Below are 144,179 nucleotides of genomic sequence, written 5' to 3'. Positions count from 1 at the left end.
ACACGTTACACTGCCAAGAATTAACTTTGTGCGCCTGGTGTGCTCGTAAGAAAGCCTCCCGCCTCTCACATCTTCTCACTGTGTAGAAAGAAATTGTTATTTGATATGTTCTTATTTAAAAATAATAATGGTATAGACGTTTTAACATATAGTTCTATATATTCAGGGCGTCTGATACGACACACATGGTTCACGCCCGGGCTTTCAAGTAACTCCGACGTCAAAGCATTCGCGTCATCATTAGACACAGGAAGTCAGGAGTCAGAAGTTGTATCGTTGCAACATTAACCTCGTGTTTAGTGCAACGCTGTAGTTTGACGCGCAGGCAGGGAACACAGTCGGCACCATGCCAAATGCTGGTGAAATATGCAAGTGGTCAGATTTACATCCCTCACTTGGCTGGTAACACAAGTGAGTTAAAAAAAGAAACGTTGAGGAGTCCTGACAGACCTCTGTATGTGACGAGTCGGGAATAAGAACCTCTTGTATATTAGTGGTCAGTTGCTACAATGTCATGCTAAAAGCATTAATTATAGTCAAACTATGTGCACATTGTTTGCAGCTATTTGTGTTATTTTATCGACGATCCAAGTTTCCGATTGTGACGGATTGAGGTTGAACGTTCATCCTTGACCTTGGAAACGGCAGTTGGCAAAACACTGACTGCAAGGTCCATTACTTCTCTAAGTTATTGATATTGTTTGCCAACTGCTGGTTCCAAGGTCACGGAGGAACTTTCACTCTCAACCTTTAAGCCAAAATATTGGATTCTTCTTTTCCCGTTGAGGTTATCACGGCTGCCATTTTTCTTTGCGGTGCATGTTCACCAAACAACTTCCCTTTAAGCATCTCTCCACTGATTGACAGTCTGTCCTCTGCTGTGTTGTACTTCCTCTGCATCGCATAAAGGTACCCACAGCCTTAAAACTAGAACACAGTGACAGTATGATGTTGTAGTGCATTTTAAACTCTGAACCTCAGAGCAGTAAGAAGATCTGCAGGATTTAATTTCTCTGAAGAAAGGAGCCACGCTTGTGAAGTTTTTGCCTTCGGTGAAAAATATTCCAAGACTGAGCAAGACGACTCCAAAACATTTAATCATGGCTATAATTGATAGGGGGGACCGTCTCTGTGAATTAATGAATCCAAAAGGGATCCTTTGATGTGAGCGGGACTGTGACATTCAGATTTGTGCTTGGACTGAGTCTGAACCAGATAGCTCCTCAGAAAAACAGCTGACTTTAGCATTGGCCGGCCATCATCCATCACATTTGATATCAGACTGCAGACAGGTAGATTGATACCCCCGATACATATTTCAGAGATCCAACAGAGGAAACCTTTACTGCAGGTTTTAATTAAATCTAAATGTATAATGATTATAGATCAGTAGGTTTCTATTTACATGGGGGGACATCTACTTACCTCCTGTCCCTCTGAAAGTGAGAGGATCTACATTCACTAAGGAAGCTACAGTTTCTCCCTTTTCTTTTGCCACATGGTTCTTCGGTAGTCTACACAACACTTGTATCTCCTCCCTAGATAAGATGATTGCCCCTGCAGGACTCGAGCACTATGTATTATCTGGCCCCATACTTAATATAAAAAGAGAGCAAATAGGCCTTGCGTGCTGTTTGTCAGCAGAGTCATGTATTGAACCGCTGCCCCGCTGCACGGCTGGGAATAGCATGAGGCTGCGTGAGCTCGCAGGCAGCTGGTAGCTTGTGGACTCTGGCTGGCACTGTTGCGTCTTGTCGAGACTGCTCGGCCTCGCGGGGAGCACGTGTCGACACGGGGACGTACATTGATGTGATGGAGCTTCAGAGTCGACTGTGCACGCACCGCCCTCAATTTAACCAAGAAACTACTTTGTTTATGTATTTGAACTTTGTCGACGTCATTATGTCATCAAATTGACGGCAAGGTTTGCCATGATGTCACTGCTCTATATGATACAATTAGCAGTTGGTCAAAGGAAATGTGAATTGCAGCTGTTGTACTTGATCTCTTTAATAAGGTGAAGAGAGCGGACTGGAGGATTACTCCTGATGCAGCTAAAGACAGATGGTAATAGGACATGACCTCAATGAGTGCTGAAAGATGAGCACTGGAGAGTTTGCAGCCAGCAGAGAAATAAACACAACTTAATTGAGTATAAAAAGCACATCATCACTCTATGCTAAACACGCTCATGCACAATGCACGTGCACAATCGTTTCATCAACAGGTATGCCACAGAGAGATTTGCCAGACTACTGGAGCAGCTCAGAACAAATCCAGTGTGCACACATTGCTCTTAGGGGGACTTACATCATTAGCTGGATGAGGCTTCGTGGTTTTGGACACAGTGCTCCTCCAGGCAGAGTTCATTTTAGCACATTTAAGAGAGCTTGGCAGCGCTGTGTACTGTATAGCCTTTGGGAGAATCACATGCACCAGACAACATGGGCTTGAATGTGAGATAGACCTCCGTTCCCTTTTTGGCTGAGATTTGTGCTCAAAGTCAGTCGAGTGGGAAAGAAAGGTGACCTTCGCACGCGGGAGCCTCTTTCAATACAGTGATTTTAAGTAATAACAGCACTGTATGCATGCTCAACACACTGATGGCCAAGTCAGGCTGTGCAGAGCATATTACAACTCTCCATCCAAGCTAGCGCTTTGTCAGAGAGGTGTGTTAGCATGCATCTTGTTCCAGCTGGAAAGGAACACTCTATTCTCCCGGAGATAAATCATTCATCCCGTGATTGACCTCTTTGTGCAGCAGTGATTCTAAAGGGATCCTGACCTGTCGGAGCTGATTTGTTTAAAATGTCAACAGGGCCACAAAAGTGCCCTGACTTGAACTCTGTGTGATGAGAGAAGTTCGCGAGAAAGAGAGCGATTTACCACCAGAGATGGATTTTAGCAGTTCAGCATAATCTCAATTTATCATCAGTGCATTACCCTGCCCTCCCCTGAAGGAGCAGGGGGGAGAACCACAACGCTTCCTCCATTAATGACCCTCCCCGAGTGCATCCAGACACATACGAAATGTAGTTTTCTCTCTCTGCATGCCTCTCTCACAAACATGGCTTCTTGTCGGCGATGTATTATTTGCATCACCTCAAATTAATTGTCAATCTGTAATTACTCAGCATAATTGTATCATGCATATAATCCAATTTTTGATAGTTTGTTTGAGCTACAAGGTCTCTGCTCTAACCCTCTGAACCCTGATGAGGTATGCGTGTGTGTGTGTGAGAGCAGCACACTGCACTGTATGGTTAAATGATAGATACGCCCGTTCATCCATGAAACCTGCTGCACTTTGTCAAGTGTCAAATTAAGCACCAGCAGAAAGAAAATCTATCTTAAGCCCTGAATGATCTTTTGCAGTGAAGTCAATTTATAAGCATGTGAAAAATGAGAATTGTTGGCGCAAGATGTGGTAAATTAATTTGTGATTTTTCTGGAAATCTATATCCTGGGATATTTGGCGAAGCATCTATGAAACCGTCTCCGAGATCAAGCGGTGATAAATAGATAGTGAAGGCTGCTACCTGTGAGCAGCGGGGGGGGGGCTGTTTGTCTCAACTCTGGAGCGATGTTTATTTTATTCTTTCTAATAACTCTAATTTAGCATTGTAATTAAAAGGTTTTTGAATACATTTAGATGTAACTTGTTTCTTTTTTACGCCCCTTGTAATTGACTTTATAACTAATAAGTAGATTTCACTTTGTGGACCGACAGAGGGAAGCAAACAAGTTTGAGAAGTCTGAGAAAATGGCAGGAAAGGAAAGGAAAGGAAATCTTTCAGGTCCCAGCAGATTCTTTATAAAGGCCTTGATGATCCTTCCCAGCTAAACTTGGGATTATTTCCGGAGTTGGCAGTTCATCACGATCGCATGCGGGAGGCGCTGAGGGCGAGAGACTTGTCAGGAAGGCATTCTGCTGCCAATTAGTATCAATCGGGAGGAAAATAAAGGCTCACTGTTGCAATTTTTACAGGGGGCTTTTCCCCCCGCAGCTCCACTCCTCCCCATACATTAGAGCTGTTTTCACCCTTTCATCTGAGAGATCAAGCCTCTGAGCCACAACGCTGTCTCACATGGTGTGAAGTGTGAAAACACATTAATGATCATCTATTGTCTCTGTTTTAAAGACCTGGATCACAGGTCACAGTGAAGTCGGACGAAACACTGAGGGGCTTATATTATGTAAGTTCATCATTTTATATGTGCATATTATACACGCTGCACTAGAGAAGGGGGATACCATTGCATTTTTACGAGTTTGTGCATGTGCATATATATGCATAAATAATTAAATATCGATATGATGTTAATAACACATGTGGGCTGATGTGAGGCCTCTGGTTTTATTTTTACGATCCAGCCTCCTCCTCCCTATATATCTCTGTATATATCAATATACGAGTGTAATTGGCCAGAAAATTGGCCAGAAAAGATACAAAATGCACGATAAACACATTTTATGTAGATATCACAATAATATTATTATGGTGCATTCTTCTGGCTATGATAATCTTGTATATTGTGACAGATGCTGTGTCCACTGTCACTCCACAGGTGCACATTTAATGAGAATACAATTGTACTTTAATCTGACGAGGTAACTAAAATGATGCGGTCTGTGTTGGGAGGATGTTTCTGTGCTAATACGGATTCAAGTACACTGTCATGTGTTGACACAGAAACACATTGTGCCGCTCACCCTGTTGCTACCCACGATTAACGCTGTGTCAAACCTCATTATATCTGCCGGAGACCCTGGAGTGTTGGGCTCCGGAGACACCCGAGGTGCATCGCATGACACGAAGCAAAGGAATAAACACCTCCAGCTCTGGATGGATGCTTCCTCCTCTCTCCTGGGTGCTCCGTGAAAGCCTCCTCCCCAGTTAGCAGAGAGGAGTAGGGGGTCTGTCTGTTAAGGAGTAGCACTGTTACCAATAATGTGATTAGCATTTCTATGCTGCCGTTGTACGCCATGCTGCAGAGGATCAACGCTGGTGTCCGTGCACGCGAGCAAGCTTCACAGACGTGTTTACGCTGACGTCGTCCACATAGTTACTGAGATGTTTATCTGATGTTTAGTATTTGGGCAGGAGGGGAAAGAATTCTAGGAAGATTTGAGAATAAAGTTGAAATGAGGAGAATAAATCATTGAGAATAATCTAATCTTACGTCTGTACGGTAAATATAAGTTGCTGGTGCTAGTTAGCTTAGCTTAGCTTAGCATAAAGACACTAAGGGGCGAAGAGGGGAGATGAGAACAAAATGCACCAAATGAACACGTTTGTTCTTGTTTGATTAATATGAAAAGTGTGAGAGGGATAATGTTCACACTGAGGTGTACGTACATATTAAAACAGTTATACAGTGTTCATTAGTACGAGTTGTTAGCATTACAGATGCTGGTTACTGAGGCGGACTTGATGCTTCCAGTCTTTACGCTAAGCTAACCTGCAGCTACATGTTTACCATAAAAACATGAGTGATATCTTCTCTTCTAACTTTGGACAAAGACAGTGTATTTCCTAAGATAAAATAATAATACTATTTCTTCAAAGTCGATTCCCCAGTTTGTACTGAGCCTTTGATAAGTGGCCATCAAAGCGGCACTTTACCAATAACCAATGTACCAATAACTCCATTATAGCATTACAGCCTTAATATCCGGCTGCTGACAACATCCAATGAAAGAAACCGTGAATCACAAAAGAAGCAATCAATTTCTGAAGATAAGACAATTCCTTTTCATTTTATCTCCCTCAATCAGCCTGCTATAATCGCAACTGACTCATCTGTACATGAGGAAGTAATCAAATGTATGTGAGGTATTTCAATGGAAGGCCGGGTAGCGAGGTGGAAGAGGAAGGTCAGGAGGAAGACTTTCTGACTCAGGTCAGCTGCTCTGAGTGGAGCAGTGCCTTCACTCTTCTGAACTTATGAAATATTCAGCTGACCGGGAGACAAAGGAAGTGCTCCATTGACATCGACCAACACTAGCGGCTCCCTGTGGCTCTCCTGCGAGCCTTTAGAGCTAACTGACCCCCACCGCCCCTCCGAACGGGTCACTCAGGTGACTGATCATTCACTCTTTCAAAATATTAAGATCATGCCAGCAGAGTAATGTGCGGCCTTGTGACAAGTGAAAAGATGATTCTGAGCAAAGGTGATTTATCTTTTATTCCACAAAGAGGTTTGGACAGGTTATCTCGTTTCAAAAGTAAAGACATTGTATCTATGAGAGTACAAATTGTTACGGAGATGCCCTGAAATGGATATGTCACGCAGGAAGACATCACGCGATCCGTCAGCAATGTGTAATTTGCAGATGTCTTGTTTCAATACCACGACTTCCTTTTTCTAATACCCACACTGACAAGAAAATATAACGTCTTTCACTGTGTCACATTCTTAAGCGGAGGTGCCATCTGACAGCCTAAAAGCGAAATCCATTGGTGGTGTCAATCAAAGCTGCGCATTGTGGAGGCAAATACAGCGTCAGATTGCTGCCTGTTTGAAGCTTATGATGTATGCAGCCAGTGTTTTGGCCCAGTCTGTTGATATTCTGAGACTGCTCTGCCGCAGAAAATTGTCCTCGCAGAAAAGAAGAAGAGTAGATCGCTTAAACTGTTTTGTGGCCCTAAAAAGAAAGCCATTGTGTTGCCTCAGCAGGAGTCAGCAACACACAGCGAGAGAGAAGGAATTGATTCGTCTTTTACTGTAAGTCAACAGTAATTGACTGTGGTTGAGTACTTAAAAGACATTTCCATCCGGAGGACGCGTCGGGTGAAGGGAATTAGTATCAGTGGGTTGCCTTTGTGTTTGGATGTGTGTTGAATGAAGAAGATGGAAGACGAGCGGAGCATCAATGTGTGCTGTTCTAAACGCTGCACGTTGCCAGCAGGTCTGTCGCTAACCTTTCAGAGGATCAGACTTCAAACATGTTTATTAACGTGTGTATGTATCTGCTTATTAGGAATGTTTAAAGCTACAGTCGACGTTAAAGTTAAAAAGCAGTAATTAACTGTTTTTACATTTTGATCCAAGAATTGCTAAACTCAAAATCTCAAAAAAACACAAATACAGCCACTAGACTCAACAACGTTCTACATAACATGCTGACCTCCCAATTATTACCAGTGTCCATCCTTTCTTGTATACCAGAAGTTAAATAAAAGCAAAAACATCAACTTGGCAAAGTTTTCAAAGTTATCAAATGACAAAATAGACGCAGTCTGGATATTTCCCTAATTACATTTTGTTGTTTCAGCACTCCCGCGAAAACTTCTGCAATTAAAAGATCCAAAACACAGATATCTGTGAAAAGATGTCCTTGGCAGTAACAATGACCATCTTTGATCTTCGCAAGCTGCTCTCTTGGTGGAACAACTGGAAGTGGCTTGTTAATTCTGCGGCGCTGTAATTCATCTCTCTACTCCACAGCCTCCACCCTTACACTCTCCCACTGCGCCATCTCCCGCAGGCCCGCTGCTCGCCAGACGGCCTGCCTTGCGCCCGCCGATGTTTATCATTAGTTCATTAGGGCACAAAATGGCCGCCGTCTCCCCGACCAGCCATTTCCTGCGGCTGTTTCAGTCGTTGTCTGCAGAGCATTTCCACTTCCTGTTTCCCTAGAAGACCAAACAATAACACTGTATATACTCACATTTATATCAAGTACACTAGTCGTGCCGTCTCGCTCTGCATATTTCTACATTTTGACTGTGACACCTGACACAACAGTCTCCCTCATGCTTATTACTGTGAATGCCGGAGCGGCATTGTTGCTCTTGTCAGTGAGGTGATCAAAGAGACGTTTGAAATGAGGAGACTTTCATTATAGGACTCAAATCTCCCAGCGTCTAATTGTGCTGTTTATAGAGAGCTGCAAGGGCTGGATGTGGCATTCATTTTATTGTTATTCATGCACGAGTCGGATGTATTCTAGCAAAATATTTATGCACTGGGTAACATCAACACAATTTGTGTTGCGCCTGTTGTGCAGAGTGGCTGCGTGTAGTGCTCAATTTCCTCTTCCACAGCAAAATGCTTCTCCGAGTGATTTGATTGTAGTAAGTTGATATTAACTCTGTTTAGTTCGTCGACAACAAGGATTGAAACGAATGATAGCTTTGGTGTCAACATGTATTTCTTGTTAAATATCGCTCCTATGAATAAACAGGATGTAAGTAATGTTTGATTTCAGCTCGTGAACACACACGAAACAGCGAAGCTCCTGTTCTGCCAAAGGTGGAGGGAATCCATTAGAAACAAGCTAAAGTTTCTATTATAGAGAGCAAAGAAAGTTTCCAACACTTCCTCCGGCCTGTCTGATGCTGTGCGGTTTGAACTCTTTTACTCTGCTCTCAGCCTTCGTAGATAGTACAACCTGCTGCTTTGGCTCGCAGTCTTCTGCAGATAAATGCCAGATTCTAAGAATGCAGGTATAACAAGAAAAGTAGAGCTCGCCGTCGCACTCAGGTTCAGACAGAACCAATATCCCTGAGCGTTCACCAGGGGAGCTGGCATAAATAAAGATGCTGGAGTGGAAATATAACCCATCTCCAAGGGGACACACGGGGGGAGAGGACACCCCCTTTAATGCCTCTCCAGTCCGCCTGTCACCGGTCCTCAGCACGTCACAACAAAGTGGAAGCCGTTCGTACATCGGACTCTGATTGTCTTGTGCGTCATTACATTCCTCTCAACACGGGGGCCCATTCCACTGCCGCCGCGGCTGGCTGTCACCGCTGCATTGCATTGACATTCACTTTCTCCAGTGGCCCTTTACATACCTGCGTGTGTATCTGTGTGTGTGTGTGTGTGTGTGTGTGTGAAATACGCAGAGCGCATGTGTCCATTTTAAACGTATTAGCAACAGGGAATACTCAAAAGGTGCCTATTACAGCTCTTTAGCAGTCACTCACTGGAGACTGTCGAGCACTTGTGGACCTAATTGAACTATTTCAATAGATTTGCAGTGATATTGCTGGGCATGGCCATTTGGGTGACCTATTGAGCGCCGTGAGGCTGCCGGAATACTAACCTGTGGGCCCTTTACATGTGGATGTGAGCAACAATTAATCCATTATGCATGAACTTCCTCCTGGGAGGGCAAAGAAGAACTTGGCCAGAATACCAACGTTGCATTGCAGAGGCTCGCCCACTGTACAGAGAAGCTTTCAGAGTCGCATCAGAAAGACAAGTAGATCCATGTAAAGCTTCTTCACTGACAGATACTGGTTCTGTTCTGATGGTACTGCCATTGTGATGGGCAGCCCGACAACATAACTCTGTGTCATCACATGTACAACATTTGGCACAAAATGAATAATAGTTCTGTAATAAAACATAATATTTATAGGTTATGAGGTCGCTGACTAAAGGCCCTGTCACACATATCCATATGACAGAAACGTATGCCAGCGCATATGAAATATCGGCAATAGGTTGATATAAATTAAGGATAAGTTGTGATCGTTCAATGGACGCCCGACGATACGCCGAACATGCCAGACATACAGCCCTGTCACAGTTCCGTATGGCAGAAACATATGCCGGCGTATATGGAGCCCAAATACGTCCAACCTTTCCACAGCGGAGTTGTAGCTGACGTATACATAACTAATACATAATGAATTATTATACGTATGTCAAACATTGATAGCGCATCACTTACTTATTTAAAACGTATCAGAGCGTCTGGCCTACGGAGCTGGAAAAGTGCTATTTGGTTCACGTCATGCTGATACTGGAGAACAGAATGTACTCTTGTCTCAGCCTCTCTGCATCCTCCATGCTCGCTGATGATGGGTTGATGTATTCATCAAGACGTGCTGTGAAGAAGTGAGGATCAGCTACTCACAGGGACCCTATATACTATATTCAAACCCCAATAAGCTCCCAAAACGCTAGCTGAACGCTAGCTGTACTGTAGAAACACGTTTAACAAGTTACTCCGTCATCAGGCATCATCTTATAGGGTATCCACTCGTTATCAATAAACTGGCTGTAGGGTTCACCGTCAGCCGACGTAGCCTATATCTAACGTACCTCTAACGTAGTCACGTAGGTATTTACGTAGGTAAGTATTCACGTACGTATTCCGTATTCACGTATGTCTAACGTAACGTAACGTCTGCATATCTTATGAAGCACACGTCGGTTACGTCAACAACGCACCCCAGCGTAACACAGTGAGCTCTTAACGAATACTACTTATACCTTAACTTATATCAATGTACACCAGCGTGTTGCCGATATTTTGTATACGCTATATTTTTGTATACATTATGCATCCGTTGGGCATTCGTCTGATACATTTTGTATAAGTAAGTGATACGATATCAATAGGGTTAGACATGCGTATCTGTATACGTTCACTTTTCTGATCCGATTGAAGAGTTGGACGTATTCGGACTCTGATAAATTGTGAGCTATTTTTCGTATACGTTTCCGCCATACGGATATGTGGGCCTTAAGTTACGATATGACGGCCTTTTATATTCTACAACTGGACGCTTTGGTTATTTGACTTTTTCTTTATATATCTTTCTATATTTAATGTTTTCATTCACATCACTTCACATTTGTGGTCACTCATTTCAAAATGCATGCAGATTTTTATTCATTTCTATATGAAATTCAATTAGCCAACTGTTGAGTTGTGTAATCCATCACAGTTAACGTCCCGGTGTTGTTGCAGTGCAGTTAAAGAGTCTGCATTGTGCTACTTAATGTTACTAGAACATTACACGTGGTATTTATTATGATGGATCATAAAACTCAAACACAACGAAGGGTCTGCTGATTGATTTTGATCTGATGCATAAATTAATGGAAACCAATGGATGCCTTGAATGTGAACACTCGTCTCAACTGAAGATAATCTTAAAGTAGCAACAGTAAAAAGTCTGCATCATCTCCACAGTTCTGTAAATATAGCGTAGACACGTGAAGCACAGCACAAGACCCTGGAGAAGCTGTGTCGCTGTGTACGTTTTTTGCATCCTCGCAGCGGCACAGAGACATGCGAGACATAAATCCCAATCAGTGTGCTATTTTAGTGAAGGTACTGTTGAACACTATGGGAAATGAGCTTTCACTATTACAAAGATGACTTTCCCTTTGTGCTCTCACGGTGCTAATGCCTGAAGGTGTACCGTGTTCCAGAGGAGCCATGGGGCATCATTAAAAGTTGAGAATTATCTACGGATCACAACCAAAATTGTCTCCAGTTCATTTAGTTCTTCACAGCACATCTGGACATGTTAACCTATTCCACCGAGCACCGAGTGTAATCCATGGGGCGTCTGGAAATGAACTTCAAAGAGGAGGGCTTTTTATACAAGAGATATCCTTTAAAATTAATCATACAGAACAGTATGAATCAGACACCAATCCAGAGCAGAGAGGAGAGTGAGGGGGTGAAGCATAAGGTGCATGTTAGTCACTGGAAGTGGAGGGAGGTGTCCTGCAGACGGAGGGAGCTCAGAGTCATGCATGTATTTACGAGAACCCACAGTTATCCAGCTCTGATGGAGACAAAGACACTGAGATATTAATATATCAAATCGCACTGGTTTTCCTGGAGCTTTCTATGCAACAGTCACATGTTCAGCGCAGTGACCTGTGTTCAGGTATAATGATGCTTAGAAATGTACCTTTCGCCTGTCTTGATCTGCTTCAGTTAGTCTTTTACTTCCCTTGCCGGTGTATTTATATGTGTGTGAATTCAATTTGCAGACAGGCAGGGAGGCAGGCGGGCGTCCGTCCCAGCAGGGGGGCGGGATGGAGGTTGGGGAAGGTGGCTGGCGTGGAGGTGGATGAGGGCTGTAGTGCAGAACTACAGAGAAGAATTATTGTTGGCTCTCGCCATGTCAGCTGTGACAGTGGAGAGGCCAAAACAGCTGCGGTCTGCTCACCCTCACCCCCCTCTCCCTCCTCATCCTCCGTCCCTCCCCTCTGCGCTCCCCTCAACATCAAAGGGAGTCTGTGGCCGGTTGGCTGGAGCTGCTGCACTTAAAGCCATCTACGGTTTAATACTGTATGAACATCCCACAGTGAAGCTGGAAAGCCACCAACTTTGTTCTTTCATTTCGGTCTCGTCATCTAGCATCCGGCTCTGCGGCTCTCTGGCACACACCAGCACGCCTCTGCTCCCTTTGCCTCGGTCTCTCAGAGATCAGGCTGCTGCAGATTGTGTAATGGCCACTTGCTGGCATTGCTGGATATGAACGCTTGAGGGACAGGGATGCAGGCGAAAACCTGCTGTCGCAAATGTTGCCCTGAAGCTTTCTGTGATCAGCACTAAAGAGGGCTTGTGACTGAATGAATGTGTGACTCAACATCGAGCCCGCCGCGCAGAAGCTTTCAGAGGGATTATTCACCTGTGTGATCTACACGTGGATACAGCGGCGACACGGGGAAATTATTTGAGGCTAACTCTGAAGAAGTCAACGTTGTGTTGTTCTGTGCTTCACAATGTTCTACATCTCCGAGCTTAAGGGAAGGGGAGGAAGACTCAGTGCACCGTGCACAGTGTCTGCTGAGAAGATGAGAGCGCACGTCGAGTTGGTTTCTGATGGCGTGTGTTCATGTGCAGGCTGCGTGCACGTGAGACATGGGTTGGAAAAGCCTTTGGAAATAAGTTTTATTTGAATTTAAACAGAAAGGGTATCTTTATAAATTTATACTTTTTGATTTTCTGATGCAGGATCTTTTATTTACAACCCAGTCTGCACAACACGGCTTGTAGAGCATCTAGAGATGAACCTTGAACTCAAAGTATCACAGTCGCACTTTCACGCTCTCATGTTGTAATGTGGCGTTTGTGACAGCTGCGGTTTGTAATAATAAATAAATGACTTTAAGTGTATGTCTATCTTATGAAAGTAAACATTTGATGCTAAAATAAAAGCTTCTATCTCATAATAATATATTAACAGTTGCAAAGAAGTTTGGGGGACATTTCATGTCTGGGGAAAAACACCATAACAATATAAAGTATGATCAACATCTGTCATTTTAAATAGATAAAGAATTAAGCCTCTGCTGGCATGAAGCAGATATTAAATATGAATGAATTTGCACATTATCTGAGGCGTTTTTAAGAAGCATCAAGGTTTATTTATTACTCCATAAATGATTGGTCCTCACTGTTGCAGAGCTGCTTGTGTCCCGTGTCACTGGGAGTTTGTGCGGTCCTGTTTGAATGCTCTGCTTTGCATCCCACACAAAGTCAGACACAAAAATGATTTGATGGATCTCATTGTCATCAAAGAGCATTTCTCCTCCTACGGATTATGTGTGCGAGTCTGAATCCTAAAAGGTTAGGACACATCTGTATCTCCGGAGATATGAGTAATTTCCTGAGTGAAGAAAGTTGATCAAATACTTTTACTCCTCCGCCTAGAAGTTGGACCAAAAATGTGTTCGTTGGGACTGACATTATACAATTCCATGACATTATAAACACGTAATCAGGAACCGAGAAGAATGAAGAGCGATGAAGTCTGCGTGGGCAGGAGGATCCAAAAACACGGGCCTTTGTCCCAGGAGACAATTATTTTAACACAAACCACAAACCTTTCCAAAAACCCAACCACGTTAGTTTATTCTGAAAACCCTGCATGCATGTAACGCCAACTGTCACGTGGCGTAGAGAAGTAACAAGTTATCATCCATGCTGCTTGTTTAATTCCCTCGATGAAGACAGTGTGTGCAGAGAGCATCTTCCTGATGGGGACACTGTAAATGACTTATTCAACACAGACTCCATAAAAAGAAAAATGTTCAAAAGTGTACATCAGCAGAAAGGAGGGCGTTTACTCTCTGTCACTTTTTTTTTTCCACCGAGGGAGAGCGAGAGTCTTGGGGAAAGGAGAGTCGAGCTGTCAACTCGTCTGACACTGCTAGGGATGATCGATGGTGAGGTGTAAGCTTAGCAAGTGAGAAGACAGGTACTATAGGTTGGACACGGCTGAAGAAAGAAAGACGTGTTCGAGGGACGCTCTTCTCTGCTGGAACAAGATCTTTCCTTTTCTCTGCAAGTGTCAGAAATGTGTCAGAGTAATGGAGTTGCTCTACCCTTTTCATTAATTAAATTTCAACACCTACATAATTAAGCAGCTACTTTAATGAAATCTCTCACGCTCTGAGCTGCGAAGAGAGACGCCATCTAGGCGGCGATAATGAGGGAGAAAATGTTCATCTATAGGCACAATCTTAACAAGGTGTTAAAATACAAGATCTTCATTCTCACTGGAACATGAGAGGTTCCCACAGTTTTTTGGAAAGTGAATCCATTTCACAAGACATGTCGGCTTTCCTGCAGTCGGACTGATGTACCCGGTGTCAGAAATGTAGAAATGTTCAGAGGAAATAAGTGAAAGCCATGTGAACCTAATTAACACCAGCTGGGGAATCGGTGTGTGGCTCGAACCGTGACGCTCGTATCAAATGTAACTAGCTGTCAATATTAGCATAGTGATATTTTAAAGGACTTAGCTGAATTATGTACACAGGTTATACTGATTGAATTCCTCTGGAGGGGAAATCAGACATCAGCGTTCCTGTCTCATTGCAGACGTGTTGCCTTTTCGTATTACTTGGTTCGTGCCATCACACCAACAGCTACCAGGAATTACAAAAAAGCAGGAAAAAGCCCAGATGCATTGTGGGTCGTCTATGCATTTTCATATGCCTGTGCACGCTGATGTTGAGAAAATCCCCGAGGCTTTCTTATTATCGCTGACTAGAATATACTTGAGCTCTGTCATTACTTACAGTTTAACGTATAATACACTGGATGTGGGTGCATGAGATGGAAAGCATGAAGACAGAGCAGAGGGGGGGGGGGAAATATATAACATTGCATATTTTCCTCCTTTTCCCCATTTTCGGCTGAGCCCTGCCTGCCTGCGCCCTCCCTGTCACACACGTCCCTAATCCTAGGAGGGGATTGTCAAGAGTCCTATGCATAATGAAGGTGGATATTTTTTCCTCACATAAGTAGGACGGCTGATGCGAATTGTAGCAGTGTGTTGCCGTTAGTGCACCTCACGCTGCAACACAAATAAAGTGTTGTTTGATATTAAACATGAGCAGGAATGTAGGAAGCCGTGCATACTGCAGAGTGAGCGCTTTGTAGGGTTAGGCTGAGTGCCCATTCAGCACATCGCTGCGAGTTAAACTACAGAGCACGATGGATGATGTCTTTGAACAATGGGCTCCATGAAATGGTAAGTCCACTGCATTATAGCACTGATAGCAGACTCCCCGTGTATATCCTCACCCGTAATTAAGGGAGTGATGGGGTGAAGAGGCCGCGTGGCAGGGGTGTGAATCTGCACCTCCGCAGCCTGCACTCTTAACAGAAAGACATTTGGGAGTCGGGGCGTAATGAAAGGGAGGTCAAACGCTGTGGACAGGGTTCCTCTGAGAAAGGTTCCACACAGCGGAGTGGGCAAGAGACATCTCAGGGGGGGGAAACACTGAGATATGAATCTACTCAGAAAATGAGACGACCTCTGACCCCGAGCCGTGTGCGAGCTGCACATTAGGATTCTATTTCAGCGCCGGAGAGAGAGGATCTGAAGCAGCACCGAGGAGCTCAGTCTGTCCGCAAGGCGAGGGGCTTCCACTGACGGCGTTATGTTTAGGGCCACGAGCAGACCCCAAATAATACGGCGAGCACAAGCGCTTTTTAACAGAATGACTTTCAAGTGACATTTGCGAGGAGACTTTGAGTGGATCCGTTTTGCATGTGTAGCACTTGCTACATGTGAAATTCCCCAAGAGGGAAAATTGTTTCCTTTAATCTCATGTTCAGTATAATTACTCTGACATAAACTTGTGATTTGACTTTCAAGTTAATATGCATTTCTCTTTATATATTGTAGCTTTAAGTTAATAAAGTCCTGCTTTAATCAATTAGCACAGAGTCATGTTCATTACGTGTGTTTCATCTCCGTGGGACTGAAGGTTCAGCAGCGTTGAACAGAGAGCGGAGTCACTTCAGTCTCCTTGATTCACGTCTCACGTTACGTAATGAGACGTGAGGCTCAGCTGATATACATGTGTCTGTGGAGTTTACGTCTGCACACAGATGATGTGTCATGTGTTATCGAGGATCCTTCCTCTGCATGGTGTCCTTTACTTAGTGTGTAAACAGCCAGCAGTGCGATGCATCGATGCTTCGTCGTACAATGATCAGTGGATAGTTTCTGAGCCGTGAGAGGAAGCGGGATGACAAGTCAGTGATTCTGCGAAGAATATAAAAAGTAATACCTTCTCCATTAAAATGTATGGAGCTATGTTAGAATTATATTTCATAGTTAAGTTGATCATTAAAAAGAGTCGGTGCAGACTAAATGCATTTAGACTGTAGAAAAAAAGCAAAGCATGTCCTTTCCATGAATTCCTTAATTAATTGAAGTTTTCAAATAATAATTTAATAAGCCAGAGAAGCCGTTTGGGAGGAATAAAAAGGATTGAACGCAGCGGGTGTTTCATTTTAATGTACAGTGATTGATTGCTTTGCTGTTGCTGAACATAAATACACAAATAGGGTAAAATAACAATATTTCATTGCAGAAAAATGACAAACTTTTACTGCCTGGCCTCCTGCTCTCCGCTGGGAACGAGCCAAGAGCAAGTCAAGAGGAAAAGAGCTCTGAGAGGAGGGGCTGGATGTTTTGTCTTACTCTTTCATAATTTAGACATTTAACAAATCATTTTACGAGATGACGAATGGAAGTAAAAGGAGGCGTTGCAGCACATCCGACACATTTCTGGTGTGGTTTCTACGCAAGATGATCGTCATCAGATCAGGAAGCTGCGCTGTGCACGGGGAGTTTCAGGACCTTGGACAGCGCACATCCTCCGTTGTGTCAAAGTCTGCAGTCAGACGTAAACCATCCGCAATCATTGTATTTATAAATCGTTCATCAAATGGGCTGCTGGGAAATGTTATCAGCGTTGAGAAGCTACAGTATATCAAACTGTTTGCTGTTGAAACTCTGTGACAGTCTCCGTACAATGTGAACATGTTGTTTTGGTGGCCGTTCACTGCCAGGGCACACGACGTGTGAATGAATCACTGGATTTAGAAATAACCAGTCATATTAAGTTGATTGTTAGTGCCCTGTGAGGCAGCTTCCAGCGGTGCTGACTGACTCTGATTGCTATGCTAACATGCTCGTAAAACTGGCTTTTGTCAAATGCTGTTCGCAGACTTGAAAGCTAGATTGGCTATTTAAAATAAACACCATGTTGAAGAGCGGACTATTATACTGAAACCACTGATGACACACAGCCACACATGTTAAAGGGAAGTAACGTAACAGAATCAGGAGGACGAGGAGGTGAAGAGAGAAAGATAAGGGGACAGACAGACAGACAGACAGAACCTATGTACACACACTTAACTACGCATGATTTTAATAAAATTGCACAATTAGTTGATCATTGGCGATGAGAGAAGAAGTTTTTGTAAAGAGTAATGTTCACCATTTTGGGAAACACACGTGTTTCTTGTGAAAGGTTAGAAAATCAATACTCTCATATCTGTGCGATCAATATTAGGCTACAGCCAGCAGATGGTTAGCTTAGCTTAGCTTATCTTAGCTTAGCTTAAAGACGGGAAACAACAAGCCAGGTTCTGTCTGAAGACAGGAAAGACTCTAAAGCTCACTGACGAACATGTTAATTCCCGTAGATGAATGTGTTCTGACCTCACACAGAGCCAGGCTAGCTGTTTCCACCTGGTGTTTTTGATTTTCAGGCTTTTGCACTGAGCTAACAGCTCTTGGTTTATATTGTATCAATGTTTCTCTCAGAATGTCGAACTATTGCTTCAACCTTTAAACCAAAATGTGGCATGAATCAATAAATGATGTTCCAGTATTTTACATCACAGAGGTCGCTGAGATCTGCTTGTTATTAGCTGATCACATCACAAACCGGTGATCTTTATGAAGACAGCTCTTTAACAGCTGAGGTGCAAACTGAAAAAGCATCAACATGTTGTTTGAACGGTTAAGTCGGGGTTGGGAGCATCCACACAAGCAGATTTAAGGAGTATCAGTGTAGTAAACGCACGGGAAGCAGTGGTGCTAATCACGATAACAAGTATGCACCTTACTCCATCAGTTTCTCCATCTAAAAAACGTGGCCATAAGACTTTTGGAAACCGAAGTCGAAATCATCAGAAAATCAAATCTCTCAAATCAAAAGAGTGCCTTGATGTACCCCCCCCTCCCCCCCCCACCCCATCCCGTCCCGTCCCCCCCGTTAATAATGTTGAGTGGCTTTGTTTCCATTGACTGCAAAGAGAGCACACCGGGTACACGCCTCCTCCAGGCACCGCGTGATTACTGAGGTACCATGACAACGTGGTGCGTGTGTGTGTGTGTGTGTGTGTGTGTGTGTGTGTGTGTGTGTGTGTGTGTGTGTGTGTGTGTGTGTGTGTGTGTGTGTGTGTGTGTGTGTGTGTGTGGCTCACAGGGAGGTGAGTGAAGGTTATACTGTTGCTGGATAATTAGCGTTTGGGTTTAATCAGGGCCTTGGTAGTGTGTGAGCTCTTCAGGTGACAGCGCTGACAAAGTTTGCTGATGAGTGAGAATGATTGACAGGGGGGAGGGGGAGGGGAGAGGACTGAGAGGAGACAATTCTCTGTCTTAAATCACAGATCATGACTCCAAGGTAGATGTTTTACTGTTTTGTGGCGATATGTATATTCGGATACATTTTTAAACATATATTGCAGCGTTCTTGCGTAAAAGCTTCAGAGCTTGTAGGTAGTGGAGAGATGTTTGATCATCTTCTTCAAAGTATTTAACACTCATCATTTGAAGGGATGATCTCATCATTTGTAGAGCGGCAACGACGATCATCGTGACGGTTTTCAGCCTCACAGATATGGAGACTGTTCTCTGTTTTATATCTTTGGGGTTTGGACGGGCACAACAAGACAACTTGTCATTTCTACCGAACAGTAAAAAGGTTGGATTTATATTTGGAATAATTTATAAGCTCTAATTGTTACATTCGGGGAACAAATTATGTCATTTAGGGGTTCAAATGACTAATTCATGCACACTTCAAAAAAAGAACTCTTGATACTACTACTAGGTCGTCCTCAGACGTCCTCCATCGGTGCTTCCAGTCATCCCGATCCTCCACGCATCTGGCTAGCTCGCCAGTATTTTCTGCTCCCGCATCTTTCCTGAGTACGTCCACGTATGTTACTGCGGGACTGCCCTCGTGATCGGTGCCCGTGTGTTGGCTCCCACAGCACAAGTTTGCTGGCTGGCAGCTCTTGGTGTCTCTGGCAGTGACCTGCCAGCCTCATTCTCCTGACCGCTGTTTTCTCACCCACCCTTAGCGCCCCCCCCCCCCCCCATACAAGTGTGTGTTGGTGACATGCTCATCCTTGTTGATGCCAAGTACCACACGCAGCATTCTCGTGTAGCACCCATCTAGGGATTTCTGCAGGGTGGGATTCAGGGTCCAGCATTCACTGCCATACAGGAGAACAGACTCCACTGTTGCATGGAAGAAGCTGAGGTTCATTTGTCGGGGGAGGTTGGAGTTCCACACACAGGTCATGGGTTCAGGGCCCTCCATGCAAGCGCCTTCCTCACTTTAAGGTCTTGCTCGGACGAGTTGACCCACAAGCCCAGGTATTTGAAATCATTGACTTCCTGTTGTATTTAGAGGTGGATGGTCCGGGGGGATGTTATATGTTATGAACTCAGTTTTCTTGGCATTTAGCTGAAGGTCAACCATGGCGTACTCTGTCTCCACTCTGCCCAGGAGTTCCTGTGCTTGCTCTACGCGGTCAGAGAGCAGACTGATGTCATCCGCATAGTCCAGGTCCGAGACACCTAGAGCTGGGTGTCGTCTCGACCTCCTAGGTGTTATTGTGAGGCCGAGTTCTAGCTCCCGTCCACTGATGGCCTTCCTGAGCGCATAGTCTAGGACTATGATGAAGAGGAAGGGGGCAAGGGTTTGATAAATGCAAAGCTTTGTAGTCGCTCCGCGCAGTGAGGCAAAGACGATCGCACTGGACAATAGAGAGGCAATAATAAACCTGATGATGTTCATGCTCAGGGCAAAAGAAGCTCATAAAGAGAGCAGTGACTTAAAATGTGGGCTACTGTGTTCTTCTTTCTGAAGTAATGAGAGCTGTAATATAGCTGATGAAATTAGGACCCTGCGGGCTGGAATTCAGAAGGAGAAGGAATAAAAGCCTTTGATTACAATGATACCGGCTTCTCTCATAATGCAAAAAAACATTCTATATTCACGCCGTCATTTCTGCAAGAAGGGTCACATGGACTGAGCCGGTGCCACTACTACGGGTCAAAACCACGGGGGGGGGGGGGGTTGTGTTGTGTGTACAGCGAGGTGTAGCTGCTGGTATAGAGGAATACCTCAGGCTGTCGTGGTGGGAGACGGCACAGAGGATTGCCTTCCATCCCACACACAGTGGCCCGGCCGCTACACTGAATTAGACGTGGAATGAGATGTTTTGTTGGTGTTATTATGCTCACATTACGCGGATTGCTAGATCTTCCCACTAGGCCCAGTGGGCTTAGTGCCGGAGAGAGAGAGGGGAGAGAGAGAGAGGAAGAGAAAACCTGCCAAAATGACAGGATCTTGGGGGTTTATTTAGGGAGGGGAAGACGAGGATTTGGGATGGAGATGGAAGAAAATTGCAGTAATCAGGTCCTAATGTGCTCAGGATTGCAAACACCTCTGGCCGTGTTACATTGAAATAAATAAAATAAAAACATGTCAAGCTTCTCACCACTTCTCCCAAAAACATGACGATGATCAATCCTCTTCAGTGGGAAGAAAACAATAGCACTTAGAGAATAATCGGTGTCAGTTCATGGTGGTGTCTTGGAATATTAATTGCAGCTGAGAAAATGTCTATTATTGCGTTTCCTCTTTTCTTTGTTTGGCTGTTTCTCCTCTTTGCCTGGTGAATTCCAGTCGTTTTGGCCACAGAGGTCTCACATAATGAACCTGATTCAATACAGCATCTCTCATGTCACTCAATATTTAATCAACGCAGACTTCAAATAATGACTTTGAACAGCGAGAGGGATTTGATCTCAGCAGGGTCACACTTACTCCTTCCAGCCAGTGACTCTGCTGAGGCTGCTGGTGAGTCCGATTACTACTGAGCACTCACGTCTACAGCAATCAGCTGTGCATTTATGATGGGGTGCTCCATAGAAAAAAGGCCAGACAATTATATTTTTATGATTATGCCGTCATGGTGGTTGTGAATGATAATCGCCATCCAAGGTGAAAGAGGTGTTTTTTGTTTTTTTTTGTGAGGAATGAAAACGAGAGGCTGTCAGTGAAAACAGCTCACATGTGACAGACATACAGAAAGCAGCGTCTCTTCCTGCAGCTGCAGGGCCTGGAGACACTTATCTGTAGGTGGTATATATATATATATATATATATATATATATATATGTGTGTGTGTGTGTGTGTGTGTGTGTGTGTGTGTGTGTTATAACAGGCCTGTACAAGCTGACTGTGATGGTTCGATGCTCACAGCTGACAGATACGTTGGGAGTGAGGGAGGCGCTGGCTGCCATTGAGTGCTTTAGTTAATTGGATGCCGTGCAGACCTGCTCGTAACTTACCTGAGACTCCCATCGACAGAGGGATCCTTCAGCAGGAGGGGCAGGGCAGGCGTCCAGATGCCCCGATCGATGACTGCCATCTTTTACACTGCAGCAGGGCAGAGCCCGTAGTGACCAAGACCGTGAGAGCGAAATTATAGCTATTTGCACGCCAGAGAGCAACGAGAGGGAGGGGTGGAGCGGGAGAAAGGCCCCTCCTGGAAAAATCAATGGTAATCACTGCTGAGTGCTGCCACACACACGCTGATACACACACGGTGCTTATATACACAAATGCAAAGGACACATTATTTAATTATACGCATTTAGTGGAACAGACTCGCACACACACCTCGATCATTTTGTCTTTCTCATACGAGCACGTAGAGAAGGTCTGCGAGGGATATTGCAGCTGCAGTGTAAATGACTGACATCCAATTAAAAGATGGTTAAGGAAGCTGTAGTGATTACTGTCTCTGGAGCTCATCGATTGCTGATGGGCGCAGATGTCTCATTATGCTGCTAACTACCTGGGCTTATTTTTATATATCTATTTCTTTATTTATCACTCATTGGTGTGGCAGTGACCTTTTTAACAACATTCTCCCACCCTTGACTTATATCGGTCTCCCTCGGCTCTCTCTCTCTGAGGAGGACAGCAAATAATGAAGAGCTTAAGTGGAAGGTGAGAATATGCACCGGTGTTGATGGATTCAGAAGAGATAGATTAGATAGCTGAGGTATGCATGTGCTGCCTCCTCAGCAAACTCTCCCCGAGTGAAGAAAAGCAGAGACGTCAGGAGACGAGAGAGAGAAAAGAACTTATTTAGCACTTCATCCCATATGGACAAAAATACAGATGGAGAGAATAGAAAATATGTCTTCCTTCAAGCATTCGTAAATTTAATGAGAAGCTCCCAAAAAATGAGCTTGCAGGAAGATTGCCAGCAGGTGGTATACAAAATCTGCAGCGCTACAAAGAAAGTCTTTAATCTTTAGGAGTCTCTAAAACTCCACCATAACATCATCATTAATGTTGAAGTACAGGTACGCAAAGTCCCACTGTAAAATTAACGAGGCTTTGTATCATGAATATTAAAACTGATTTTAAAGGTGTGTGTGTGTGTGTGTGTGTGTGTGTGTGTGTGTGTGTGTGTGTGTGTGTGTGTGTGTGTGTGTGTGTGTGTGTGTGTGTGAGACTATGATCTCTCTCTCTTCTCTTTATACAACCAGTGGCCCAGTTTCTCTGCTTTGCCAAGTGACTGGGAGGAATCAGCTGTTTCTACCTCAGCACTGAGAACTGAGACCATGCCGTCTTCACACACTGAACGCCATCATGTGTGTCGCAGACAGAAACATATGCTTACGTATGGGACTCCATCCATTTCAAGGTGCAAAACTGGCAGAAGCACAAATGCAGTTGATTTTTCCATCGAAAACCAGCTGAGATGCAGTCGCTGCATTCGTTTAAGCAGATAAATGCACCTTAATATAACTGAATACAATGTTTTATAATAATATAATAATAATAATAATAATAATAAGCTTAATTTGTATAGCCCCTTTCATACAAGAATTGCAGCCCAAAGTGCTTCACAGCAAAAATATAACAATTAGTACAAGATTAGACAGAATAAGAGCATTTACAGTACAATAATCAAGGTGTAGATGTACATGAGTCTGAAGTACCTGAAGCTTACCTAAAATCGGACTATAAAACAGGAACATGTAACATCAGTCAGCAGCTGTTCTTCTTCTTCTCTCTGTACTGAGCAGACTGCACTGACTCACTATCACCTCTAGAGGAACACGTGGTATTACAGCCTGGACGCAGCGCAGCTAGCTGTTAGCATGCTAACTCCAGGAGATATCTCTGCGACACACAGACCTCTTTAACGTCGACACTGTTCGTAATGTTAGATCATGTTTGAAGTTTAAGTTCTGACATTTCTCTCACACACTGAACCTTTAAACAGCCAAAATGCCAAAGAGCTCAGACCTTTAAATATTATACTGCAGAGTAAAAGAACTGTTGGACTTCAACTGATAATCTTCATTTTCAGATTATTTTATCAATCAGTGAAATAATAGTTTAGTCTTTACATTTCTTTTTAATAGAGAAAAATGCAATTTCCTTGTGTCCTCGGGGACATCACCCAGAGCTGTTCAGTTAACAATGACATACAACAGAAAGTTCTCACCATTGAGAAGCAGGAACTAGGCACCGTTTAGCATCTTCGTAGAAATAGCTGCCGATTAATTATGTGCCGATGCACTAATTGATTAATGTATCGCTTCAGCTGTAATGTACTGTGTGCGTATGTGAACCTTGTGACGAGATCGCTTTTTATCTCCAGCCGGGACTCTCCTCCCGGCCCATGAGGAAACTGTCTGCGGCTTTTAAAGGCGATGACGGGAGCCCAAGTGATTCAGTGTGAGCCATTATTAAAGCTCATCCAAAGTCCACCTGCTGCGAGTGTATAGCTCACACTTACTGTAATGCAGCCATTAGTTCCAAAACATGCCGAGCATACTACATTATTTAGTTTTTATCGGATTATCTTTACATTAAAGAGAAGGGCGTTTGGAAAGTCAATTTGAATACCTTTACTTCCACAACTTTCATTTTAAAAAGATTTAATTTCAGTGAGTGAAACACAGGTGTGTGTGTGTGTGCGTGTGTGTGTGTGTGTATGTGTGTCTGTGTGTGTGTGTGTGTGTGTCTGTGTGTGTGTGTGTGTGTGTGTGTATGTATGTGTGTGTGTGTGTGTCTGTGTGTGTGTGTCTGTGAGTGTGTGTGTGTGTGTGTCTGTGTGTGTGTCTGTGTGTGTGTGTGTGTGTGATTATCATTAATATTACATTATTTTTAGTTCCGTCTGAAAGTTGTTATCGTGACGACTTGCTCCTGTGCGATTTGAGACCTTTGGATTCATTTCATTTCTAGTTTCGGGTCATGAAACATGACCAGTTCATGAAACATGGAGTCATATTGCAAGTAAAGAATGTAATAAAGAAGTAAAAGCTGAAGACACAACAGCACCAATGATGGGGATGCTTGTTGGAGACGTCTGAATAATTCATCCCCACAGAAATATATTCCTTCCTCCTTCGTCTCTTTGTTTCTCCCCTCATGCGTCTTCCATCATTCTTTTGTTCCTAATTCCTCCACCCTCCCTCCACCCTGTGTTCCATGTATCTGCACCATCCCAGGTACTCGGTGTGTTGGTCACAACTGCTATTAGTCTGACACAAGCACATGATTATGATGCAGCGGGAAGCACACAATTACACAACCCCTCATTTCAGTATTAGCACACACCACACTCAGAAGTACGACTTGGCATTCTCGGCATAGCTGAATGAATATTTCATCAATTCATTGGCGGTGAGAGAAATGAGGGAATGAAAGCGTTTTAGTGGCTGTCATAAGCTTGTTGCACAGAACGGACAGAGAGAAAACAGAGCATGCATATGTAATTAGAGGGAAGGATTGCCAACATGGCTTTGTGAGGGAGAAAGCAGCAGCGTGCTGAGGCATTAACACAGACACGGCCATTGGCAGGCGCACATCGATCTGTGAGCCGGCTCCGTGTAACTGAAGCGGCGGAGGAGTGACGTGCTTCTTCTCTGTCGGAAGGTGTGAACGTAGGCTATTTGTCTTCTGCAAACACGGCTGCAGGTCTGAGCGGTCGCTCAGGGACGTCTTCAAAGTTATGGTCCAAATATGAAGTGAAGCTCGTGTTAATGTAAATATAATGTTCTGGTAGTTGAGTGTGTGCGTTGAGTGTAATGTCCGAAGTAATGTTTCTAACATTAATAGATGGACACAACACAAGTGTAAAAGAAAGGAAGTCATTAGAAACTGTGATGTGCAGAACTGACCACCGTCCTGACAGTTATTCGCTAATGATACAATCTACTTATTATTATATCACGTATACATATCTCAGCATTGCATTCCCTCATTAGAAGTCAGCCCGATGTGCCACAAACACTTCTTTAATCCCAGCTCCTGGCTTTGTTGTTGCTGTTTGCCAGCAGCAGCAGCAGCAGCAGCAGCTGTGGAAAAGTTCCAGCCTCAGCAGCTTAGCTGTTCTGCTTCCTGCGGCTCTTCTCCTCCCAACACTCCTTTGGTCCACTGCTTGTGTTTTACATGACGGACAGTTTAATATGTGATCACAGGAGGACAGCATTCTGCAAGAGATCCTTCTCAAACAAGTAGAGGGGGGCACATGAAAGATGTGGAACACGAGCGAAGCATCGGTTGATCGATGCAGGAGCATCAACTCAAAGAGATGGTACATGCGGTCGTTAGTTTACAGCCGCTCTAAGAGCAAAGGCGTTTAAACTTGATAAATGCTCGGGTAGATTAAACAACTGGTCTTTTCTAAGGGGACAGTTCATTCGGAAGTAAAAGCCACACTTAGCATTGTTTAAATAAACCCGAAGGTATACTTTAATCCATAACTGTTCCAGAAGAAACAGCTCAATGACTGCATTGTGAAATAAAATGTAATTAATCTTGAGATTTGGCGACGATCTAAATGTGTATTAACGCAGTATACTGGAGGTAGATGAGGTTTTCTTCTTGCTTGTTAAAATGCCGTCCCTGTACACTGCCATCCAGCGACAATAATTCAAAGAGAGGACACAGTAAAGGTATTTTAGAGGTGTACAATATGGCACAATTCCCTCTACAATTTTCACAATAGCTATCCAATTTCACCCCGCTGTTAGCCACTGATGGCCATGGACACATGACAGATCCAGCTCATAGAAGACTGCTCTTTACCCAATACAGACAGAAACAGGACTATTAAAACAAAAAAAAAGCCCGCTCAATTCATATCACGGTGGCATTAACGCTAATGAGTGTATTAGTTTCCGACTGTCACTGGGAATAAGAGGCAACATTGATCTCTTGTCATCATGCTCATAATAGATTTCACCCCCCTCTGCATATATTATTGTGCCGCTTCCCCCTCAGTTCCTGTGGGACTTGCTTTCACATTTTAATCTCTCCACTTTAAGGAAAGGAAAATGCGCTTTTCTGCACAGTCAATGCTAATCACAATGGTCGTTTGAATGTATTTTTAGTCGGTTGCAAATTTGTATGCAGTGCGACCTTTGAAATATTGTTTGGATTTCCATATTTTTCTTCCTCGCTGAGATTTATCTCTGGAAAAGTTGCTTTCTCTAAACAAACAGGATGAGAACAAATTGAAGCTCAAAATCCCTGAATAAGACAAGGCAATTTTATTCTGTGCTCTATCTCAGCGAGACCTTACAACCCGTGCACCGCCTGGAAATTCCTGCACAATTGCTGATATTAAAACTGAATTGGACTCATAGTGCCAAATGATTAAATGACCTGCAAAATCTATGAGGCATGGATTACAATGGAGCATGAGCCGCCTAATAGTTGACAGCGTCCTGCGTTAATGTTATTACCTTCATTAGGCCCCATTATTAAAAATAAATATTAGATTAGATTTATTTTAGGGCCCTGGAATCGATATCATATTCAACAGTTACATTTATCCAACACTTTTAGACATTTAAATGCAAAACAATCTATTCTTTTTATGAAAAAAGAATAAAAATAAACCACATATCTCATGTTTAAGCGTTAAAGGAGGTGCACTTGGACGTAAATGGGAATTCAAAATAAATGCGTGTTAATTATCATTACACCTCCATAAAACAAACAACATCCATGTGGTTTTCTGACTTCAACTAAAGCACCGCTAATCTCCAGAAACCAATTTACTGACGTGCAGTTGAAGCTCCTGATTGGCTGCAGGATATTCAAGCACTCAATACAAACTGATGGAGCTTTTTTCATGGAGGATCTCTTTGTTGGAAAGTCTCCTGCCCACTATCACCTCTCTAACACACACTCGTATAACCTATACTGAATAATCATGAACATCACCATCAGTGGATCCACTCAGCTCCTTGATTACAGAGTCTTTTCCACAGACTGTAAAGGACAGAGAGAGTTGAGGCCTCACCCGGGGGAACACACTTGACCCTTCCAGTAAAAAAGAGGCCACTAATGGAAGCAGAGGTCCAAGATTCCACTCCACATTTTTATTTAGGCAATCCAGGATTTATGGTAATCATAAAGTCGATCCAAATGGATGGCGGGGTCGGCTATAAGCGCTGATGCGGTTCAGTTTCCAGCTGCTGTGGAGCGAGTGCTGCCCCCTCCAGGTGTCCGTACACGCTGGATGCTAGAAAACATCTTGTGATGATCCTGAGTTGTGACCCTCTGCGCAGCACACGCCTGTCTCTGCCCTCACTCTGTCGTTCTGAGCTTCATAAACTCGCAATGTTTATCAACCCTCTGGGGACGCTTTATAAAAAATTCATTGGCTTGGTGGAGCGAGTAGCAAGCGTAATGTTGAATGTTGGATATTTTTCCCCTCTTATGCCACGACACCACCCGTTTCTCATGTGTTCGAGCAGACGGGGTGCTTCTGAGGGAGCAGAGGTGGCGCGCGAGGGAAGAGTCGCTGGTGAATCATTACTACACTTTATTAATATGCAAGTTTGGATGTGGAAAGCCGGTGCTTCTCTGTGGAGATGTTCCGCCGTGATTGTGCCGCAGCCTGGAGCCCAATGCTAATTTGTGTTGAAAATCATCAAACCACAAGAAAGCTAGGAGCAGTTGTCCTCGCTGTGCCACCGTGGTTGAAAGAAGATAAACAGGCATAAAGAAACCCACCACATGATTACCGGGGTGTGAGCTGTGTTTGCCAGGCGCAGCCAGCGGTGCACATTCTCCATCTACTGAGTGATGCACACGAAATATTAACTTCTCTTAATGTGACTGTTAAAAGAAAACGGGCAGGAATGCTTTCAGTGTGTGGGAGAAAATGTGCGACGAGTCATTTAAGAACATAATTTTCAATTACGAGCAGGGAAAAAAAAAATCACTTTAGGTGGAGATTAGATAAGACTGTCGTGGTGATTTTACAGTGCAGGGAGCATTAAGAGAAACTGCGCTATGATACGGTAATCTGATGTAATGCAGTATAAAAAGTGAGAGGACAAAGAGCAGCCTCAGTCTAGACGTCCCTGTGGCTGGCCTGTGTGACTGCTGGGAGAAGTTCCTCCAGTGTGGACAGTTAAATGCTGAAGAGTGGATGTATTTGGGAGTTTCTCAGGCTGAGGATGTAGCAGAGAACCCGAGAGTAAAGGCGAGCAACAAGGTGAGAGTCGGGAGTCTGCAGAGGACATATTAAGCAAATAACTTCCCAGCCGATCCCCCCCCCCCCCCCCACGCGTGAAATTCAATCAGAGATGTAGACCTCTTGTCGATGAACAGGATTATGGCAGCACTGCTTCATTTCGCCATGCACAACAGACTGACGATGGGGTTTGTTACAGCAGACTCTTATCAGCAGAATTTATTCTCAGTCCACAGGAATTACATTCAGAGACCAATTCAAATATACCGTTAGACAATGTAATCCATATCCATAGCCTTACAAATCCCCGGGTGCATTAATTCATCCCATACAGTCCACAAGATTAATAGTAGGCAGAGGATGTGATAAAGCCGGCAGAAGACTTTGCCCCGACTGGCCATCGGCACAGAGGCTCATTTGTATGGCACTTACTAGGAGCGCACAATGGTCATTGTTAAGACTGATCAAATGTCATAAACGCTCGTGCTATGATTAGCTTGAGGAGAAAGTGAGTTCTCTGATGTAAAACCCAGTAAGAGCTTTAAGTCTTGCAGGCTCTTGAGGAGAGACTGAGGGATTGTTGCAGTGTTGAGGGCAGCAGGCCGGCCTGTGAATACACCTGTGGACAGCCAAGAGGAAGATTGTAACTCACCCAACAGCAGTCAATTACAGGATTAGCCAGGTGTAGTCTTCACAGGGATTTATTCAGTTGCATCTTTGCAAGGCATTATTAGTACCACCACTGTGCATAGGACATATTCAGGCTGGATAAATACTCCATCGTGCGGGTACCACTGCAGTGACAGAGACCCAGGACGAGTTCTTCCACCATGTGACCCCAGAGGGGCTCCGCACGATGACATCTTTATCGCGTAAACCAGCCATCGTGTAGCTTTTGATTTAATGTGAGGGAGCATTTTTGGATTCAACTCGTTGAGAGACACATCTTGGATGAAGATGAGGCTGTTTGTGACATTACTGTTGCCATGACAACACGTCTGATGTTCTCTGTTAGCCTGTCACTCAAAACGAGCGGCGGCATCACGAAGGCACATAGTTTGAACATGACTCGCTTTGTATTCATTTAAATGATTGAAGACGTCGTGTGTTAGCTTTCATCCATTGAAAACTTGATGGTGTGTGTGTGTGTGTGTGTGTGTGTGTGTGTGTGTGTGTGTGTGTGTGTGTGTGTGTGTGTGAATGTGATCTCTCCCTCTTCTCTTTATACAACCAGTGGCCCAGTTTCTCTGCTGCAAGTGACTGGGAGGAATCAGCTGTTTCTACCTCAGCACTGATAACTGAGTGTGTGGAGACATACAGTACCCTCTGCAGATAGACCAAGCAGAGTAACTATAATGATGTCATAAATTGTGAACTTTGCTTAAATTGAGATAAAAACATATTTTGTTGTGATTTTACTGCATTTTGTACAGATTTCCATGTTTTGCAATAGAAGTAATGCTTCATAAATATGTTAAATTAGGGGGTTAAAATAACAAGTCTCCAGCAACTCACAACTTCACACCTTTGTTACAAGTTTCATTCAGACATACAACTCTCCAGCTTGTGCTGGTGTAAGAGGTTATTTCCACCAGAGCAGATGTTGTGCACCACATCTCACTGACTGAAAACAGTCTCTCAGAGACATCCAGAGCCAGAGGGACACATGGAGCAAAGGTTCACAGTGAGGGGGGGTGTTGGCTTTCAGGGCCACATTCCTGTTTCATGGTTATATTCATGTAAAATTAGATATAACTGTATAAATGTACTAGTTCAAGATTTTACTAACATGTGCTTTCCTTAATATCCAAAAGGAAATAATTCAAGGCCGATAGAATTTGAAAACAGCATTGATGAATAGTCGCCACTGTGTGTGTGTGTGTGTGTGTGTGTGTGTGTGTGTGTGTGTGTGTGTGTGTGTGTGTGTGTGTGTGTGAGAACATGTGGTCTTCTGGGTCATGGCAGAGTTCTCAATTGTTTAACCCCCTAACCTTCTTAATGTACTCCCTCCAGGCATAAACTCCCTCTTACACACACACACACACACACTCTCTCTGACGCTGCCTGCACACACACACACACACCTTGCCAGCACTACTGATCTTGTGTAGAGATGAAGTTGGGTTTGGAGGACACTCCTGGAGCTCTGTCGTTAAATCATTTTTATCAATGAGGTGTATGACACATGGTGTATAGTAAATATATGTGATGTAAGTGAGGGGGGAGGGTGCTTTGTGTGACTGTAAGTGACACGACTGCAGTGACATGTCACACTGATATGGAAGGGAAAGATAAGGCGTTGTTGTTAATGCTGTGAATGATTGGCAGTGAGAGAGCGACACAGAACACTGATGCATGTGTTCATCACTTTGTGAGGCTCTTTGAGGTTCACTATGTTTTCAGATGCACGATGCAAACTGAGGGCAACTGTTCCCGCCGTACAAAATAAGTCTGAAAAGCGTGAAAATGTAAACGTATAAACATGGTTTCTCAGTCAGACACTCCCGTCTGAGATAAACAGAAAATGTCCCCTGAAGGTAAAGTAGCAGATGAACTGTTTGTGAGGTTCAAAGGCAAAACAATCCCACATTCAGACCACGGTACAAAGTAGAGGGGGGGGGGGGGGGATGCATTCAAGTTGGAGGAGAAAAGAAAGAAAAAAGATCTGCTGTAAAGCCATAAAATACAATTCATCTTGTCGCGGTCCCTGCGAGGAGCGTGTAATCGCAATGACACACTGGTGTAATCCATTTAAAACACTTTGGCTCGGGCCTAGGCTGCTTTGACTTCCTCTGCAGGCTTGTGCCATCATCTTCATTTCAGATACGTTTCGCTGACTGCCTGCAATTAGCGGAAATGTGTAAGCTGCCTTGTCGTCCACCTGCTCGAGCTGCCAGGCGAGCATCTTGTCCTGGATGCATTACATGACTGGCAAGAGCGTGGAGAAAACCCAGCAAAAGATAATAACCCGCTTGTTTCCGGCAGAGGTGAAGTGTGAGCCTATTCGCTTGTCCACAGACGTGTAATCTGTCTCGAGAGGTGCTCTCTCTTCAGGCGCCTCCACGCTTCGACTTTGTGAGGCACGGTGGACCCGACCAACCTGACTAGGCAATGAGCTTAGAGTAATGGTGTCACCGGAGCGCTGAATCTCATTGAGAGTTGCTTGGGCAAACATTATCTCATACTATACCGCTGCTAAAATGTCTCCAGGGAAGGCTCTGGTGAGTTATTACACAGAGAGTTTTAATCTTACAGGAGGAAATACACTTTTGCCTTTTAATGCGGGGAGACCAGGGCAACCTGGGTCCACTCTGCATGTGCTTCACTGTGCACGATTGAGGCTAATTGAAGCTAATTATGCACTCAGGGATACCAAATTAAACATCTTGTTGGCATTAAACTGTGGATGATTTATACCCACCTATAAACTTTGCTCACTGCTGCCCACCACTACTGCGTTTATGCATCGTTGCTTTAATTATGACTATTTGTTAATGGCCGTACTCAGAGGTCTGGAGTATTGGTTAAATATATTCAGTGTGACGAGGAACGAGAGGAATGATGAATAGTGGTTGCACTACAGCAGTGCTTCTCATAAACAACCTTTAATAGACCTCCAGCAAGGCAGCACATCACTCACCGTTGTGACGGGGGGGGGGCTTTAACTGATGATTATTTTCATTACCAATTACTCTGACAAGCTCGGTTGATTAATCATCGAGTCGATAGTTTCAGAAAAATACCAAATCACTATTTTCCCAGAGCCCAAAGTGACAAGTTCAGATTACTTGAGTTAAACCTTTAAGATCCCCCTCCACTCCAAAATGTGTTTTTCTTACATCCCCTAAAATGTCCTTCACTTTACAGCCTTGTATCTGTGCAGTTTGTCACCACAGGTGTTTTCACATTCCTCTGCTGAAGTCTGCGCATTTCCTCTCAAATCCGAGAGGCAAACGTACCCGAGCTGGACCGGGTGTCACAAACTCGGAACAGCCAATCGCTGTCTAATACTCAAACATCGACAACACCTTGCGAAGAACGCCGAAAGCAGCACGCGGCTGACTCTTTACCTGAAGGTTCAGACAGCAAACAGTTGGATGTGAACCGGACCCTGGAGCTCCCTTCCACTGTCTCCCAAACATCACTTAGATATGAGTGTATGTTTTATAACCACTAACACTGTTACAAGCTAACAGAACAACAATACAAGATGCTACAGAACATGTACGTTAGAGGCCGTGGTGAGACTGAAGTGTTATAATGTGTGGGCATGTGCATGGTAGGATATCCTGTTTTATTTTAGAATTGGAATCCTGATATCCTGGATCCTTTTCTTTCCATAACGGCATCAGAATACCTTTTGTTTAGTTCCACTAACACTAACAAGCTGCCATCTTTACATTTTGAAAACAAGCAAACATTTTGCACTTTTGCTTCATAATTTGAACCATTTTTTTTAAAGTGTTGATTAATTTTCAACCAATTAATGGTAGGGGCAGTGCGCTGCAGGAGCGCAGCTGTGCGTGCAGCACCGGTTAGACAACAAACTGAATGAAATGTGCGAAGCCGTTCGGAGGATCAGCCTGTGGATTATCTTCACACATGTTAGAACACGGAGCTGTTGTTGTCAGGCAGTGGTGACCGCTCCACAGCTGTTTTAATGAAAACATCAAACTTGAATTATACAACATCTTTCAATTATTTTTGATCGCTCTAATCAAACATGTGTAGTTTTAGGATCTCAGGACGGATCGTCTCTCCGCTCGGCGGCTCGGCCTGAATATTCCAGAGCTTCACAACGCATTGCTCTTATCTCGCGAGCAATAATGTAAACTGTTTTTCACTCTGAGCATATCGCATTCCCCAAGTCAACAGTTCAATCTCACCTTCCTCGCCCACTTCTCTCCGAGCAGCAGATGCCATTATTTCTCTTGCCCCCGCTTCTCTTCCTCCTCACCCACATTCATTCCGGGCCCACTAGATGGATCGGCTCTCCCTAAATCCATGCTTCCTCTGCGCCTCCTCAGACGGGGAGATTGATTTGTCTACAGGACGCCTCTGACCTTTGATATGATCCAATAACGGACGCAGGGCCCTAACCGAATTAGACAATCAAAGTGTGTGGGGGTGGGGGGGGGGGGGGGCATTAGGAGTGAGAAGAGGTGTTTCCTTTTCCCTCACTGCAAACCTTTTTCCACGATGGTGAGATGCACGTCCATCTCAGACGCCCAGGGGAGAATATAAGATGTGTTTTGAAAATTGCACTTTGCCTAAAGGCTCTTTCAGCCAAATTTAATTTTCACCTTACATCGATTTTTCCCTTACTCTCAACTCAATGGATCCATCCATAATGTTTTCCATGGAGTATGTCTGTGCAGGAATACAGGGATGCTCTCCTGCATGTGAGAAGACACTGTACACAAGATGTCTGCCTCGATATGTCCGGGCAGGGAGTGATTGAGAAGCTACCCTTTTCCTCCTGTCAGTGTTTCTTTGTGTCTTTTTCTATCATCTGGGATATTTCCAAAATCAACTTTCAACAGCATCTGTTGACTTGACGTGATCTTCTACTGAACCAGCAGAAGATGTTTTATTTAAGTGTCTGAGTCCAGATGTAGCAAATTAAACAGCACACAGTGAGCGAGACTCTTTAATGTCTAAAAATACACCTGCTGCCACGCCGCGTGCCTCGTCGTATCAGTATCTGGCTCCGTGATGTTGCAGCCCGACCATCGGTTACATACTTTTCAAGTGGGTTTTTTCACACACTTGATTTTTTTTTAGGAAAATCTAAATAATGAAGGGGGGAATTCAAAATGGGTTTAGTAGACCTCACTCTATTTATAAAGCCTTAATAATTAATGACAGTTTAATGAGACCCTCGACAAGCGCCAGTGATATTGAAAACACTGCATGGTGACGAGGAAGCAGAAAGCGCTGATGACGACACGTACGTGGAATCATCAAGAAAAGACAACACTTCAGCTTCTACCTGTTTTGACATTTTAAGAACCGCTGCGGTGTCGGGGCTGAGTGAATTTCCGTGGCAGGCAGCCCATCTAAAAAAATAAAAAAAGTTGACAAGCCAGACAGAAGAAAGGATATATTTTTGACATATCCCAGCCTTCTTTCATTGGAACATATGAAGGGGGGAAACAAAGGGAGGATAAGGCGAGGCGGTGGCTTCAAAGTGGGCGATGCTGCTGCAGAGCCAACAAATGGTGTGAAAACACACATCAACTTGCACACATGAGACCTGGTATCACAAGCCACGACACATAACCAGGCTCGTGTGTGAACAGAAGGGGGGGGGGGGGGGGGTTGTGAGAAGGGAGGTTGAAGCAGTAGCATGAAGAGATGCGCCCCCCCATCCTGTTGGCAAGTCGTTCTCCTTGGTACCATTTGTTTGTCATCTTAAACTGGCAGAGAGCTCAGGAAGCCAGCGTCTTACATAAACCCTACCCAGTATGGCTCTGTGCTGAGGAACTGATCCCTCATTGTTATTCTCTCATGATGCCGAGGGATCTGCCGAGCACCCACAGCCAAACCTACAGCAGGGCTGAGTGGGAGGTGGGGGGGTGCTGTGTTTACACGAGTGCTCTGTCGGGGGATTCGGCTAACTGCACACTCAGGATTAGAGATGGAACACAACTTGCAAAGCTCGTGCTGTTCTCAGTTTTTCATCTGCACGTGATCGTGTTTATTTACTGTTTTTCATTTTTAAATTAAAATGAGTTGTCATGTCTCTGACGTGGACGTAGTCACCGTGACGTGGACCAGAGTTTGAAGGCTTCGACTTTGGCTTTTTGGCCGTCGCCATCTTGGGTGGAGCAACTAGACATTGTAGTCATTAAGTGAAAGGGTTAAAGAGGTAGCGACCTGTCAATCACAAGGTAGCCCCGCCCTAAAGCATTCTCTGTTTATCATGTGTTTCACTCTAATGGGACATAATTCACTAAATGATCCTCACGCTGGAGGGGAGACTTGAAACTACACATTGAGACATGAACTCATTAGGAAAATGTTTACTAAGGGAATAAATCAAGAGAGAAGTAGAAACATTTCCTCTCCGATTTCTATACGATCCGACTTCTTTGCGCCCCCCGCTGGTTATCAGAGAGAAAGCAGCTTTGAGGCTCTTCTGCGTTCAACTTGATTTATTCATAAACAGCTACACAGAAATAAGAGTAATGGATTCCTCTTCATCTTTCCTTCCAGGTCTGTTATACCTGCAGATTTTAAGCGAGCATAATAATTTAAAAGACTCCATGAGACATGTCTTTGTCTGTAATTGCTAGACGTTCATCAAGGGAAAGGAGGGGGGGGGGGGGTTAGATGTACATTATAGTCGACTGTCGATAGTCGAGATTACACCCTCCCAGCCTGAGAGTCGATGAGCCTGTCAGGTGTTTGAAGTAAATGTCTGAGGCGGGGCTTGATCACATGTCCTCTTTCAGTCTGATCAAAGATGGGGGGGGCTCTGGGTCCTGTGGAATCCATGCGTTGCACTCCCAACCTCAGTATTTACAGCACAGAGCTCCATTCAATGAAAAATGCATCAAGCATCAATTGGCTTATCTCTTTGAATCATCGCTGCCAGTTATGCAAAAATCTTTTTCTTCTGGAAATCCACACAAAGATTTAAATGTGTATTCAGTCCAGTTTGGAAACAGGATTCTGTGTTACTGCATATATTTTTAAATTACAGCGAGACTGGCTGTAAAATACAATTAATAAATGATATGCTGTGGATACATAGCCTCACTGATCCTACCACAATACTATTTCATTCTGAATATGAACAATCGTTTAATCTTGAGGGGCCTTAGTGACTCTTCTAATATAAAACCAAATTGTTTTCTCAAACTAAACCCTGTTTAAATACAACTTCTAAAACTATCTGACACCCTCCAACTTGTTTGCCCTTTTCTTTTCAGCTAAACAAAACTGTGGCGGCCATTATGGTGTGGAAAGGAAATGTTGTTCAGTGACCTCCGAGTGACTGCTGCAATGGCTCTGAGGTATGAATATAATCATAAAAGTGTGAATGTGAAAGCTGCTGGGAAAACAGAGATTACAGCGTCCGCAGGTAAAACTAAGCTAAGGCTTCATCACAAAGATTCTTGTAAGGAACATTTTTGCCAGCCTTCCTTTTTCTCATTACTGACGTGAAAGGAGAGAACGAGAGAGGGCTTTGCGTCGCGGTTAAGAGACGGAAATTGTGTGGAATTATAAGCACGTCTGGGATGAAGACGGAGACAAAGGATGATATCATGAGGTCAGAGGCGGCTGATCTGACAAAGAGGACAACAAACTGCCATTCCACTTCACTTTCCTCTTCTGTTACTTTCTTTATTTGTTTTTTCCAAACACTTTGATTCTACCCTTTCCCATCGTGGAAGTCCCTCGGATAGCAACCGAGTAGGTCTAATTGATTTCTCTTGTTCACGTCGGTTAGAGGCAGTAGCATCGAACTGTGCAGAGTACCCTGGCTCCAGCTCGCCTGCATTATGCCTTTGTGTTTTCTCCGTTGCCTCCATGTCCCCTGCAGACTATAATGCCAACACTCAACATACCAGTTCCCTCTTAAATATTATAATACCACAGCTAAAGCATGTATGGAGATAAGAAAAGGCCCACGCCATGATGCAGTACATGTGGCTTACAAAAAGGTCAGGATGTAAGATCAAGTTGGCATTTGCTCTTTGGGAACACGTCATGATTTAAGCTAGCTGTGCTAACATGCACGGAGTGAAGATGATATGTTCTGCCTCCAAGTGCACTTTCTGTAGCCGATGCATATTTGTTCTTCTTTGAATTCAGCTTCATGAAAAATGTAAGGCTGTGGGTAGAGTTGCTGCTGCAGACGTATTATACCGTACAGATGTTCCTGATACTGTGTCCAGCCCAGTGTACTGTTCGTTCAGCATAACATCCTCCTGTCTTCGTCTTTTGTCGGAATCCATCAGTTTGTGAGCTCCTGTCATGTTAGAGCCGAGGCAAAGCTACATTGTTTTTTTTAGCTTTCACCCAGTACAACTGTACAATACGGACAAAAGTTTCCTTTAGGCAATAACAATACAGTAAGTCAAACAGAGAGGGAAAAATCCACCGCTGAGATGTGTTTTAAATCATGCATCACTGAGCCTGGGTTAGAAGTCCTGCTGCTGTCAGAGTGAAGTTAGGTAACGGGGAATAATAGAGTATTACAGAGGAGCGCCATATTGTTGGCCACTTTGTGATGGCTTCAAGGTACAGAAAGCAAAAGCAGGAAGGAAAGCACTAATGAACTCAGCAATAGCTCACTGATACAACCAGCCGTGCTCCTGTGCAGCACACACACTTCACCGACATCCTATAATTCATTCAAATGCCATAGCGATATATTTAAATATTACAAGATTTCATTTGTATAGGTCAATAGCATTGCCTTTGCCCTGCAGTGTGAATGCTGTGCAGTTAGAAACTGATGGCAATTTAAACCTCAATCATGAAATATTGTGACACTTCTCATAGCTGCATTTGTTTTACTGCTCAGCAGTGATGCAAGGAAGGCCAGGGAACTCGAGGAGACGACATGCTCCAGACCAAATGATGTGATCAAACTCAAATCATGTTTGCTGCCAGACATGAACTGTACAGAAACACTGCTGCAGAGGTATGAGAAGTATCATCCTGATATCTTCTATATCTATATTTATATCTATCTGTATCTATATTTATGATTTAGAAGTAACAGTACAGCCAACAATGATTAGGTGTAGATCCATATTGTATTTAACAGGCGAATAGGGAACATCTTTTAACTAATAGGTTGTTTAGATGATTACTTACATTAATAATTATACATCTTAATATGCAAATGAGGCATTATGTAATGCTACCCTTAGGATAAATCTACAGACACATTTAGTCAAATAAACTCCTGAATGTTGATTTTGGAAGTTTTGTTTCCACTCGTCTGACAGAAGACGTGTTGAACCTAAATCGCCCAAACACTTCCAAATTGAGCAGTTTATGATAAAAGAAGAAACAATGTGTCTCGCCTTAAAGCAAAAGCTTCCAAGATAACATTTTCTTTCTCTTCCAAATGATGAATGAAAAGTTTAATTACACTCCGTCGGGTATCTTCTGGTGGCTAATGTTAGCAACCTTTAGCTAGACACGGCTGTGTAACCAGCCACAGTTGAGCTAAAGTTACACAGTCTCTCTTTAAATGGATGATTTTACAGTTGTGTTGACCTGCACAAACACCTGATCCTCAGCTACCAGGTGACACATATCATGTGACTACATCCTGATCACCTGCAGTAACACAAAGAGAATCTCTCAATTAGATAACAAGAGCAGCCTGCCATGCTTCACCTTCCTATTGCATCACATACATCAGGCTTAATAGCATCGATGTCTCCTTTAGAAGGCAAAAGTTGTTGTTAACAACTTAATGAGAGTCTGATTTATGACTGGAGCCATGTGGCTGATAAATAAACAGCACAGGTGAGAGGGTTTCGTCTCACGCAGCATTTTCCAATCAGCAGCTAAGACATTACATTTAAGACGGTGTTTATGTGCGTGGGTATAGGTGTCTAAATGAATTTAATAAATCATGCATCGCTTGCAGTGTTTGCATGAAATGTCTGATGAGTTGCATGAACATCCACTAAGTCTCCAAAACACTTAAGGAAACACATTGTCTTCGATGAATAATACACACTTGTGACCGGCCACTTCAGTTATGTGACACATATTTACGCAGCTTTCTGAGCAGCGGTATGTATTGCTGTTCAGAGTGAGATGGTATCTGGTGCCATGCAGCCATGGGAGTCTTGGCTGCATGGGATGAGAAACTCTGGCAGCTAATGCATCAGCTAGCACAAAACGAAGCCCGCCTCATCCAAGAGCATTAGGATGTGGATAAATAAATAAAACATTGCCACCATGAGAGGAGAGGCAATGTGACAGCGGGATATATTTTTTCTGCTTTCATGTTGGCAGGCACAGACATTTTATTTTGGGATGAATCAAAATTTCCTGAAAATGCCTGCGTCAGGTGTATCTAATTATCCGACAGCGCTTCCTCATTATAAAGCGGCCCCTGGGAGTCGGCTACTCGGCTTGCCGATGCCCTGGACTGCAATCAAGGTGCACCTCACGGTAAATACTCAGCCGCTGCTCTCCCCTAGGTGCACAGAGGCACCTTTATGATGAGCATTGTGCAATATTTGCACTCTTCTCATAGTGTATTCTTTATAATTCATTATATGTATAAAAATACAGTGACTGTAGTTTAAAACTGTGTGCATCGGGTCATCTGATAAACAAGCACAGAATGAGAAATATGCAATGCAAAAGAAAAGACTGCTATAACTTCATTAGCAGCTGTTATGACAACCATGGCGTCTCAGACGTGCCCTGATTATGTCACCTGGATGAAGTTTATAAACCATAATTACAGCTTACTCTTCTCCTCTCCAGGGAGGTGCAGCAGGCAGAGGAGAAGAAGTGTGTGTGAGCCACAACAGCAAATATGTTAAAACATAATTAATGGGAGAAAAAAGATTTGTAGAAAAGCGGATATGTAGCTCGCAGCGCCGGCTGTGGCTCCCGGGGTCACCGTGTAGGAGCAGAGCAGCGTGAGAAAGCAGACCAGTCTCCCCGCTCACTACTAGCTGTTGCTCAAATCCCATCCAGCAGTGATTGATGCGGGCCTGGCGAGTAGTTTTGGGAATATCACTCAAAAGGAAGACGTAGGAGAATTGCAAAATGTTGCCACCACTTTATAAAATGGGAGCGCTGCTGGCTAAAAGATGGCAGGGGACAATCTTACCTGGGAATAATCCTTGAGAGCTTGGCAAGAAATGCATTGCCTGACAGCAAGTGATTCAAATCCACGTTTGTGCTCTAAACTGTCTTTACACACAGGAATAACTAAAGGACTGCTGCAGTTCATGCCGTCATGTGGCAAGTTGTTGTGCAAGCAATGCAATGAATGCTGTGGCGCGGGGGGGGGGGGGGGGGGGTGTCTCCTGCTGGGCTTTTATTTTCACATTGGTGCTGCGAGTATTTTGTGTTCATTGAACATCATTGATACACAATCAGATGTTGTATAGAACTAGATGGATAGATGGATGGATAGATACAAAGATAGAGAGAGAGAGAGATATAGATATAGATATTTATAGAGAGAGAGAGAGAGAGAGAGAGAGAGAGAGAGAGAGAGAGAGAGAGAGAGATGTATATATAGATAGATATATGTATAGATAGAGAGATAGATAGATAGAGAGATAGATAGATAGATATATGTAGAGATAGATAGAGAGATAGATAGATAGATAGATATATAGATATATGTATATATAGATAGATATATGTATATATAGATAGATATATGTATAGATAGATAGATATAGATAGATATATGTATATATATATATATAGATAGATAGATAGATAGATAGATAGATATATGTGTATATATATATATATATATATATATATATATATATATATATATATATATATATATATATATATATATATATATATATAGATAGATAGATAGATATATGTGTATATATATATATATATATATATATATATATATATATATATATATATATATATATATATATATAGATAGATAGATAGATATATGTATATAGATAGATAGATAGATAGATATATAGATAGATATATGTATATATAGATAGATAGATAGATAGATAGATAGATAGATAGATAGATAGATAGATAGATAGATAGATAGATAGATAGATAGATATATGTATAGATAGATAGATAATGCCTGAGGGCGACATTAGTGAAGCAATGCTACATCCAGCCGGACCAAAAGGCAAACCCTCATCTCAATAGCGCTGAGCTCACAGACCAAAACAAGTTGACATCATAACTGAGAGCCATGTGAGCTGTTCTTAGGTGTTGCATTCTGAGTGGCCTCATGTAATAGTTTCCTGCCCTTGTGTGCTTCCCATTCAGTTCTTCTATCTCTTGCACTGCCTGCTGACTGGCAGACCGTAATGCTATTACCTCTGCTCGATGGTCATGCTCACTTAGCCCTCTGTCACTCTACTCCAGCCAGAGAAGACACGTCTCCCTGCCTGTGTGTGTGGGCTGTCCTTGCCCTCATTTGCGGTTTCTTCTCCTGGGCTTGGCTTGCCACAAGATACTGAGGAACGCTAACTTTTCACTTCCTTTTAGATGCTTTACCATTTTTTTTCCCCCCCGGGCAGCACATCACATGTAATTGGCTATGTGAATCACTTGTCAGTAGTAGTCTGACAAATACTCTTTAACACAGAGAAAGGCTTGAATAAATTATGGTTGGTAACTTCCAAATATAGCTGGCAGTGATGGAGGTGCTGACACTACTGCGCATGATCCACTGTCAGTCACCAGTCAAATCTGACATCAAAGCCTGTCAGATAACAGCAGCAAAATGGGTAAAGTGAGTGAGTCACAGCCCCCCCCCCCCCCCACCCCCCACCCCGCCTCTGCATCACCTGAGTCAGGAGCACTGGGCACGCACGCACGCGCACATACGTTTACAGACACATCATTCAAAGCATCTCAGTTTTCAGGACTAAACATTTAAGCAAACTTTCTCAGCACGTCCCACAACTATCACACAGGAAATCACAGGAATGGCTGCGCGCGTGCCTGTGCATCCTCTCCTCCGGAGAGACAGGCGGACGTCGTTTGGGCATCGATTGCTCTGTGGTGTCAGCACAGTATGTGTTATAAATGATGACGATAAAATCAAATCTGTAAATATCTCGCCACCATCTGGAGTGTAAGGACGGGCAGCAGCCCGCTGCGCGCTACATTATCCATAACGCAGCTTCAAGATATGCAGGAATCTGAGCCCTGGGCACCAACTCACATCGCGCCACGGCACATAACTTGGAGCGGACACCAAACCGACAATTAAATCCACACAGAAAAAACATGAACAGCAGCTTTTAACTCCAATTCACACATAGAAGATGCAGAAAAAGTCTATACTACTTACTCTATACCCAGGAGGTAGAATGCAAAGCCCCGGTAACTGTAATTAAAATAGAAGAATGGGAAAATGAAGGATACGCTTGTTTAATTTTTTCATTAAAAATGAACTCAGTATGGTAAATAGCTGCATGCACACTGAATCATGGAGCGTTGTTGGTATCGAAATGTCCACTCACCGGAGCTGTCCGGATAAATTCCTGAGGAAATTCCAGAGGAGTCCCTTCTTTCTTCTCTCAAAGTCAGAAAACAGCAATGCTTTTCTTATTCCAAAAACAGGCCCGTGGTTGAACTGAAACAGAGAAGAGACCAAAACAGCCACAACAAATTCCATTAGAACCGGGAGTCCCCACAACACCACCCAAAAAGTGTTGACATTACATCTGTGAAGAGCAGCAAACAAAAAGGCAAGTCGTAATAAACAGGCGGGATGGACAGATGTACCTGCTCTCTTTATCACTGTCGACACAGACAACGAGAGCGGCAATAAGACGGACACACAACTGAGAGAGCTCAGCTTCTCTTAGGAAACGCAGCCCCAGCGTGCTGTCAGATTATACCAGCACACGCACACACACACACACACACGCGCACTCACTGCTCCCGGCGACGGCTGGAGAGGGAGGAGGGGAGGAGGAGAGCGGGAGAGCTGCACTTCACCGTCCCGCCGCTGGAGGGCCAGCTGGAGGATGCACGGGGGTGGGGTGGGGGGTGGGGGGGGATATTTCCCAGCATGCCGGATTTAACAAGCAATTGTCCTTTAATGAGCTGCTGTAGGCTGACATGGTATAATCTTTACTAATCTTAATATAAATGTTAATACATATCATCTGCTATCACTGCAGTTGTTAAATTATCATTATGTATTACTGCCTGCAGCTGCAGCATTGATGCTCTGCTTTACAATCATGCAAAGTAACTAATTACATTCAAGTACTCTACTTAAGTACACATTTCAGGTACTTGAGTATTTCCATTTGATGCTACTTAATATTTCTACTTCACTACAATTCAGAGGGAAATGTACTTTTTACTTCGCAACAGTATAAACCAGAGGTGTCAAACTCATTTTAGTTCAGGGGCCACATGCAGCACAATTTGATCTCAAGTGGGCCAGACCAGTAAAATCACAGCGTAATAACCTATAAATAACTCCAAATGTTCCCTTCGTTTTAGTGCAAAAAGTACAAGTACATTCTGAAAATGTTCAAAAACAACCTGAAATTTCTTAAGAAAAAAAAGGTGCGATTTCAACAATATTGTGCCTCATTTTATAATTTACACATGTGCATTACAACTTACAGATCACAGTGTATCTACAAAGGCACAAAACATTTTGTCACAGGTATCTGGAACAGTATTTTACTTTATGATCAAAACAACTAATTTTTATACTTTGCAAAGTCATCCCGCGGGCCGGATTGGACCCTCTGGCAGGCCGGTTTTGGCCCCCGGGCCGCATGTTTGACACCCCTGGTATAAACGGTTACATGAGCTGTACAATCTCTATAATTGAATAATAAAGTACAGTGTATTATACTCTCTGGGGCATTTAGCTCATAATACTTACATACCTTTACTATGGACGCACATTGCATTCACAAAAGTAAAAATGTAGTTACTTTCACTTAATTACAAGAGAAGATCTGGTAATTATGCGATTCAGAATCTGGTAATTATGAGATAAGTTAAACCTATTAATCGCTGCTAACCGAGGCTAAGAGACAGTGAACGTGTAGATCAGATAGCACCATCATTGCCCGCTGTCCTGTAGCCTAGGTTAGCAACGATTGATAGGCTTAACATTTCTAATTATTACCAGATTTATTTCTCATAATTACGAGATAAGGTGTCTATTTTCTTTTGAGAATGCAATGACGCAGCCATCTGAAATGTCCTCTCCCAACCGAAGGCCTTTTGTGAAAGCTGCAATTATTCATGCCTTATTGCAAATTCAGCAAACCTGACACATTTATTTCTTTATTTGTATAAAAATAATTGTGTCACTGCAGATGAATCAGCTGCACACACAGTTATTTCTTACTACAGAATAGTGTAACTAGTTTGTGTTTTAGTTTTCAATATAAAACTCGGAGAGCATTTGTCATAGCAGGAGAGCAACAGGTGTAAGGAATAACACTAACAATGTCTCAGCTCCACTGAGTGTCCCACTGGCTCACCATGACAGCAACAAGTGCAGCCTGGATTAACATCATTAATTACACCTGATTACACCTAATTAAACTGTTCCCCATTATTACCTGTTTGTTTGTGTCAGGTATGAGCTGAGGTTAATGCGGGGGGATATGTTGATGCCTACATTGTGATAATGGTGCTAATTTATGATGTGGTTTTGTGGAGTTGCAACAGGATCACAGTGTGTGTGATGGCTGTTAAAACTGGCCAGAAACACAGTCAGCTGAGCTGAAACTTTCTGCGGTGTACGGCTGTTTCAGAGAGACATTTTGACATGGCAGTCGGGAAAATGCATTAAATACAAAAAAGTCTGATTTCCATTAAGCTGCAGTCGTTAATGTTGTTAGTCACAACTGTGCTTTTCCTAAATTACAATGTCTGCTGTGAAAAAGGTCTGTTGGATTGAGATTATGACCACAGGCAATTATAATGTTGATCATTTACATATGTGCACGTTCTAAATACATAACGTGAGTCTGTGGAGCGACGGTGGAGATGTAGATTATGCTGCAGGAGAGAGATTTCTAAGGACACGTTGATACTTTTTTTTTCTTCCATGAAACTGGGTCAGCAACACAATCCATTGTAGCTCATGTGAATCCAGCGGACTACAACTGCTGTCCTCTGAATGAGATACAAACCTTTCACAGGCCGGCGTTTTGTGTTGGTCACAGAATACATGTGACCAATATATATATATTATATATATATATATATATACATATAGCCTATATGTATATGACAAATATATAGCCTACATGTATATGACATATACATATAGGCTATATATATGTGTCATATAAATATAGCCTACATGTATATGACATATACATATAGGCTATATATACATATAGCCTACATGTATATGTCATATATATATATATATATATATATATATATATATATATATATATATATATATATATATACATGTATATGTCATATACATGTAGGCTATATATACATATAGCCTACGTAGCCTGTGTATATATATATATGTCATATACATGTAGGCTATATGTATATGCAGTGGTGGGCCGTCAGGGCCAGCAAGGCCTTCTCTGCTGGCCTAAACATCATCAGAATATACATTTAATTTTGATATATCTTTTCCACAAATATGTATTAAATTATTCCCCATATAGTCTATTCTCTTCATTTCATAGCTTTCCTCTTGGTTGCGCTTCTTCCAGCCTCAGATCGAGATTTGGAGGGCTGGCCTTTATGTTAGAGCTTTTATCCAATCATATTTCAGCCATAATGTGTTGCCAGGGTCCACGAAATCTGCCCTGAGGCCTTCAGAATCAACAGTGCGGGCGCCTGTAGCTTAAAGTGAACGGAGACAAAACTGTGGCGTTAACCAATCAGATTTCGAGTTGGCGACACCGGGGCCAGCTAGCAGGCGTACGTGCACGTCTTTTGATTGGATACGCACTATTGAGAGGCAGAGCTATGCAGAGCTAGCAAACTTGAACAAGCTAATTTGTGTAGATTTCTACAAGCTGTTTTTTTTGTTGTTTTTTTGTTCCAATTTCACGACGAACCTTTCAAGAAAAGATAGACATCGTGAGAAGAGAACGGCCAACCCCGACGCTAGCGAGCCTATCACAGCCAGGAAAAGGGTTTGTCCGCCACTTTCAAATCAATAACTACGAGCGGTACCCCCAGCAGGTGTGAAATGCATGGCCCGTCACTGTGTATATGACATATACATATATATGTATGACATATACATGTAGGCTATATGTATATTTATAAAACGGACATGTCAAATCAAGCAATCTGATTGGTTCTTAGCCGTGATATAATGAGCGTATATCACGGGTAGAATTGTAGTTACTTTTCACAACAAGTCAGTATCCCTCCGCGTCTGAGAAAAAGCTACAACCGTTACAGCTGTTAAATTACGTCCGTTAAGAAACAAACTTACAAAGCTTTACTATGTAAATAAGAACATAGTTCCATTCGTTCGGTTGCTTTTATTATAAATAATATCAGCGTGAAATGACAATAATCAAACACATACTATACAGGCTGAAACACAGACGTGTTTACAGTTCAATCTGGTCCCGGGTTCCGGTCGCGCATGCGCCAATACAAGGGACCGTCCATTTAGTATAGTACAATGTTCTCTACTCTGGAGGAGTGGATTGATCAGTGCCTATCTCCAGAGAAAAAAGCCCCTAAAAGACGACATGCAGAGCTACGTGAAGAGCAGGTAGACCAAATGGAAAAAAAACGAAACGAACAGAACACCGCGCTAGCTGTTAGCGCGCTAGCTGTTAGCACGCTAGCTGTTAGCACTATGTTTTGTGCAGAAGGCAACGGAGGGACTATTTTATTTTGAACATCATTATTTAATAATAAAAACTATTTAAATTGGAGTGTGTATTTTTCTTTCATATTGCCCCACTTGGTAACCGTTTTCTAAAAGCAATAGCTCACTTCAGACTGTGATATATGCTCATTATATTACAGTTGGGCCGAACCACGCCCCTTAATTGTGATATAATGAGCATATACCACGGCCTGTCGTGAGCTATTGCTTAAATATATATATATGTATACATAAACATGTATATGTACATGTATATATATGGCATATACAGCAGGTGGCAGACTGATGGTACACACATGAATTCATGATTTTAAAAGCAAAAGATATGTAAAGAACATGAAGTCCACACACTTGGATGTTTTTGATAGAATACATTGCAGGCGTCAGTTTTGCTCCGCACGTGTGTCCTGTCAGGTGTTGCTTCTGGAAACCTGCAGAAGGTTTCTCTCACAGGTGTCAGGAAGTCTGTGTGTGACTAACCTGTAGTCTGTAGTCCTGGTTGTCTTTACTAAGGATGCTCCTGGTGCCTGTGAGCATGGTACACTGCTGCAGGGCTGGGAAGTAACATGTACTCAAGTACTGTACTTAAATACAGTTTTGAGATACTTAACTTGAGTATATCCATGTCATGCTACTTTCTTCCTGCTACACCTTTTACATTTCAGACAGAAGTATTTCTACTGCATTACATTTATACACAATACAATAGAACAAGCTTTTAAAATACAACACTTTGTGAAGATTAAAGCAGTTTTCCAATTTTTTTGGTTTCTGATGTCTCAAAAAGGATTGTTCAGTCGGTAACATTTCAGATGCATGTTAGTTTAATAGAGATTATTCCCTGTGAAGTTCTCACGGTTTCATTTCAATAAATACTTAAATTGTCTAACATCAAACCAAAGATTAGAGAAGTCTGAACTTTGTTTTCTTTCCTCTCGTTAATCATCTCTCGACCCTTCAGATGTATCTGCCGTCTCTGTATGTACATCATTTAATAATAACAGTTTGAATCAGTAACATTAATGCTTCAGTATTAATAATCTAATGATGTCATACACCAGTCAAAAGAGCCAAACCAGTACTTTGTATTTATACTTGGACTACACGTTGCTGCTCATACTTATATATTTTTACTTCAGTAGGATTTTTCAAGCAGGACTTTCAGCTATTTTTACATTTCTGTACTTTTACTTTAGTAAAAGATCTGAAGACTTCTTCCAGCACTGCACTACTGCGTATTCTCTCACATGCAGTTAAATAAACAAGGATATTAATAATTAAACACCTCACCCTATAGTTCCCATCTATACACATCCAGCATCTCTGGTGTGAGATCATGACAACATGCTGACTTCACCCTTCCTTCTTACTGTCTCCCGCACTTCGTACACGGTTGAGAGTCGAGTCAGTTGAGAGAAATAGTTGGTGATGACTAGTGTGAGCTCTGCAGGGCAAACAGTTAGGCTTCCATTAATGTTGCATAGAGCTCCATTTGTCCACTGAGGGACAGTCCACGTGGGGACATGAGGACATGTCACCGGACTCAACTTCCGTCCATCATCTTCTGTACAGTCACGAGAGGGACTGTGAATGTGTCTTTCTGCAGAGCTGCAGTTCCTAATGCTGCTGTGACTGTGTTCCTGACGTGCAGAAGATTAATGTTGTATCTTTTAGTTTATGTGAGAACTTACAGACATTAAAAAGGAAAGAAGATATTCTTTTTAATATTTTTGAGTTGAGTTGTTTGGAGTGAAGAGTGCGACCGGGTAACATTGTTTTTGAAGGTGCAGGCGGAAGCTGTTGAGATTCCACGCAGTCCAGATGGCGTTTGACCTCCACTGACTTTGAGATGGCAGTTTGGTGGCGAGGACGCTGCCGAGGTGTTTGGGATCAGCAGCGACCTTGCCAGCTCTCGTATTCTGATTGATGGTTCTTCACAGCGAGCGCTACGACTGTGTTTGTCTTAAATACTGTCCTTCCTGGCAGGAAGTTACCAATAAACTGGTGCTTTGAAGGAAAGCTTCGCTGACCAAGTTACTGTGGCGCAATCTGTGTTCAAAGAGGAGCTGGAATCCTCAAAAGTGACCCTGAAGTCGAGCGGTTTGTGGTATCGATTTAAGCTGTGTGCCCTGTAAGCAAAATATAGCGGATACAGAAGATGGTTGAAATGATTTCTGTGAGTTGTTAAAGGTTGTAGACTTTTCTCAGGCTGCTTGCTAACTGTGAGTTAGGCCCTAAATATAAAAAGACTAACTGCTCAGTTATTACTTTCAAGTTTGAAATAATATTGGAATTTCATCGTTATGTCTCTGTCTTGCCTCATCTTCATCACACACATCGCTCTGCAATAGAATCGTTCTTTATGGAGTGAATGTGTAATGTTTTTTTTGTAACTTTTATTTTGTACATGTTTCCTATGCACATGGTTTGTGAGCGCTACCAGCAGTATGTGTGTGAGACTGAAGAGGCAGGTGAAGCAGATCAATCAGTGGAACATACAGTAGTGCTACACCCTTCGTCTATATAATCCTACAATCTTGCAATGTGAGGCTGGTAATGTGAGAGTCGTGTCACTTGTCACAGTGCTGATCATCTGTTGGCTGCGGGCGGTTCATGTAACCTTTCTATCGATCGCTCAAGGTTGCGCTTTCTATGCAATCGAGCTGCATCGCTAAAGTGCATCTTGACCTTTTGTGCATGTGTCATGACTTGTGAACATTTCAGTACCTGAGTTTCCCAAGACCCCCTGATGTCACCTGTTCTTTGACTTCTGTGTGATTTCTGCTCTTTACCAGTTCCAGTGATCATTGAGGGCAAAAGATGAGAAAATGTTTCGCACACGACAAACATTTTCTGAAGCTATTTTAGCGGATTAGTGGACAGAAAACGCTGAAACGGCTTCTCAACAATTAACGAGCCAAAGGTTATCCTAAATCCAACACATAGGATACAGAACACAGAATTCAACCGATGATATACAATTAACAGAATCTAGGAACCACACACACACGAGTGCTGAGAACATCCCGCCTCGACTGTCGAGCTGGCCAGGCACTTGCAGTCACTGGTCTTTCCAGTGCGTCTCGGATTGGAGAGCCAAGGTGGGAGGAGAGGACCTGCGTTGCGGCCAATCAGGTGCCGGGGACCCCACATCCTAATCTGCATACATAACTGGGAAACAAGGTGCATGCATCTACAGAATACCCCCGAAGCTTCATGAGGCAGACGGCATTGACCGCGGCCGTAACACTGTCCACATGACTGCATGACATTACATGAGTACCTACTGTATTGTGGATAACTTTATACACATTTAACAATTATATTTGGAATTCTTCCACAAATTAATTTAAGGTAAATCTCATCACATTGAAAGATTATTATTATTATTATCAGTGTAACTTACAGTCTGAGTGTTAAGTGTCGCTCAACGCATGATATTGAAACACCAGTGAATTCTGAGGATGAACAAAAATGGGATTCCACTACTCAAGCCTTATTTGGATCAGTATTAGATTGGGCAAAAATACATAGCTGGAATTCTGCCAAGTATGCAATATAAATAAAAATTGAGTGGGTGAAGCTCTGCTCAGTGCTTTGTATCTGATATTCACTTTGGTTCACAGAGAAGTCAGGTGATATTTGTGAGTCATTGTTTTATTCTGGGAGACCGTAATTATTTGAAACGTTCTCTTGCTCATAGCCTTTTCAAGAGGCGTAGTTTTGTGACTCCTCGGCTCTTCAGTACCTCTTGTGATCACTGCTGGATTATAGGATGGAGCAGATTTGCATATTTGTCTTGTTCGATGCATTCATTTCTCCATATTCAATACGCCTGTACAGTGTGCTCTGGTTTATTCTGAACCCTCGTGAATATTTGTTGTAAAATGAGCTGGAGTAAAAAGGATGGAGACTGAGAGGGAGGAAAGAAGAGATGGGGGCGTACGCTCCCCCCGTGATGCTATCATTAGCTCTCTTTAGATTACAGAGCTAAGATCACGCTGGCCTTGCCTACAGTGAGAATGATGAGATAAACTAGAAGATGGCTTGGCATCATGCCAAAGCAACAGTACAAATCCCTCCATGTTGTTCTGTTTACACGAACATGTTCATTCCAACAAAAAATGTCACGCTGACACCTGAGTTTGGGGGGCAAACACCATTGTGAACTTGCCTGTCACAAACAATTACATTGGAGTGAAGTTCCCCCTGTCCTCAGAGGTCACATGTCCCGAGGCTCGGACTGAAAGTGATGGAGAACAGTGAGTATCATTCAAAAGCCCCAAGCTTTATTATCAGCTTCATGGTACATGGCACAGCTATGCAGCCCCCAGAGCCAGCACACGGTAGTTACAGCTGGGAGTCTCCAGGTTTAAGTCTTACACTGCTGTCTCAGGGTTGAGGTCGCATGCACATGTTGTCATGCTGCTGTGGTGGATTTTAAATATTCCTCGCATCAAACGCACTTAAAAAGCCATTTGAGCGTTGAGAATATTTGCATAACTCCGGGCTTCTATAGAATTTCTGTTTATCATGACGTCTAGTTGTAGGAAGGCTAAAGTGGCAGCTCCTCTTAACTCATCACTACTGGGATTGGTTTAAAGTATGAGTGGGTGGAGGGTAAACCATTGCATACATTGCCATCTATTGTTTGTCAAGCCTTGGAGGTTGGCATTATACGAGTCGTACAGATGGATCCTCAAGGAATAGCTTTAGGACTGTGATTGATTCTAATTGGACTGGTATTTTACAGGCAGTTATCCTACAATTCCCAATGGATCCCCAGATAACATTATACAATATTCTTTGCCAACACAGTAAGAGAAAAGATAAACGGAGTGATATTGATATCCTACAGACATTGCGTTACAGTATGCAGCAAATTAAACTAAGTTTTGCTGGAGGACTGCACACGTCTACACCAATTAGATATGCAGCGTCTGGGTTTCTGTCACATACTGTACGAGTACCCTCTGCAGACTCTCCCTCCGTCTCTTTCACTCATTAGGGCTGCTTGATGAATGTTGACCCCTCATGTGAGCTCACAGGTAAGAAGGGACTGACTTAGGAAAGTGTTTTCCAGCCCAGTTATTTTCACATTAATTTGCACATTGCGAATTCACAGTTGACCAAGCATTGTTAGCAGTGGCCTAATGAGATGGGATTACTCATGTCTTGCCAGAAAGTGTTTACATGCTGTGTAATCTGAGCCAAGCTGCACAGTACAAGGAATTCCCAAACCCAATGACATAACCATACGGCCTGTGTAAACAGTACAGTTGTTTTCTGTAATTAGATTATATAATTCATGTGCCACTGAATTCTCTCATATGCACATCGATCAGGGTGAGCCTATGTGATGCTATAAGGGCCACTCTTATGAAAGGAAGTATCCACAGCATTCTTCATTCTTTTTTCAACAACACAGCTGTGGCTGACTTCTTTCTTTTGGCCTTGTTTTGGATGCTACCGCATTAGCAGAGCCTCATCTGCTTTGACATCGAGCCCTCCAATGTTGGCTTCCAGGACCAACAAGATTGCGCTCACTATCTTGCCATGCCGGTTGCAGTAATTAAAAAGGAACAAATCGCCTACTGGCTACACCTAGAACAATCCTCCTGCAATGAATGCCAGGAAGTACCTCTGTTTCCAGGACATATTATGTCTTGCTGAGTGCTGCTGAGAAAAACCATCTAAAAAGTGTAACCACTACCACCCATCGCCCACGTCATGGCCAAAGTCCAACGTTCAGTATGTTGATGAGGCATGACTGCCCTCAAAAGACAGGAAAGAACAGTTCTTATAGGACTAGCAATGTGGAAGCATCATATTCCACTGTGCTCCTGTTCTTTCACTCTGCTGATTACAAGATGCCGTGCATGTCAGTATCCAAAAGAGAGACAGTCCAGTCTTCTTCTTGGATGCCGCTGAAAGCCAGCGCCGCCAGACTGCCCCGCTTCTGACTCTTGCCTCGCACAACCATTAAGGTCCAAGGGCCGCTGTGGTTAACTTGCTGACTCACAGGGATCACCCCAGCCAGACATTTAGAAAGCATGGCTCTATACAAGAGTGGCTGAACCAGCATGTGTGACACCCAGATGGTCATGTGACTGTATGACTGCACTCTCCCACCCTCGGATGAAATGCCAAGCCCAAGGCAGCCACATAGATATATGAAAACATTATTATTGGAGCAGTAATTAACAGCTTCTCTGTTCCATTAGTCCGCCACTATTATGAGTGTGCAATTATGTATGATGATCAAATTAATCTCTGTAGGACATGATAAAAGTATTTATAAATGCAGGAGACGGCTTCAGCGAAGAGTAAGAGCAATGGTCTAATGCTGTATTTGGAGCAGCCTACTCAATTATTTAAATGAGACAAGTACGCAAATTAGGTTCCCAAGGCAAAGTGCTCCTGCAAAAAACAATTGAACCTTCACTTCTGCAGCTTTGCAATGCAACATCATCTGGCAGTGCTCTGTGTTGCATGCAATCACACGTCCCTGTTGCACTACTTCTATGGCCTGTTGTCCTGGTCACATCTGAAACGGGGATACAAGAAACTGGACTTTCTGGATTGTATTTTGTCTTCTCACTTCCCCCTGTAGTTACAGTCCAACACAGCCTGTTGTTTTGTTGCACCTAAGGATGAGTAGCCTTCCCGATGGTAACATGCCCTACTTTATCATCACTGTTGTTGTGATAGATTATTTAGTTTTGTTTTCAATCAGTTGTAGTAATTGAGGTCACTGCCAAATGAAATTGGACTCAAGTGCAGAATCCATACACACCAAGTGGAATTAAAAGGCAGTTTACTAAGTCAAGCGCTTGCAAGGTTACAATCGTTGGATCAGTCAAACAAAGAGTAGAAACATGAGGGAGCAACATTCCTAGAAATATCACGTTAATAGATCTTGAAATGTAAATAGTGATGAGCCACAAATGTACACTGATGGCTCCAATGCGTGACTTGATAGCATACTTACCTCAATTCTGCTCAAACAGAACTTAACAGCAACTTGAGTTTATTTAACTTTTAGTTTCCAAATGATATTTCAAGAAAGTCCTTCTCCATCCATTATCAGTCCACTCAATCTAAAAGTGTCTAATGACTAAGAGTGAATGCTTGGAAGTCGAAATCACTTCCACTCTGTGTGTTCTGTGAATACAAAATGAGCACCTGTGAAGCCGGAGCTGCATCACGAGTCCTCCTTTACCTGCAGACGCATGCTGTCATGTGCCATTCATCTGTGGGGATGTAAATGAGGTCAAGCTCGGCTGTATCCGCTGAATGTACAGTCGTTTTTTTTTAAAAGCCATTTTTCTTTGAGGAAATGTTGTTCTCCTCCACTCAGCCTAGTGGTTAAAGTGTTTGAGAGAGATAAGGACATCTGCATATTGAATCTTGTCCAATCGTTTGTATCCTCCCAGAAACTGCTAGATATCAGGCAGCTCATCTTTTAAAAAAAGAAAAGTTTTGCAAGCATTTCGATGTTTTGCCCCTCTCCTTTTCTTGCAGCCATAAAGGCTGAGATGCTATTTTAAGTTTAGTTCAAGCTAAAGTTAATTCCCACCCAAAGGAGAAGATTTTAAGAGAATATCTCAATTACTGTTCAATAATTAACAATCACTCCAAGCAGAGAATCGCAGGAGAGAATGCTTGTTTGAGATAAAAGCATCTGGCCCATGATTTAAAAGATGCATCAGAGAAGCAGCGTAATCTGAGCTGCCTCTCTCGCACCATTGGACATGCTACTTTAACAAATAAACATGATATGTAACAGAAGCCTATAACATGGCTGCACAATGGATACTGTTTGTGTTGGGGCTTTAATAATAGCTCCCTCTCACAGCATGTAAAGGGATTGGCACTAGTACCGGATGTTTTGGCAGTGTAAGTCATAATTATGTTTTTGAGGGACAGTTGTTAAGTGGTGTCTGTTCTGTTTCAGCAGTTATTCATTCACCTCTCAAAAAGTCACATTACCCCAGCAGATGTTTCAGTGTGCTCACAATTGATTTTCACCCAGAACAACAACTACTGCTCCGTTGGCATTATGGATTCACTGGACAAGAGCTTAAAGACTAGAGCTGTGTGGCCCTGCGCTAAGACTAGTAAAGAGTGTGCTTTACTGTATCAATAACAACCTTGTTGTTTGAGGACATTTGGTGTACCTGGATATCCAGTGATGTTTGGAGCATTGATCCTATATGTGCCTGGCATTGACACAAGCGACCACAAATAGACGCCTGATGTTCGAGTTACAGGGTGGCTACTGAATGTACACAAGACCACTTCTCCTGATGTACCGTATATCTTGTATGCCTATCATTTTATCTTCTAGTCATTCAGGATCACAAGCCTCCATTTAATATAGAAAGGAATTTTGGTCCACAGCTGCTGAAATCAATTAAGCTCATCGTTGCAGTTAAGCCCCAATGCTGTATGTATTCTTTCTAGTGCTGTTGACACAGATGGATATGAGTATAATTGAAAGACCAATGTGCACAATCTGGTGGCTATGCATTTGTAAAATAACCATTATTTGCCCAACTGCGGGTCCTTAAAGTCTGAGTAAATGAAAAGCAACTGTTCTCTCATTTGAGTGTAACAGTTCAATGACTTCCTGAGACGGTCGTATGAAAATACATGAATTCCACATTCATTATAATTCACACACAAGCCGGTGAGATATTTATCATCAGTTCAAATGACAGAGGCATGTAAAGTGAAGTATTCTATCCTGTCTGGCACAGTTCTTAGATGACGGTTTTGGATGAGTGACAATGTCGAACAGATCCTTGTCCACTGAAATGTAAAACTAAACTCCCCTTAACCAACCATCTCCCACTTCGATTCCCACCAACAAATGCTCTGCCCGCTTTCCCTCCCTTTGTCTCGACACATTGCTGAACACGAGCAGCCTCCTAGATATCGATATTGTAGCGTAGTGTGCTGCCCTCATGGCTCTAGTTTTGGCCACTGCTCCAATTAGCTTCACCCTTGGGCCTCTAATCCTTTAACTTTGGAGCCACTGTCCTGCTACCATGTGTTACAGTCCTGCAGCTCAGCAAACTGAGCCTGCTCTTTTCCTTATGAAGAAGTAAGACACTAGTAGGATCACACTGAAATGACTCTTTCAACCACAAATGCATCAATGGATTGACGAACTAGATTAAAGATATCGCCATCAACTAAAATGTTGTTTAATGGTAAACTCCTTGAATAATGCTCCTGAGTGCACCTGGAGGTAGAGGTGGGGATTATTCTCTTTGTTTTGATCCTACGTGCAGGTTAAGAGAAGGTCTTTTAAAAGGATTCCTTTCTGTGGATAGCTAGAGGCGGTCCCATAGTGCTAGAGGTACCTGCATTGCTTGGATTTTGTAAGACTTCCACTGGCCAAATATATGTATCTTTGTCATGCACTAGAGCCGACATAGCCATAAAGTAAGACGAGTAAAACTGCTGCTCAGCGTGACCTCTCTCCATCTCTGACGGCCGGTGTCTCCTCGTGGTGGGCACATGAATGGAGCTTGAGTGCTGAACTGTCTCAGGATCTCTTCAGTGTAATCATTCTCACACCGCTGATCATAGTTCTTCTGCAGATCTCAACGTGATGGACTTCTCCCTGACAACCGCACTCCATAACTAAGCACTGACATGTCCACCTGCACATGGATAAATCCAACATGAGCATGTTGCATCAGTTCAGCAGAGCCTCCGCTGTAAACTGAGATGCACCAGACTTTGTACTTGGATCTGTCAACTTCCATAGTGTGGACACAGAGCCCGATACATCCAGCTTCCATCTGTGTGCAGCACAAGGCCTCTTGGTACAACATTGACTAAGAAGCAAATCTCAATGGGGCACACGCATAAAGATGACCCCTGTAGCCTGATGTCAGACCAGCAGCAGACTGTTTAATGCTACAGTAGGACTTGGATGTAACATCTGGACCATCTGTCAGCAAGTTGTCACCACAACCTTAGTCCATAATCAAGGATATTCTGCATTTTGGTCAAGATTACCGCACATCCCCAAAGCATTCGGCTGATCTCTGAAGAACAACCTTGATCCAGCACTAATGCTGATGGACTGATGTTCCAGTTCTCCTTTAGACTTGACCTCTTGGAAACATTGTGGTAACATGTTGTATGATCAAGCCAGAAAAGGTCAAATGTAGAAAGAGTGATGAAGCTGTGGTTGCAATCTAAAGCATACTGATTAAATATATAAGGATATGCCGTCCTGTTTTTCTAAACGACAAAACAAATCAATTCTTTTAGATGAAGTGCTATTGAGTACACAAACTCACTTGAGTGTGAGAATGCAACAATAAAACAAGGCAGATAATTAGTTTCTGTTGAGTCCAGTTACAGAAGATGGCAGACGAACGAGTGTCATCAGAGCTACATATGCCGCAGTGGTTGGCCACCACAGCATGATGCGCTCTTATTAATTACCTGTCAGATGTGGCTCTCGGGTGTGGCCGTGGCAGATGGCCTACAAGGCTCACAGAGGTGGCTCCTTGCCTCTCTGTGTGGCACCTTTCAGTAGCACAGGGAGAATTATGCTCCGCCAGTCAGCTTGCAGATGAATGCACAAAAACTCTTAATTACATGATGAAAAATGGCGAGCTCTTCTGTTAATACATCCTACTTTACATGTTTAACTAAATATAATGTTCATGGTTATGTGCATGACCTCTTTTACACACAGTATTTCCTGGCAAAGTGTTGATGGGGAGGATGATCACCTGTGAAGAAGTTACAATGTGCTGATGAAGCCTGTTGGAGAGAGCAGATCAATTCAGAGGAAGACAGTGAACACAATACATAATTGAATCTGTTTATCAATAAAAATGCACAGTTTTAAGACTGAATAATTCAACAGCTCCTGGATTCCAGGAACTGTGTCTTTTTAAATAATTCATCTTAGACGTCAAGTCAATGTCCGAGAAGTTGATGTTGCATTCAATCAGCGATGACTTATGACTTAATACTATATTGATCTGTATATCGCTCTATATGTCGACTTATACATCTATTATTTCAAGAGTATTGACTTGGGCTATAAATGTGAAATGCTTCAACCGTTTCATTTGAATTAACACTGCGAGGATTTACTTTAACAACACAAGAGCGTTCTTCCCAGAGATTATTGCTGGATGTGTGATCGGCCATCACATGGACAGAGGAACTGGAGTCCAGTCTGCTGTTGGGGTTGACTGTTAAAACTGAAATCACATCGTCTTAATATTTCTAAAAGCCATCGTCGAGAAACATAATGTATGAACGGATTAATAACGATGTCGGAACAATTAGAGTAGATTTGTATAGATTGATGGATTTCACAGTTATAGTCATATTTCTGAGGATGTCATGAGTACACGGAGGCTCTGCAGATTAATGTTTTAGCTTTTGGCTTGAAATCAAAACCACTTGTAATGTTTTTGATTATTATAAGTTCTCATTTGTAGCACGGTAAAAACCTTTTGACATTTTTAAGTCCGATACACAAATAACTATTATAATATGGCTGATTTAAACTAACGTATGATGTATTGTGAGGACAAGCAAGCGTTTGACACGGTGCTATCTTAATTCTTGTATGCCGACATACAGCAGCGCCGGCTCATTCTCAGTGTTCTCTGCTTTGTCTTGAATCAGAGCGTGACGGGAGAAAAAGATCCATCTGTCTCACACATGACAAGAGAGTGAAAAACGTATTTCATGTTTCCTGTCAAAATAACCAGAGAGGTTTGAAATTATCCGCGGCAGGATAAAGGTTATTACTGCGTGATGTTCCACAAGTGCTTTCACATTTAAACTGTAGCATCAGCTGGAGGCAAATCCATTGAATGCATTGACTAGTAAACTTGTTCATGTCTTAGTGAAGCATCGTGTGTCTCTCAGAGTCAATCTGTAGAAAAGCAATCCTTACGTGTTTACACACGTCGGGCATTCAGTCGTAGAGACGTGAACATGTTACTCTGCTACACTGAGCAACACGTGTGTTCTTTCCGCACTAGGCCCTGCAAGCGTCCGCTCATTGATTCCCTATAACCTTCCTCTCACTCGGACTGTTGAGCCCCCACCAAGTCTCACCCGATTTCAAAATTGACCACCCAAGAATGTTATATATAATCTGCGGAGCCTCTATTTACTTGTCAGGCAATAAGGCATCTGCTCTTGGACTAAACTCCACCAAGCAGCACACAACCGCTGCACGGGATGAAAAGGTAAAGTGTTGGAGTGACTCTGGCTGAAATGCCTCGCGCCCTGAGCCATTTATTATTTTGTTCTTTCCTTCAACATCTGAGATAATAGATCTTGTGTGTTTTCCTACCTTTGTTCATTCTCCCTCTTGGAAGGAGTGATTTCTTCCCATGTTTAATATCTGATGATATTGGTTTGAGTGTTGGTGGAAAACTCTTGAGCAATATCTTTTCCAGCCCGCCCTCCACCTACGTCAAAAATTCAATAACATCCCAGTAAGTTGGATCTTTGAAGTGACTATATCAGCCTGCACGGGAAAACAGTTGGATGATGTGGAAGAGCTCATACAGTTTCCTCTATAAGCAATTATATCAGAGAAATGTGTCAAATATCATTGAACTCTTCTCTTGGCTCCGTGACTCGTCAAACTGTTAAGCCATTACTCTTGCTTGTTGTTTAGTGTTTTGTTTTTATTTGCCACCCTCGTGCCTTTTTCATATGAATCTCAAAATGAAAAAGGAATATATCGTTATGCACGTATAGTTCATTATTCAAGGTTGTGTTTTGTTCCGGAGACTTTACTGTGCCACGAGCAGTGTGATCGGCTGAGGCATAGGAAATTAAATCTCCCTTTTGTGTGTGTGTGTGTGTGTGTGTGTGTGTGTGTGTGTGTGTGTGTGTGTGTGTGTGTGTGTGTGTGTGTGTGTGTGTGTGTGTGTGTGTGTGTGTGTGTGTGTGTGTGTGCGTGCGTGCGTGTGTACTCAAACATTTACTCTGCTGGGCACACTTTCTGAAGTGTGAACTGAATTATAGATTTCTAATTTCATCTAAACTTGAGGCCTTTGGTGAATAGCATGGATATTTTATCACAAATGAAAAAGTAAATAAAAATACAATAGCCTAAGGGCCTGGTAGAAAGCCATACTTTTTCAGAGGATAAATGAAGGGAATTCTGACAGTAACAAAGTTTCAGTCATTTCCTCTGGGTTCTGTCCGAAAATAATACAAGCAGGAAGCCGGCACCGTTGGTTGTAATGTAGAAACGTCAGGTCGTAGCTGAGACCTCTTCCCAAAGGCTTGAACCGTTCTGTGCCACAGTGCAAAGGGCCATGTTGCTAAACTTCTTGTTTCACCAGAGACTGAATCTGGCCAGGGGCGATGCTGATGACTAATTAACTTACCTGTTTTCCCATTGGGAGGTCCTCTTAAGGCGATTCTGTGACAGGCCTTTGTTTTACACAAGCTTGCAGTCTATGGGGAAAAGGTTGGAACATATTCACAGCAGCAGCGTTTATGGATTGTTTTACTTTTTTTTTTTTGCCTACTGAGAACACGATCTGTTGTTAGCTAGCCTATGTCACACTACCAGCCTTAATTAGAGCAGCATACGAAAGCAGGCATTGGCATACACATATTTGTAGATGATATGGTTGAGTGTGCATAATGATGATTCCAAGGGGCTTCAGAGTGAGACCCAAAGAGGGAGGCTGGACAGAGAGAGACAAGATAATGAAGTGATTGAAACGAGGGTTAAACAACATGACATGTTTACAGATGTAAATCCTGAGGGTCCAGATCTGTCTGTGGATACTTTCTGCACTGTGTACAAACAGGTGGAGAGAAAGAAAAGTCATGTGGGGAATGTGCCAAAAAGCACATTACAGAAGTCACTGTCTTCCATGTGCTGCCCTCCACACGCACTGTAAAGGCCCACGCTGTGACTACATGACATGTTACTGCAGCCGCTATCAGTGAAGATGTGTGCCTTTCCCTCCGGTATGATTGTTGAATGGTGACGCAAACTGATGCCTCTCTCCTTGGTTCTGAAAGACTGAAACCTAAACCTGTTGGTGGCAACAAGCTGCAACACTGAAACATTTCTTGTTTTGAACGTTCCTGTTTATTTCAAAGACATATTGAAAGCACTACTACAGCACAGTCTCCGTGCACTCCATGGTTACATTTTTCATTTCATTGAATTGATTATTGTCAGATCCAGAAAGATATGATGGGAATGTAAGAATGCATCATCTGCTACACAAGGTGACATACTGTACATTCATCATTTACAGGCGCTTTGTACAAGTCTATTTAAAAACATCCTTACGTGCTTTTATACACAATACCACCTCGTAATGTTTTATTCCTAGTTACTCCCAGTTCGAGGCCTTTTTGTTCACTTAGCAATAAAATATAATTGCATAACGAGAAAAGCCCCCCGGCTGAAGATTACCGTTGCTACTTGCCTGCGTTACACATCCTTTTATCATCCGTATCACTTTCTTTGTAAGTCCCAATCGAGCTGCTGTTTGGCTTCCCTTGGGTGTTTCCAGGGACGAGGTGAGCAGGAGAGGTTCAGTTAGATGTTAGCCGTGGTAAAAAGGACTTCAGTGGTGCAGTTATGCAGCAAAGTTGCACGATAATGAGCTTAGCTCCTCTTTTTCTCCCGTGAGAATTAAAGGACGGTATAATTTGCATGAGGACAAAGAGAAGAAATGGCTCCAGGGTCATTGTTCCCCTGGAGGCCATACAGTCAGAAATAACTGTAGATATAGAAACTGCAACAATAACATGTTATTTCAACATCACTAATGTCTTCTTAGCGTTTCATTTTAGAGGTGAGCGTGAATTTGAGCGACACACAGACAAATGTTTGTTTTTAGAGCTGACTCGCGTAAATACCAAAGTGCAGCGTTGCAGCGACAATTACCTGTCGGCAAAAGTGTCCACCCACCATTTGCCGTGATCGATACCTCAGGGAATGGTGAAAGCCAGACGGCTCCCCGCCCCTGTTCTATATCAGCGTAAGAATGCATCTATTTTAATGCTTCCCCATATTATTGATTAACTAATCCACTCGGAAGCTTGGCTCTCCTTTTCCCTGGCTCACTGAGTAGCATAACTTAATAGATCCCTTTGGGAATAGTATGCACTGAACTGTGAGACAAAATGTCAGGCTGCGATTGGCCCTGTGAAGGCCTGCGTAAATGAGAGGAGCACTCGGTGTATAGCCCTGCTTGTTGGAGAAAGTGCAAGGTGGAAAGGGAGCAGAAGCAGTAAGAGACAGCGTAAGGGAGAGAGGTGTCTCCTGTTTTACAGCGACTCCTCTGAAGGGCTTCTGTCTGCTCACATGTTACGTTGCTAACGCAAGCAGCGTTTAAAGAACAGTAACTGTGCAGCTCCACACCCAGTCTTCTGGTTACATGAACAACGACTGCTTCTTAGACTTCTGTAGCTTTGTTGCAACATTCATTGCACTTTCTGGAAAATAGGTTTTCATGACGTACTGCCTCCAGTGGATGTTTGCAAATATGTTCTCTGGCATTACCTTCCACCAAGTTAGTGGTTTTTATGTCATTTAATTTATGTTTTCACTGGACAGTGATGCTTAGCTCTACAGTAGCCATGGTTATTATGTGTCATTAAATAAATACATTAAAGCAAGCAAAGCTCCAACACTTGATGCTAAAAACTCATTTGAATACAAAATCCGATAATTACAATGCTTGCAATTGAACAATTTCTGTAGACTTGTGCACAGATTTGTGAAGCCAGTGATCTCTTTTCAGACTCGACTCTGTGCTTCACTGGTAATACTGAAAGTGTCTCCTGGCAGATGCTGTACATCAAAGGATGTGTGAGGAAGCACCAACTCCATCACTAACTGTTTGCTTTGCCAGTTTGTTAGGAGACGGACAGTTTTTAAGTTGTTCAGTGCTTAAAGAAAGAGTCACAGTCATTATGAGATGTATGAGGAGGCGGGTTTGCAGATGTGACCGGTAAATAATGTGTGATGTAATCGCAAAACTAAAAACCAAACGGTGTAATTTGTTTGTTTTTGAATGTACAGTATTTATGTTAACATGTTAAAGAATGAAGACAAGAAAAACTATTTATATTTGTTAACTCTCTATTCTGGAGTACTGACCTGATGGACCAGTTAAACTTATATATGTGACTGGAATGAGAGAGAAGGGGGGATTGTTGAACGAGCGGCACCAGTACTGTTGAGCGAGCAGCATCAGCAGCACCAGTACTGTTGAACTAGCAGCACCAGCAGCACCAGTACTGTTGAACCAGCAGCACCAGTACTGTTGAACGAGCGGCATCAGTACTGTTGAACCAGCAGCACCAGTACTGTTGAACGAGCGGCACCAGTACTGTTGAGCGAGCAGCACCAGCAGCATAAGTACTGTTGAACAAGCAGCACCAGTACTGTTGAACGAGCAGCACCAGCAGAACCAGCAGCGCCAGTACTGTTGAGCGAGCAGCACCAGTACTGTTGAATGAGCAGCACCAGCAGCATAAGTACTGTTGAACGAGCAGCACCAGTACTGTTGAGCGAGCAGCACCAGCAGCACCAGTACTGTTGAGCGAGCAGCACCAGTACTGTTGAACGAGCGGCACCAGTACTGTTGAGCGAACAGCACCAGCAGCATAAGTACTGTTGTACGAGCAGCACCAGTGCTGTTGAGCGAGCAGCACCAGCAGCACCAGTACTGTTGAGCGAGCAGCACCAGCAGCACCAGTACTGTTGAACAAGTGGCACCAGTACTGTTGAGCGAGCAGCACCAGTACTGTTGAACGAGCGGCACCAGTACTGTTGAGCGAGCGGCACCAGTACTGTTGTGTTCTGTCTGAAGAATGTTTTGTTTCTTTTATTTATGTTATTTGTTTTTGAAGGCTGAAAAATAAAACTCGGCCTATTTTTGAAGCGAAGCTTTCTGCCGGCGTGATGTTTGTCTTCCTCTCGTTTCACCTGCTCCCCCGCACCTCAACTCACCTTACAATTGACGCACACTTGAGATGAAGGGAATATAATAGTGAGCCGTACTTAATGAGGATTTCACAAGAAGTGTATCCCGGGATGCACAGTAAATGATTTTCAATTGCATAAACTGTTGACGCACAATGAGTTAAAAGATGAGAAATTTGTAAGAATTCCTGACATTGGAATTGCAAATGTTTCCCATTTAGGTCTTTTGAAGTTACCATGCGATTTATTCATCCATAAAAACACATCTGGATCATTTGAAAACTGCAAAGGGGAAAAGAAGGAGTCTGTACTCAGTGCCAGAAGCTTCTCAACTCGCACTTGGCAATGTTAATGAGCTGTGCATCTTACTCTACATAAAGTAAGTCCAGCTCCTCTATTGAGAAACGTCTTCTGACCGCTTGTATCTGTTATGCAAGTCTTCCGGTCTCTAGCTAAGCTTCTAATCGTAGGTGAGACGTCTGATGACTAAATCAAGAGTTGGCTTTAAAGCTCAGTTTTCTCTCTCCCACTACAGTCTGACACAAAACTTGCAAGGATGCACAAGATGCTCCTCTGTAGCTGCCAAGCTTAGATCTCTTTTACCTTTACTTGTAAATAAGACCCAAAGAGACCCAACTCATCTACTTTGAGATGCTCTCTTTTCATCCGGATTGTGAAATCAACCCCCATTTTTACATCCTGACTCTGAGATGCAAACTGCTCCAGTGCACATAAGAGTCATAGTCCAACGAAGTTCACCAATCCAAGGCCACGTTCTTGAATGCAGCGTTGTCAACCATGACAGCTCTTCAGTATCCAAAGCCCGCTGTTGGCTTAGGAAGAATCTCCTCCACCGCTGCTGCTCGGCCCAGAGGAGCTTACTGTGACCTGAACCATGGAGATGCACTGAAAGCCCTCCAAATCTTCCAGCTCTGCTTCCTGTTTAGTGGGAATGTCTGCTAAGTCAAGAAGATGCTCAAAGTCCACCTTCCACAGTTTAATTATTTGTAATAACCAGTAATTCTTTCAATTATTAGTCCATGAAGTGTTGGACGACAGTGAAAAAATCATCACTATTTTCTAATCCCGAAGGAAAGGATCGTCTTGGAAAGGATTTTTGTGTCCGACCAAAAGTAAAACACGCAATGATACTCGGCTTCACATTAGAGAAGCTGTAATCAGAGACAATTTTCCAAGAAATGGAATTTCATGCCTGAAATTATTGATTTAATTACCAAAAAGGTTGGCAATTACATTTCTGTTAATACACTAATCAATTAGTTGTTTCAGATCTGTGATTGTTTGCTAAAGTCTGCAGACAGAACTGACACCACAACAGTTAACTTGGCAATAAAATGGTCCTCATCTGCGTCTCTCTCAGTAAGTGTGTCCCGGCTCTCGAGGTGAAAGACAGAGCCGTGGATCTCAGACTGTTATGCTAATTAAAGGTATCAGTCATGAGAGATGCATGTCAGGCGAAGACACAAACAGAGGCCTCATTTGTCACTGTCCAGATTTATATCCAATAAGAATTCAATTGCTTGGCATAAATGCATGCTTTGATGTATGGTGTGTGTGTGTGTGTGTGTGTGTGCGTGAGTGTGAGTGTGTGTGTGAGAGAGAGAAGGGGAGCAGAGGAGTCTCTGAAAGAGAGCTAAGAACAGCAGAGTGGGAAAACATGGCCGTATCTCCTCACTCATCTCTCTCATTCACTCACACAGCAGGTACGTACACTAGCCTGTATTACTGTGTGCATAAGTGCAGCACACTTACTGTCCATTGAAAACACCACTCGACCTCAGTATCAAGTTACATTGGGAGAAGATTGGACCATGGAAAAAAGTGACCATGCACTGCACTGATAAGTAACCCAGAATAATGGCTCTCCTCTGCTGTTGTGCAGACCGTATCAAAAATGCAATTTGAAGTGGAGCCGTGGATGAGTCATTGTGCCGTCGCGATGAAGTTCCCAAGGCTTAGGTAAACAGTTGTTATTGTCTGAGAGCTTCACATAATGATCTGCTTAATCTGACGAGCTGATGACCGTGTGGGTTGTGTTGCAGGGTATTTGTTCCTCACCATGTCTGTCACTTTGAGGTGGTAGTTTGTTTTAAAGTGTGTGTAAAGATAGAGATCGATCTAGAGAGAAGAACGTGTAGTACAAAAATATCAAATATATGTGTCACAATTTGTACACCCAAAGTAACAAATACTTGAAGTTGACGTTGGCACTGTCGTGTCACAGGGGTGAGCTTGACTTCACTAATACCAGAAAGACTAACACTGTGTATAATGATGTATTCTTATGGAGTTAAGGATGTGTGTCTGTGGTTACATGAGCACAAACAATATGCAATCAGGAGGAAACTGAGAAAATCCTGCCGGCTGGTTTTGACCTTCAGAAGCTGATTGAAGCGATAAGTGTTGACCAGAGCTTTGGTAGTTTAGAGTATATATTCCTAGTCAATATAATATTCACACACTCATACTGTATGTACATTATTAGTTGCTGCAATGCTTCCTGCTTCATGCAGGAAAGCAAAGTTGAGGTTACAGCTCTGTTCCTCTTCCACAGCCTTAGGTACCGTCTGTGCTAGACCGTGCTATGTACTGTAAGATGCTAATGTGTCGGTGGTTGTTGCTCACTAAAGCGAGGTCAGACTTCGATGCATGGAATGTGTGTGGGAGGTTGAGTAAGTGGCCCAAGGTCAGAACTTTCTCCTGCATGATTGGGTGTCATCATTAACACTGGGAGAGAAGTAAAGTGAATCCCAGACACATTGTCAGACTAATTTGACGTAAACTTCTAATGGCGATTTCTCCTTCTGTTCTTAAACTGGAAGATTGGCAGCTCAAATTGGTTTGCTGCCCTCACAACTTGGTCTCCTCCTCTCATCCATTTGTCTTTTTGTAGCACGAGTGCCAAAGTTCTTCTCGCTAATGTGCACAGAAGCTAACGGCCATCAGCTCCCTTGTTTTGAATGCCACTCTGGATAAAGATGGTTGTTTTTTTTCTTGGATTTTTCTCTTTCTTCCTTTTTGTTTGTATTCTGTTTTGACAGTTTTAGACGTAAAGTGCAACTTAGAAAGTGAGGAGACGGATCTGGCTATTTCATGACTAGTCAGAATCGTGTTATGGCCCGGGGGTAAACATGCATACTCTCCTCCTGCAGCTTGTGGCTTTCGTCTGAAATTTGTGCCAAACTAGGCAACACAAACCTCCGAATGCAGCCAGACACAGCAGGTGTACTGCAGCACAAAGACAAACAGACAGCAACACTGCTCCACCAGTGCAGGATGGGAATATATCTGCAAGGTAATGTAGCTCTGTAGTTCTGGTGTGAGCTAAGTGGGAGGAAACTTGTGTGTTCAGCTTAGGGCTATTTTTAAACAGCAGTTCGATGGAAGCCTGCACACTCTCAGCTTCTACAGGGATCGAGCAGGCACTGCTGGAGCTGCGTACATGTTGGTGCTGGAAGTATTAGTTCAATATTCAACCGGCAACAATAAATCATTAGTTCATTATTAATTTGTATTTGTTTAACAAAGAAACATTAAATACCAAATGTACAATTTGACAACTAATCAGACGAAACAAGAAATCCCAAAGATTAAATACGTAACATAACCTGTGGTTATAATCTGTCTCCACATTCACACACTCACACACTCACACACATGGCAGTTCGGGGCTCAGTGTCTTGCTGAAGGACACTTATACAAAGTCAAGTATTAGCTGTGTAGCCTGGCACTTTTAAAAGACTTTAATGCCTTTTTATATGGTTGTATAAAGTTTATAGGTGTCAGGAAAAGACGGGAGAGTGAGAGGGAAAAGTCCGCAGGATGTTGTGGAAGTTATGTGGTCGGCCTCAAGGGGCCCGCAGATGTTTTTATATAACTCCTCAACGTTTTTGAATAATGCAGACTGTAGTAATATTTCCCTTTTTTAACGTGCGCTGCACAGAAATCTTTGTCCCATTGAACACACATGGCCCAGACGTGGCAGGTGCATGAGAATGCAATAAGTTCATTGTCTACGACACACAAGCAAAACTCTGAAGTTGTGACTTCTCGCTTGCATAAACTTGGCACATGAGAGAAGGTCCATTTATTGATCACTGTACGCAAATAAATATGTTCATATGACTGCTGATGTCACAACTTAGTTAATGCATTTACACTTGTGAAGGTTGTGTGACGTGGAGTCATTTGAGACATGAAATGCTGCCAAACTAACTGTGTTTGTAAAGATATCTGTCAGGGAGCTTAGAAGTATCGATGCTGTGTGATAAATGTTGTATGGTGGTAATCAGATCCGAGCTTGTTTGGCCTTTCTGGTCCGTGGGTCAGCATTCAAGCTGTGGAGCTGTCTCTGGATGTGAAATTGGATTAGGTTTATTATTGCAATGTGACCTCTTTCACTGGCTCCTTTTAACCTGAAGCTCACATCAGTTGGTATTGTACGTCGTGCGCCTCCATGAAAGTGTTGTTTGCATTGTACGGTGGACACCGTGGTGTCAGGGAATGATCATGTCTCTTAAATGTGCCGTTACCAGCCGCCTCCTGCCGCACACAGCCTGTAGATGGGTTGCAATATTATTCCAGTAATGTGCAGATAGTTATTTGTGAGACTTCCCAGCGTGAGCATATTTTAATGAAACAAAAAGCAGTTTGTATTCCTCCCATGATCTGGAAAATGTATTGAAAGCCACTTTGTTCTGCACCTCCAGCAGTTACATGTCTGCTTCAGATGCAGACATGTATTAAGAGAATGGAACAACAGAAAACCCTTAAATGCAATCTGAAGGTTTATCTTGTGTTGTGATAAAGTGTAGGAGACAGTGCAACCTTCCCAACGTGCTCTACGTCATCCTGAACAGCATCACCTTCCGTCTGTTCATTAATAACACTGACCTCAGCTGACTGCAGGTTTAGTGTTTTCCATGAGGCCTCAACATGGCGGCGGTTTCACAGAAATATAGATAGGATGTGTTGCTGGAAGTCAAACACAATGATTTCACTGATGGTGAGGAGCTGGTGAAGCGAGATGAAATGCTCCACATCCTGAAAAGGGGATTTGACCCACAAATAGTTTGGTTACCTTGCAAAATGGTTTCCACTGCTGTGGGCCACTCACCCGTGAAAACTCCCTCCTTCCTCCCTGTGTCAATACACCCGGTGGTGACAGGTGCAATGAGCTGCACCTTGTCAAGTCTGCTGTGATAACTGGGACATCTGACTTAAATTCAAACCGTTAGCAGAAGACGGCTCCTTTCCCCGGATGAATGATTTTTTTCTATAGCCACTATGCATCCCGTCAAAAGGCCTATTATGTGCAAGAGCATCTCTGGTAAAAGTGACAATCGCTGGCCTCTGGGGAGCTTGTTCAAGAGGGAGCAGTGATGGTGTGAACAAGAGGAGAATGGCAGAAAAGAGGACAGCAATTATGCATGTTTTTCTCTGAGTGTTTTCATTAATGTTAATGTTGAAAAAGGAAAGTGAGAGAAGATCAGCCGAGTAGGGCAGGAAGAGTGAAGCATCTCATTTAAAATCAACTTAATGCAGTGTTGTTTCAAAAACATACTTTTCACCAGCTGGAATATAATCATATGTGTGTACGATTTTAAATGTTTGTGTACGTGTGTAGGCTTTGTGTGAAAGATCCATTGAAGTAGTGATGATGCTTGAATGTGAATGTGACTTTACATGTAATGATCTCTGCTGCTCCTGAGATAGATAACAGTGGAATCGAGCTTTAGCACAGCGCTAGAGGAGCTCAACTTTAACAACACCGGTGTTGATTTTGTCATCAAGGTGAAATGCTCTGTGCTTCTAAGAGAAATAACACCAACAGCAGAGCAGCTGCGTGAAGTCGTAGGTTGGAGTCGGAGTCCTAATCCTGCCAAAACAAGCTGTCATCCAATAATCAGACCGAGGCTGGATCGAAGGTGCAGAGATCAGCGTGTCAACAACAAGCCCGTCCGAACACCGACCAATAGTTCAACATTGAAATTGACCGACGCTGCCCTCGGGTTGTCCAGGTTTGTCGGCTGGTTTGAAAGTGGGAGTGGGCGCGAGGGAGAAAAAAAGCAGCTGTTTGAGGAGTAATGTTACCTAAAACAATGCTGTGTCAGCACAATCAGAAAGTGTGTACGCAGCTATGAAAGAACAACACTTTGTCCTCACTCCTGCTCTTCAGGGAGATGCCATTTGCCTACTTTCCACAAACTTGAGACCTTAAGCATTTATTGTGACTGTTCCAGACGACACAAAAGCAACTTCAACGATATAATTCACGGCTCTCATTAAACTAAAGATGTTCGAGTGAGCAGCAACTTCTACACACAGCATCTCCCTCCTCTTGCGATGCGGCTTGATATCTAGGTAAGCACCACGCAGCGGCTGCTAGGTGCGACACGCACACGGTAGTTCTGAGACATCCCTTGTCAGAAACAGATATCATGGCCCGGCGCTGTTCTTCAGAAGCCTCGTACATCCGTCACATCAGGCCAAAGTGATCGCCAGACACACCAGGACCAAATAATCACTTTCAGTATGTGGCAGCGCTCGGGGTTCCCATTATATCTCACTGGGAAGTTAATCTTGCACCAATTAGTTCCAGCCCAGAAGGTACCGTGGATCGCTGTGCTATGAGATGCTGGTATCCTCTGGGAGCACCCCCACCCACCTCTCTCTTGCCATAGATCGACTTCTACACAATGAAGTGCGGCCTTGTTGTCACACTTGCACACACACGTTCCCTCTAAGGTTTTCTGTATTGATCCGGCCATCATTCTATTTTATCTCTGCAATTACGACTGCTGTTATTACTGGGGGTGTTGCATGACTCCTCTAATTGGTGTGTCAATATGATGTCAGACATTTTTTTTTTTGCTCCATGATTTGAGTTACTTTTAAGTGCATCTGATTAAAAGGTTTTTAATTTTTCAAACAATAATTTCTTCTTGGTCTTGTAAGTGAAGTATGCGCTCATGCTTTTTTTTTTTTTTTTTTTTTTTTTTTTTTTTTAATGACTCGCATACGTAGCTTCTTAATATCGATAGATAACGTTCTTCTTTATTTAATCTCTTATCCTGTGGGGAAGTTACAAAACGTGAGCAGGTAAAAGGTCTGACAATCTGGAGATGTGTTGTTTATTTAACCTGCTTACAAGTAAGCAGGGATACAAGGAGTCCTTCTTTCTGAATGATGCTTTAAAATGGAATGTGTCAGCCACAGATATCAAGGCTCCTTGTCACTTGACTTTTACTCGCTTCCCGTTTTCTCTCCACCCAACAATCCCAGCGTTCACTTTCCTTCTCTTTGTCTTGCTCCCTTGTTTATCCCACTTGCTTTCATGTCATCATCTCTTGATTTCTCATTCCGAGCCCCGTTCCCGCCTCCCTCTACACTTTTCTCTCAACAAACTTTCACAAGTCTGTGACATGACCGGGGGGGCTGTAAACGGAGAATGTGACAGATTCAAACGAGTGTGACAGGAGTAGTTCAGGTGACGTCTGCTCTCATATTGCCCCCCACCCACCCACCCATGTGCGCATGCATTTTGAATACACCCGTTAAGTCCTTGAGATGGTTGAATATTAAAAGGTTCCATATCAACATAGAATAAGTTGTGAAGAGGTTCAGCCAACTTCTGTGTTGCTCTGAGGGAAGATGAGTTTATGCCGTAATCTAATTCAGGAGTTTTCATGTTAATGCATCTCCATTAGGAGTTCTTGATCCGACTGTGGGGGCGGGACACTTCTGCATGATGAGGCATCATCACCGATGAGTCCAACCCAAATATCTCAACATGACATTTTGAAGAGATGTTCAGGTCCTCAGAGGATGAATCCTTCTGATGTTTCCCCGAGGTAGTTTTTGTTGGTGAAATGTCTCAACTATTGGAATACATAACCATTACATGTGGCACAGAGGAGGAATCCTAACGCTTTGTTGATCTCCTGACTTTCGTGCCATCTTGTTTTCGGTAAGTCTTGACAACTATTGGATGGAATACTACGTTTGGACGTTGATGTTCCCTCACCATGCTCAGGTTTAGTGAGAGTTTCTTTCCCATCAGCCTCAGCTGTTTTGTCAGCTTTGTGCTTCGTGCTAATTAGCAAATGTGTGCACGCTACGATGGTAAACATTATAAATCAAAGCGTGTTAGCATTGCACAAAGTCCCACTGTGCCTGAGTTCAGCCTCTCAGATCCGACAGCACGGCGCTACCTTCTTGGTCTCAGAATGTATTTCTCCTCTGTGATACTTTGTTGTTCTTTTGAAGTCACCATTAACAAATGTGTGCTACAAATGATGCATAATTACATTGTGAATACGCAGGTAATGCACATTAAAATACAGCACACTTATTATCCTTCTTCTTCTGAAGTTAAAGTAACACCTTTTTATAATATCTTTGTAACCACTGGCTTCAGACTGTTTGATCATTTCATGGATTTTCTGTGACTGTTGACCTTTTTCAACATCATTTTCTCCGCGGAGGAAAGAAGTGCACCGATCAGCCTCGTGTTTGATGCGTGGACCTAAAAATATAGGCGGCATTCATTATTATTATTTATTTCCCAGAGTCACTTCTTTTCCCATTTGTATCTGCTTTGTTAGCCTAATGTTCGGGGTCATGGCTGCTGGCTGCTTCGGCTGTGAGGACATTGGTCTCTGTTTCGGGCCCCTCCTGACGCAGAGATGTGCTTATGTAGAGAGTTGCTCATGCTCCACTGGAGAATTTGACTGTCTTGCCAGCCAAGCTTCCCTCATGCCAGATTTGTCTGCTCACTTATTGTGTCTAATTCCTTTTGCTGCCCAGCCCGCAGTGAGACCCCCAAAAGAGCCAGACTAAGCAGCTTTCCCTCAAGACTTCGACGATGGTATTGTCGTGGAAGGAGGCTACTTGTGCTGAGAGGGAGAGAAGCACTCAGTGATTACCTTTCTCTCTTGTTATATCATCACCAGATGGAAGTGAGGTAACATGTCTGACGCACAAGATACTTGCAGACAAATTCCACAGTCAAAAAGCTGTCTTGTGCTTACAACCAGCAGTCATACATTCTTAAATATGCCATTAGTTGCTGTTCCATTTTTTAACAACTACAGGGACTCATATAATAAAGAGGACAAATCAAGAGTAGAAGTATACTGCTGTTGCTTTTAAATATGCAGCTGCTTGTCATACATGACATCTCTCATGCTGGCAGAGAGGTACAAGTAAACGGGGATGAGTCAGACATTTAAAAGCCCAGTTTCTCACTAATAACTCCTCCTGCTCACTCTCACACATTCTCACTCACAATTTGTTCTTTTGCGTACCCATAACACTTCAACATCACATATTGAGTTAACTGTGAAACTGTGAACTGCTATCATCTAAAATCACATAGACAATATTTCTATACAAAGTTTATTAATCAAATGAAAAGTTTGGGGAAAATGTACTTGATAAATTAAGAGTATTCCGTTTTCTTTTTGGTACAAACATTAATATGACTACATGTATGCTAATTGTTCACGCTGGGAACCCATTCAACATAAACACAACGTAGCAAAATCCATTTTAAAATCCGTTCCCGTAATTTCCAAGAAAGGAAGTGAAGACTTTGTGTCTCTGCGTGTGAACTCTATTTCAACCTCATCCTTGGAGGCTTCTCCTGTAATTGAAATGGGGATAGCGTCCCTGAGCCCGGCAACCATCACCTCATCCTCGATATACAAATGGATTGTTAAACGGACAGCCAGCAAATGTTTGAGTTGATTTTTGTCACCACGATCTGTCAGGGTGAACATTCGTCAGTGCACATATTGATTTAGCAATATGGGTGAGATTGGCCGGGAGTTAGGAAGCAGTACATCAAAACACAAATCAAGAGTTAGGAGAACACAGGTGGAGCCTGGACGAGTTGGGACTGAAAATGTAAAACACTGTGGCTGAGATGAACAAATGTTGGTGGAGGTGGACAAAAAAAAAAACCTAAATACTTAATGAAAATCTGTTTGCACCCAGACAGGTGCATCGATCACCAAATGCAAAGTTAATTAAGATGTCAAGGAAGAAAATGATAGTTTGTTGACATTCCTGCTAACGCCATCATCTGCAGCTCGTTTAAGAAATACATTCGCTGGTATTGAGCTTAGTCCAACACCAATGACAAACCGTAAGATTGATTCAGATCCTTTTGGCAAATCAGCCTAAAAAATAGAATTATGCAATTCTTCTTGTTATTTGAAAGTGGAGCAGAGAACAATATGCTTTTGTGTTATGATTATGCGGCTGCGTGCACGATAGTTGTGCTCATGGGTCCTCAATGAGAATACCATCTTCTGGTCCTAATTGGGTCGATTTGTCTTTGAACCTGTCGCTGTGCTGCAGGCAGCATCTTCTTTGGATATAATCAAATGAAAGAAGACTCCTACAAAGAGCAGACACACACCTACACACACATGCTCACAGAGCACACACATTTGTAGGTTATTCACACACACACACACACACACACAGAGCACTCATCAGAGCAGTTTGACTTTAGCAGATTGTCAGCCCTTGCAGACAGAGACACGTCAACATCACAGGACTCTCCCCCCATGACAGACGTCTCCATGGCACCCTTCAGATCACTGTGGCGCCACCACGGCAGCTCCTTACATTTCAATATCCCCTCTCTTCTTCCCCCACAGCTCGAGCACCGGGGTCTAGAAATATATGTTTCAGAACACACACCTCCACAGCGCTCGCTTACAAACTTTTAGAAAAGGGAACATCACCATTGTGCATCCATGCAGTGTTAAAGTGGGACACAGTCGGGATCGGGGTGCATGTCACATCAATGTGTTGCACAGAACCTCATACGAGGTCACTGCAGCGCATCCTGCAGAACCTCAACATCTTTACTTATCGTCTCTACACACTGTTAAATGGTGCATACAATGATTCAAGTATTTCATAATCTGTCATTAAATAGAACTAAATAATCTAATGAAATGATCAAGATCCTATCCGAAGAATGATTTTGAAACAAATGGATGCTTGTTGCGTCTCACAGTCCAAAGATATATAAGCTAGTTGGACCGAATCCCCAAAATGGCCCGCAGGTAAGAATAAGTGTGAGTGATGAGTCTAATCCCAACGTCCACCCTCATAGACTCAGACACTTTGATGCTCCTTCCCGATAACTCCACAAGGGCTCAGCGCTGTCAAACTGTGGAATTGGCAAGTGTGTGAAGTCTCTTCAGGAAAACTTTTCAATTCCTCTTTGCACACCTTCAGTAAGAATTCATGGAAAGATCTGGCAAAAAGAAATTGACGTGTAAATCGTGCATTAGTCGGGTGTTTGTTCATCCTCGCGTGGAATGTCGACCGTTTCCAAAAATGTTTTCATTTGATCCAACAAGTTTATACTCTGTGAACAGACGGCAAACAAGAAACTGCAGGCTGACTTCACACAGAAAGGCCCGCGCCCCCGGCTGGCTCAGTCCGAACATTACCATCTCAGGACCTGCACACTGAGCCCTTAAGTGGCGCCAGTTAAAGGCCTGTGAGGGTTCGGCTGTTCCGACTAAAGGTCTGCATGGATCCACTCACTTCCTAGTATCCAGGTCAAAATGATATTCAAATGATGGCGTCATAAAAGGGCTTATCACAGAGAATGTGTTGAAAGCACGCTGCAACTCTGAGGCGCGGGAACAATGTCTCCGTCTGACTGCTGCTCTGTGGACGGTGCCGCGTCAGTGTCTCTATCAGGGTCTGTTACGGTCGAGCACACTTTGGATCAAGTATAATTATCCCGGGATCTGTTTGGCTCAGGTCTGACTGCAACTCCAAATTGCTGCACCCAGTAAGAAGGAGCTCTGCAACCTGTTTCACAGCGCTGAATATGACAAATGTGTGTGTGTGACATTTAATCAGTCAAATATTTCTGATCATGTAGTTACCATGTCCCATACAGCCTCGCCTTCTGCTCATCAGGCCACCTGACATCGTGTCTGTGATGTCATCAGTTCTTCTTCAGCTACGAGGCCAAAATGTTTGGTAAATCCAAATTGATATGCAGATCAAAATCTGCGAGGGCGAGATTTGGCCGCCGGCCTCGAGTTTGACAATTGAACCAAAGGGAAATTATTCCTGCAACATGCATCCCTCACACATGACTATTATGTTATTCCTCATTCATAAGCTGCAGTGTAATGAAGCCTATTAGTCCATGTACATGACGTACACTCATCTTCTATCAATCAACAGAGAAAGAAGGAAAACTGAAATAATATTTGAACTGTAGCCGTTAATCTAAACATTATCAGTCCAATATAAGCATGTATAACAATATGCATCTCTTTGTTTTTACTATTTCAAATCAGCCTGACATTACTGGTTCTTACATTGTAAACAACACCTTTGAATACAGAGAAAAGAACACATACAGAGCGAGAAGGCGACTCAAACAATGCATGATTGATTTGTGTTTTCCTTGCAGTGCAGGGGACATGTCGCAGCACCCCCGGCTCTCTGGAGGTATAAAAAACATGGTATTGATTTTACTGTTGCTGTTCCATGCGGCCTGGTGGTAACAGATTTCTGAGGGCACTGATGAGTGAAGGCCGCGGACATGGCCTCTTGTGTTGGGAAATGAACTCGGTGAAGAAGCTGGAGAGCTCCAGTAGGAAGTCCCCTGAGGATCTCGGGTCACATGTAAGTGACCTTGAACACGCCTTTTCGTCTTCATGCCTGCCTTGGTGAATATCACTTAGATTGTGTGTGATCACGTAGTTTCAAAGAGCTTTGCAGAGTAGTGTGCTGTTAGTACAGTACCATCTATTACAAAATAAGCATTTAATGTACTTGCGTTCCATGTTTTTGCCGACTCAGCTCATTATGCAGTGACTGTGTTCGAGCTTTGCAAACGTAGACTCTTCCCAAACATCTGTACAGTCGAGAATGTGTGCACACTTTCAACCGGGAGATGAATAATGATGTCAGACCAGGAGAACACAAACTTTGTACACCGTGTTCACTGAGTTCTAATCATGTGTGGCTGTGGAAAGTACTGATCTCCCTGTGCTTACCTTTAGGTTCTATAAGTACAAAGTGCTGTTGATTTGTTCAGGACTTGTTCTGACAGTAACACAGGTGGATATTCTGTCTTCTGATCCATGTTATCTCCTCACTAACATGATCCTGTGCAGTAAAACTATTTATTTTCTTTATTCAAACACGAGACATGGATGATACTAGCAACAGTATCTCGCTGTCACTTAACATGTGAGGCATGCTGTGTACTATCTCGTGTGTTACAGAGCGACTGTGTGCATCTGCATCCTCTCAGCTCACAGTTGGTGTGTTTGTGTTTGCACAGCTCATAATGCCACTGAACTGTCCCTCAGATTAATTAAGAGCTTACCCCATGATCCACTCGGGCAACACAGGGGATTGGCTCCACTCAATACATCCAGGATTCCATCACCAGACTAGCAAATGAGGAGCCAAGGCGCCGGGAAACACTGTGTGTTGCACTACAGACGATCAGTTTCTTCATACGGTCCTCTGTTGGATCCCGTATGTTCATAGAACCAGAGTGTGTCTGCACCAGCTCTCACATTAAAGGGTCCGATGGTAGGACCCCGTCTCTCAGAGTCCTCTCCTTTTTAAACCTTTGTGTCTGCTCATCTCCTGAAACATCCTGTTTGTGCGCGTCATCATTCCTGCAGCTACATTTATCTGCTTATTTCTGTTCATTTGAACATTTAAATCATAGTTACATCTTACACACTATTGGATATTCTGATTACACTTTAATGATTAATTATTTAATTCATGCAGCACATGAGTTTCTCATGTTTCATGTTTGTAGTTTGTGTTTTAAGAATGTTAATACCATCACAGTGTTCATACTGCATCCCACAGGAAGCTCTCACGAGGATTCTTGACTCAGCTTATAACTTTCTCATCTTCACACTGGAAACTTTACATGCAGGGTTATTAATGCGTATAGATTCTTCTATGGCTCATGGCCTGTCGAGTGGCAGGACTGCTGATTCTCAACCTACTTCACAGCTTCTTTCATCACACTCACTGTTTGTTAGAATGGGACTGGGGAGGGCAGTTGAATCAGATAAGTGTGGATCTGTTTGGTCACAATTTTGAGTGAAAGTCAAGACTGAGGCGTTGTTTAAAAAGCTGCTGATTCTTCCCAGGTTGGTACTGATGTGGACATTTTGTGTCACGTTTGACGTTTGGCTGATTGTTTTGTTGTCTTGCAGAGCAGATGATGATCGTGATGTTCTCTTCATCGCTATCTGCACTCAGAGGCCGGTGTGTGGAGTGGATCTGTCTATGACACGAGGAGGTTCAGGCACGGTCAGCCTGTCACTTTGTTCTGCTGTTCCCCTTGTGGAGGAGAGCCTGAGTGATGGTCCGTGTGTCATGCAGGGATGCAATCGTTTGACTTTGCCTCTTTGAGTCTGTGGAGTCCATTAGAGGATGTAGCTGAAGACAACTAGAGTTATAGGAGATATAAAAGAGCTCTGCAGGGAACCTCAAGGTTTGGATATACATGTCCTGATTACAGAAACAGACTTGAGTTTACTTATTTTTGGATGTGGTCTGTACCAAGGATAAGAAAACACAATCCAATTAAGTACATACTCATATGCAGATAAGGACTATTATTACAAATCAACAACAACCAATTTACTGCGAACATACGCACCCCAAGAGGCTTGTAGGCTAGATGAATTACTGGCAGAGATATATGTGCAAAGTAACCAAATAATCACTCTAATATCTGCTTTGTAATTATCTCCGCCTCCCCTTTAAGCATCTCCACACAGCAACAAGCAAAGGCAGTAGAGATGAAGGGTGAACAAACGCCGGCGTCCTAATGACCACCGCAACGAACGAACCTGAAACCAAAGCTCGGATCACGTCACTCAATCTCAATGTCAAGAAAACAACTCATAATATCTTCCATCAATGGCTGTTTGTTTAAACATGACGGACATGAAGATGCATGGATCTGAATGTATCCCGTTGTTTTTTGTCAAGACTACGGCTCAGGTAATGAAAACCAAAGAGCCTGAATGGCTACAGATGGATGTGTGTGTGTGTATATGAAGACGCTCACACACACACACACACACACACACACACACACATCCAAACTGTCCCCTGAGCTCACACCACTTTGAAACAGGCAAGGTTATTCATAAAGAGATAGATGTTGCTTTTTGTTTGTGCTGTCATTTGACAATCCATCTTAATGCATGATAATATGTGGCTGTTGGCTCTTTCCCCGCGCCCGGCTCCACACCGCTGCATCCAGTGCGTCTGTTACAGAAGGCTGATGATAAAGACGAATGACGGTGGCCAGAGAGGTGAGAAGAAGCCATGATTATACACCAGGAAGTGATCAGGTGCTGTGTGGGGATTATCACGGGTTAAAGCATTGAACGTGTGACTTACTGATAGAAGCTCCTCTCAGCAGACGTAATAGAGAAGCAACATTAATTCAGGCAAATAGCCGGTTTTATCGTGACAACTGAACCTAATAGGCCACATATATATCAGCTGAAGTAACACCATTGATTGTACCACATATCTGCTTTTTGCACACTAAAATGAGAGGATTTATGAGGAGCATCTTAATGGAAAGTTTATTGCTATTCCATTCTGCACCAAGGCTCGTCTTCCTCCGCCATTAAGCGGCGACAATATACCTGACACTAATGGAAAAGGCTAGTGTGGCATGTTAAATATCCTGCACCGTATCAGCGAGGGTGTGACGGGTATATGGTGAGGCTTTGCAATGTTTCCCCCTTGATACCAAATCAATACCTGCGCATGTGTAACCCAACATGCTTTGACCGTAACGTCCTCTTAATTAAACGTGATGCAGGATCTGCTGATATGGCAGTTGTGCTGCGTCCGATCAGCTTTAGCTTCAGTCTATCTGTAGGATCTCAGTGTACAGGGCGTCTGTGGGACTTTCATCAGAGCTTTTACAAGAACCAATGATTTAAGAGTGTTATATACCTACTATCTCTGTTGCACATAAAGTAGATAAACGTATCTGAAAGGGTTTGATGAAACACTCGCTCACAGTTTCAGGAGCTTGTTTGGAGGAGCAGGTAGTTGTGCTGATGCTCTACATAAAGCATGTCTTCCAGCTGTCCTGCTAATGAGTGACACATTAGTGGAGGCTTGTAAAACTTGCTTTGTCATAATATGCAGACTTTACGGTCTGTGTATCGGCAGGCACAGAATGTGCTTGTTGCCGGGGGATATAGGAAGACTTTTGGGTATTATTCAATCTGACTGTCATGTTCACTGCTGCAGAAATGCAGAATTAAGCATGCTCAAATGGAGCTAATTCAATAATGGACTGATTCCCCCAAAAGCAAAATTGCAAATCAGTGACGTACGTGGATAATTGTTTGACATGACTAATTGCTAAGCCAATATTATTCAGCGTGACACTCAGGCTCTGCATTATAATAGTGCAGCACAGCTTTAATGGCATATTCCAACAACCGGAAAGTGTTTTAGAGCGATATAAAAAATGTTAGCTTTTTAATTATCTTTTTTTAATGGATGATGTGGATGTAGGCTCTCGTCCTAATGAGCCTCTTTTACCTTTCGCAGCTCATGGCTGCCCTTAACGGCTGAGCCTCGAACCCTTTAAAAGCCTCCTTGACTGAGCGCCACCATCATCCACCTTCCATCCTCATCTCATTTGTCTTTTACAATCTGCTCTCGGACATGTCAGGTCATCAGCCTGTTTGTCCTCCCCCCTATTGTTGGGCTGAGATGAGCCCACTGCGCTGCTGATAAATCCCATTTGTGATTCAGCACAAATGGGAGTAAATGGAGATTAGAGGGCAGTTGTTGCTGTAAACTGCCTTCTATTAAAGCCCAAATTGATTTAATCTCCATGTGTTGGTGTTACTTATCGTAAACTTTGGGCTGGCAGATTATCTGTAATCCCAGTAACTGTTTATGTGATTTAAATCACATTATCACACTAGAAAACCTTTGAAAGAGCAACTGTGTGATTCTGTTAATCCTTCATGCAACGATGCGTCGGGATGTGGCACGTTATGGTTCTTGAATACCAAGAATACCTGTTCTCCTATACCTAGGACATCAATATCAACTTTTATTTTGAAATACAGCAAGAAATAAAGCATTGTTTAAGTGTAAGAATCAGTAATAATGCGTAGGTTGTCAAAGACCTGCCATACATAATATTCATAGGAAACATAAATGTGTCTCTGTATATATTTTTAAAAGTCTTCAAATGTTTTTAGAAGAAGAATTCAGCTTCACATTTGACTTCTGCAGACGGGAAAAGAAAGTGAATATTCCAGTGACTGAAATTCAATAACAAACTGTAGTCTCTAGTTTGTTTTCTTCTGCTGAAGTAATAGTTTCATTTTTTACTTTTTTGGAGGTATTCAAAAGTTTTTAAAGTCTTAAAAAAAAGTGCAGATACTCTGTTAGTGCACACAAACAAGCCGTAAGATTAAAGTGACATAGAATCCACTGTTTCTGTGCTCATCCTTCAGCCGAGGCTTAGTGTCGAAACTCCTCCATTAAAAGTGTCAGTGACGAATCCTGACGGTGAATAATTTGCACCTCGTCCAGTTCATTACATGAACTGTTCTACTACTGCATCCATGTTATCGTCAATCAAGTCCCACCACACAGCCGTCAAAACAAACTTTCACCATTTACTTGATATAGCGATGTCTTCCAGAGAAGGATGGAGAAATTGACCCCCAGAGGTAGTTGCTCAGTGTCAAGGTCACTGGAGAGTTGTCAAAGCTAAAAGGAAAAATCCATTACTGAGGCGAGAGAAAGGTGAAATATTTGCCATTCTCAAATGAATAGCAGCGATTTCGTCCCCATTGGTCACATGTGCACCCTTTGGGAGTTTGATAGAACCATTGCCAACTTGATGGCTTTTTCTTTTAAGGAGAAACATGCATTAGTCTCAGTATGTGATGTCCTCTTCTGCACTTGAAATAAGTCTGTAGAGGCTATGGACAACAAGGGACATCTGCCTGATGCATCTTGATACTAAAGTCCTCAAGCCACACATGCTGGATATTTGTGGCCAAGAAGATGTTTGAGTTAGGAAAGTCTAAACACAGTACAATCACTTGCTAGTTAACATCTATAGCTAAACTAAGGCTTTCTAATTTAATGGTTTCTGTTATTTAATCTGCTTTCACTGATATAAACGCCACAAACATCCAAAATGGCCACATACACATATTGCACACTTATTGCAAGACTGTTGTATTCAGGGAATTAAATAAAGTAAGTAAAGAATTATCAGGGATTAACGATGCATGTTGTATTCCTTATTTCTGCTGTGTGGTCCGACTGACTTACTGCTAACAATTGCAAAGGGACACAGGGATCTCAGAAGTGCGTGCGTGAATATTTATTTTGTTCACTCCTCTCCTTTCCTCCGCTCTGTGTCTGACTGTAGGTGTGTGCGCACGTGTGTTTGTGTCGGGAGCGAAGCCCCGCCCCTTCGCGAAACAGAGCTCAAAATTGTCTGCTAGCCATATGGCGTCATCGAAAGAGCCATAGGTTCCCGACCCCTGATCTAAAGTAAAGAGGCAGAGACTGAATGTTACCGTGGCAGCCCGCCCTACAGCGTACCCCGCTTATCGTGCTGTATTGAAGAAGACTTGCAACTACAGATTGGGACCTTGAATTTACGAGGAAAACATTTACTGAGGGTAATAAATGAAGTGAGGAGGAGGCTCATCTTCTCAGACTGACCTACAGCTCTTGATTGATTGAAGTGAAAGAAATGTAGAAAACTATCATGGGCCTTTTGTGTTTTCTCTCAAAGTGAAATCAGCTGTTGACTTAATTGATTGTTTTTAAAGAACTACTACTGTAGATTAAATGACCTGCTAATATACTTATGTGTGAAAGATGGCACATAATAAGAGAAACTCTGTCGAGCACAGATTATGTGGAAATAAAAATTAAAGGATTTAGTGATTAAGTGTGACCCTTTTAAATCACAGTCCTATTGTGTAATGAGATGAAATGATTGCACAAGAGACGTTTTAAAACTGGGTTACTCTGACGCTTCGCTCTGTGAACTGCTTTGACAAACATTCAAAATTGAATCTGTTTATATTTAGCTGCTTCATGATTGAATAATGCGGCCCTTTTTACATGCAAAAAAACAACTGCAGGGTGTCAACATAATGAAAAATGGATACATTCAACTTAGTTCCACAAAAAGTTATCTTCTGCATTTCTCTTTAGCAAAGTCCGCCAACCAAATCCATCATTAACAACATTAAATCCATAAGACATCAACCAACCTGAGGAGGACTGAAGGGAAAGCCAGCAGAATAGCTTACCATTAATTCCATCACTAGCTAAATCCGTTTGTAAAGATTTATGGATTTGCAATTAGCATAAACACGGAGGAGCTCGATAACAATGACATTATCTCTGCTGAACTAATCTGTTTATTCGCACATCAAAACCCGGCAAGAGTCAATCTTTGTTTAAAGACGCATCATGTCTGCACTGTATTTGGTGTTTAGATACTTTGACAACAAAGTGTGACAATAGCCGGAGCCCACACAGATTTGGGATGTTTGTATCTTGGCATTAAGGTAATCTCGTGCAGAATCAAGACGCTGGATGACGTCACTCTACTTTTAAATGTATTTAGAAGTAAAGGACAAAGATTCATCGCGGTGGATCATTTGCTTGACTGTGAAAAGGCTTTTTAAACGATATCAGTCGCAGACATTTTGCAGGGCTCTCTGGGAAACTCCCTCACAGCAAAGCAAACCCTCCTAACATATCTGCAGGTATTGTGCCACATTCAGGCTCCCTGCCATGGGGAAGAATAGCTTCCACCACCGCGCTTCAGAGAAAAACTCTGCTCCATCTCTTGATTGACATGATGTCATCTCCTTGTCAAGCACAGGAATGGAGCTCAAGGGTCTGATTCCCTGACGGCTCGGAGCCTGCGGAGAAATGCCATGGAGCCGGCAGGCTCTTCAAAAATAGATCTGACAGTTCCTCATTCAGTTTGGTGCCTTCTGGAGGCCATTAAGAGCAACTTCTGCCTCCCTTAGCATGCTACCACCAGACCTCCCAGGCCCCCTCTGATAGGAGTCAATGCACCTGCTTTAAAGGAGAGCTCCGTTTATTCATTTTAAGGAATGACTTGCAAATGTTATGCAAGAGCATCTGTCTGCATTTACATATCGCAGAGTGCATGTGCGCATGTGTGTAGATGCATGTGGCGCACAGACTTGTGAGAATTATGTTTGTGGATGGCTGATTAATGTGCCGGCTGTGCTCACGTTGTTTCAGCGTGTTTTTATGAATTTGTATAAACTATATGATGAGGAACACGAGAGAGAAAATGTGTGTGTGTGTGTGTGTGTGTGTGTGTGTGTGTGTGTGTGTGTGTGTGTGTGTGTGTGTGTGTGTGTGTGTGTGTGTGTGTGTGTGTGTGTGACTGACAAAAGGAGAGACTGAACAGTGAGTGGGTGAGTTATACAAAAGGAGACCCTTGATCATGAAGTACAGTATATATGCAGATACAGCTTTTCATCAAGTGAGAGCCATTACATCTCTTCTACTATATGAGAGTTTATTTAACCACATAATGTGTGCAATTATGTCTTGCCCATGCATAATGTTGAATTTATTACCTGAGCAGATGTTTGAACAAGAGCTGCAGAAGTAAGTGGATGTGTTGGAGAGCTCATGGAAAGGGAACAATGGAGGTTCATATGTGAAGTAAAACAATATGATAATCAAAAACATAAAACAGTTTAAATATAGGGCGGACATGTAAACCCTAAATGAAAGAATGTAAACAATCTATATGTACACACAAAGGTGTACAATGAGGCTTATGTTCTGTAATTGTTAATACAAAGAATGTAGACGATGAGTGACAGGTGGTGTAAATGTGCTGGTGTAGTTCAATCTGACAGTTTATGTGTTTAATGAGACGGAACTCCAGGTGTTTGTGCTGACCACCTATAACGCTGCACACGTGGAGTAAACATCACTGCACTGTTGCATTGTGGGTACTGTAGGTGGAGATATCTCGGATTCTGCTGTATTAACTCTGATGCTTTTGAAAAAAGAACTGTCCATCATGGATTCAATCATGAAGCTCCAGTCAAACTCAGGTGACCCAGATCATGGAGTCTGTTATCTGAAGATAATCATTGAGATTTTATTTATTTAGTTCATCTAACATCTGTTTAAAGCTGCAGCCTTATTGTTGATACAAGGAAAATAGTTAGAATGTATTGTACCTGCTGGAAACTAAATGCATCTTATTTTAGTCTCAAACTTGGACGTTGCAGCAACGTTTACAACATTTTTAATAGCAACAAAACGGATTCAGAGCATCACAAATTCTAAGTGAGAGCAGAACTTGTTATTCAAATTAAAGTTGTTTGTTTGAGGGCTGCACAAGTTGTTTAAAAATGTGGACTTGTGTTGCATCATTTCTTAATGACTAATCAATTATTAACTCGTCAAATACAATGCTCAGGATAAAGGAACTGTTTGTCACAGAGAATCCAGTTATTACCTCGAAGCTGCTTCTGTTTTAATAACAGTGAAATAGTTATGCAATATATCTAAACAAAAGTTTGTGAAAAGCACTCAAATATTCTTCCAAACTTTCCAGATCTTGCAGTTGGATATTCCTTCCTGTCAATTTGCAGCATACGCTCCTGCAAGCATGTGCAAAAATGATTTCAAACAAAGTGAAATCCATCTTTAGGTTCAGCCATCTTCCTCCGTGATGATTCTTCCTCGACTTGTTGGAGACACAGGAGATGGGGAGCCGTGGCGGCCGGCCATGAACTTGGCTGTGTTTGCTGACTCAGAGGAGGACATTAGCATACAGCTGCCATTAGCCGGGCTGCAGCTGCTATGGATGCCTTCCTTACTTTGCTAAAAGGAAGAAGTATGTCGGACTGACTGGTGTGGGCGTGTCACAGGGTTCATACGGCAGAGTCCTCAGAGACTGACGGATACATGAGGTCTTAAGAAACGTCTGTTTGATCAAAGAAAACATAAATCCTGTTGTGTAAATACAGAAATGCCTCCTTGCTTGCAGACCTAGAAACATACATTTTCAGATTTTTAGGAACTACAGCCTCAGCCGATACTTTCACACTGCCTTTGAATTGATTTCTGCTTGTTCCCAATCCACTAGGAGAGAGCCATCTTTTCATGTCGAGTTGAAGCTGAATCACATTCTGTCAGGGTGGTGGTGATGTTGCAGGCAGATTGCTTATCCGTCAGGATCACAGCAGACACAAACATGTTGCTGATGCTGCTGCTTAAACCTATCTCAGTCAGGCCTCGATCATCAAATCTGTCCCTGTCTCTTGTGATATATCGACAGCATTGCATTTGTCCCCACCCCCCAAGCTGAATTCCTGACCAATCCCGTGCCTGGTTATCGGGCCATCATAAAGAATGTATGACGGGACCTTAGAGCGGTGAGGGATGGTGAGGGAAGCTGGTAGGGCTGCTGGAGATGGGATAACGCAGGTGTGGCGGCTCATGCCAGCTTGACTTACGGCCTTGATTCCTTTCACAACCGCCTTGAAATCTGACCAGTGGCGTGCGGTGAGGTTCATGGCTGGGGAGGCACTGACTTTAGTCAGATTTACAAATATTTGAACCCAACTCTGTAGCACTTTGAGTTTTGTTTATTCAAATGAAAAGTGCGCTTATAAATACAATTTATTATTATTATTATAACTGAGTAGCTTATTCACCATTTTCTTGGCAGCATGAACATTGACTACTGGTTATTTTTCATATCTCATATCAGCATTCTTTATACACACACAAGTAAGGTACATATTTGGCCAAAAAAGAAGCTACATTTATAGTGGCTCAGAGGTATTTGCTCTGCACCCTCCATCGCGTTTTTAGTCTGATGCTTTGATTAATTTTATTTAAGGTCACAATTTAGTTTTTAAATAAAATATTGGATTGTTTTCTCTTAGTCAGATACAGTGGTGGGCCGTGCATTTCACATCTAGGCCTTCAGTGATGTCCTACACAGTCCTACCTGAATTATTCCACCTCTTAATACATCATCATGTGATGCCATGGCTCTAGAAACTATACATTTAGACAGAAACGCAGTATAACCGGGCGTTTCATCACCTTAACATAGTCAAGTACAACAGTTATATTAATATTTCCGAAACATTTAGTTGTTTAGCAGGCATTCCCAGCAGTACAATGTGCAGTGCCTCTTGGAGGCTGTGAGCCGGGGGTACCGCTCGTAGTTAGTGATTTGAAAGTGGCGGACAAACCCTTTTCCCGGCTGTGATAGGCTCGGGGTCGGGGTTGGCCGTTCTCTTCTCACGATGTCTATCTTTTCTTGAAAAGTTTGTCGTGAAAATGGAACAAAAAAACAGCTTGTAGAAATCTACACAAATGAGCTTGTTCAAGTTTGCTAGCTCTGCATAGAATTGGATACGCACTATTGAGAGGCAGAGGCCTCTCAATAGTGCGTATCCAATCAAAAGACGTGCACGTACGCCTGCTAGCTGGCCCCGGTGTCGCCAACTCGAAATCTGATTGGTTAACGCCACAGTTTTGTCTCCGTTCACTTTAAGCTACAGGCGCCCGCACTGTTGATTCTGAAGGCCTAAGGGCAGATTTCTTGAACCCTGGCAACACATTATGGCTGTAATATGATTGGATAAAAGCTCTAACATAAAGGCCAGCCCTCCAAATCTCGATCTGAGGCTGGAAGCAGCGCAACCAAGAGGAAAGCTATAAAAGGAAGAGAATAGACTATATGGGGAATAATTTAATACATATTTGTGGAAAAGATATATCAAAATTAAATGTATATTCTGATGAAGTTTAGGCCAGCAGAGAAGGCCTTGCTGGCCCTGACGGCCCACCACTGGTCAGATCCAATTTTCAATAAAATAGTGGTTTTACCTTTACTTGTAAAATCTTCCATTTTTGGCCATCAGTCGGAGAAAGAAACTAAACTAAACGGTGCTACAGTGCACGTGACTGATGTTAGCTAGCAGTAGCACCTGACTCTGACGTTAGCTAGCAGTAGTACCTGACTCTGATGTTAGCTAGCAGTAGCACCTGACTCTAATGTTGGCTAGAAGTAGCGCCTGACTCTGATGTTAGCTAGCAGTAGCGCCTGACTCTGACGTTAGCTAGCAGTAGCACCTGACTCTGACGTTAGCTAGCAATAGCACCTGACTCTGATGTTAGCTAGCAGTAGCTTGTTGGTGCTTACCGTCTCCAGTAGAAGAGCAGCAACACAAACCTGTGGGCTCACGTGCACCCTCTTCAGTGCGGCAGAGTACTGTCTGCCTAACCTGGTGTTTTTTCACTGTGGCTTTATGTCACATCAGCACATACCTGTCAACCCTCCCGTTTTTCCCGGGATTATCCCGTATTTTTACTTCTATCCCGATTTTCTCCCGTTTAAATATTTTCCTGTAATTATCCCGTATTTTTAACCTTTCAGAAAGAAAAATAGGCTTAAAAAAGTGTAAAGTGGTCTCCGATAGAGCAGGTGGCAGTATTATGTTTAACTTTAGCTGAAAAACGTTATCCGCCAGTAAACACACAGACGAAGAAAACAGTAACAATAATACAGAAGAAGACGAAAAACATATGATGAGAGTCACAGTGAACGGGAGATACATGGAGACGCAGTTGTACCTGCCAAACAAGTTAAAACTTTATGCAAGTACCAAATGAGAGGAGACCTTCCATTATTTATTAAAAGCAGAGTCGGGCAAACTCGTGCTTTTTGTAAAGTGTGTCATTCAGATGTTAGCATCGCACATGGCGGAATAAGAGATGTTCGCCAGCAAGAAAAATCGTCCAAGCACGCCAAGAAGCACAAAACATACACTGTCAATGACTTCATGTGTGACAAGAACTGTGTCGGAGGCAAACCAAGTGACCAAAGCTGAGGTAAAGATGTCGATGCTTTGCGCTAAAAATAACGTAGCCTTCAGCTTCTGCGGTGATTTCAGTCGCAGTGTAGCAGACATGTTTCCCTCGTCGGGGAAACAAAAGCCACACAACTCATCCATCATCAAATAAATTGATGATAATAACTCATCAAATAAAATACATAAATCTTATAAACATGTCTGTACAAGTAATGCATACTTTAAATAAACATGTATTTCCTGAATGTCCCTTATGTGTTCACGTTTACATTGGTGGCTGAGAGCTGTTGGAGAGCCGGGCGGAGTCCGGCAAAAGATTTCCCTTATTTTGAAATTCCAACGTTGACAGGTATGCATCAGCAAGACTAAATATGTTACACACACACATTACATACATTAACTGGACTATGCCTAGTCAGGACGCATAATAAAAGTGTCTGTAAACATTATATTGGTGACATACAGAGAGATAGCATCAGGCACGCGCCAAATGCATGCGCTCAATCTAGTTTGCGAGGGATTGCACAATCCGAGGGGACTCGTCGCTGCTTCAGCTCGCATCTCTTCTGTATCTGACAGGGAATACGCAGAGATTTTGGCTCTGCCTCCCCTGACCGCACGTCCCTGCTGTTGACACTGTTTGAGAAGTTATTGAAATGGGTAGAAATGTTGTGTTCTGGTGGTTATTAAATTTGAAGAAGGAAGGCCAAGCGAGTTCAGATTCAATTTTAACAACCTCACAATCGGCATGCAAGTTTGCATATTAAATGTTGTCTGCTGAATTCTGGTCTTTGAACTCATTACGATTTAATATGACCGCTTTGACTTTTTTTATTGTGAATTTAGCCCATGACCACGAAAGACACGATGGGTTACATCTCGCCCATTTACCAGAGAGGTAGGACTCGCTGAAAGCGTTGATTGGTCATGGTCGGAAAACCTCAAACTGCAAGTTCTCTTCACAAATTGTGATCTCAGGAGATAAAGCTCAGACTCGGATCAATACAATCGGCAGGATAGTGACGTCAAAACTAATTAAGATGGCCTGTGTAGCACAATAGTACCAATCTGTGCAGGGTGGGCCCAGTGTCAGCATGGGCTACCGCAGGGTTATTTCTCCTCCATTGTTTGAGGCTTAGAGGCCCCTCCAGAGGGATCCCTGCAGCCAAGACATTATTATCTGGCCAAGGTGCGGGACAATCACACTGTCCCTCTCTCATTTCTTGTAAAGGTCCCTCTTCAATTAATCTCGGAGCCAAATCTTTTTATGCTCTCCTGTACGGACCCCATGAAAAGAGAGTTTTTCAAAGAGGCCTGTGAACAGGTTGGCTTTCTGTGTTAAAGGGAACAAAGAGGGATTATTTCATATAGAATAAACCGGGGTAGAGCTGTGCGACTCCGATTATGTCCAGATAATGTAGTGTTGTCACGTCTGACAGAAAATGTTCTCATGAGCATTCACAGGATGATCTTTGCAGTTCAGTTAGGCCCAATTTGTGAATCAATTCAACACATCGGACATGAGTATCACTCCAATATGCAGAATACATGAATGACACCATCAAAGGGAGAAATGTGTTCTGGAAAACTTTAAATACAAAGAGATTGCATTGAATCCAAATCAATGCAAGTATGATCTATCTTAATTCACATTGCACAATTATAAATAACACATTTCGATCTGCCTCCCAACTTCCCAGGATGGGACGAGAAGAGACGACCTCCTCAGGGTTAAACTGTTGTACAGGATGTAAACAAACCCCGGGTTCGTGGCCATGTGCACACACTAATTACTGAAAAGAAACTCACAGCGCATGTCCCTGCCATGAGGTCTTAACTGCTAACAATAAATGTACTGATCATGATGCAATGTGTTGACAACGAAGGTCTTGTCAAAAGTGAATCATCATGCAGAAAGATGCAGAACAACATTTAGCAGCACCATGGAGATGAGACAAATTTAATCTTCACCGACTGTATTATAAACGAAACATTTGCTCCGTTCGAGCACCGGAACAAACAAAAGCAACAAAGCAGCCTGTGTTTATTTGTTATTAATAACAAATATTCTCCCCTTAACCAACCTTGCTTACATGTAATGAGTCTGAAATAACCTTGAAAATGCAATCAAGGCAACTGTGTTGGGTGATTAATTCATTTCTGAATTGGCTGCCTCACTGCATGCAGAACACAGTAAGATTAATTTTGTGAATGTATGTATTTTGCTAAAGTGCTTTCCAGAGTACAAAGATGAATGTTTATTTGGATAAAGCAGCAAAGATATGATGTTACTCTGTGGGCCGAGCAGTGAACACACACACACACACACACATACACACACACTCAAAGTTGTTTTAAAGTCAAATGGATTGTAAGAGGAACCCGAGATGCACTCTGTTCCTCACTCTGAGGATTAGGTAATGTGTAGAACAAAAGACATATGAATAATTTATTGGCAGCTGCATGCATTGCGGTCACACACATACAAGTGTTAGTTTCCGAATCAGTGTGTGAAACTCTACACATGTTCATGAGCGGTTTTATAAAGAACCCTTTTTACAGTTTGTTGTGTGTGCAAGTGAATCGTTCACACACACCTTCCATGCGAAACTAGACTTCACACAGAATCCTTTTTTTTACCCTAAAAGTATAAAAATGTTAAAGGTTAGATTTTCAACTCATGAGTGGCTGACGGATGAAAACTTCAGGTGTTCCATGTGATTCCTTTTTCAGTTGATTTGACAAAACACGTTTGCTGTGTGGAGAAAAGCTCCGTTGTGATATGACTGTAGCTCCCTGGGCCACGTTGAGACCTTTTCTTTAGTCTTGAAGAAGCATTGTAAGGGGGACTTCATCTTTTTTCTTTTGGGGCTATTCTATAAAAAGGTGCCTTGTCTGAAGTCCCAGTGGTACCTATTACGGCAGCCTGGTAGTCATTAATCACGGACGAGTAAGCATTTCAACGCAGCGTCCGCCCAGAGTTTCCAATAGCTATTCATTAACAGTTACCACCGCCATCTCTTTTCTTAGCATCTGCCCCCTCCTCTCCATCGCTCCCACCTGGACTCTACGGAGTTCCTTTTCTTGCTGACATACCTGCTTTTTATTTCCTGTTATGTAGAAACTGTAGACGAAGGTGTGCTCACTGTTCACAGCTTTTATTCTGTATCGTGTGGAAAAGATGTTACGCTGACCTTTGCAGAAGTTCTGTCTTTTGATTTCTCTGGTTGCTTGTTTCTGGTTGTTGTTCATCACTTACTGTTACATACATTAACAGGCTGAGAAGAGCTCTGTGTGCTGGAAGCTGACAACATTCTGTCTTTAGTTGCATTTATCCCTTGGATTGGAACCAGGTGTACGCGCAGCAGCGAGGCAGAAATAATTCTTTCCATCACTAAAATACTTCGAAGCTGTCGTATAGAATCAGCAACTTGCTTCTTCCCATCTGTAAAAACATTTCTGTTCAAACTGCGGCTGTTTAATTTCCTTCAACATGGGAAAATAATCTGTCAAACATCATGCAATAGAGTAGCCAGTGGGGAAATTATCCCCATTATTAATGGTCTCCCAGATCTCTCAGAGCTTTCCATTATAATTATTGACTTTTCCCCTTCTTGTCTCATGCACTGCTTTTTTATTTTTCACATTAAATTCGAGCAGGGTCAGCATCTGGTGGAGTCGCAGCCAAACAGGAAACCAAAGCATAAATAATTGTGTGGTTGGCAAGGTTTGTGTGTCACGGAAACACAAACAATAGTTTATTTGGATGGTTTTTTTTTTTATCAGATTGTGTGCTAAATGTGATTTAGAGAAATTTCAATTAAACTGTAAAAGTTTTTCGGGACCTTCAAACTGTTTCCTTTGACTGCAATATCCTTGTTTGTTCTTATAAACAAGCCAAACCGGGTCATTTAAAGAAATGTGGGAACAGTCTCGTAAAGCAGCGAGTGTTTTAACTGAGCGGTTTGATGAAGATGATGATTGTTGTCCCTCTACTCATTATGAAGAACAATTTACTGCCAATTACAGCAGCTGGTGGGACACAATCGAGCAGGAAACCTTGACCTCCATTCTCATTCAGTATTGACTTCCTCTACGATCTCTGTAGACCTTCCTTAGCTCGAGTTAGTTGAATCATTTAAGTTTAATAGTTTTAGTTAAATAGCACAAACCTATTATCAAATTGCACTTGTATGGAACCATCAGAGCACTATTTTTTGATTTCCCTTCCTTAGAAATGGAGCGTCAAGCGTGTTGAGAAGGGTCTCTCTGATGCACACATCTGAGCGGTCTGGCTTTCTGCTCTGATTGATCAGGAGCAGCTCATCTTCCTCATTGGTATGCTTCAGAGAAGAGACTAACTTACTAACTCTCAAAATAATTTGCCTTCAATTACAGTGAGCCTCCCACCTCGGCAGCACCTTACTTAATATCAATCACCAGAAGAGGGATAACCCAAAGTGCTGATCAGCAGATGAGCAGGGAGATCCTCCTCCTCCGCTAACCTCGTGTCATATAGGACATTAACCCCGAGAGTTAGATTTCCCTCGACAGCAGCCGAAACAAAATGATTGCTAATCATTTGTTGTCTGCTCCCCAGAACACTGTGTGTAAGTCTGCATTGATTAAATAGCAAGAGAGGGAGAGGAGGAGAGAGAGCAGCCGACTGCACTTGACTAATGACGCTGACGGAGAAAAGTGTGACAGACAGCAGAAATCTGCTAAGATGAGGTCACCTGAGGATCAGGCTTCCTAACGTTATCAGCTCGTGTGCTAAATGTGTGTGTTGGGGAAGACGAATGCCGACTGAGCAAGTGAAAGGACCGTGAACTTGGATTGTTTTATTAACAGAAATATTGAATGTTTGTATTAATATTACTACTTAAAGTTAGCATAGACTTAGTTTTTGAACTTGGGAGTTTGTACATGATCAAGAAATCAAAGGTAAGTACTCCTGTGGCCACAAAGAATGGCAGCGCCATTACTCATATCCTGGAACAAAATGAATAGGCCAAAGTCTACCATACTGTGGCTGCATGAGTAATGCAGGGGCTTGGCTGCTGCTACCATTCAGAACAGAAGCTAACAGTACTTGCCAATTCCACGATAAATATCAAATAGTCTGGCAGCACATTTTGGAGATTGAGCTCCATGACGGAGTATAAATTGCCGTCAGGCTGATGCATTGTTAAAGACAAGCGGGAACAGCTGGTGGCCTTTCCCAAGATGATCCAACTCCTAATGTTTTTGGACTTCTTGCTCATGGAAGAGCCTGTGCCCTGCACTACTCCAAACATTAAACTTCCTCTCGTGTTTTATAAATGGAAATGCTCACACACATGCTTACCATGCAGAATCCAAAGCCTGAAACAGTTTGCAGAAGGAGTCTCGGAGTCTGCATGCATGCAGAATCTTCACTGCTGCTCCATTAACTCCCAGTAATGATGCGTGCCGTCCTTCTGTTTGCTTGTTGGTGATCTGGAGATGGCACACTGTTGCATGGCGCATGACCTCTCATTCTGAAAGAGCAAAAATATTAAAAAGGTGCATCTGAGCCGGAGCGATGGAAATGGTCCGCGCTGTTCGGGCTCACAGTTCATGAGTCAGAGGAGGAAAGCGTGAAGGCTCACTGAGTTTTGTGAAGAACGGGCTCTTTGCTTCGCCTCCAGTCCTGACGCTTGATCATAAGAAATGCTGAAATAGGTCGGCGAAAATAATGTTTCACCCGTTTGTATACACGGAAGGCCCAAGCTAGTGAAGTCTGTGTGAAAGCCCGACGTAGAGTTGTTTTTTATTTAGTTTTATTCCTCGCAGCAGCGGGTTTTTTTCTCGCCTATATATATATTGTGAAGTATGTTTGTCTGCAGCCCCTTTGGAAAGCAGCCTGACAACTGAAGACATGTTTTCTTTACGTGAGAATCAGTCTGTGTGATGTGCATGCGATGTTTTACCTCCAATTGTTGTTTATGGGAAGCAAGTGTCAAAAACTGCTTCAGTCTCCCACAGTGAAGTTGATAAAAGTAACAATATGAAAAGTGCATGCTCTTATTTCCGATCACACGGTGCTGCATGAGGATTCGACATTTGTCAACTTCTCGCTTTTAAGTGTGAATGTGCACAAATGTATGCAACTCCCAACACAAAGCAGATTTCTCAGTTGAATTCGTCTATTATTAAATGATATCAGCAGAGAGTGGCGAGGTGTACGGCCTAATTACTATTCTTTTGAAAAATACTCTTGTTATTCTAGACTCATACAAAATGGAGGATGGTGTCGAGAATACATTTGTTTCCTAAACTCTGAAGAATGCATAATGCATGCCAGAAAAAACTTCATGAGATTTGTAGGTACTGTGCTAAATATATTCCTCCAATTATGACGTTGAACTCGTGGCATTGACTTCATAACAAGCAGTTGTGCTCAAGAGAAAGGGAATTCTTTAAAGAGCAATTTAAGCAAGTAATACCTTCCTTTTGGAAATGTAATTCTCTTACTGCCGTTTCACATATTCACCAGCACTATGCTGTGAAGTGAACGTCTCCTGAGAGGCCGGTCAGTGACTTCCCTCAGAACCTCATCAGATGCGTCTCTGCTGTACGGTTAGTGCTTGACGCTGTGGACTCGTGCAGCAGTGTGTGCTTCCTCTATCTGCAGAGCTCCAAGTACAGTTTTCCCTGCTCAGATAACGGCTGCATGATACGTTTGTTGTGTCAGTTCCTGGAATTACTTAACTCTCCTATTTGTCTCTGACTGTGCTTCTGGATACTTGTCTGGATGGAGCTCAGTATCTCGCACTGTGTAATTAATCACCACAGGTAGTGTACTATCAACCCTGCATACACCCATCTGGCTGTTTAGTCTAATGCAGACGGAGTAATTACAGTTTGCCCTTCGGACGCCAATGTGCGATGTGGCTCTCCGCGATGTTCTTGCGATGTCGAGATATTTAGATCTGAGGTATTTGTTTTTGGCAAAACAAAGAGTGACTTAAAGCTGCATTAATTAACATTTTAAAACATGTCACATGTCAGTTATCCATCAAATATGCAGCTCCACACAACTAGTTAGCCAAACAAACACAATGTTTGTTATTGTGACTTTCTTGTGTATTTTCAGTATATCTCTGTGTATTACTTTAAGATAACATATTTATATATATATATTATATATATTATATCACTGCATTATTACGTTTATATTCCATCCGTTCCATCAGTCATAGTTTCCACTGATGCTGATGCTGTAAAATGCAAAACATTCAATAACATGAAGTATGATTGTTTGAAGAGGAAAAGAAAGATGGCATCCCAAGTGGAGCCAAACTATGTGAAGCGTTACTGAGCTGACACTAATTATATATTAGATTTATCTTATAATTATTCATTCTGATGTGTAGTAAACGTGCTGTTTCCAATGTTCAGTGGTTCTACCTTTTAGCTTCAGAAACACACAGCTGCAGGACGGCCACACGTCTCTCTCTGTCCCCAGAGACACTAATGTAGGACATGTAATGACAAGACGCAGCATGAGTCTTAAGTCTCTTATTCTCTTTGTGCAAGCGTTGCATCATTAAACCTCCTGTTACCTTCCAATACATTACTCACAAATGAAGTCTAACCAGACAAATGGACTGTTCTAACCCTCCTGATAAGCTGCCTCCACTACCACCGTGTGTAACCTGGATGTTAGTAGAACATCCTGAAGCCTGTCGGAGCTGCTTTCCAATGATTCCTCCGTGCGTTTGATGAGTAACTCGTCATTCTACCATCGGCACTCTAAACTAGGAACTCGACTGTTTTCATACGTTTGAGACAGAACACAAGAAAAGTACTCCAATGCTTTCCAGTTATCACCTTTATAAGCCCTCGGTAGCTGTTGGGTGAAAAAGATTGAGCGGCAAAGTCGTGCTCCATATCAGAGCAGAGAACGTGCAGCAGGAGGCGAGAGAGACTCTGCACCGGGGACCAATTTACATCATGACACCGTCGCTGCTGCAGCCTCAGAGGTGTTACATCTGGAGGTGACTTGCACTGAGCGTCTTAAAATTATGTGCACATATATTTGAATATTATCTTCAAGTTCATTCTGTACTGATCTCCAGAAGCATGAAAATCCTTGGAACATGCAAATCTCTCCTCAAAAGGTTGTTTGCGCTGACGAGAACTTGAAATCACAATGCTTGTTTTATTGTTTGAATAAGTTAACGAAGTTAAAGGGCATACTAATTACTTTGCACGGCAACATTTGTAATTGATGATTTAATACTTGGCTAACAAGCAGTACTTCTGTTCATTTTCACGTGAACTAATCTGCTTATTGAATTTCAAATCATCCCCACTGTGTGATGAAACGATCGCTTAATGGCACGGATATTCTGTTGCCATCATACCTTCTCTCTTTGAGAGCATCAAGCCTGTTTCTGAGGCTTTCCTGCTCTGTTCTTGATTCAGCAGCCGATTTAACATTCGACCCAGTTTTTCAGCGAGGTTGTCTTCTGGGACACAACCCAGAAGTGTCATACAGCAGAGCCAGAATAATAAAGCCCTCCTCTCTGGATATTAAAGCCAACGAGATGCTGTTTATGCTCTGAAGATGAACATACAAGCGCAGCATCTTTCCGTACGGGTGAAATGCTTAATTTAATAATGGCACGCGCTCGCCAGCTTGCATTTTTTGCAATCAATGTGTACGAGAAGAGGAGACGGCGTAAGTACAGTGTAATCCAATACGCACGCATCTCACTCTGAAGGCTCATTATGCACACTGTGCCCCTCGGATGTTAGCTTGCTTTGGAAATGACAGCCAACACTTTTATGCGACCCTCAGGAATGTAATTAGTATTATAATATATTGTAATTAGTCGCACCGTGCCATGTAATCGCACCGCGCTCGGGATATCAATAGTTAATGTGCAAACTGGATCACAAACAAACTGATTACATTTTCTAACTTTTACTTTGAAAGAGTAAGTAGCAGTCTGCAGCAGGTCTCACTGGGACTCTAATGTTTTACTGACGTTAGCGAAGTACATATTGTCTCTGAGGTGAACTCTGGTCTAATTATAGCAACGCTGATATTGACAATGTAGACTTCAGCGTGTGTTTAACTCAAAGAAGCGGCGAAATCTTAAGAAAATCGCATTTAATGCAGTGTTGGAGTGTGCTGCCCTCTCGTCTGGCTACAGGATTTAGTGTGTGATGCCACAGACGGACGCTGTAGAGCAGTGACTCCCAAACTGTGTGACTGTGTACACCCGCAGGAAGCCTTCCTCCATACCACCCATCTCCATCCAGATGGCGTCATTTGGAATGACGTTAACTGGATGTTATTTAACACAATTAGTTCTGCATAAATGTTTCCTAGGTGATCTTTTCTTATTCAGCCCATCGCTGTTACTCCTTTCCGATATGCACTGACGCAAATAGTTCCTCCTGATGCGTGTTGAGATGTTTTAATCATGTCAGCACTGTCGCTTGAAGAAGTGTGTCCCTGATGTGAGTGTGAAGAGACGGGATTGTACCTGAGCGTCATTTAGAATGCAGCGTAAATGTATAAGATCCATACGAAGCAGCATCTGCGTTATGTAGGGCAGCTCGCTGTGCGTTGCAGCCTCTGTGTCTTTGACAGAGCGTTGCTCTCTCCAAGCATGTTTCTGCTATTTCACAGCCATAATTAGCCCAGATTAATGAGCAGGCCACTGGAAAATGAAACGTATGAATAATAAAGGTGTTGTTATACAAACACTGTTTCATCTCTCATTGTAATCGTACGCGACACTCACATGGGATAGTAAAAGAAAAAGCATGTTTTGAAATGTATTACGGCCACGCTAACAATTTGTGCCTGTGAATATTGATGAAGACTTCTTTTCTGCCTCGTCTTGCTCTGTACACATACGACTGTATTTCTAACTGACAGCTCAGAAACCTCATGAATCAATCAAGTGGAATCTCTCTTTTTAAAGAAAAGACTGTAAATGCACACAGCGAGCATGAAGCTCCTTCATTTGTGTGAGTGACAGCATGAATTGCATCGACGCTGGTCAGCCTTCTCAACACCGACAGATAATTGAACCCGTGGGGAAACATTGGGAGTCTGCAGATCAGCGTGGCCGAGGGGAATAAAGCTGTAGCTCTATGAGATGATCACAACGCAAACACTGGCTTCTTTACGCTCGAGCAATGAAGCCTTAAACACCCGTCATATAAGCTACGTGCATATGTATTTATAAACCTTTGCTTTACCTTTTCTATGTCTACAACGTCACTGCTGACCTCCTAAAGCAGGGGTGGGGAACCTTTTTCCTATTAAGGGTCATAAAAATTTTTTACAACATCCTTCGAGGGCCTTACTAATTATTGAACTCATAACCTCTGCAAATGTTTTTTAAGACGCAGCCCATTCATTTCACCTTTCTTTTATGCTGTGCAAAAAAAGCAACTTTTTTTATCCATGTATCTTTCTGTTTTATCAGAAATCCTTTATTATTATTATTATTATCCTTTTACGGGGAAAATGTATCTCGTCACAGCAAAAGAACATATGAAGTAAAAAGGCAGTTCACAATAATGAAATAGAATAAAAAATAATATAAGTACCAAGTGGTTGATAGAAAATAAAGTGAGTTTTGTAAATGGCAGTGATAATTGCACAGCAGTGGTGGAACAGTCTGTTCTTGGTGTGGTGGTGTACCTCTCTATCTCTCCATGTTTGTATGTTACACTCTGCAGAGAGCTGCTTGTTGGGCCAAACTCCACCGAAGAGCGTTAACTTTATCCAAAACACTCGTCCTTTCAGCTCGTGCAGTTCGGCATGTTTCGTGCAGTAATGGCGCTCGAGATTATTTCTCCTGGACAGTGCGACATTCCACATCCAGCTTCCTCTGTTTTACACTCGCCACGCTGCGTCACTGATGTTAATGACCGTCTTGTTTAAAACTTAAAAGTTTTTTGACATGAGGTGGCCACGTGATGTCACGTTCCGCTCGTGTTGTGTTCAAAGACCTTGACCTTGGCCAGGAAGAACAGTCAGTCCCTCATTTAAAATATTGCCGTCTAGTTTTTTTTGCTAGTGGATTTTATTTGCGTGCGTTTATGATTCACCATCAAAAATAGTCCAGATGATTGGTTTGTGTCTTAATTAGGACGTTCTGTTCATGCCCTTTTATTAGACGTTGATCACAAACATTCCTGCACACAGATGAATGAAATATATATATATATATAAACAGTGCGGTGTGGAGTATTACCACGGAGCTGCTGCTGATGGGAGGAAGGAGAAGAATGAAAGAGCCAACACGCCTCCCTCATCCCGACGCCTTCAGATGCGTCCTTGATGGACCAATGATGCAGAGATCACTTCTGAAGTTGGCTGCTGGGAAAGAGAATTGAATATGTTTTGTTTTCTCTCTGTGAAAGTTTTCTAAAAAGAGAAACGGAAATGTTCGGCTTTGTTGTGTACTATGTTAAATCTAGCATGACAGGATGAAAGTTAATTTCCACATTAAACAAATGTGCTGATCTCTGATTTTGGAGCAACACACACAGAAACACTGTGAGACCCGTGGAAAGTGGAGAGAAAGTGGAACAAACTTTTCCTCAGAATCCAGGCCAATGCTTTACCCCTCTGCCAAGCGCCGCTTTTTTTCCCACAATGCCAGTGATGCTCTATGATTAGGTCTTTGTTTGAACTGAGGAGAAGCCCACACACAAATACTTTTCTCTTAATTGGGTTTTTTAAAGGATGAGAGTGCGTAGGAAGGAGACGGAAAGCTTCCAAACCTGAATCTGATCTCCGGTAAAGGCGGAGCGCGACTTCAAGCCACTCGCGATCAAGTTGAGCTTTCTTTCCAACTTGTAACTTTTTCCAGTATGTGATGCGTTCTTATTGATAGTTGACCAGCAGGCATTAACAAAGACAGTTCATGTGTTTGGCAGCGTGGACCCGCAGGGCTTTGGCAATTCAGGAACGGGCTTGTTTGATCTATAGAGAACACAGCGTGGATGTCAGCGCCGGGGATGGTTATTTCCCCGGGGAAGCAGCCAGTGGGGATGGCAGAATCCAAGAGGCTAAAAATATATTTGTGAGGCGATTTCAGGTATAAAGTCGGATGTGAATAGTGGAACGGCTTTGAAATGCTAAATGAATGCCCGCTCCCCCACCTGTCACAGATGATTGTCATCCTTTCACATCGGCTTCCGTTTCTCCTGCATGTAAAACACATAGTGGCATACTATTTGATGTGTTCATCACATGACGTAATTATCTAGTATAGCTCCAGTTCATGTACTACAGTATCATAAAAGCAATGAGGCTGCTATCAACAGAGATGCTATCAATTTCATCGCCAACTGGAAGCCAAGCAAAGAGATGATTTCAGTGAATAGCTGGAGTATTGTCTGCAGAGTTCTGAATACATCTGCATTAATGTGCGATACCCTTTTATCTGCCTTTCCTGTGGCCAAATTGCCTTTGGTCTATAACCCTGCATGTAAGAAGAAATGTTAAACAGATGCTTTCCTTATCAGCAACCCCTCTAAATTCTCTCTCTGTTCCACCTCTTCTTGATTAAGAGTAGCCCCAGACACAAAAGAGCAAACACACTTATCGGACAGGGATCAGGGAAGAAAAATAACCCTCGCCGTGAAGGCACCTCTCCTCCCTCTGTTCTGCGACTTCCCCAGCCAGCAGAGGGAGGGGACGAGCGGGCGAGGAGGACGCGTACGTGCGGGGATGAGGAACAACTTGTCGAGATGGTGGATGATAAACAGAAAGCTCAATGTGGGTGGAAGAGCTAAGTGATGCAGCTTGCCCCTTGGGTGGCTTTACTCACGCTTGTAACGAATGCCACTCGTGTCAGCGTTGGCATTCATCATTCAGACCTTTATGGCAAGGTTTTACCTTCCATAAGTCAGCGTTTGTGCAGGATGGGATCTGGAAGGGCACCATAAGAGCTTCAAAAACTGTTGTCAGAATGCCAAGTACATTAAATAATTATGTCAGCCAACTCAGTGCAGCCACCTCTAAACTTATTTGCAACGAAATAGGTCTTTGTGAAACTGAGCAGAAGTAAGCGGCAAAGAAATCTCACAGGTACTTTAAAAACCGTGGCAAGAAGACAGTGGCTCCCAGTATTATTCTCTCAATGCACTTTAAAGGTGAGGTGAGGTAGCATGAATGACACTGGCAAGATGCAATGTGCTTTCACAGATCTAAGAATAAACCAAGCTGTTGCCGCTCCACGCTCGACTTAAGATGCTTTGGGATTTTGCTAATGAAGTGTTCCTGGTGTATGTCAACACGTATCGTCCCTTGTTCTTCCTCAAGCTACAAGGTGTGTGTGCTGAGTGACGAACATTTAGAGGAACTAGTTTTGATTATTTGTCCTTCCTTCATCATCTTTATGAAGAGGTCTGTGCACCTTGTGGTTTTCAGCCTCAAGGTGCAAGAGTTTCATTAAATTTTTCTCCTGTATGTAAATATGTTTCATTAGGATTAAGAAATTGAATGCAGCATTACTTCCCCATGTGACTCTTGACACCAGAGCACTTAGTGTATTGAATACAGGTTTGGACAATGGCTTACACAACCCAGGCCCACATAATAAAGAATTAATAAAGTATTTGCCAGGGTGATGCATATTAAGCTGTGTTTAACAGTCTGTCAGGGGCCGTCTCGACAGCCACTTGGTCGGGGTGATGGATTTCAAAGCGGGATGAGACATCAATCACTGTCCCGTAATGATTGGTTGTTTGTGTGTGCGGCGATGGCCCTCCATCTCCGCCAGGCGAAGGTTGGCTGATTGCTCTCTCTGCCTCTCTACATTCATTGTGGCTACCTGACACCATGTTATACACTCAATGCTGAGTGTGGAAATGCTTATTTACCCTTCGCTGGGCCGAGCCTCCACATGCACAATATCATTTGGGTGTCTTGATGCTGGTGTGCCGGAGTGAGCAGAGCAGGTTTAGCAGTCTGGTTATTGCCTCCCTTGCTGCTTTTGTCCATTTATTCCAAGATAGGTTAGATGGAGGGGTGTTGGTTGTTTATTTTGTTGGCCTGCCTGTCTTGTGGCCCTGCTGCTACGATGGCTGACTGACAAGTGGTTAAGATGTCTCTTTGTGCTTATCAAAAAGTCGGCGCACAAGGGTGAAAGACTTGTCTCTCTATCTGCTTTGACGCTGCGAGAGGATTCAGGTTGTGGAGCCACGGTGTTTAAAATGACATGAAATGACAATACAGTGAATCAAAAGACTGTTATTATCATAACCTCTGACTCACATCGTCGAGACAATTAAAATGTTGTGATTCAACAGACTTATCTCTGATATTTATCTATATTCTATCTTTGCATAATGCTCAGAACATCTGTAACCTTTGCTGTAACGACAGAGAATCACAGCGTTATTATTCACCTTCCTTTCTGCTTGTGGGCGCTTTTTCTTCTCGCTATAATCATCATTTGTGTTGCACATAATAATACGTTTCCACTCGCTACCTAAAAGAGGAAAACGGTCCCCAAATCTCATTATCGATTGCTATTATAATACGTTACAGACGCAAAGTGGCAAATCTTCAAAGCCGCCGAGCAGGAAGAAGAAACATGTTTACTGACTCGGTTGATTTGCCAAATGAGAAGAAAATGTTGTCGTATCACAGCTCGATATTTCTTCCTTGACAGAAATGGAGCGAGATCAGACGAGAGAGGAGACTGCAGATTGAACTGGCTTCCCCAGGCTGCAGACTTCTTCTAATATTCATACTCAGTGGCACGGTGTAAGTGTCATTAACTGCGCATTGGAGTACAGCTGGTTTCACCGGTCGTACTGTAAGTGAGCAGAACCCTTTAGGAGAAGGAGAGGGGAAGAATCAACATCTTTGTTGCTTGGGAACAACGCACCGCCATTTTTCAGAAAGAGCCACACCTCCAGAATGAATCTTCGCCGTAGGACTTTTTATTCTGCATATGTCAAGATGCACATCTTCCAGTCTGAATGTACAAACTCATGGCACGTACAATAATAATATACAAAATGTTCATATATTCACATCACCTTGATGTAACCCTGCAGCAGCATCTCTGTTTGTGTCTTCAGCATCTCACCTGCTTGACTCTGTTCTGTTGATGCTGAGCAACACAAGTCAGCAGAGGAATTCCAAACATTGTTGTCCAGCTGTGATCTCTCCCGGCATGTCGATGCACATCCTCTCTCTGTCCTCCGTGTGGCGAAGAGCTCTCTGAACCTTGCGTTTGTGCAGAATACTTTTACGAGTTGCATCAAGTTTTTCTTTAAATAGTTTTGTGCTGGAAAAGGAAATGGTGAGAAAAAATGTGCAGGGAATAAATATGGATAAAAAAGCACGTCAGATCTCATCTGTTGACACTGTTGACTCAGCGTTTTTAATGCCATTGATTGCATAATCATATCAATAACCAATCATCTTGGAGTCACGTACTCCGTCTGCCTTTACATACGATGATCGCATCACAGGTGCCATCGCTCGGACCTGTTTTGTGATGGAATATAAAACCTGTTGTATAAAGTAGATATCTATTTAAGCAACACGCCACATGAAGCGGGAGATATTAACCGTGGAGCGCAGGAGATGAGATGTGTTCAGCCTGTTCCTGATTCTTATTTGTAATGCCTGGTCCAGATGGTCCTCCTCTATTGAGCTATTCTTTTCCAACACCCAGAAGAAAACAAAGTGGGTGCTCAGACTCCTGACACTAACGTATATTTCCAGTGTGTAGCTGTGCCCTTCATAGAATTAGTCATAGGAGTGTGAGCATTATTGGAGTGAAATTAGAGCCCCGCTGTGTTTGAAACCACAGGGATAATGGAGGGATGTTTAATCATTGTTCACAAACACTGAGGTCAAGTTAACCCCTGAATCCTTCTCACTGTTTCCATCATGAATCCTCTTATCACGACTGAGCTTCATTAGTTGCGTATTGTCGTACGTGGATCATTTTTAACTAAAGACATCTTTATATAGTGTTGACTGAAGTCTGTCGAGGTCGATCAATAGCTAACAAGACACTTCGCAGATGCTTTGGGCATTTCTGACACACGGCCGTCAGATCGAAGGTGTTTGGCAGAAGACTTGCACGTCCCATCGCTCCTCAACAAGCCAGCCACACGGGGTTAAGTGAAAAGAAGCGCCCGTGTGTCCCCCGGGGGGGGGCGGATGTCACGCTGCGCTCAGCGTGACGCTGCGCTCAGCGTGACTGACGATATGACCAATCGATTAATTTCAGTTTTTCTATAGTTCACCGTATTGATGATCCACTGGAATGAAATGGCTGCGTGGCGCCTGCATGATTACGATGCCCTTTCTCTCTCACAGGGTCAGGGATGATAATACTACATCCTGTAACATTCAAGAGGCGCTCATCTTTTAAAGTTGTTTCATGCGTTCATCTTATACACATACTTGGCTCGTGTTGGATATTGAATACATGAATAATAGATTGTGAAATAAATACTCTGATGATTAAGAACTCGAGTTTCCTCGGCAGCGTTTTCATTTCAAGGATGTGTTCTCGGAAGAATTTTCCACATTTGAATAAAAGGAACCCTTGCTGGGTGCATGGGGTCATGTGATTGGCTGACAGCCATGTTAAGTGGATTTAAATCAAGAGTAACTATGAAATAAAATTAAAGTATCATTGAGGGGAAATGACGTTTTATTATTATAAAAACATACTTTCAAATAAAATATTATGAAATAAAAACTGATAATAAAATGTGTTTATTTAATGTGGCACACTTTGAGTCTCCATACATGAGCAGTTTTAAAGCCCACAATGGAGCACTCTGCAAAAGTTAATGACTTTGCACTTCAACAAATTGGCTCATCACAGTTTCAAAGATGCCGTCTAATAGATGCTGAACATCGTTTTTCTGATACAAGATATTCCATTTCAGATAACATGCATAGATGTTACTCAGCGTAATGAATGTAAGCAGAGATCAAGTGCAAATTATAGCAGTAATTATAATCTGGATTGTTACACAGTGGAAGCATGTGATGCTTGAGTTTCAGAGTAGTGCGCTTCTCTTCTGACAATACTTTGATCTCTGTGAACTATCACCTTGCAGGTGCCTCATTACGTGCCTTGATCTTTTATGCAGTCGGTAAAAACAGAAGCCTGGCAACGCTTTGATGTGCGGCATTAAAAGCTCGGCGAGAACTGATTGTGTTTCAAGGTGGAAGCGGCGTTGGATGGATGGGCCGCGTTACACTAAATTATTGTTTGATATTTTTGACGCGTTATTTGACTGTGAAACAAAAAGCTAAATATTGACCGCATGAAATATTTAAGGGGATATGACAAAGTGTGTCGAGCAGCGAGGCCGTCCTAAAGCCTGTGTGTGTGTGTGTGTGTGTGTGTGTGTGTGGGGGCAGCGGGGGGTGCCTCCCCTCCTGCAGGTGGTTTCACATGACATCTTCACTGTATCCGGGCCAGTTGTGTTAAAAATTATGTGATTTTTTTTTTCAATATTAATACATGAGTAGTTTTTGGATTCCTTTTCATGTGCGGTTTGCTGATATTTGCTCCGTCTTCATCTCAGTCGATCACACTCGTGTTTGAACAGTTAAACATCGACTCCAACACTCCTCCATTTGGGAATTACAAACTCCGAAGTGACTTCAAAAGCGCCGCCTTCATTTGTACCAACAAACAACAGAATGTGATGATTCATTCACTTCTGCCTTTTTTCTTTTTGGACACATTTTGGGTAATAAGCAGAACCCCCCCCCCCCCCCTTCCTCTAAAGTCCCATATGGCCATCAACACATGCCGTGGAACAGGATACTTTACAAACTGCATATTTATAGAAACTTTAATATTTTTATAGAAGTGTTCACTGCGAGCGACTCGTTAAACTTCTTCCCTCCACACGTTTGTCCCTGCAGCAGCTCGTGCTGACTTCACATAGGTCACACAGGTGTGGATAATTAAGGAAGGTATTAAATATGCAGAGTGTAATTAACATGTTGATTTGTATTGGCTGTCACCTGGGCTCCGACTGAGAATAAGAATAACTAGTAATGTCAGAGAAATCAAGACTCGAGGAGTGATTCAATCAGTCCAGCTGCACATCTGATGTGTTCAGATAATGCTACCGTGTATTGTGTGACTGAGAGCGCGGGACTCGTTCGGGCCATCGGAGGCTTTTTGTAGCAAATTACTTAATTTCAATTTGCTCAGCAGATTGCTCCGTGCCGATGACATTATCTAATTAATTTGTTCTCGAAGGCAACAAATGAAGTCATCTATTATTGAACTTTGAATAACAGAAAACTTTTCCACCCCACACGTGACCTCGGAGACAGTGAAGCTAATGACCCTCAGCCAGGAGCGGCACTTTGTCATGACATAATCAGCTTAGCCGCCGCACTTTAATTTAGAAAAATATCCAAAAGCAATGAGAAAGTAATACAAGATGAAGCACTTGTGCTGACTCCGCCAAGAAATAAAAGGTTCATTAATTCTGACGTAATTGTGATTGTACATCCTTTAACTTAATGTTAGCTGGATCCCAAAAGGGTGAAGGACGTTCTTTAAGGATGCGGCACAATGTGGATCCCAGCATGCATTGTGTCTGCGACTGTATTGTAGTGAGTACCGTATGTTTCACATTACTCCCCTCCACCAACATACTGCTCCAGATTCAGAAGTACGCACAGTGTCTCTTTAATTGTTTACCCTTTTTCTTCTGGGCTATGTTTGAATATGCATGCAGAGGAAGAGCACTTGTACTCCCAAGGATATATGCTGTGAGAGAGTTTTGATCAAAACAGAACTGGCTTAAACTGGATGATGCTCAAAGAGGAGTTAACCTCGTTTTCTGCCTTGATCTGATTTGAAGTGTTTTGAAAGAAGGTGAACATTTTTAAAACTTTAACGTACAGTGAATCTGTTTTTATGGCGTGATAAAGTTCCACCTCTGGAGTGTTTAGTTGCTGAAACTTATCAGGAATTCAAAGTTGAGTTCTTGCTTCTTTTTTTTTTAAATATTGTATAGAGTTAAATGAGGGAGGACATCAGCAGAGGGGGAGGGATCTTTTTATGACACTAAGGAGAATATTGTATTCCCTATCTGCACGTTTAAAAGGAATGAACTCAAAGGCTTGATGTAATGGAAGTGTTGTATGACATCAGCAGTGCATTAAGGAGATGTTTGGCGAAGCACAGGAAACAATTAATTTGTATGAGGTTGAGATGGTTTTAGTTTCTGCTTTTCAGTTTAAAAGCACGTATAAATAACATAGTTGCGTAATAAGGTGCCTCGAATGGAAATTCCACCCCTGAACAGATTTTGCATATTGTTGTTCTTGTTTGAACGAGTACAGATTTCCTCCTTCTGCTCGGAACAACAACCGAGACAAATGGTGCAGGTGTTCCACTGAACAAAAAAGAAAAGTGGCTTTGTGAAGACGAAAGCACCCAAACGCATTTTACAGCCTTGTGTTTGTGATGATACGTTGAGATTGCTTTGCTCGACCTGTGGAGATGTTTCCGTTGCATGGATTGATTGAGCAGTCTGTGATCACACTCTTGTATTTTATGTGGACTTCCTGTATGTAGCCGATCCACTGAACTCTCTGGGAGTCCGTTTTAAGAATCAGTGAACAGCAGGCTTCAGATCAGATGAGTATCGCTGCTCTGATCACTGCCGCTGTGCGTAGGGCATCTCCCACCCGAGGTAGAAGGTGACATTTAGTTCACTAAAATAACAATTAACCAAAACCGACAACAGTAGAAAGAAATGACAGAAGAAGGAATCCAGAAGAGCAAAGAGATGACCGGAAACATCACGAAACAAAGAGTCGCGTGGTGTTTCTATACCTCTGGATGGAGGAAATCAACGGCTGACACATCCCTCAAAAGCTAGCAGTAGAAACGCTATCGAGCAAAGTACTCAACCCCCCAACTGCTCCAGCGCAGCAGCGCGGGGTCCAACATTAGAGCGCTGTGGTTCAATCAGGCACCTCTAAGTACAAATGTGTGTCGCTGAAATGAGATTCCATGCTGTCCTCCAGCCGGCTCTGATTGAATGCATCTTGTATAAAAAAATAAAGTTGCTACATGACTTTTGATTTTCTTTGTAGATCAGAATACTTTCTAAGTATTTCATGTTGGGGAGGAGTGTGTCAAAATGTATGTGTTATTTTTGCACAAATACAAAACCCTGAAGGATTACTTAATATGTTGGAGCAGTTAGAAGATGATCGTTTCTTCTTTCTGCGACTCTTTGATCAGGCGAGTTGACTAAATACTCATACGTCAAAGGTCAAAGGTCAAAGGTTGTCTTTCAGTTGTTTGGTGAGTACATGCTCAGGTGTGTCGTGGAGGAGCAGAGCTACTGCGGGTATTAATCAACACTCGTTGGTGTATTCAGAGAAACCAGACACTGATTTAAGTAAAGACGGCATTAAAGGCTCTCTGTCCTCGCTTGACATCCTTAATATTAATGTTACTCTTGCTCACCCCAAATACTACCACTTTCTTTTTCATCCTGTCTGGCTTTTTGAAGATAACTGCACCTTTTAAGGGACTGAGCGTATCTATCAATTCACATCAAAGAGGGATGTCCGACACATTCCAAATACCTTGTCTGTCAATAACTAGTAGAAATTCAGACATTTCTGATCATCATTATCTGCTCTCTTTGTTCTGTGGGCAAAATGTGCCTGGAATGCTTCAAAGGCATGTTAATCAAGCGCTGTGTGAAGATGCCAGGAGACCAATTACACTCGTGAGCTGCACTTCAGCTTTCTCATTTCCCCGAATCCCGCTGCTCAAACACGGCTATAGCCCAGATTTCTTTTCCACGTCGATGGAATTGTTGACCTTGACAAATAGAGGAATGCGGAGAGGAATTGGTAACATGCATACCACATGGGAGTACTTCTCTGCAGCTCCCGTGCAAAGCAGCAGTGAATGAGCTACGTTGCTGATAAAGCAGCTTTGTTGCTCAAGGCTTGTGTGAATGTGGCTGTGGACTGAATGGAGCATTCTAAAGGCGATTGGAAGCTCTTGGTCATATTTCAGAAATGATTTAACCCGGACTCAATAGGTCCAACCACATGACTCTGCCTCCTAACTTTGAACAGGGAAGCATTTTTCTAAACTTCCATAACTACCCAAGGTCACTTTAATCATCACGCGCCATAACTCTGCCACATGATGAGCTGTTGAGGCAAAGAGCCAGCCTTCCTTCGGAGGTGGAGTTTGCAGAGAGCGGATGCGGCTTGAACAATGAGCTCTCCATCCCTCCAGCTGTTTCTCATTGCGCTGCAGGGTGGATTGAAGAACTGGAGGAATCCGTCACCAGTGGAAGCTGCATCCCAGTTGGCCTCAAGAAGCCACAGCCTTGTCCTAATCACCGTCCGTCCATCCATCTGCCACCAGATTGATATGCCTCTGGATGTCAGGAAAAAGCCCCGGCATGCCCCTCGCGCCAGCCAACCAGCGAGGGCCTGTCTTTGCTCGGCTGGCTTTGCGTTCTGTTCACACCGGGACAAACTTGATTTGACCAGAGGGAGGCTCTTGTGATTGATGATTCCACCACGTATCTTCAGCCACAGCAATCTGGCCTGCTATGGGAAGGTGTGTGTGTGTGTGTGTGTGTGTGTGTGTGTGTGTGTGTGTGTGTGTGTGTGTGTGTGTGTGTGTGTGTGTGTGTGTGTGTGTGTGTGTGTGCATGTGTGCAAATGTCAGGGAAAGAACTTCTTGTGCAGGTTGTGAGTAAGGATGTTTAGGACAGAAAGAGTTTGGATGTGTGGAGTCTACACTGGCAGAGTCCCACACGCAGCCGTAGCAGCTCCAGTTGTTAGTTTGTTTGTGGTGCAACATTTCCCAAGCATGTGACAAGCTGTAAGCCCACTCTATCCAGGCTTTGCTAAAGAAATCTCAAAATGCCAACGGTTTCCCTCACACACATACACACACACACACACAGGGTTCCTGGGCTGTCGCAGTAATCATCAGCGCTGAGAAGTGCCGCACATGCCTCGGCACCCAGGCCAGAAGCTTTCCACACTGCTTCCTCTTCTACTACTTCCTTTATTTATATATTTATTTCCTAAATTTCTTAAATGTCATCTCCCATCGTGCTCATGTCCCATGGTGCTCCTCAGGCTAACAAACATGGAGGCACCAGTGCTCTGTCACAGTACAGTGGAGATCAATTCCTGCTCTTCGTGGCGAGGTTGATAAAATGTAAATACGTCTCAGCTTTAAACCAGTCCATAAACACAGGACGAGACCGATGCAATCATATTGGCATGGATGCCAATTAACAAATGTGTCGACCTACAGAAGTGGAGGGATTCAGTGCGTGTCTTTCAAAGCAACACGCGTCCAAATCACTGGTGCATCAGTAAAAAAAAAAGCAAAGTGTAGTGACATATGTCAAAGGAAACAGTCTGAGAAAGGATGACAACATTATGCCCCAGACGCAGACAAACTGCATCAACAAAGAGGGACAGCAGTCAACAGTTGAACCTCACTAACCCCAAGTGATGTGAGGGACACATGCAATATAAATTGGGGTTGACAAATACATCTAATTGACCCACATGTGTTGCAGTGCTTCCAATGATCTATTGAAATGAATCTTTTTCACTCTTTAGTTTCCTCTTTGTATCTGTCTCTGTAGAACCTGAAGCAGAGCACACACACACACACACACACACACACACACACACACACACACACACACACACACTGTGGCACACAAACACACACCAACCTTAATGACATAAATGGCATGTAATGGTGATGATACAGAGCTGGAGGGGCAAAAATAGATCACTGATGTAATGTTTCCGGTGGAAGCGTGGCTCGGGCTGCAGATGAAGCCAATGCTAGGGGCTCCATCTGCTGTTTGGTCACGAGAACTTCACACTGACGAAGAATCTATTCAGCTGCCTGCCCGTAAACGAAAAGGGACAGCCCGATGCTGAGGCAGTATAATTTATGCCTGTGAATTATAGATATACCAAGCAAGTGAAGGCCAATATATGTTTTATACCACGCTCCCCTCCATTTATTTTGGCTGGGGTTATGACTTGATGGCTGGCGCTTGTATTGATGATGGACTTTGTGATTTATCCTCTCAAGTCAGGCAGGACCATCAATTAAGGTGCCATGTCAGGACAGACATGCACAATGTTCTTCACCTGTTCTTTATGACTGACGGCGTGTTCGCCTCCTGCAGGACGGACACACACACACACACACACACACCAGGTAGTACAACAATGTACAATTTGTGCAGCCTTCTTTAATAAAACAGTTCATTAAAACATCGTCTTTCTTTTATCTGATCATCAGAATGACTGTAAACTGTGGCAACCCTAAACATCGCATTGTTTTATGAGCTCATTTTATATGCTCAGACGTTGGGAACATATCATTTCTCACAGATAGAATGAGATGTGTGTACTATCCATTCTCCTGGAAGCCATCGCAGGCAATTTCCATCCTCTTTCATCATTCTAAATGCGCCTAAATGGTTTGGGTGGGGGTGTGTGTGTGGGGGCAATAACCGCTACTTTGTGTCAGGAGGGGAATTTGGAATCTTTGATGCTTTCGCTGGCATGAAATGTATTTACAAATACCTTTTGTGGGAGCCAATAAAAGGTTTAATATTTAATTAGATGTAAGGGCAGCGCGCCGTACCGGGCACATTCCTGATCAATGGTAGGGTGAAGGAGTCTTCCCTCCCCGTCAAGTCTGAGGAGAAGGCCTGGCGTCTTACATGTTATTACATTTACTTACATGCTGCTCGTTGGGGAGATAATCATCAAGCATTTACAACGCACCTCCTGCACCGCTCCAGCGAGAGCCTCTGGAGTCATGTTTGTATACATTTGTGAATTCTTCAGGGCTTCTGACTTCACATGATCACGATGAATGAAGACGGTGATGAAAAATTTATTTGTGCTCTCTTTGTGCCAACGCTGATGAAACTTTCATGATCCCTGTGAGGAAAGCGGCCACGTCACAGCGCACTGTGGATTGTATAATCCAGAGTCCTAATTTACTTTTTTGTTGATAACAAATCCCAGAAAAATACACAAATATGTCTCTCGCACTCTCTGAACGTTGATTTACTTTAATGTGTGCTCACCTGAACATCGTCGCTCTGCTAAGGACGATGTGTTTTCTGCAGGATTACAGGAGAACCACCGGGCCCCCCGATGTTCATGAAACTTGGTTGAAGGCTGCAGCGTGGACCGAGGAAGAACTCATTACATTTTGAAGCGGATGCATTATTGTTCATTATATTTAACTCATTGAAATAGCCTCGGCTGGAGTCTGCGCTCTCTCCGATTGCCCTTCGAATCATAAAAAACAAATTGTAATCCAATGATCTTTGCAAATATTGTCCATACATTCTTTTGAGTCTGTCAGAGAAATTGCAGAGAAGTGCAATCTCGTCAAGTTTTTTAGTTGAATAGAAGATTTTCAAGCAGAATTGGTTTTGAGAAAGCGTTGGTATTATAAAGTGTCATCTCTTTGAGTCCCACTATGACATTGTGCCCTAGGTGTACTGTATGTAGCACATCTTTTCAAACAGCCACTGTCATTGTCAGAGCTGCACCACATTTCTATACTTTTTTCACAAGATAGTATAAAAAGAAACATTTCTAATCAAAATGTAGTTCAGCTGTTGAGCAATGACCTCAGTTTGTTTCTCCTTTTAATCTTATGTATAAAGATATTTAAACATAATACCTAATAGAGTCTTGCCTGTAATTATGAGACTATTGAATGTAGCTACCTTGCTGCATACCCTTTAAAGGGAAGAGGAGCTTTAGTGTTCTGATGAAAGCTTTGCAAAGGCCTGTGCGTGGGCTCTGCAAATGTTTTGCAAAGTTTCCACATTAGGGAACATTTTGAGACGAATTTGGCAGCGACTAAACCTCACTGTTGCGCAAATTAGCACACCTGCTCCGTGGCGCTAAAGCCTTCAATGTAACGCTATCAAAATACGCAAAAGCTTAACAGCAGCTGCCAAAGCTTCGTGACAGCTGCCGCGGAGTCAATACACTTCAGTCTGCTTTTTTCTGCTCAACTTTCTGGGTGCAAAAGAAAAAGCAGCCTGTCACATTTGTTGTCCCTCCAGGATGAAACCTCTCCTGCTTTTAGTTTGAATCACAGAGACCCGGCCTGTATTCTTGAGCCACATAGCAATGAGGGGAAATGTGTGCTCTTGCTTTGGAGACTTTTGTTTCGCTGCCACCGAACGTCACAGAGCGTCGATACCTCGGAGACGAGGCACAAAACATATAAATGCCCAATTATAGTTGCTTCAAAGAGAGATGCATTTAAAAATTAATAATGGGGGGTATTACATAATTCACGACAGTTGGTTATGTAAGCGGCCCAAATGTGAAGAACAGACGGGGTATTGTCTCTCACTGAAGTAGCAGTGGGTGTGCCTGCGTGTCTGTGTTTGCGTCATTGTGACCACTTGTGTATGTATTTTGAATGTGCAGGGAACATTTCTCGGAGAGGAACATGTGGAATGAGGACAAGACTTTGTTGAAGGCAGTAAAGTCTCTTTTAAAAACGCCACGTCGCTCCCGTGTCAGGGTGTGTTCAGTCTGCCGCCCTCCCAGAAGATGTCGACCTGCTCTGTTCCGTGTCCTTGTTGCTTCAACTCAGCGTCAAGGCTGTGCCGCCTGATGTCTGAGTGGCTGCGGCGCGGTACAGTGTTTCCCTCAGAACCAGATTATATAAAAAGAGGATCCCAAGGCTCCATGAATAATGGCCCCTACCTGCCAGTTGTGTGTGTCACACACAGGTTTAGGACACCAGCCTCCATTGAGTTGTCTTCACGTCTCATATTATCATCATCAGTGAAATATAATGTAAAAATACATCTCTTCAAGTTCTTTATGTGAAATGTTGAGGCTCCAACAACACAACTAGCTACACATCTTTAAAAATGATATCAGGAAAGTGCAAGCACAAAGAGAATCTGAGACTTCAAACAGTGCAAGTTAAATGATAGTAAATATATATGCATAATGAGAAGCTCCCATCATTCTGGCCATCTTCATCTTCATCTTCATACAGCAGCTTGTTGCAGAACAATGAGCAGCAGCGATGGTACCTGAAGGTGCAGAGGACACGCCAAGGTAGCAGCAATTACTTCCACAGTAGTAGTTCCAGTCGTGAGGATCATCACCTGGATGAGTTTGTTTCTGTGGAGTCTTAGTTTTATGATCAGCGAGGTGAGATGAGTCACAGACGGGCTGCTCTCCTTTTCACTTTGTGCATTCAACCTGTTGGCATGTTGGTCATCGGTGTGGTGAAAGCAGAGCTGGCGTCGTGGCAGTGAAGGGCAGCTTTGTTTTGGCGTTCCCTTTGAAGTCTCGTGAAAATTATGAATTGCTGCAAAAGATATATATATTTCTATAAAATGTAACTGAATGTGTAACTTTACCTGAACACGTAAAACAAATGATGCATATTTAGTTGCTTTGTTTGCTGTATTCAGCGGGTGAAGGAGAAATATACTTAGGAAACCTTAATTAGTAAAAGTAATTCTAGTTGTTACACGCTTTAATTTACTGTCTGAGGACGGCACGTCGTTCCTTCAGCACGGATCACTCCGACTGTAATTCATCTGGAGGCTTGTTTGCGACAGTCTGCATTTCTTTGTTTGTGTTCTTATCTCTTGTTAGCTTCCTCTTGTTTATTATTATTTGGCTCAGATTCCTCCGGGGTGTGTGTGTGTGTGTGTGTCTGTCTGTGTGTGTGTGTGTGTGTGTGTGTGTGTCTGTCTGTGTGTGTGTGTGTTGTCATTTTATAAAAGCCCTTAATTCCCACAGAAACCCGTCTTTACCTTAGGAACACTTTTGCTTTGGCCAAGTAAAAAGAGAAGAACATTAGCAGACTGCAGACGCTTCAGGTCTCAGATCCATCCAGTGACACTTAAGCTCCCGTCGAGCTCGCCAGGTAAGAGAGCAGCTTGATCTTCTGACTAAGGATTACAGGATGGATGAAAGGTGAGCGAAGGAACAGAAGGATCGTGCTCTACTTATTTCTCTCTCTCTGGATTGTTTGTTCTCTGTGATACAACTGGTCAATGAGCACAACTTAAATCTTCTTTTCAAAGGTTTGGTTATGATTCCGATCCGATGCTCCCCAAGTTAATTGCTTGGATCTCAGATTTGTAAGAGAAGATGAAAGCAAACAGTAAAATGATTACCCTAATTGTCCCAGGGTGCCTCACTGTAGTGATGCTCCTGATCTACACTGTTCTCATAGCTGAAGGAAAACCCAATGAAGATAAGATCCAAATAGAGAATTATTGTTAAAGTAAGATCTGAACTGAAGTGAACTGCAGCTGTCACCTGGTTGTAAACATTTATTACATTTGAGAAGCTGGAAGCTTCTGGTGTTTCTGCTGAGAGGCAGATCTCAAAAGCACACGGTCTAGACAGGCCAAGAAATCCTACCATTTAGTCTTTCACGTGGGCACTACATTTCCCATAATGCAGCTCAATAGCCTCCTAAAACCCACTACATCTGTAGTTTGTAACCAGCCTGTGTGTTGCTGAGTAGTACATCTGAACTTTATTCATTTCCAAGTTATCTATTGAGGCATAAATGATCAAACTTTTAGAAATGTCATCGTCTCGGGGGTAACGACACGTAGCGCTGTGTTAACGCAGGTCTGCGTCCCTGCTTACCCTCTCGCTGTAATTTAATAAAAGTGAAGGCTGTCTCAGGTTTGTTATGTTCCACTGATGAGGGCCTGTTTTCTGAAACACATAAAAGTGACAAAAAGAAAAATAAATGTGGTAAACTAAACCCCCTGTGGTGCAACCGCTCTTTGTTTCTGTAGAGCTGCTGTTTGAATGGATCCTGAAAGTGTAGAGGAGCACTCAGTCACATGAAAGAGGAACACCTGTCCCCAATTTGAAAGTGTTATGGCTTGTTGCTGTTGTGTTCGTGCTGTGCCAGCATATTAAGTAATGCAGCATCTCTCCTGTTAGTTATGAGTCTCCACCACAGCTAATGTATGTTTCTGCTCCTGTTGCATCTCCACTGCTGGAGTTTCTACCACAACGATCCTGTAAGTCTTCTGTGTCACCTGCTTGCAGGAGTGACATATTCTCTTTCTATTTCCAATGTTCCTGTGTTTCAAAGTGGGTTTTTTCACGATCACACTGTCCCCCCGGTGCGAACCTCAGCAAATCCCTGCTGGTTCCCTGAAACATCCCAGAAACCGCAGCTCCTCCAGAGACTCGCTGTGATTCCAATTATGAAGAAATATGTACAGGAGATGTGCGACTGTCGCAGGTCCCTGGGAAATTTCATTTTAATTAATCTTGGAAAGAAATTGGCAGCTCGGGCATCACGACGCTCATCACGGCTCCCCGAAGAAGATCCAATTTTCTGTCTCAATAGGCATTAAATTAGCAAGAACATTTCCACCTTTGTCACCCCGGCACGCATAACAAATGAAATACATTTGGCTACACGGCATAATGGAGTGCTAATAAATGACTCGCCACCGAATGAGGTGCAAGGAGACGGTGGCAGGTAAAACGTGTTAGCCGGCACCTCATCACATCTGCAAGTGTTGGAGAGATGAAGGATCTGGGATGTGAGGATGCAGACATGTTGGATTTCTGCTGCTTCAGAATGAATTTACTGGACAGTTGTGAGAAAAGAGGAGAGTAAAATATTACTGAATGCTTCCTTTGAGACAATAAGAAACTAGCGTGACCCGCTCTCTAGGTTAGTGCTTGTGTTTCCCTTCTCTCTCATTAAGTAGTCCTGGCTGTCTGATCTACATCACCCGTCACAGTGAAATTTAACGAGTGTTCTGTATTTATAGAAAGAAGCCCACAGCCATGGTGATATCATTAACGCCGGGAAGCTTTGCTTTTCTTTTGTGTTTGGAGGTTGGATTGTTATCAAAGTTTCTACCAGCAACAGATCAATGCAGGTCTATATTAAGAAGTTGTGCTGAATTAATTTCCTTCAGGAAAACTCCAGCACATACCTAAGAGAGGAAGCGGATTCACTCACGTGTGGGTTACAAATTAACGTGTTGCCATTGTGGGTACGTTTGTGAAAAGTTGGTATCAGTCACTAAAACTTGCATCACCCCCACACGTGGCTCTGCACAAAGAGAATATGAGATGTACAGACCTCAACGATGACGATAATCAGCAGGAGTCAGGAGCTCATTTCTGATTTATTATATTGTTCATGCATGCCTCACCCTGACAGGCAACGTGCTCGAGTCTTTCCACATCAGTGCCTGACTCTCATCCGCTCACACAGGGAGGGTGCTCTGTACTCTGACTCCTACTGTAAATCATGGGATATATATATTTATTTTATTTATTTATTGTTCTCTCGTTGTGCTCAGCATCTGTCCAAAAGAGTCGCAGTAGAATCCTGATCTGGGAATTTGAAAGCCCGTCTTTGTTTCAGTCCCTTTGTTCCCGGGGACTGAAGGCTTTAGGTCTTAAGAAGGAACACACCAGGGGACACCTAATGAGGGTGTTTGAAGAAGAGATGGAACAAGGTGATGGCAACATTGTGCAACTTGATGCAGGAGGTGACAAAGATGTTAGCAATTATACCAAGAAGGGCTGCACAATATATCGTTGTCTAACTTCACTGCGATGCATACGTGATAAACGCATCGGAAAAGACTCGCACTCAGGGAGCAAACAAACTACAGCGTTCCCTCGTGCATGCATCTGACGTCGGCACAGAATCTCCCCGTAGGTCTTCTTTGGGTCGAGGCGCCCAAAGTGGTGTCCACCATGTCCCAATGAATCCCTTTTGTCTCATCTGTTTACCACTATCACAGTATACGATCACAGACGCCGTGACCTGAATTACTGTGAGGATTCAGGAATGAAACAATAATCTCTGCAGGATAACATTTCTGTTTATTCATCAGACGTGCCTCCAGGCCTCGTGGATGTTGCCTTGTTTGTCCACAGATGGTCAGAAATCCAAAAGATTTTCCTTCCCCAGGTTCATTGAAAAGTGTTTCCCCAGTAATGATGAGCTCCATCTTCACCTCCATCCCTGTCATCATCTACTTCTGTGCAGCTTTTTAATTGGCCGAGGCTGGCACAACCTTCCAACCCAGCTGTTTCGCTGCTACATCCCGGAGCAACACTCGTGTTCCTCACTAATTACCGCTGCTGTCAGCGATGATCTGTGACACAGCCGGCTCCCGCCGAATTACCCTCACCTCTCCCATTTACAGTACCTGTCAATATCCTCCCTCATGTTCATACATCACTGAACATATCTGTGAAGTCGAGTGAAAGATTGACTGAAAAATGATGCCCTTTCCAGAGTTTCCCGCAAGACTAATGACTGTTAAAAAGCAATCAAGTGGTAGCAGCGGTCTGGGCGGTAGATCTCACTATTTTATTGCTAACGCCCGGTCACGGCACCTCTGCTGTTTAAATTATTGCTATGTAAATCACCTGAAGTGCTTTGGTATTGGAAAGCAGCAGATTTAGGATGCTGGTGCATGTGCTAAGTAGACAGTCTCCCGATATTGGCGGAGGCCTGCATCTGAAGGACTAACTCCTGCTATTCATCAGCGTGTCAGTCTACCTCCAGCTGGCACTACATTCTGAGAAGTTCGCTGGCGGAACAAATGAAGTTCTCTCCGACTCGAATGTAAAATGCTTATTCTGTATTTCTGCAAAACTGATGTGAAGTGCAGCGTCTAAAAGTTGTGAACTCGCCACGGCCCTGCCTCTTCTTCCTCACATGTCTCTTCACCCAGTGTTTAGGTGTCGGTCCTGCAATGTGAATATGTGAATATAATGTTTTAGATCTTTAAACTTTGGTACGTTATAAGATTGAGGAGTTCAGAAAGGTCTGAACACACATGGAGGCTCGTCTTGCTACAAATCTTTACACAAGATGTCACTGTCCTCTACTGGTTTCTAACGGTATTACACCTGCAGTGTCCAGGTGCGTTTTTCCATGTGAAGCTGGTTTGTTCATATTCTTTTTAGCTTTTTCACTCAGTTTATAAGCTACCTGTTGAATTTGTATAAGTGATAGTTGCATTTGAACAACTCATTTGCATTGGAAGCAAATCTTGACTGTTATTTTGTTTATCACAGAAGAAAAACTGTTGTGAGAATTAATAGTTGTATAGTTGAAAGGTCTCTTATCTTCCCCAGCACACAGTCTTATGCTTTCTGCACTAGAAATCAATTCCCTTATTCCCCGGCGTGTTTCTTTATTCTTTATACGGTGTGAAAGTTAATGAAATGTTTTGTTTTTTTTTACTATTCAAGGATCCAAATTGATTTCTCCTCCGCACAAATAAATCGGTTGTGACCGCCGCAAATATCTGTTAGAGAAGTCACAGTGAGTTAACAGACCTGTTGTGTGTTCGTGTCACATTGTTGCTCTTTGCATTAGTTTTTCATTTGAGACGCCACGCAAAAACATATTCTCATTGTTTTTCGCTGTTACGGCTGCTGCTGTATGCAAATTATGATATGCATGCAGTTTAAGAAAGGAAACACACACACACTCAGCACACACACACTCTCTCTCCTCCCCCAGAGCTTCGGTCATGAGCCTGCTTCCCTCCGTCAGCAGACAGTCCCGCAGGATAGACCTCCGTTCACTCCCAGCTCAATTAGGAAGTGAACTTTCTGTAAAAGTCAAACAGCATCTTCAACATGTTTCATAAGCTGCTCTTCTAATGAAGTTGTTAGTTAGAAGGTTTGGAAGATGGCATCACATCGCAGTAACTCCTGTCTTATCTTCTACCTGCAATACAAAGAAGAGTATTTGTCCCTGAGATCAAACTATTTGTTATAAATGACTTTATGATTGGCAGTATCTGTTGGTTACTCTGTAAATTCACTTGTTAGTCCAGACTGAACAAACAACCCCTCCAAATGAAATGTTGGAATATCTCAACAACAGGTGTGTTTCCATATATGTGCATTAAAAAAACTTGAGTGGAAACACAGGAAATTAGAAAGAATGTAAGATATCACAAAGGTTTTATTCTTTTCTGAGGTGAATCAATAACGACTATTGAGGACACTGACGCAGTGAGACTATCTACGCAGGAGTTTTATATCCTGAGGTTTTAGTTTTGTGCAGTAATGAACATGCGACTTGTATTGTACTGCAGGGTGTGTTCACAGAGCTTTGCTGCTGTTGTAACACAGCGGGATGAGTCGATGTACAATTGTTCATTCTGGGGCGAAGTCGTCCTTTAAAGTAAGGAAAGTATCTTAGTGTGTGTTGCATGAGTCGGGTCAGCTGGTTACAGTATTCAGACGCCTCGAGCTGTAACAACGTGGGACTCTTTCTTTCAGATAGAGAAACATGTCTTTATGTTTACTCATTTACACAGGAGCTAATGTAGGTGTGTGTGTGTGTGTGTGGGGGGGGGGGGGGGAGTGTAGCGCCCTCCAGCATCCTCCTATCAACTCCCATTGTGTCGTTTCACCAAAAGCAAGGATTACCATTAAGCCCGAGTCACATCTTCTCACATGATCTTCTCTCCTGCACGAGCTTTGTTCACACACATGCGTGAGCACCCACAGCTGGGGGGGTGGGGGGGGAGGTCACGGGACGAACAGAGGAGCGTAATAATTACTAACTACTTCTTTTACTGAAGTTAAACAAGTAAAGTTAGTTAAAGAGTACTTTTTTTATGTCCATGTGAAATGACCTCTGACCTTTTTGATTCCTCTTGTTTACACTCAAACTAATCTAACATGCATCCACATAAAGATAATTGACAGAATTATCTTTTACCGACTAAATGAATCGCTGCGTCCATGGCAACAGAGAACATTAGTTTGATTAGGTGATTACAGCCTCCGTTTTTGTGAAGGTAAGTTTATAAACGTTTGTACAAAACGTATCAGTAGATTCTGGCTCCTCTTCTCAGACTGTAAAGCACTGCAGTGCATTTCTAGGTCAACAGCTCTTTGGATTCTTAAATACCTCCAAGTCTATGATGCTGATGATATAGGGTAATTAATTTAGAGCAAAATAATTGATGATTAGAACTCTTACCGTTTTTAACAGCCGTATAAAGTAGACGGAGACTTTAACGGTGATTAAATGTTCTGAGAATGACATCTCCTCACGGTTCTCGAGGGGAACCTGGGAACTGCATCAGGAATGTTTCTGTATTTTCAAACGTTCTCCATGAGAACGAGCTTAGCACTAGCTTTGTGTAATCCTCGCCATCACGCCCTAATTATGAAGCGATACAAGCAGGCTGGAGTAAAGATAACCAGCGTGAAGCACATGACATGTTAACAATCATTGACTTTCACATTAAAGAGTTGATAGTGCTGCATTGTTGGGATGTTTGCTGAGGGCGACGTTTTAAACGATGGATCATCTGGTTTTATGGTTTACGTGCTTGTTTGTTATTTTTATGTAAACTGGGTTTACTCAAGTGAATTTAGTGCCGTGCGATGGGGCTGTTTCACTGCTCACACCGATCCAACGCTGCTGCTTCAGTGGCTGTTCCATCGATATTCACTAATGTCTCAAGGTTGTTCTTAAGAAAAGTCCGATTCATGACGTGTTCCTAAACCGCAGGATTGTTTGAACCTGTGTTCTTATAACGGTGTGAAGTGAAAGAACTTCTGCAGGAAGTGAAGCCACACCAGATTCATTGGTAGTGGATATAAACTGTATAACAGTACAAGAAAGTTCAGTGCTGAAGTGTTAGTGTGGTGCTTATTATTTTAAAAGACCATAATGTTTTATAAAATAATGAAAATACTTATTAGAAAATATTGTAAATAAAAAAATTTAAATCTATTTTATATATCTGTAGATTAAAATAAAATAAAAAACATTTAACATTTTAAAAGAAAAACACAAATAAATGAAATTAAATAAAAAAAACTATTATTTGTGTGTGTGTGTGTGTGTGTGTGTGTGTGTGTCTCCTGAGAGTACACCATCATTTGAGTGCATTTGTGACACGTCAGATTGCTTATTAGTCTGTTGATCTAATGACCAGAACGCATCTGAACAATAATGCAAACAGCTGTTGTTCCCAGCGTGCAGCGTGCAGCGTGCAGTGCAGCGTGCAGCGTGCAGTGCAGCGTGCAGCGTGCAGTGCAGCGTGCAGCGTGCAGTGCAGCGTGCAGTGCAGCGTGCAGTGAAGGATGGAAGGAGTGTGAGATTGGAGGTTTTAGAAAGAAGCTTTCTTCCTGATCTCACCGTATGTTCCAGCTCGTTGTGGTTATCTCTGTGACTTTTGTTAACAATAATAGAAAATAATTGTTCTTAATCACTGAGGTTACTGTAGCAGCAGAGTGTGCAGCTGGGATCCGCTCATTTAAACTAATGAAAGGCTTTTTTTGTTTTCACCTTCAGAACACTGAAGCAGATAAACAGAGAGAATGAATGATGCAGACGGCTCATAGAAAAGGTAAGAAAACAAGCTGAGAGGAGAGGAGAGTGGAGACTTTCACTGAACACACTGTGACTCCACTTTCAGCTGGAATGAATCTCACTGACATCAGTTTACCAGTCAAGAATAGTCCAATTCAACTTGGACAAGCAGCGATGTAATGACTGCTGTGGAGTCTGAAGAAATAACCCAGATGATGGCATCATGTCATCTTTGGTTTGAAGGTGAAAAACAACATCATTTCAACCTGTATGAGTGTAAGAGATGTGGACGTTTACCCGTGCTGCATTCATGTCATGTTGGAGTCATCATCATTCAGAAGAGGGACCATGTGTGTGCACATCCAAAGGCACTCAGGTGGAAGATAAACCATACTTAACTGCAGACTACAAAGAGGACACTGTTCGCCTCCTAATAAAGAGTTTATTTCTCTTTGCAAGGCAACGTTTGTGGGGAGGCCTCCTTGAGAAGTCATATGACCAGAAAGATGATGATTCTAACGGACACATGAAACTCCGAGGCGTTTCAAGATTAGATCCTGGTATTCTGTACAGTGGGGGGGAGGATATTTAAAATATCACATCTTTGGTTATTTAGTGCTTTTATGTTTGATTTTCACACACAAGTGCAAGAAAACATAAACAAGACTCATATTGTATTTCTGAGTTTGCTTCAGCACCAAGCTTTTTATTTTATTCCACTAACATTCAGGGGCGACATTTGTAAAAGGCGACTTCATAACGAATTAATTTTCATATAGAGCTCATAAAGCGTTAGTTTGTGGCCAGGCCGGCTCATTCATTATCGTTTGTGATTTAATCTGTTCGATACAGTTTTGTTGTAATTACACTTCCTCACATTTAGTGTTGGAGTCCAGAGAGTTTTAGAAGAATAGCAGCGTTCATGAGCATCACTCCCCTCTCCCTCCATCCCCAGGAGGAAATGTGATGGTGTGTGTTGGCATGTGATGGAGTCATGCGCTAATCCGGTATTTAAGACTGTTCACTGGCTGGGGGGGAAGTGGAAGCAGGGTCCGGCACATTGGAGGGAGGTTTTACACACACTTAGTTAGTGACGGAGAAAGTCATTCCTGCTGTGTAGAAGTGGTGCACCTTCAGCTCGGATACAGTCTTGGTTGAAGTGCATATTTGCAGGTAAACCATCAGTTGGTCAAACTGACTCCAAATCAGCCGTGCGTAAAATTTGGCAACCGTTTTTGGATGATGTGGCAGTGCTGTTGTTTGGTGTTGGTGTGCGCGGTGGTCGTGAGCGCTCAGTTCCCCAGAGAGTGCGTGACCCCTGAAGGGCTCCGAACTGGGGCGTGCTGCCCGTCGCCGTCCGGACTCAACAACGACCCGTGTGGCTCCAGCACGGCCCGCGGACAGTGCGTGTCCATTGCGGTGGACGCGCGTCCACACGGCCCTCAGTACCCGCACGACGGGCGGGATGACCGGGAGCGATGGCCCGTCCGTTACTTCAACCGCACCTGTCAGTGTAACGGGAACTTCAGCGGGGCTAACTGCGGCCGCTGCAGACACGGCTGGACGGGGGCCAACTGCGACCAGAGAGTTTCTATCGGTGAGTGCGTCCTGATATTATTGTTTACTTATAATGAGTCTTAATGAAGGAGAAGTCATAGCTAGCAAGTGTGGAGTTGTAGCTGTGCTCATTGGCACTTGGACACATTGGAGTTAAATATTTTTGAAAAGGGCAAAACCAGATTATTTTAGCAATATTTATTTAAATGACTAACTGAAATTTAGAAAAACAATTAGATTACAAAACAAATTGATTAAAACAGCCTGTTACGCACATTTTCTGTACTTCTTTTCTCAGTCATTAAAAACTGATCCCCAATTAACGCATGACTGATTGAGTTAATCCACTTTCCCTCTGCTATAATCCTCCAGTAAGAAGAAACGTTATGCAGCTCAGCGCGGAAGAGAAGCGCGCGTTCGTGAACGCGCTGGATCAGGCCAAGCGCACGGTGCACCCTGACCTGGTGATCGCCACGCGGCGCTACCAGGAGATCTTCGGGCCCGACGGGAGCACCATGCAGTTTGAGAACATCACCATCTACAATTACTTCGTGTGGACTCACTACTTCTCCGTCAGCAAGACGTTCCTGGGCGCGGGCCAGGCCAGTTTCGGGGGAGTGGACTTCTCTCACGAGGGGCCTGGCTTTGTCACCTGGCACAGGTTCCACCTGTTGCAGCTGGAGCGAGACATGCAGGTGAGATACTGTTCTCCCAGCTACTGTGCAGTGTTTGGATGTGAAGTGAGATGCATAAACACATGTGTAGTTACCGCACATCGCCTGGGGGGGCGCCAAAGAAACATCTTTGAGAATAAAATCTGGATTGTTTATGCACATTTTTAATGTATTATTAGCCTTCTTCAACTCATCTAGTCTTTCCCCAGCTTGCTTATTCCACCTAATGCGTTTCACCACGACTGTATTTGCAAGTAAACTAACACTGGCCATGCAATTTCTCGCTGTAATAGATTAGCAGCGTGCAAATGTGATTTAATGCGTTTCAGATTCGATTTGATCAGCACTATGAATTTAGAGATGGTGTGTAGAAAAGAACAACAGAGCTGTTGTTAGATGAGTTATGAAACTGCACCCAAGTATAGAGTTGGAATAATTATGATATCCATCCTGCAGAGACCTCAGTAGGTTCATGGTCATGGCTCCATAATTAGACCCAGGTATGTTCTGCTCTACTGCACACTCACTGACCGCCACAGTTTTAGGGACAGTGCTCATAATTCAAGGCAGGATCAGGATGCACTACGTTAATATGACTAAAATACACCAGCTCCTACTCCTAACTTTACTTTTATGTGTTTATGTCAGACAAAAGAAAGTTGGATGAGCTTCACATTATTTTCTTTCCAGAAATGTTCTAAATCCATCATAATTTTATACTAATCCATGTCCTGGTTGCGCATATATTCTCAATGTTTCTCCTAATGTAGACATATTATATTATATTTCATATTAAGTGATTAGATTCCCTGAAATTGTTTCCACAAAGGCTTTTAAAGAAGCATTTGTTCTGATTTATTCAGGCTTGGACTGACTTTAAAGTAAATCCCAGAGTGTGAAAATGATAATATTAAAATAAATAAATGTATTGTGTCCATTATGACTCCATCACAACATGAGACTTAAAGGATACTTTGGCATTACATGCTGTGTCTGCAGCATAATAAGATAAAGCCTCCACTTCATGTCTTGATGTGCACATTCACAAACATTTCCAGGACATGCTGCAGGACTCTTCCTTCGCTCTGCCCTACTGGAACTTCGCCATCGGGGGAAGCACATGTGACATCTGCACAGACGACCTGATGGGAGCCAGGAGCAGCTTTGACATGAACTCTCTGAGCACCAACTCCCTCTTCTCCCAGTGGAGGGTGATATGTGAGAGCGTGGAAGACTATGACACACTGGGAACCATCTGCAACAGTAAGACTTATTGTTTACTCTCCACGACAAACCCTGCAGCGATGTGGTTCATTACGTGCAGAGACGTTACTGTAGTTCGTCTCATCTGGTTCCTGTCTCCTTCCAGACACGGAGACTTCTCCCATCAGAAGGAACCCGGCAGGAAATGTGAACAGACCGATGGTGCAGCGCCTCCCAGAGCCGCAAGACGTGGCCGACTGTCTGCAGGTCAACGCCTTCGACACGCCGCCATATTACTCCACCTCCTCTGAAAGCTTCAGGAACACTATTGAAGGTGAGAGACTGCAAAGACGTGCAATAACAAATAATGTTCATGTCTTATTAGTTGTTATTTACATGCATTACATTATTGTATAATAAAACATATACAAACATTAAATAGATGATGGATCAGATATTTGAGACACTTTCTTAATTGGTTTGTAAACCGTCTATTAACTTTAATTATTATCAATATTAAATTGCAACTGATGGTTATAATACCTTGTTTTATGGTTAATTAATAAAAAAATATTATTAATAATAATTCATATAGAATATAAAATGTTATAGTTTGTGCAAAAATAAGCTGTTAATAAATACTAATGTAATTGTAATAGTCTGTAATCACTACTAACTACTAAATAATGATGGTTTAGTTCAGTTGCTCATGTGTTGCTGTTGTTCCTGCAGGCTACAGTGCCCCCCAGGGGAACTACGACCCCATGGTGAGGAGCCTCCACAACCTGGCTCATTTGTTCCTGAACGGGACAGGAGGACAAACTCACCTCTCGCCCAACGACCCCATCTTCGTGCTGCTGCACACCTACACCGACGCCATTTTTGATGAATGGCTGAGGAGACACAGTCCAGGTTCTTATTACAACACTTGTTTACTTTATAACACATGCATGCTTTACTGCTCTATAGTTTCCACAATGAGCTTTTTAACTTGAAATATTTTCTTGCCAGATTCAACTCTGTATCCGGAGGAGAATGCCCCCATAGGTCACAACAGAGGCTACAACATGGTGCCTTTCTGGCCTCCCGTGACGAACGCCGAGATGTTTCTGACCGCCCCTGAAAACCTCGGTTACTCTTATGAAGCTACATGGCCAGGTATTCATTAAGATAAGTTTTATGTATCTGCTCTCAATCTTAGATAAGGAAAGACACCAAAGGTAATAATCCTCTTCTGTCTTTCCAGCTCAAGCTTTCACTCTGACTGAAATCATCACCATGGGAATAGTCACTGCCCTCGTGCTCGTCGCCGTCATTTTCGCCGTCACAACATGCGTCGTGCGTTCCAGGTCTTACAAGATGGAGGGCCACCAGCCTCTGCTGGGGGATCAGTACCAGCGCTACGACGACAACAAAAGCCAATCTGTAGTTTAGGGTCACGAGCCTTCTCTTTACTCTCACAGTGACTCAGCACAACGTGATAGGAAGTCATCTTCTGGCTGCATTTATGTCCCAAAAACAAAGCTGGTGTAGTTAATTTTTCTTTACAGATATTCCAGAGGTACAGCACTCCTTGTTTCATGAGAGGTGAAGCTTTGTGCAGTTCTTATGCACAGTTTGGTTTTGCAAAGATTTTCAGATTTTGGGAAAAGCTGAAAAAGTGATTGAATAAAGAGAACAGTGTGTGGTGGTGTGGTGGTGACGCCACCAGGTGGTGCTGTGAGTGTCGGTCTCAGCTGTGGAGCCTCCTGTCTGATGTTCACCACGTGGTGATCAGCTGTAAAGAACTAGATTCTGACATTCAAAATGTTCTGTTCCTTTTGGAACACATTTAAAATAATCGATTAAAACATCTTCAAGTTCTGACATGTTCATAGTCTGTAACACTTTATGTTTAGTAGTCACTAGATATATATATAAATACTCTCCCATGTCACTGAGCCTTAACGCCCACAAGGGGGTGCAACAGTTCAGAGAAACGTTATGTTCTTTGTAGAAACATACATTGGTAAATTGATCCCAAAGAGCTGAAACGTAATTAATAAATGTGATAAAATAATAAACGAATAAATGCAGAGTCCACAGGTTGTAGTCCTGAGACCGTACTGAGCTGCGTACCACACCATATGCAGATTCTGTCTGTTAATTAAATCTATGTGAAATGGTCATTAATCCTATTCTGTTTTTACGTGTATACTTGTTGGATCTGTGCATGCCAAATTATTTAAATGGTTAAATTGTAAGCCCACACAGTGGTCTGTTCGACTTCACACTGACACTGGGCGACATTAAAGTTAATAAAACATGAACACACCAACAATATATATTAATTTACACAAGAAATCCCAACTTATTTTATATAATATATTACCATTTATACAGCACGCATGTGTTTTGGGCGGGTTTGTCTTTTCATTCGTGATTTATATTATGTATTATTATTTTTTACTGCCACAAACTTTATTTATTTATTTGTTTCAAATGTTTTATTATGATTTTGAAACACATACAAAATAATGTCAAAAGACTCAATAAGAGTCTCTTCATAAAATATATAAGGAATAGTAATAATAGTATAACAATATAACTTAAAGAGGAACATCTTGTCGCGCGCACCACATTATGGACGTTTGTCGGTTGACATATTTGCTTTAATGATCCTGAAGCGTCTCTTCACCTGTCGGTGTCCCTTCACCTGTCGGTGTCTGGTTTCAGGGGGAGGGTCTCTCTGGTGGGAGGTCTGTCTGTGAGCTGCTGGAATAAAGTTGAGTAGCGCGCGCTTGTTGCACCTTCATAAACTCTTTGGATTTGGCTCTCGCGCGCCTCCCCTCAAACTGAGCTGTGTAAGTTCCTCGTGCTGCTCATTTCACACAGCGGCATCTCTCCACGAGCCACTATGGACGCGGATAACAACGTGTTGCCTGATTTGAAGGATATCGAGACTAAAATGGGGCTGAAGGTCCCCGACAGCCTCGTCCGTTCTCTGGCGGGAGGGAAGCATCACGACAAGCCGCACGAGAGGTCCGCAGCGCCGCGTTCACCGCCCTGCTCTCTGTATGCGAACAGCGCGGACCTGAAGAGACTGGAGAGCAAAATGCTGTTCCTCAAACAAGAGATGGTGAGCTTATTTTTCTCTGTCCTGTTTAATAAACGAGCTATTAAGTGTTCCAGTCACTTTTGAGGAGTTTTATACGTTGTTACATACTCATAGCCCGAGAGGACAACTTAGATATTCAGTTTATTGTCAGAGGCGTACAGAAACCACAAAGTACTCACAGTTAAAAAAAAAAAGTAGAAAATAGCAAGCCAAATAATTGTAATTACAAGCTATGTCACCTATTCTTAACTGTACAGTTGTCCACACTGTTTATTATTCTGCAAACCTTGTGAATGTCACCACAACCTTAGATATGACTATATGAGGCTAGCGTGTTTCGCATAGTTTAATGTCAGTTATGCTAACATGGTGCTCTCTCTACTGTAACCAAGCCTGAGAGCAAATGCCTATGCTAGATGCAAACCAGGTCTAGTATCAACATGGGTTGTTAAATACAAAGCTGCACTGCTGGGTGTTGTGTTTTATTGTCTTTATAAAGGTGTGTGAGAGACATTCACACCTGCAGACTTCACCTCAGTAATTACCTCATAGTTTTATCTGCCAGCACTCATCTTGAAGATTAATTCATCTTCAGATGTCATCCCTGTTAGACTGAAGCCACAGCAAACCCCTGTGGTTTAAAGTACGGTCATGAGAGGTATTAGGGTTCCTGAGCAGATGGTGAGGAGTTGTGCCGCCTGTAGTGGAGCTGCATCACCAGCTGACCAACACAGTGTGTGTAGATGGGTCTACATCACCAGCTGACCAACACAGTGTGTGTAGATGGGTCTACAGTTGTGTGACAGAGACTGACTCATTTAGTGTGTTCACCCCTTCACCTCGGTTCATTTGCTTGTATCTCAACCTGACAGCCATGCCATCACTGAATTGTGCTTTTATGAGGCGTAATGGAGTTAAAAGTTCATTTAGTGTAAAGCCATTAGTGGCCTCTTGTTGTTAGACGGCTCATTTTTAATATTGGCCGTCTTGAGCTTTGTGTGTCTCCCTCCCTTCACAGCGTAATCACTAATCCAATTAGACTGCTCTGTTTTGGTGTGGTGTACACACACACACTTTTAGTAACATTATTGTGTTTAGCTAAATGTTTACATCGAGGCTAAAATAATCTACAGCCCATCAAAGAAGCAAATGAGCTGAAATGTGTCGTTCCCAGAAAGGTTATTTGTTTCAGGGGACATTATGCGGCAGTAATTGTGTTTCCTAAACTCATTTTGTGATATTGACCCAGTGATGCCATCTTATTAGCAATACGACTCCATCTGCTCGGCTTCCATGTGTGTGTAAAGCGGGCGGTTCCACTCACAAAACAAACACCGGCAGCTATATGAGCTAAATGAAGGCTGTTGTATCACCAGCTGCTCTGTTTGTCTTCTGCCTCCATGCATTTTGAATGTAACCGGCTGTTCCAGCTGTTTTCACTGAGAGCTCGTCACCCGGTCGACTCAGACAGGGGAATCCCTTTGATTGACCCCATAGGCTGCCCACTTCCACCCCCAGTCAATGGCATGTGTGTCATGGGAGGTAACTCAATGGCCTTACTGTGTAAAGTAGTCTGCATATCATTCACAATCCTGGCTGTGCTGTTTTACACGAGCAGTGCACATCCTTCATGCCACATGGTCACGTCTCTTTGTGCACAAGGAAGCCAGATAGTCTAAACATACAAGTCTCACCACAAGGTTAATTTAGTAGCTGATCTGGAGCTTTCCTTCATATCACATGATCTTCATCAGCAGTTTGACATTTTATCCCAGTTTTTATAGAATTGTAGATATTAAAAGTTCTATTTATTTCTGAAAACCTTCAGCTCTCACGAGGTTCAATCTGCTAATGAAAACCATGTGATATGACCGAAAGCTCCAGAAAAGCTACTAAATCATGGGTGGGAAACCTTTTTCCTATCCTGTTCCTTTACAACATCCTTCGAGGGCCGTACTACTTGTTGAACTCATAAACCTCTGCAACTTTTTTTTAAGACACAGCCCATTCATGTCACCTTTCTTTTATGCTAAATGCAAAAAAACAACTTTTTTATCCATGTATCTTATTTTATCAGAAATCCTTTATTAGTCCCACAACGGGGAAATGTATCTTGTCACAGAAAAAGAACATATGAAGTAAAAAGGCAGTAAACAATAATTAAATACCAATTATAATTAAGTACCAAGTGGTTGATAGAAAATAAAGTGAGTATTGTAAATGGCAGTGATAATTGCACAGCAGTGGTGGAACAGTCTGTTCTTGGTGTGGTGGTTTACCTCTCTATCTCTCCATGTTTGTATGTTCCGCTCTGCAGAGAGCTGCTTGTTGGGCCAAACTCCACCGAAGAGCGTTAACTTTATCCAAACGCACTCGTCCTTTCAGCTCGTGCAGTAATGACGCTCGAGATTATTTTTCATCACCGCAAGTACGTCCGCACAAACTAGACACACTGGCCTTTTACTTCCACAAAGAAATAATCGTACGTTCATTTCTCCTGGACAGTGCGACATTCTGCGTCCACCGTTTTCTGTTTTACACTCGCCACGCTGCGTTCACTGATGTCAGTGGCAGTCTGTTTATTATAAGGCTGCAGTGGGTTCAGATTAGTGGAAGGACACAGTGACGGTCTCCAGGAATCTGCTGCTCCTTACCAAGAATAGTCTCCATAAACAACTAATCTTTGTTGATTCTGGAGGTGCCGGTTGGTGCTTCTTTCGACAGAGCCAGTCTAGCTGTTTCCCCCATATTGTTTTATATTTAATGCACATGTCAATATCAAACTATCTTTAAATGCTGGATCTTCCTTCAGTACTGCGACCTGACTGATGCTTTTTCTCCAACTCACAGGCACATCTGCGAGCCATCGACGTGAAGCTGATGCAGCAGCTCATGTCAATCAACGAGGGCATCGAGTCCATCCGTTGGATGATCGAGGACAAAGGAGGCGTGGCCAGCCAGGAGGGCAGCCTGACAGGTAGCTTGTACAGCCTGTCAGACAGCCAGGACGGCACCTCGCTGCGAGGCAGCTTCAACAGCCTGAGCGACGGGAACAGTGACGGGCTGGACGGTCTGTCCGTGGGCAGTTACTTGGACACTCTTGCAGAGGATACTCCGGACGACGATCTCGACTGTTTTGTGGATAAAACGGTGATTGATGGCGATGCTTTCAGCACATCGCCTCTGAAACTCAGGGTGGAAGCAGATGAATACTACTGCTTTGGATAATGATGAGCAAAACACAGACTACTGAGATATTCTGTGAAGCAAGATTAAAAAATGTCTTCTTCACTTTGACAAGTTAACACATCTGTCCGATTATTTTTCCCACATGCTTCACATTTTCTCGTCACCAAATGTTACTTTTCACCTTGAAAACAGCTTCTTTACAAACACACCTCATGAAACTGTTGCCTCTTAATGTGCAAGAGAAAACTGCGTAACAATTCTTTATGTCTTATATTTTATTGTGCAGGTCAATTCACTTAACAAGGTGCTCTATTATGATTTAAAGATTGTATTTATTGTGGACTTATCCATTACCTCAGCAGTTTATTTTCAGTTAGAAGACTAAAATGACTGAAGATGGGAGGATTAAAAGTAGCAGCTGAACTGCAAATGTCCTTTTTAATCTGTGTAAATTCCACGTTATGTTAGGTCAAGCACCATCCGCTGATCTCACTGAAGGAGTAGATTAGGATTTAGCAGCCATTTGGAAAATTGGACATTTCATGCTGAGGGATTCAGGTGGGTAAAGCGTTTAAAGAGGTAAATTGAAGTGTTTAAGCAGCAAGTGCAATTTGCTTCCATGCCAAATTCTGAGCACCACCTACTATAAATGTTAAGCTTTTAATTATATTTACTTAAATGCTTTGACTGATGGGAGTTCACACTAACTCCAGAGATTAGAGCTTGTCCAAAGCACAGATGCTTGACTGAAACCATTTGATAGTCTTAAAGACGATTGATACGCTCATATGGGAAACACGTGTGTATTCTCTGCCAGCTTCACATTGCTGTACGTAACTTTGTTGTGTCAGCTTTAAACTCTTTATTTGTTTTTGTATTTGTTTTTTTCAGCCTGCATTTGAAAGAAACTGTTTTTATTGATTGCTGTTAATTTTGTTGTGGAAATGAAATAATATATTGTGATTTTCCTCTCACGTTGTGTAATTTAATACAAAAAAAGAAAATCACGGTGACTGTTGTGGAGTTCTCACTTTTTAGAAACGCATGATGCAATCTGAATAAACATAGTGATCGTTAAATTAAGAATAATCTCATGATGAGGTCGGACTGTGTGGGGCCCTCAGTAATGTGGCTCTCAGTAATGTGGCCCTCAGTAATGACCCTCAGTAATGTGGCCCTCAGTAATGACCCTCAGTAATGACCCTCAGTAATGTGGCTCTCAGTGATGTGGCTCTCAGTAATGACCCTCAGTAATGACCCTCAGTAATGACCCTCAGTAATGACCCTCAGTAATGGCTGGCTCTCAGTAATGTGACCCTCAGTGATGTGACCCTCAGTAATGACCCTCAGTAATGACCCTCAGTAATGTGGCCCTCAGTAATGACCCTCAGTAATGACCCTCAGTAATGACCCTCAGTAATGTGACCCTCAGTATGTGACCCTCAGTAATGACCCTCAGTAATGTGGCCCTCAGTAATGACCCTCAGTAATGTGGCCCTCAGTAATGACCCTCAGTAATGACCCTCAGTAATGACCCTCAGTAATGTGACCCTCAGTAATGACCCTCAGTAATGTGGCCCTCAGTAATGACCCTCAGTAATGTGGCCCTCAGTAATGTGACCCTCAGTAATGGACCCTCAGTAATGACCCTCAGTAATGTGACCCTCAGTAATGACCCTCAGTAATGTGGCCCTCAGTAATGTGACCCTCAGTAATGACCCTCAGTAATGTGGACCCTCAGTAATGACCCTCAGTAATGTGGCCCTCAGTAATGTGACCCTCAGTAATGACCCTCAGTAATGTGGCCCTCAGTAATGTGACCCTCAGTAATGACCCTCAGTAATGACCCTCAGTAATGTGACCCTCAGTAATGACCCTCAGTAATGACCCTCAGTAATGACCCTCAGTAATGGACCCTCAGTAATGTGGCCCTCAGTAATGGACCCTCAGTAATGACCCTCAGTAATGACCCTCAGTAATGTGGACCCTCAGTAATGACCCTCAGTAATGTGGCCCTCAGTAATGTGACCCTCAGTAATGACCCTCAGTAATGTGGACCCTCAGTAATGACCCTCAGTAATGTGACCCTCAGTAATGTGACCCTCAGTAATGACCCTCAGTAATGACCCTCAGTAATGTGACCCTCAGTAATGACCCTCAGTAACGTGACCCTCAGTAATGTGGCCCTCAGTAATGACCCTCAGTAATGACCCTCAGTAATGACCCTCAGTAATGTGACCCTCAGTAATGACCCTCAGTAATGTGACCCTCAGTAATGACCCTCAGTAATGACCCTCAGTAATGACCCTCAGTAATGACCCTCAGTAATGACCCTCAGTAATGACCTTCAGTAATTGACCCTCAGTAATGACCCTCAGTAATGACCCTCAGTAATGTGACCTCAGTAATGTGACCCTCAGTAATGACCCTCAGTAATGACCCTCAGTAATGTGACCCTCAGTAATGACCCTCAGTAATGTGACCCTCAGTAATGTGACCCTCAGTAATGGACCCTCAGTAATGACCCTCAGTAATGACCCTCAGTAATGAACCCTCCGTAAGACCCTCAGTAATGACCCTCAGTAATGTGACCCTCAGTAATGACCCTCAGTAATGACCCTCAGTAATGACCCTCAGTAATGGACCCTCAGTAATGACCCTCAGTAATGACCCTCAGTAATGTGACCCTCAGTAATGTGACCCTCAGTAATGACCCTCAGTAATGTGACCCTCAGTAATGACCTCAGTAATGGACCCTCAGTTAATGACCCTCAGTAATGACCCTCAGTAATGACCCTCAGTAATGACCCTCAGTAATGACCCCTCAGTAATGACCCTCAGTAATGACCCTCGTAATGTGACCCTCAGTAATGACCCTCAGTAATGTGACCCTCAGTAATGACCCTCAGTAATGACCCTCAGTAATGACCCTCAGTAATGACCCTCAGTAATGTACCCTCAGTAATGACCCTCAGTAATGACCCTCAGTAATGACCCTCAGTAATGTGACCCTCAGTAATGACCCTCAGTAATGTGGCCCTCAGTAATGTGACCCTCAGTAATGACCCTCAGTAATGTGACCCTCAGTAATGACCCTCAGTAATGACCCTCAGTAATGACCCTCAGTAATGTGACCCTCAGCAATGACCCTCAGTAATGACCCTCAGTAATGTGACCCTCAGTAATGACCCTCAGTAATGACCCTCAGTAATGTGGCCCTCAATAATGACCCTCAGTAATGACCCTCAGTAATGTGGCCCTCAGTAATGTGACCCTCAATAATGACCCTCAGTTATGACCCTCAGTAATGTGGCCCTCAGTAATGTGGCCCTCAATAATGACCCTCAGTAATGACCCTCAGTAATGTGGTCCTCAGTAATGTGGCCCTCAGTAATGTGACCCTCAGTAATGTGACCCTCAATAATGACCCTCAGTAATGTGGTCCTCAGTAATGTGGCCCTCAGTAATGTGGCCCTCAGTAATGTGACCCTCAATAATGACCCTCAGTTATGACCCTCAGTAATGTGGCTCTCAGTAATGTGGCTCTCAGTAATGTGGCCCTCAGTAATGTGGCCCTCAGTAATGACCCTCATTAGTTCACTTTGTCCGTCTCACTTTCCTTTTGATAAACTATGAAGATGCTTCTATATTTGGAGATGTATTGCTTACTGTTACCCTTTAAAATGTCCACACTATTAGCAGAGGGACGTCCCTTCAGGTCATATTATATATATCTATATATATATATATATAGATATATATAATATATATATCTATATATAGATATATATCTATATATATAGATATATATATAGATATATATCTATATATATAGATATATATATTATATATATCTATATATATAATATATATATCTATATATAGATATATATCTATATATATAGATATATATCTATATATAGATATATATCTATATATATAGATATATATATAGATATATATCTATATATATAGATATATATATTATATATATCTATATATATAATATATATATCTATATATAGATATATATCTATATATAGATATATATCTATATATAGATATATATCTATATATATAGATATATATCTATATATAGATATATATTATATATATAGATATACAGTATATCTCAAAAGTGAGTACACCCTTTAGATTTTTGCAAATATTCTGTTATATCCTTTCAGGGGATAACATTATCCTACTGAAACTTTGATATAACTTAAAGTAGTCAGTGTGCTGCTTGAATAACAGTATAGATTTATTGTCCTTTGAAAATTACTCAGTACACAGCTGTTAATGTCTAAACAGCTGGCAACAAAAGTGAGTACACCCCATAGTGAACATGTCCTAATTGTGCCCAATGATGTTGTTTTCCCGCCCTGGTGTCATGTGACTCGTTAGTGTTACAAGGATTCAGGTGTAAATGATAAGCAGGGCTGTTAAATTTGGTGTTTTGGGCACAATTCTCTCTGAATGCTGGACAACATGGCACCTCATGGCAAGGAACTCTCTGAGCGGCTGAAAAAAAGGATTATTGCGCTTCACAAAGATGGCCTTGGCTATAAGAAGATTGCCAACACCATGAAAATGAGTTGCAGCACAGTGGCTAAGATCATACAGCGGTTTTCCAGGACAGGTTCCACTCGGAACAGGCCTCGCCAGGGTCGACCAAAGAAGTTGAGTCCACGTGCTCAGCGTCATATCCAGAGGTTGGTTTCCAAAAATAGACGTGCGAGTGCTTCCAGCATTGCTGCAGAGGTTGCAGAAGTGGGATGTCAGCCTGTCAGTGCCCAGACCATACGCCGCACACTGCATCAAATCGGTTTGTATGGCCGTCGCCCCAGACAGAAGCCCCTTCTGAAACCGATGCATAAGAAAGCCCGCAAACAGTTTGCTGAAGACAATGAATCCAAGAACATGAGTTACTGGAACCATGTCCTGTGGTCTGATGAGACCAAAATAAACCTGTTTGGGTCAGATGGTGTCCGGCGTGTGTGGCGGCACCCTGGTGAGGAGTACCAAGACAAATGTGTTTTGCCTACAGTCAAGCATGGTGGTGGCAGCATCATGGTCTGGGGCTGCATGAGTGCTGCCGGCACTGGGGAGCTGCATTTCATTGAGGGACACATGAATTCCAATATATACTGTGACATCCTGCAGCAGAGCATGATCCCCTCTCTTCGGAAACTGGGCCGTAGGGCAGTTTTCCAACATGATAATGACCCTAAACACACCTCCAAGATGACAACGGCCTTGCTGAAGAAGCTGAAGGTTAAGGTGATGGACTGGCCAAGTATGTCTCCAGACCTAAACCCAATTGAGCACATGTGGGGCATCCTCAAGAGGAAGGTGGAGGAGTGCAAGGTGTCCAACATCCGTGCGCTCCGTGATGTCGTCGTGGAGGAGTGGAAGAAGATTCCAGAAGCAACCTGTGCAGCTCTGGTGAATTCCATGCCCAGGAGGGTTAAAGCAGTGCTAGATAACAATGGTGGTCACACAAAATATTGACACTTTGGGCACAATTTAGACATGTTCACTATGGGGTGTACTCACTTTTGTTGCCAGCTGTTTAGACATTAACAGCTGTGTACTGAGTAATTTTCAAAGGACAATAAATCTATACTGTTATTCAAGCAGCACACTGACTACTTTAAGTTATATCAAAGTTTCAGTAGGATAATGTTATCCCCTGAAAGGATATAACAGAATATTTGCAAAAATCTAAAGGGTGTACTCACTTTTGAGATATACTGTATATAATATATATATCTATATCTATATATATATCTATATATATAGATATATATCTATATATAGATATATATCTATATATATAGATATATATCTATATATATATCTATATATATAGATATATATCTATATATAGATATATATATTATATATATCTATATATAGATATATATCTATATATATATCTATATATAGATATATATCTATATATAGATATATATATTATATATATCTATATATATATAGATATATATAATATATATATCTATATATATATAGTATTATCATAGCGGAGGAGTGGTGTTACTAAAAGCTATCAGGACTGCAGCGCTCCGGCTCGTCCTCTGCACAAGTGAAATGCCAGCCATGCAGAATGTTGGATGGTCCGCTATGTTATTTTCATTTTCTCTGCATCTCACCAGCGTCTTATCTTTCATGTGATAATTGAAGTTCCAGACAGAGCATACAGGGAAAGTCATTACAGGAAAGAGGAGACGCTTGCAGCTGAATGCGTGGCCATGGGGCAGCCTGGGTTCTGACATCAGGACGTGGCTGTGGAAAGGTTGCCATGTTGGATTAGTCTTCCATTATTCACTGTCCACAGAGCCGTCTCATGTTAGCTTCTCATATCATGAAGTTATCAGCTGAAGGATGTTTGTGGATGATGTGTGAAATGCACAAAACAACGATTGGACACTTTTAGTTCCAGACAGATATAATCACTTCATCCCGACACATTAGGGTTCTTGTAACTTTGTCTCACTCTAAAAGCAAAGCTGCTTTATTTGGCTTTATGCTGCCTGCCCTTATCTCTGCCTCCCAGAGGCTTTGGCAAGCTTTAAGCTCTCCGCCAGGCTGAACCAGGCTGAGCCAGGCTGAACCAGGCTGAGCCAGGCTGAACCAGGCTGAGGCCACTAAACCACAGAGCCTTCCCTGTGACTGGCAGTCTGACCTCCTTGTCAGCAAATTCAATTAAAAACACATAGTTCCCCAAATGTAAGCACGTCATGGCTGACTGATAGCTAATACCCCCTCGGGGGGGGGGAAATGTTGAGACTGGAGCTGGTGGCCTTGAGATAATTGGACACACAGAGCAGGTTCTGCAGGTTGATGTTGTAATAAGTCTGCGCTGCACGGTACACCACACATAAACACAGGTCTGAAAGTGTGCGTGTCTACAGGAGAAGGAGAAGCCGTCGACACAGTCTGTGGGAAAGATGTCGTCTTTCTCCACATCTGAGGAAATTCACTTTTCTTTTGCTCAAGCTGCAAGTTTAAAACGTTTTTTCCTCATTTCAAGCCAAAAGTGCATATTATCCAATATCACCTCGGGTACTGTACTGTACTGGAGCTTTCTCACTTTATCTTGCTTTATACGTCTACTGCATTTGACCCTATTTATTTGATAACTTTATTTACTTTAGGTGCTAATACTTCTTTACTCGAGTGATTTTGAATGCAGGACGTTCTGCTACATGTACTTCAGTAAGAGTACTTCTTCCACCACTACATATGTATTATTAAGTGAGAGAAAGCCACCATCACTCTGCGTTACAGTGACGTCTCAGAGTTTGTCCGGTTCTTCTTGTCCGCGCTCGTGTTGGAGGGTGAATGACACCCAGACTGTGGAAAGCAAACAGACAATCAGCTGCAGCCTCCTGAGTGTAGGAGCAAAGTGCAAAACAATGATTTATTCCTTCTCATCATTAGTCCTCAGTTACTTCACTTGAGCACAAATAATTACCCCCCCCCCCCCCCCCCCTCGTACAGTGTAGACAGCAGCAGACCGCAGCTTCCAGCAGGGATCCATTAGCAAATTAGAGTCTGGGGTTTGGGCCTGAGCCACGAGATGAAGGGAAACCAATACGTGTGGTATCTGGGAAACTGTCACCATGCCACCAAATGAGGAGACAGGCTATGCTTACTGGAGCGGGTTTCAGGGAGGGGAGGGGGGGGGGGTTTAATTGGGTTTCTCCTCTTTGTGCTTCTGGTTTGTTTCACAGGTCCAACAGCTTAAAGTGAAGTGGAGGACTCTATAAACATCAGCGCTGTATTAAGAGTGTGTGAGGCTCTGCACGCGCTGCAGTCGTGCTCACGCTCGTGATGGATGTTGCACATGAGATCCAGCATGTCAGCCTTATTACATTCCCAGACACCCAGCAGCTCCATGTTGGGAGATTTATGAAGCCGTGGAAAACTTAATAAGGCCTGTCCCATAGCATGAATATCTTGTTTCGTCTCGGAAAAAAATACTTAATGAACGTCGAGTCTACCACAAGCCCGATGTTGTGCTTCACAGGAGACTTTCTGCACAGACGATGAGATGATAGCGTTCAACTTCAGACCTCATTGTGATGAGATTAATAGATGAGTGGAAGTCGTATATGTCGACCTTATGTGTTAGGAGACAAAGTGTTAAAGGAGCTCTCTGCTTCTGCCAGCTGTGAATCACTTCTTGTTAAGCTTGTGCGCCGCTGGGAACCACTGGACCCAACGCAGCACAAGAATGTCGAATTATTAAACCCTAACAATGGCCGCCACTGCTCTCATAAATGAGCTGAGATTTAGCTTCTGTAAACAGAAAGCGTCAGGCTGCATTCCACTCATAGTTCATGGACTTATTTTTAATCAACATATGCACAATGACTTTTTGATTATTTATCAGATGTTGTTAAAATGACAAATCTCCCCCTGAGACGTGTTCGTCTTTCCTCCGGTATTTATGAATCTCACGAGATGTAACTGACGTCTTCAGAAAGTTACGTCTGTTTAGATTCAGATACAACTTTGAACTCTTGGGAAAATGTACCAGATATTATCGTCTCCCTCAGTATTTGGGATGAAGCTCCGATCAGAAAGTAGCATCTTTACAAACGAGGCATTATGTAATGTAACTTTTGATCCATGTTTTCTCGTCTGACAGAAGACGTTTCTGCAAGATAAACTCTTAACATTGTCCAGTGCATGAAAGAACATGTTGGCGCCTGCAGAGTCTCGCCTCAATCTACTTATATTGTAATGTTTAATAGCTGGAGATTTATGAAAGCAGGTTTTACTTACATAAAGATTAGCCAAGTGCAGACTGAGCTAACAGACGACTGAATGCTGCTACTGAATGTTTTTGAATAAGAATAATGTAGATGTTGAAGTCCTCATGTTTATACACGAGGACACATGATAGAAGTTTGTATTTTGTGAGCAAGATGATCTGCATCTTCAACATCTGGATATAAATTGGACATGTGGCAGCTCAAGCAAGAACAATGAAGCTGTAATGAATTACAGGAAGGATTAATAATGAACTCCACACGAGAAACTAATTGACAGAAAGTTCTGCGTGGTATTTCCATAACTTCCTTTACCTTTATATCTGCTCTCTGTGTGAAGCCAGCTGAGATTAAACAGCCGGCTCCATCAGCCAGGAACCTTCAACGCATGGAGAGAACAAAACAAAGCTCTATTTGATCCCCTTTTTCACTCCCTCTTTCTCTTTCTATCCGGGCCAGAAGCCTCTCTGTGACTACATTATGAATCAAAGGGACTTCTGCAGACGGCTCTGACCCGCCGCAGCTTTCCAACCTCTGCTTTGCTCTTTGACAGCCGAGCTGTGAGCTGATAGAGAAATCCATTTTATCACGGCTGCTTTGAAGCCGACGGAAGTCACTGTGGTTATTTCAGCTGTATTGAAACTTTGTGTTCGTGTGTCAAATGTCCTCGTTAGCTTTTATCTTATTTAGTCATATTCAACCTCATCCTGCTTTTTCAGTTATTCATATCTTAGTCAAAGAAAATTATTAGTCAGTGAAATGTGTTTTATTCTTTGGATATATCGAACATTTCAACAGTGTGTGCTGCCGCTGCAGTATTCATATGGATTTCATATAAAAAGTCTGTAATATTTTAATGAGAATAAAGATATTATTTCTGAAGCTACATTTGAGTGCATGTAGACCTGGTCACAGTTGGTGTTTGATGGCGGCGGGGGCTTCTCCTCATCATGGAGAACATCTCTCTGACCAGCAGGTTTAGTAACGGCTTTGATGTGCTTTGAGATAGACACAAACAGCCTGTTGAGATTGTCTCACATTGATTATTTCCTCCCTGGTTTTAAGTCATGAGGATGAGAAACATGGAGCCAAAAGGTCAAAAGTCTTTTCAAGAGTTTCCTGGCAACAGGACGCCGCTGTGTCGTTAAAGGAGCAGAGCTGCTCGCCAGAAGACGTGAAGCTTCCCTCTGGATCCTTCAGGTCAATGAGGGCGAAGGTAACAGGAAAGCGTTGATTGATGACTTTGTGATGTCTTATATGATATGAGCTCATGTTTTTGTTCTTCTGGATTATTTTATTACCTCACTGGTGCACTTTGCTTTGTTTCATTTAAAGAGACAACGCAGATTTAAAGTCAAAGACTTGTTCTGTTTGTTGTGTTTCCGCCCACGTATTCTTCTTCTTCCTCTTTTCAAAGCTCATAAAGATGATTTTATGATTATGTTACCGTTGCCTCCCAGATCTTCCATCTGTTATGTCCTGCGCACATGAGTTGTGGGCTTTCTTTGGGTGTTCTCCTCCATCTTCATTACTGTATTCAATTCTCCCAATCATTCTGTCTGCACTCTCTCATAAACTGTCACTGGGAGAGATGTGATCCTCTTGGGAAAGAAGAAAATGTGCACTCCCCCGTAGCATCAGAGTCCTGCCAGGCTGAAGACCCCCCCCCCCCCCCCCCCCCCCCCGTGCCCCTCATGGCTCTGGAGCAGGCGGCGCTGTTGGGAAATTAGTTTTGTAATCTCCTGTTTCAGCTCGGTTGTTAATCAGATACGACCCTTTTTGTACCAATAATAACAACATACAGTTTTGTAATCTTTTATTAAGACGCATTGTGA

The 144,179-nt window shown here is 42.8% G+C and overlaps 2 protein-coding genes and 2 long non-coding RNA genes across 4 annotated transcripts; 3 read left to right on the top strand and 1 right to left on the bottom strand.

Annotated features, from left to right (window-relative positions):
• The first annotated feature begins 36,820 nt into the window (after positions 1 to 36,820).
• On the top strand, positions 36,821 to 124,598 carry LOC115023605 (uncharacterized). Its single transcript, XR_003834026.1, has 3 exons — positions 36,821 to 36,876; positions 123,806 to 123,860; positions 123,930 to 124,598. It is a non-coding gene; the product is annotated as an uncharacterized LOC115023605 (long non-coding RNA).
• On the bottom strand, positions 42,894 to 43,452 carry LOC115023604 (uncharacterized). The gene is made up of 3 exons (XR_003834025.1): positions 43,322 to 43,452; positions 43,057 to 43,169; positions 42,894 to 42,920 (listed from the first exon to the last, which is right to left on the bottom strand). It is a non-coding gene; the product is annotated as an uncharacterized LOC115023604 (long non-coding RNA).
• A 467-nt stretch (positions 124,599 to 125,065) lies between the features above and the next one.
• Positions 125,066 to 128,691, top strand: tyrp1a (tyrosinase-related protein 1a). The gene is made up of 7 exons (XM_029454760.1): positions 125,066 to 125,420; positions 125,753 to 126,075; positions 127,113 to 127,317; positions 127,424 to 127,591; positions 127,990 to 128,169; positions 128,269 to 128,415; positions 128,504 to 128,691. Exons 1-7 carry the CDS (start codon positions 125,066 to 125,068, stop codon positions 128,689 to 128,691), a joined length of 1,566 nt encoding a protein of 521 aa, XP_029310620.1.
• Positions 128,692 to 130,069: 1,378 nt separating this feature from the next.
• Positions 130,070 to 134,549, top strand: lurap1l (leucine rich adaptor protein 1 like). Its single transcript, XM_029454761.1, has 2 exons — positions 130,070 to 130,375; positions 133,205 to 134,549. Exons 1-2 carry the CDS (start codon positions 130,154 to 130,156, stop codon positions 133,580 to 133,582), a joined length of 600 nt encoding a protein of 199 aa, XP_029310621.1. The 5' UTR covers positions 130,070 to 130,153; the 3' UTR covers positions 133,583 to 134,549.
• Positions 134,550 to 144,179: the final 9,630 nt, after the last annotated feature.

Source organism: Cottoperca gobio, chromosome 18 (assembly GCF_900634415.1).
Source record: "Cottoperca gobio chromosome 18, fCotGob3.1, whole genome shotgun sequence".
Classification (NCBI taxonomy): domain Eukaryota; kingdom Metazoa; phylum Chordata; class Actinopteri; order Perciformes; family Bovichtidae; genus Cottoperca; species Cottoperca gobio.
This window is presented reverse-complemented; position numbering and strand designations above follow the sequence as displayed.

Excerpts from the sequence above, each read along its gene's own strand:
- lurap1l (XM_029454761.1), top strand. The coding sequence starts at position 130,154 with ATGGACGCGGATAACAACGTGTTGCCTGATTTGAAGGATATCGAGACT. Across the intron at positions 130,376-133,204 it reads TGTTCCTCAAACAAGAGATG|GCACATCTGCGAGCCATCGA; the intron begins GTGAGCTTATTT and ends TCCAACTCACAG.
- tyrp1a (XM_029454760.1), top strand. The coding sequence starts at position 125,066 with ATGTGGCAGTGCTGTTGTTTGGTGTTGGTGTGCGCGGTGGTCGTGAGC. Across the intron at positions 125,421-125,752 it reads CGACCAGAGAGTTTCTATCG|TAAGAAGAAACGTTATGCAG; the intron begins GTGAGTGCGTCC and ends ATAATCCTCCAG. Across the intron at positions 126,076-127,112 it reads AGCTGGAGCGAGACATGCAG|GACATGCTGCAGGACTCTTC; the intron begins GTGAGATACTGT and ends AAACATTTCCAG.